Raw genomic sequence first — 144,179 nt, forward strand, 5'->3', positions numbered from 1 at the left:
ATAAAATTGAAGAAGTAGGAAAGAAAATTGCGCCATTTACAAAAGTTATACAGAGCCTAAAATAAGCCTTCACTGATTTCTTACAAAGACTGACTTCAGCAGTAAATAAAATTATACCAAATTCAGAAGCTAAACAGATAATAATTTAATATCTTGCTTCTGAAAATGCTAATGCACAATGCAAAGGGGGTAATTAGGCCATTAAAGGCAAGACCAGCACCCTGGGATTCAATATCCAATAAATATTGAATCTAATGACCATGATGATGCTTGGATAATACAGGTGATTTCCAGTGGTTTGAAGAAAAATAGTAATGTTAAATGTTTTAATTGCCTTAAACAATGTCACCTAAAAAGATACTGTAAACAAGGCATTCCTAGAAATAATGTTTTCTCAAGGAATAATCCCAACAGAATGCCCCTCTCTTCTGGATTATGCAAGTGTGGCAAAAGCAGACACTGGACTGATGAATGTAGATCAACAAGGGACAGACAAGGTAATCTTTTGCCTTTGTCATTGGGAATTGCCCTGAGGGACCTCTCACAGGTCCCCATGTCAAATCCACTTCAGTTTTTTCTTACCACCATGGAAGAAACTACATTCCAGAGCAACTAAAAAACCTAATGCCTATCGTGAAAAACCATACTGCTCTGGATGATAGAATAGCTATAGGGGAGAAAAAAATTTCAGGAGAAACCATAAATCAAGATTGATAAAGATTAGATTTAGAACCTCCCCAAAGTTAGGGTTGGGGAAGGGTTTTGTTTTTGTCTTTCAGGAGAATGAAGGCATTCAGCTAAGGAATCTGAAGAAAACTGGACAAATGAGACATGTGAAGAAAAAGGACAAATTATCCAGAAAAAAATGTCCCATGAAAAGGATTTTCTGCAGTAAACCATGACAATGCCTAACAGCGATTTTGAAGTCTCCAAAAAGATGATGGCATCCCACAATGATGATGCCATCAGCACAATGATAACACCATTAAGCTGACAAGCACCATACAAAGATTGGTTCCAGACTACAAATTGTTCAGGACATATTGAGATGGCTAGCTGAGATGATGCAGCCTCACAGACTACTCCAGTTAGGACTTGACCATAATCCTAAATTTTTTTTGTGTCCCAGTGAGACTACTAGCACCCCCAATCAGCAGGAATTAGCCTAGAAAACTATACCCACATTCCCAAAAAATGGATTACGGATGTTTGTCTTTGTTTAGGGATTGGTAAAAAATTGTTATTGGTCATAGTCAATGTCTTTCTGAAAGAAGAAATGGGGATATGATATAGAAATATATTATACAGAAATGATGGGATAAAAAGTAGATTATTAAATCTACTCTAAAAATACAGAAATGATAAGATAACTAGTAGATTATTGAATCTACTCTGAAAAAAAGATATATAAATAATAGGATAAAAAGGTAGATTATTGAATTTACTTTTAAAAAGCAACTACTTGTTTTAAATATTTTACATTGGATTGGATTTTTCTATATTGTATACAAATTTTGTATATTGATAAAAATTTGTGATTATTTGTTATATTATTTGTCGGAATGTACTTTACATATACTTCTAATCTTGTTCAAGGTATTGTACCTATACAGTTCATTTAACAATGTAATACAAATTGCTAATCCTTGAAAGTTATTACTACCAACTAATTAGGATATAAAGAAATTGCAAGTTATTAGATAGTCATTACAATTGAACTTGTAAGTCATATTATGTATGTTTTCAAGGTCAAACAGATATATTTTAGATAGACAGGTCATCTCCAAACACAGCAGAGATCTGCAGAATATGGCATTTAAGATGTTTTAGTAACATAGATTCCTTTTTTTTTTTAATGACAATGAGACATGTCTGCTCCTGGCAGCACTAATCTACTTCAGAGAAGATAGTGGGCATTAAAAAAAACTCCATATAGAGTTTACTTTCTTTGTGGCAAAAGTTAGCCACTGGGCAAGAAAGCACCCTTGCTTCAACTGCTGACAGTATGCTGTCCAAATGGATAAGCAGGACACAAAAGAATGGACTGCCGAACCTTGCCAAGACAAGGTTGGAAAGCCTTTCAGAACATCCTGCTTCACAGAAAAGTCTGTCAGATGTTTTAAGCCTATAGGCTAAAGACAGATTCCTTAATGTAGCAGAGGAACCTTGGGTGACAGGCAGCCAACTGTTTCTGTCATTTCTCATATATTTTTAGAAGTCTCTTGCCGGCACTTCCTGCCTACTTAGTTAACATTATTTCCTTCTCAGGTCTTTGAAGGAGTTGAAGATTAGATAGTTACAGTTGTAGTTTTCCTTGTTAACAAATTCAGAAAAGGCTGGGTGGTGGTGGTGCACACCTTTAATTTCAGCACTCGGGAGTTAGAGGCAGGCAGATCTCTGTGAGTTCAAGGCCAGCCTGGTCTACAGAGCGAGATCCAGGAAAGGTGTAAAGCTACACAGAGAAACCCTGTCTCAAAAACAAAACAAAACAAAACAAAACAAACAAAACAAAAAAAAAAAACAAAATTTTTTTTTCAGAAAAGAAACTCACTAAAGAGGTGTAAAGTGTATAAGTTTGAAAGACATCAAAAGATAGCTTGGGGTTGGTGATACAAGTTAGGATAGAAAGTGAATTAGGTAAAACATTTTGGACACATCAAAATACAATAAATAATGGAATATTTTCTCTGAATCTGTCAAATGTTAATGAACTAGACATTGTTAATGTAATTCTTGACTGTACATATTGTATATAGTTATTCTTATATTAGTTACAACCTTTTAGACAAAAAAGGGGAAATGTGATGATATATTGTGTACCCTAATAATATTTGCCTGAAGATTAGAGAACAGAACAAGCCACAAATTAAACAGATGCTAGGCAGTGGTGGCACACACCTCTAATCCTGGTACTGGGAAGCACACACGCCTTTAATGGCTAGGTGGAGAAAGGTATATCAGGCATGAGGAGACAGGAACTAGAAGTCTTGTAGGCTAAGGAAACTCTTTTGGTTGGAGCCCTTTCAGGCTGAGGAGCTGATGAGGTAAGAGGTGGTGGCTGTGGCTTGTTTGGCATTTTTGATCTTTCAGCTTTCATCCCAATATCTGGATTTTTTTTTAATTAAAAAACTTTTTAAAAATTTGAGCAACAATTTGCTTTTAATTGAATTATTGTATCCCCAGGGCTGAGACAATTCCATTATTATCAAGGCATTTAATTGGGGTTCATTCTCCATAGTAGTCCCCAATAGGGACCAGACTGTATCCCCTCTGAGTCATTAGTGTGGGACCTTTGATATCTACACAGAGGGATGTGCTTCAACTGTAAACCATCCTAAGATACAGGTCTTTCCAGTATGCTTCTAACCAAAAAACAAAAACAAAAACAAAACTATAAAATCTAAGGCAAACCGCAAGCATAGAAAAGAGAAATATTCTCTTCCAAACTTAGGTTAAGATAGAAACAGTAAAAATGAAATTTTCATGGAAAAAGAAGAAAATCATTGCTCTAATACTGATTATGAACAGCATAATTTGAGTTATATACCACTTAATTTCAGTTCATTACTTCTACATTAAAAATGGACAATTTTTCAAGTAAACACAATAATTATTTAAACATATTTTAGAAGTTTTAATTAGTCCATAACAATTAAAATATTATTGGGCATAAATCCATAGGAAATACTTTATTGGGGAACAATGAAGTAATTCATAAGAGAATAAAATAGTTTCCCAAGTCTTCAAATGAGGAGTGTGTGCTTCCCTCAATACTAAATAAAATGTAATTATAAATTTTTACATTCATGGTAGGCAGATGGTTATTTATTTAAGAAAAAAAATGTCTATGGAATCTTTGCCCTGTGCAAAACTCTTTTCTAGACACTGATATTACGACAATGGATGAAAATACAAGATTCAGCAAAGGAGGCTACTTTCTAGCTAGTTTAGGGGGAAATTTCAGAACTAAGCAATGGATACAGAAGAGTAAACTATATGACAAAATGAGGTAAACAAATCCCGACACATGGAAGGAAAATCTGTTGTCTCTGACTGCTGTTGTGCTGTACAAAATATCCTTAAAGCAGCAGCAAATGAGATGTGTCTGGTTGATTAAACTGCCCAAGCAAAGCCATAAAGTTGTGAAAATTCTTAATTTGTTATGGAGAGTAGATTTCCATAGCCAGAGCACCCAGTCCATAGAAGGGAAAATTAAGATTATTAAGATGGCATAATAACCTTGCCATACATGAATGCCATCTGAAGTATCTGCACTTTACCACATATAATCTTAGAAAGTAATTTTGAGTAGTTATTCTCCTAAATTTTAGGAGAAGTTGTCAGGACTATGTACAAATCTTCATGAGAAAGATGCATGCGGTCTATCATAACACTGCAAGATGAAATAGAAATACATTTTGGACATAGGTTCAGTTTGCTCTGAGATTTTTTTCCTCCCTCTTAAAATTTCACACTAAATTAAATTTTCTATCCTGATATTGAAAATCACTCATTTTTTCCCCCAAAGGGACAGGGATTCTTTTGGTATAGCATTCTACAGAATGTTGAGACACATGTGGCATCTTGTCTTGTGAGCACTACACTTATAGAACAACCCTTGCATTTCCCAGTTTTACTTGGGGATTTTTCCCCCCAGGGGTATCCTACCCTTCATTCTTGGCATCACCTGAAAATAATACCGGTCTCACAACTAACATCCTTCCATTCTGCTAAGTTTGGCATTCAGGGGTCTTGGTGTTGATTACAGAAGTTTTAATCTGCCAACCATACCCCCAAATTAGTGCATCCACAGGTCAAAACTGCTGCCAATCATTTCCTGTCACCTCCCCACTGCCAGCCTTGAAATCCTGTCTGAGTCCCATACTGATGACCAAAGCCTTTCTGTCTGTGACCAAGGAGATCTTGACAATCTGCCACTTCACTTCCTCTGTGATTCCAGCCTGTCCTGTTGCCAAAGGTTAGACAACTACATCTATACCCGATCTCTGTAACCAGGAGACTTATCTGACTCCTCTCTGTTTGATGACATCTCTTGTCAAGTATTTGATCTCTCCCCTTTTTCTCATTTTCCCATGGACATGTATGGGAATACTCAGACATAGCACTGTATAGAGTTTCAAAATTGTAGAAAGTTGGTGATTTTTGGACAACAACAACAACAAAAGTAACAAAATAACTACTTCTAGACTATGCTAACTCACAGTCATTACAGCCAGTTTCATCTGTATTTCTGATTGGAAAAATGAGAAGCTTGCTTCCTTCCTTGAAAACAAGCAAGTAAACATCGGTATCCCAAAGTGCCATAGCAACAGGCTGTGTGTGGAGGTGACTTAGCCCTCCTTCTGCTCTGTCATCACGTGTTTCCCTTGCCAGAGTTCAAATTGTGCTTAATCACAGGAACATGCCAGGAATGCAAACAGGAAGAGGAGGGAAATGGTTCAATTGATTGTTGGTCCATTCACTAGTCCCATAGCAAAAAAAAAAAAAAAAAGAACCCTCTCACATTTTAGGGAATTAATATGTTAATATTTTCAGCCAAGATTGTAGACTTACAGGAAAAAAATCTGAAGAATAATTCTTTAAAAATTTTAATCTTAATTGTATTATCTCTGTGATTTTTTAAAACTAATTTCTAAGTGCTGATTTAAACAAAATTACAGTTGATATCGTGTTCTGGATGTGTTATAGTACTTGAACCTGAAAGATAATAGGTTTCCTCCAGACCTTTGGACTGAAGGCCTTTCTCTGCAAGTTCCTGGAATCTGAGTAATTATTCTCTCTTCAAATAATGTGAATCATAATTGTGCTGGGAAGCACTGACCCACAGCGCAGAAATATTAAAACAGTACTGTACGCTGTAATCGACAGCTTCCTATCTCAATATATAAATAATACTAAGGCAGTTATAACTAAGTTAGGCTGCTGTAATAAAATCTGATAGGCTGCATGGATTATAAACAGCAGCTTTTTTCTCACAATTTAAGAAGCCAAGAAGGCCACCTGTAAGGGTTGTTAGACACTCTGCTTTGTGAGGGCCCATTTCCTTGCTGTTAAATAGTCTCATTCCTGATGCATTTTTCTAATGGTAGAAGTGAAGAGGAATATGAAGCAGTTATAAGGAGTTTTCATAAGGAGTTTTTATATAGTTCTACCCAAGAGGGCCAAGCCATGTCACTCACTCAAGTCTTCTCCTAATATTACTCAATGGGTTAGGACTCCGTGTGTGAATTTAGACAGGGCACAGATATTTGTCTGTATCGCTTCCTTTTTAAATGTTTCTTTCAAAATCAGGATGTGCTTTAAAGATGAATCAATTCGATGGATGGTTGATTGTTTTAAAACCTCATAATGTACACTTCTCCAGACAAAATAAAACAGATAATCTAAGTTACGTGAGGGCTGCAAGAGAAGCTGCTAAGGAAGATGCAAACATTTCAGGAAGGAACGGTCAAAAGTAGTTTTCAAACAGTTTCCAGAAACCAGAAAGACGAATTCATCCTTCTTTAAGATAACAGGTTTGGGCCAATATTATAACAGCTGGTCAATCAGGAACTATACATTGAACAGTTATTATAATTCATAAATTATACAAACAAGCAGAAAAATTCAGCCTGTGTTTCAGCAAAAATGCCAATATTATGATTGTGATGGCAGTCATTCATGTGGTTTTAAAAGTTTAAGTTTGAAAGAGGATCCTACGTGTTTATCTATTTGATCTCACCAGATACAGACACCAGGAGAGATGTAGATAAGGAGGAAGTTCCATAAAAAAAATTATCTTTAAACTCTAGGAATTACCCCATAATCAAGCTGAAAAATTCTGCTTAGGGAGCAATGAGATGTCTTAGCAATTAAAGCTGTTTGCCGTGCAATCCTGCTGACAAGAGCTTGATCCCATAAACCCACATAAAAAGCCACATGTGGTGGCAAACATCTGTAATCTCAGAACTCCTAGGGGGAGGCTGGAAGTGGAGACAGGATAATAAGCTAGAAGCCCCTTTAGCACACAGCACACAAGCTGAAACAAGAGAGACCCTACTTCAATAAAATGGTTATACTTCAACCACCACATATGAACCATATAACATAAACATCTACACACACCTACACACACACACACACACACACACACACACACACACACAGATCACAAAGCAAATACAACATGAATTTTACTTAGGGACCCTCCAAGGGTCCCAGGACCCTTCCTCAGAGACCATTTCAGAGAATGAAGACAGGGAGCCCTCCAGAGCCTATACCACGCAAGACTCAAAAGAGAGAAGCGGTCTTTCTTCTCCTTGGGTCCTGGCACAAGACACAGGATGTTCAATCCTCTCACAGAAAATGTCCAAGAAATTACATAGATCATTTCCACCACACCTTAACCCTGCCAGATTCAAACCAAGCAAGCAAGGGTACATTTCAGAGATCATCAAAAGGACATTTTATGTCTTAAAAATTACATGTTTTGGGTTTTCATAGCCTTTGCTATAAAATAATCTCCCTTCTATGTAATTTAAATCATCTTCTTACAATTTTTTCTCCAATCACCCTTAGAGGAGACAGTGAACATCTGGTCAACTGATGTCTCAATGGTATTTATGACAATGATGTTTCCATTTGAAATTTAAGGACTCCAGTCAGGAGTTTTTAAGAGACACTTAACTCAAGTTTTGTTTTGTTTTGTTTTGTTTTGTTTTGGTATATTTTCTGATTTAAATGTTTGCCTTAATGGAAATGAATGGATATACTTATACAAGACTACTTTTATACTTTTACCTGTGTTATATTTCTATTGTTCAAAGCCTTAAAATATTAGGAAAATTCTGAAAGATATGTGCAGGCTCTTGTATTCACATTTAATTATTGATATTAATCATTTAGATGGTACATGGTGTCCAAGTACTTGGCAATCAGCCCATCAATTTCTTATTGGACACAAAAAGTTACTAAACCCTTTTCTTTCATCATTTTTGAAATTCAGTGGGCAGGTCATCGAATTTCTACCTCATCCTTTTCTTATTTCTCCAATTATTTCCCCACCCAGGCCAGTGATGTTTCTTTCTTTTTTCCTCTTATAAGTTAGATATTTCATTTACTAAGGCTCAAGCCCTGGCCCTAGCAAAGCAGAAGGATCTCAAGTGTCTGAGAGGTTGAGGAGATTATGAGGAACAGGCTGTGGACAACTACAGCAGCTTTTGTCCACCAGTAAACAAACCACTCAGAGGTAGGTACACGGGTCTACAGACAGACAGACACAGGCAGGCTGGCAAAGGCAAAAGACTAGGGCTTCTGACCTCAAGGTCATATTTATACACAAAGCCTAGACCAAATGTGGCATTCTGCAAGAAATGGTTATGTAAGAGATGACATCACGGTTTACTTTTGAGTTCCCCAGACATCTGGTGTCAGCCATTTTGCAGTGATTCATAGTCCTCCAGATGTCCAGTGTCAGACATCTTGGCTCATGTTGGGTATCCATATCAGTGCCATGTTGTATAAACACAAATTGGCCCTTAGGGCCCTCTATTTCCTACACTTCTTTGTTACATAAAACACGTAGAGTCTTTCCCTCTTTATGATTCTAGGAGAGTCCTATTTACCCTACCTTAAAAATTCTCCTTACAGCTAACTTTGATAAACAACATACATACTATGGTATTGTTCTTTGTAGTGGTTAATGGAACAACAGGAAACAAGGTGAATACCTTTTGGTGTGTGTGGAACAGGTACTGAGCATTCTCACTTCTCTTTCTCCAAGAGCACCTACAACTGTTTCTGATCGTGTTTACAAATTGGGTGTAGTATACATTTGTCTTTTCCTGTTCCATTACTAAGGTCCTTCATAGGAAGATGAGAAGATGGGCAAACACAAGCATCTTTATTGGTATCATGTGGTCACACTACAAGGAATAATTTCAACTTGATTAGCTTTTTATGGTACAATCAAATCTTCTTGTCTTGGAAAGGACCTAAACACAAAACTTAGCTATGTGAAGTAATCAGGGAGGCTACTGTGGCTATGTTAAGTTTGGTTCTCAGGGGTTTCAGTGTCATTTACTTGGTAACAATAGTTTATCATGGATGAGGAATAGCCATCCGGGAGGACTGGTTGTTATTTGAAAACTCCCTTAGAGAAATTTTGTTGTATGTAATTGTAAATTAATGTATAGTTTTTCAACTTCAATTGCTTAATGAACCCTACCAAATGAATAGTACATTTCTAACAAAAATCTTAGGTTAAATGTAAGAGCACATGGTGTTGGACCGGGTAAATTTTTATTCTCTCCAAATGGTGACTTAGGAAATGAGCCATAAGCTCTATGTGCACAAGTATATCATAAAAAGCTCATTGACTACAGTATAAGCACCATGGACCTGCCTTCCTTGTGCCTATCATGGCACCTCTCAAGAGGCGTCACTTAATAGCATTCCTAACATCACCTTGAACCCCTAATGAGAAGGTAAAAGAAAAAAAGGGGGGAGATATTGTTTCCCCACTTCGTGTAAAGCAAAGTCAGAATTGAAAAAGCAACAACATGATATATCTTGGTCTTCTTCCAGGATCAGTGAGAGCCCTGCCAAAAAGCAAGAAACAGTATCTGAAATGTTTGAAAGGCAAGAAATGTGCCAGCCCTCATCCACAAGGTTACTTGAGACAGGAATGGGGAGTTTCTGAATGATTGGCATGACTTCTTGCCATTATCAATTAAGGCTTAGAGAGCTCACTCGATATGCCTAGTTATTTTACCCAGTACCAGAAAGGTAGCATTTCTCCATGGCAGAAGGTATTTATAGTCTCTATAACATAGCTAACTAAAGAATGGCTCTAAATGCAGAGAGAGAGGATAGAATTTGCTTGATAACAGTCATTTGCTTTAATCTTAGGCGATGGATAATGTGCCAATCATCCTACAATTTGGTCATTTATCAATAAACATCTCTTCTGTGGGTTAAAAGACACCTATAAGGAACACTGCTTAGTGATTATCACCTAATGTATAGCCCACACAAATATAACATTTGGATAGGGAAAGTACTGCTCCATGGGCAAGTGGTGATTTGTGTAATATTGCAACAAGCAAGTTGAGTTCATTTTTGTAAAAACACGAATTCTTTGAGGCTCTCCTGAGTACACAGGGAGAACAACCTGGGACAGCTCAAAAAGGTTTGTGCAGTTTGTTCCTTTGCTCCCATCTATGTTACTATGTGACTTCTATGAGACAGGGAATATTTACAAAGCCATGTAAAAATAAAATGTATTTTATACTTTCTTCTCTCCTGCCCTATACCTAAAAAAAAATGCTGATAGCATAAGGTTTTAATCTAATAAAGAACTTTTCAGGTCTTCCTAGTAAATTGATTCTTTTCTTTGGGAAGTATATTAACCCCTTCAGGTAACTGAAATAGTCATCTTAGGACCATGTCCTCTCTCAGGTGAAATCTGTGGCCCATAATAATGAACATACCTCATACATAAGTACATATTGCATTCACACATATTCAAGGACTACGAACTATGTTAGGCTTCAGGTTTACAGATTAGCATCATCTTAGAGAGAAGGACATTACTAATAAATTAACGTAAGGACTTCTCTCTTTGTCATGTTCCTCTTTCATTTTTGTTTCTGTTTTGTGTGCATGTCTTATTGTTGCTCATAAATGACAAAAGCCATGACTGACTCTTGACATAAGCTTTTGAGTGGTAAACAAAACTTTCCTTCCAAAGACAATGTGGTATAAAGTCTATTGACTGGAATATTAATCTCAGGTAAATTGATTTGATTTAAATGCTTTATTTATGCCTTAGAATATTTGGAAGTACTTTTATAAAAAGCTATTAAACTTTCTTCAATTGAAGAGGGAAATTTTCAGATCCCCAGAGATTAAATGGGGGCTGGAGAGAGAGTTCAATACTTTTTTGTTTTGTTATGTTTTTTTGAGACAGGGTTTCTCTGTGTAGCTTTGGAGCCTGTGTGTAACTCACTCTGTAGCCCAGGCCTTGAACTCACAAAGATCCACCTGCTTCTGCCTCCTGAGTGCTGGGATTAAAGGCATGTGCCACCACCGTCCAGCTAGAGTTCAACACTTAAGAGTTCTTGTTGTTCTTGCCAAGGACTGGCATCCGATTCCCAGCACCCATGTCAGGCAGCTCACAACATCCTGGAAATCCAGCTCCAGTGGATTAAATACCCTCTTTTGGATTTTTCAGATACCACACATATGTTCACATACACAAACAGATAAACACATACACATAAACACAATTCAAAGTAAAATAAATCCTTAAAAAGTGAAACTTTCATCTAAAATGCTAGATAAAATGCACACATTTAACTATGCTAACAAGAGGAAACCCACTAAAAAGAAAAATAAAGAATATACAAAGAAAGAATGAACTAAAGAAGTACAATCTTTAAGAAACTATAAAGCAGAATGATAACAAGTTTAACAGATTTTAGAAAAAAACATTTTTAGTAGTGGAAAATACAGAAAAAGTGGATTTATAAATATACACTCCCCAAAGCTGAAGGGTCAGAAGCATCAGAAACTCCTGGCATAAAGGGCCCAGAAATGGTGATATGTAAAAGACTATAGCTATACTTCAAGAGTGACTCATATGTTGAAAAATCAAATTAATGAGTATTTTAAATAGAAAACTGGGATAAGAGCCTAGAAATCTGGCTCACCATCCTGTGTTTTATTTATTATGTGATCATTAGCATGCTGTGTGTGTATGTGTGTGTGTGTGTGTGTGTGTGTGTGTGTGTGAGAGAGAGAGAGAGAGAGAGAGAGAGAGAGAGAGGGAGAGAGAGAGCAAAAGAGAGACAAGCAGAGAGAAAGAGACAGAGACAGGGTCACACACGAGGAGATTCTAAATAATTTTAGATGTTCCTAAAAAACTGAGATATGTTCAAAAGAATTTTGAATCACTATACAGAGATTAAAATAAAATTATTGATCAAATACTTTCCTTTTACTTGAAAAATATAGTTTGAGTGAATATATTAACTTTTAGTGTCAATTAATTTTGAGGGTTTTTTTTTATTATTATTTTTATAGTACCCATGGAAAAGGTATGATTGATCTGCCTGCTGCAGGAACTCTGGTAACTGAGAGGATCACTACAAGTTATGATTACATGTGAGCTATAAAGGAGGAAAAAACCAAATCTGCCCTGGACAAACAGATCTCTGTGGTTATAGCAAATGCTCACACATAAGGGAACAGGATGCTATCCTCAAAATGGAGAGTTTGCCTTCATTTTCTTACAGAATATACTGAACATCAAAGGAAAAATAGCTGAGTTATTTAACAGATATTTTTTTAAAGATGTGAAACATTTAAAGAACAGGTGAACTAAAGTTTATTAAGGGGAAAACATAAACATTTTATAATAATAATCTCTCTATTTTATCACAACCACAGCCAGAATCTTTACTGTCAAAATAGAATGCATGGGAGGTAGGAAAGCAAGAAGGAAGGGAAGGAAAGGATAGAGATGGGGTGAACAAGCAGAAGACAGGCAAGTAGAAGGGAACTGAAGAACAGATTTGTTTTCTGAGCACAGAGGCTGCATGGGGAAGCCATGGCATCAGAAAAAAGAGACCTGGGTGTAAGAGGTGTTGGGGGGCTGGGGTAAAAGCAAAGTGAAAATCTAGTAGTTGAATGAGTATTGTATGGAGATTCAGAATCAAATCATAAGACTGTAACCTCTACACCTTGCTGACCATGGTTGGCAGACTGTACATCTTGTCAGCTGCATACTATGAGATCATATGTTGGTGTATATATAAAGTACCACTTAAAAAAGCACTTGTGTTGAAGCTTTCTCTTGTGTTTGAGATGAATGGATCATGAAGACTCTAACTTATAGGTTCTTGGTGGGTGCTAGTTGATGGGTAGTGTTATTTGCCTTTGAAGGTACATCTTATCTACATCTCCCTCTCTGCCTCTCTCTGTGTCTCTCTCTCTCTTGCTTTGTATGTGTCTATCTGTCTGTCTCTCCCCCTGTATGTATCTGTCTCTCTCCCCATCTCTCTTTCTCTCTCTGTCTCACATTTGCCAGGATATGAGTAAACTCATTATACTTACTGCTCCCCATCAAGAGCCAACTGACCATGGACTACAATCTACCAAACAGTCAGCCACATAAATCTTATTTCCCTTCCAGTGTTTTCTCAGGGATTTTTTTTTTTCACAGAAAGACCATGTGTAGGGAATGATCTTGATAGTATGGGTAATGTTTGCTTGCTCATGTTCGTTCATAATATTCTCTTTATTTCAAAAGCTTTTGATATGGATAGCACTACATAATCACCAAAAATTTATGGTCTCAGGAAAGAAAGTCGAAGTGTCTTTGGAAGAAAAAGCTGGAAGTATGGAACAGAAAATAGAGATTCCTGTGAGGACAATTTAAAAGGAATCTCATGGTTCTATTTGGTAAGAAGAAAAATGTAATATATAGTCTAGAAAAATATGTAAGTGATGTTACCTTAGTGTAAATTAAAAGACTAGCAGTAATTATCTAGTTCATAATTCTTAGAGTTGTTCTTTACTCAACCGCATTTTAATTCAGGATACTATCTTAATATATTTGATTGAATAATCATTTAGATATATTTTGCCTTTTGTATCTTTTAAAGATGAATTTGATCAAGATCATGACATTGAGTAAGAGTAAAAGTCTCTTGCTTCCATTTTATTTTCAGGCATCTTTATTTTTTTCTGTAAAATTATGTTCGCATTTGAACTTAAATCAAAATGTTTATACCTCATACAAAAGGGCCACTAGGAAATAAATGGTGATCTTTTTTTTTTGTAGTTTCTTTTTTTATTATATTTGTGTTTTAATTTTACACATCAGCCATGGGTTCCCCTGTCCTCCCCCCTCCTGCCCCCACCCCCACCTTCCCTCCCTCCATTCTCATCTCCTCCAGGGCCAAGACTCCCCTGGGGATTCATTTAAACCTGGTGGATTCAGTACAGGCAGGTCCAGTCCCCTCTTTCCAGACTGAGCAAAGTGTCCCTGTGTAAGCCCAAGGTTCCAAACAGCCAGCTCATGCACTAAGGACAGGTCCTGGTCCCACAGCCTGGATGCCTCCCAAACAGTTCAAGCTATTCAATTGTCTCACATCTTTTTAGTCTTTGGTGATGGTCAAAGATTCACTTACATAATAATTAACGTAAATAAACCTACTAACTAAAACACAATAGTATTGCATTGTGTTGTGAACATGCCCAGGATTTGATTTTCTATTGAAATGTCATAGTAAGTGACCAACCTGTCCTTGTTTATATGGGACATAACCCATTTAGGACCAGAAAGCTCTACATCAAAAGAAATCCCTCAGCCCTTGACAGACAAACAAGTGTTTTCCTCGCCCTTTGATTATCAAACTGTTACCTGAAACTGTAAATCAATTCAGTGGGAGAAAAAAAAAAAAAAACCAACAAAACACTTTTTCACAAAACCCCAAATATTGATGCTCCATAATATTAAAGAACATTTTATTCTTTAAATGTTTTTGTTTACAGTTTGTAAGCAGCATCAGAACCAGAGGTGCCAGAAATCCTTATAAAAGGCCATCTTTATGTGGTTGCAAGCCAGGGCCAGTAAAAAGCCAGAAATTTCCAGGCCAATTCTGAAGACTTAAAAGGTTCCGATAGTTCGGATAAGCTTTAGACAAGCGGCCAAATTCTGGAAGCATATCTGAACTCGCTCCAAATCCCAAAACCTTTTGAGGTTTACATCTCCTTAGTCCAAAGCCATTGCAGGAGCTGACAGCCCCTTCACAACTTTACATGAGCAATAATGAGTCTGAGATTATTTGAGGCGCCGAGTCACGCCATCCCCTCATTGTTTGGATAATAAAGTTCAGAAGTACTGAGGGTAATCTCGGAGAGAGACAGAGACCAAGTTTTACTTATCATGGTTGTGTTCATTTCCTTTTTAGCTAATTAAACCTTCGTTCTTCACAGGAAATAAAATTTTGCAACCCCCCCATAATAGTTTGGCTTCATAATATTGTATATATCTTTTTCCGGTTTGTCTGGAAAAAACAGGAAGAGAGGGGTGCTAGTGTGAAGACCCAGAACAGCAAGTTATCTTTTTAAATGAGCAGATTTTTCTTTGCACATGGCCAAAGATAGCCGTGCCACGGGGTCAACAAGAATGCTTACCCTGGATCCCTGTCTGGAGCATTAGGGAGTAGGCGAGGGGAAGAGGCCTGGAGATAAACCGGGTAATTTTTTAGCACTGCAGGTCAGCGGTTCCGACAGTCTCTTAGAGGCTACTTTATATGGTCATGTGTAAGACTCCCAACAGGCTGTGTCAAGTGTGATGCAGCAAGAGGAGAACAAGAAATAAAACGCATTTACAGGCTTTAGGCAAGTTTAAGATGACAGAGAGGGTTGTGTGTGCCCCATGGTCCTTGTGGGACCCACATCCCCTTTAACTCCCAACTGACTTTCTCTTGTCTATTCAGAGTCTAGGGACAAGCAGTCAAGAAGGCTAAGGGTGCATCCATTCACACAATCACACAGCTATTAGGAATTCTATTTCAAAGCCATGTGTAGAAATATTTTTCCTAATGAATTGCTAAAGGAAGATAAAGAGTGAGAAGTAAAGAAAGCTAGATAGGAGACACATTTAGGTACAATTAGCACATTTTGATTCACTACTTGGAATTTTACATATGGAATCTAGTAACAATGAATATTCATACAGAATAACAAACTGCCAAGTAATGTGCTAATTAAACAGATTTAGTGGGATAAAAGGGTGGAATAAATATGCTAAGATTAGAACGAAACTGAAGTAAGGTTAATATGTTTCTTTATTTCCACACTTTCTATTTTGAAAAATCCTGTAATTACCTTGCCCCCAGGGCTTACATTATAATTTAATGTAGATTTTTCTGTGCATTGTATTCATGCTTACAAACAATGACATCTCAAAACATTTTAAAATCTTGTGTGATAAATGAATTTGAGAAAAGTTTCAAATTAGCTCACTGTAAATAAAAAATATACATGTTCAAAGAAACTTTTAGGAAAATTAAATATCCTTCTGTTGTTAGTTGTTTGGTTGGTTTTGTTTTTCGAGAAAAGGTTTCTCTGTGTGGCCTTGGTTGTCCTGGGACTAGCTCTGCAGACCAGGCTAGCCTCGAACTCACAGAAATCCATCCGCCTCTGCCTCCTGAGTGCTGGGATTTAAGGCATGCACCACCTTTCTGATGACATGCCCAATTACTTTCTATTTTTTCAATGATAACAATGATTACAGATCAGAGATATTTGCATTTTGATGTTAAATGTGAAACTTCAATGTTTGGAATATTAAGAATTCTTTCCCTGCCTCCTCCCCACAAATACAAGCATTCATGAGTTGTAGGATGCATGAATTACATGACATGTTTTTGATTCTCAGAGCAATTTTAGCTGTGTTTTGTTTTTGTTTTTGTTTTTTCTGTGAATGGCAGTGGGATTCTAATAGGAAGATGGTCAATTGCTGAGGAGTTTCCATTTTTGCAATGAACCCTGGGCAAAGTCTGAGAGAGAGAGGAGTGGTAAAGATTTAATTAGCAAAATGCATCCCTCTTGGTTAGATAAGCTTATATTGATGGTATTTGCCCCAAACAATATGACAATGAAATATCCATTGAGGTGTTTCAGCTTTCTGTTGTTTGGCTACTTCTCCAAGCTTTATACTGCTCATGAGCTTTACACTTCATGAGATGGAGGATGTCAGAGGCACATACCTTTTGAGAATCTTTCTCTGCTATTGATAACTGAAAAACTAAATAGGAAATATTAAAGGCCAGTCATAGATCTATTTCCCAATAAAATTTCTTAGGACAGTCACACTGTGTGTGTGTATGGGGGGTGGGACAGGGGGCACATTTTAGGATAGAGGAGGAATGGGAATTGAGCAATAGAGAAGAGCACATATTACATTGTTTCCTTCAGCTTTAGCATACAACCAGGATAAAATGGAGCATCTCTGTTAGGATTGCTAAATGTCTGAGATAAAGGAAATAGAGACATCGTGTGGCACAACGTATGTATTTTATACTTGATTAAACAAAGGCCTAGAAGATTTTTACAGGATCACCAAAGTATGGTGATAGAACAGGGGGACAGACCAGTTTTCTGACGTTGGTGTCAGTTGCTATAATAGACACTTGAGACGTCATTTCCAGGATAATCTCATTCTTCACAGAAAGTCTATAGAATTCTTAACCAACCCAGAATACTGGAAGCAGTCAACAAAGCCCTATATATTATCAAATAATCTTTAATACAGAAATATCCATTTCCAGATATTGTCCTGCCCTGTAATAAAGCTAATAAATAACAATATGTGTTTTGCAAGCACAACAATCAATTTTATAATATGAATGATTAAATATATAAGCATGATTATACTTGTATGATTTTATGTCATCCACTTAGATTATGTTTTATTTAAAAATTAGTTAGTACATGCTGCAGTATATTTTGAAATGCAAGTTAAATTTTCAATATATGTTCACAGCTATATAAGAGCCAGAACATGAAATGTAACTCATACATTCTCTCTCCCCCTAGACTATTGAAAGTTTATTCAGATATTTTTCATGCCTTCTACTACTCTTTCTAGCCATCTGTTGATTTTTCCTTTTATGAAAATAGACCAAACCTGTACATATGGCACTTGCATATAATAATAATTTTGATTTCATGCTGGTGGCATGAGAAGAGAACTTGGATGTTAGATTTAGCAGGCCTATCAAAACTCCTCATTCTCACCATCTTCCAGCCCCCAGTGTGAATTTGTATGACTGTTTTCTTTACCCTTTCTGTGTAGACAGCATTATTCATGATAAGCACCATTATAGAACCAAATGTCAATGAACCACACAGAGAGCTCACAGCTACTTCAACAGCACATGAACCAGAGCTGTTTGAAGGATGCCAAACGCTTCTTTTTTCAACAAGTTCATTTCATCCAAGGGGTAGGGAATAATTTCATTTAAAGATTTATATTTATGAACATGTTATGAATGTTCTGGATGTTCCCTGTAAGATTTTATGAAAGATACAGATGCGTTTCCAAGAATTGTGAAGCAAGCCGGCTGGCCAAGGAGACAGTTTGGCCCTTAGTAGGCAGGTCCAAGGGATGTTCGGAGTCAGCTGAGCCCTGGAGAGGGATTTGCTTGCTTGGCAGTAGGATCTGCTGATTCTCCACCTGACAGTGTTCTCTGGTGCTCTTTTTTGTTCTGACTTCCTCTCTCAACTCTCCCCAGATGGGTAGCGGGAGAGACCAGCTGCTTCGGAAAACAATCATTCCTAGGAACCCTTCCCAACAGTTCAGGTTGGAGGCCAACCACCTGAAAAGGTTTTTAGCCAACAAGTACTTGTCCTGCTCTCTGGTGAGCTGCTCTCTGGAGCTAATTGAGAGGAGAAGGCCAAGAACAACAGAAGGCTGTCCCAGGGAGAAGGAGAGAGGGGCTCCCGGGAGGGAGGCTGAAAGAGAATTCAGACATCTACAACAAAACCTCTCTTTCTTGCAGTTCATGCAGTTATCTATCATATTAAGAAAAACGGACACACTATCACTGGGGCTGTTCTTCTAGTTTTAATTTTAGATATTGTCTTTTATTTCCTGGTTTCACTGGCTGATGCACGTGGCTCAGTAAAAAGTATAAATGAATTGTCGCTAGAAGGATCTTTCAGCATTCTTTAGAAGAGATATTTATATTTATGTTGTTAAAATCCATGTCCACAAACTCAGACGGTTTCTCCCCGAGCCATATGGTTGATTAGAAGAGTAACCAAGAGTAGGACACTAAGAAGTTAACAACAAAACACTGCCCACAACTCATACATCTTTTTCTGGTGGCAAGTGAAAGTCTGGGACAAGCTTGTTTTGGCAAATGACCGGAGGAGCGTGAGGGGAACACTGAGAAAAGTAAACCAGAGAAGGAAAGATAATCTGTACTGTAGTAATAGCTCACCACCCCCAGAGTCTTGACTCACTGCTGGGATTCTTCTGAGGAACCTTCTAGAAGGCACATACAAATTTCCTGAAGAGTTGAAGGGGCATATTTACTCTTCACTTCTGTTATTCAAGGTCATGATTTATTCCATGGATTCTTAACTGCCTTGAACTCTGAGCTGGTGAGTCTAGTTGCAGTTGACATAGCAGCTGCAGAGAAACCCCAGGGTAGACATTGGAGCAACATGATACTGCTGAGGCAGGTGATCAGGATAAACATGTGTGCAGCTAGGTGGTCAGCAATATCTAGGACAGTTGTTCTCAACCTTCCTAATGCTGTGACCCTTTAATACAGCTCCTCATGGTGTGGGGACACCCATCCATAAAATTATATTCATTGCTACTTCATAACTGTGATTTTGCTACTATTATGAATTGTAATATAAATATCTGATACGTGATCCAAGGGCTTGTGACCCATAGGTTGAGAGCTGCTCATTTAGGAAGCATGTATTCAGTGTGTAGGTGCTCTGGCACAGGATGTGTCCCAAGCATTTACTGCTATGGTGCCTAGTGGTTCCTTTCATCTACCTTCTCAATTCTCAGTGCCATGTGCCTTTCCTCTATTCCTAGGTACCTAAATAAAGACCCTATAGTCTTCTCCCACTTTCAAATCATTACTTGATTGTTGAAGTTACTTACTGAGCAGAATTAATAAGAAGATCCATTTCCTATCTTCCACCACTCATTCTTGGTCATTGCATGTATCAAGACTTCCATTCTGTTTTAGTGGTTGAGTTTTTGGGCTTTTATGAGCCAATACACTGTCTTCCTTTTTCTCTCATCCACTTAATGTTTTTGCATCATGTTTCCCTCTTCTCTACTGTGTTGTTGATTTCCCCTCCTCTGTTTTGCTATTCATACCAGCATTCAAACCTGCTGAAATATGTCCAACCATGACAATAAAACAACCTTCCCGTGTGCTCATGATCCCATGTATCTAGTGGCCCATTTCTCTGCTGTCCTTTATAGCAAAACTCTTCTAAAATCCAGTTTGACTTTTGGTCATATTCTTTCACTTCTCACTTTCTCTTGAGCATATCTCTATTCTGGTTCTTATTTTTAGTACCATAACAAAGTCAATCTTATTAGGGTCACCATCTTCCAATTGTCTAAATCTAATGGTGGATTTTCAATCTTTTGTTCCTTTTGTGTGTGCATGTATCACCGCTTAAGCGTGGGGGATCAGAAGATAACTCTCAGCGTTTGGTTCTCTCCTGCCACCTTGTGTGATCCAGGTATGAAACTCAGGTTGTTGGGCCTGAGCTCAAGTATTTCTACCCACTGAGCCATCTAGCCAGCCCTTAAATTTTTGATGTTTGACATCGTGAGTCTCGGTGACTGACCTGTTTCTTTCTCTTAACCCTTGGGTTTGTTGCACGTTACCAACTGAAGTGTTCCTAGTTGATTCTTAAACTAAGGTTTGGAGGTTTTTGTTTGTTTGTTTATGATCTCATTCTAAATAATCTCATCTAGATACATAGCTTTAAATATTGTCTATATTCTTCTGGTTCCTAATTTATTTTTCATTCTGGCTTTCAACAAACCCTTGTTCCATATGATGAACTACCTACTCAGTGTGTTCACTTGATTATCTTATAGAGATCTTGAAGTTGACATACCCCAAATAGAGCCCTTGGATTTCTACTCTAATGCATGTCAATGTTCCAAAGTTCCTAAAATGTGTTTAGGCTAAAAACTCAGAAGACATTCTTGATTTGTCTCAGCACTGGCCTCACTGGTGATCTGTGTTTATACCTCTGCTGTCCATCAGTACATTCTCTTCTCTGAAGCCAGGAAAGGCTTCAAAAGAAGCGATTCCAATCTTTTACTCTCCTGCTAGGAACAGTCCCGTGGCTTCCCAGCATATTCAGATAATATCTAGAGGCCTGCAAGGGATGTGTGGGATCTGGGTTCTGGTTAACTCTTCAACATCTTCTCCCAGAGACTTCCTCTTACTACACGTCAACTGATCTGACCTTGCTGTTCCTTGAACAGGCCAGGCTTGCTCTTGCCTCAGTTCCTTAGCATGGGCTGTTTCCTCCATCTGGAATGTTGCCCACCCAGATTTTCAAACAGTTGCTTCCCTTATTTCATTCAGACTTTCACGGAGAGAACCTTCTTGAACAGCTTTACTCAACCACGACAGCATACTCACCAGCAGTTAGGGTTTTATCTTTCTCAATGCCTTTGTTTTCTCCTGATTCTTGTTACATTTTGATAAAAATGTACATATGATTGTTTGTCTGCTTCTGACCCCCAAGACCAACAGGTAAGCTGTACAAGGCCATGAAAACATGGTGTTACATTAATCACAATTGTCATGACCAGTACCTTCAGCAATGTTTAGGCCATAAGAGAAAATCAGTAAAGACTCACCAAAGAGACTTGAGTTGAAAAAACTACTGTCAAGTTATCACAGATAGCTACTTATTGAGCCAGTACACAACTCATAACTCTACTCATTAAAAACTAATCTGTTTAATGGAAATATATAAATGTCTATAATATAAAATTATATAGACATTAAAAGTTTTAGAAGCATTTTGTTCTTTCATTTAATGAATTATTAGAAAAGAGCCAGGTGTACTTTTAGAGACTCCTATAGAAATCATAAATTTATTGTACCTTTCCCTTCTGAGTCTCCCTGAGGTCTTAACTATGCACTCTATGCTTTCCTTTGTTCAAACTCTTTTGCAGTCTACTTCCTTTTCAAGCCTCAGAACCTGTCTTGGGTGATTATTTTTTATTTATCAACTTGACACCTCAACGGAGAAAATATTTTCATCAGATTGCCTGTAGGAAAATAAATAGGGAGTTTTCTTGACTAATGGCCCAAGTGGGAAGGTCCAGAACACTGTGGAGGTGATACTACCTGGCAGATGATCATGAGGCTTACCAGAAAAGAGACTGAGAAAGTCAGGGGAGTAAACCACTTCTCCATGGCCTCTGCTTCAGTTTTTTACTTTTCCTTTCTAGGAGATGGATTGTTACCTGGAAATTTAAGATGAAAGAACCCATTCCCTCTCAAAATTCCTGTGGATCATACATGTTACTATAGCATTGAAAACCTAACTAAGATAGAACCCTGGATTGATTGTTTCTATCACTCAAAGAGTAAGATTCAATATATGTATTGATTGGTATGAGAAAAGAGACCCAAACTTGGGACCTGCCTTATTTAGACCATCAAAACCAATTGAGCCTCACAGATTTGAGCTTCCCCCAATTGTGCTTGGTTTTTGAAAGCACTCACTGGAATCCGAAGTTAAATAATTTTCTTCAAGTAATCTTATCCCCTTATATTTCTCCTAGGTAATTAGTGGAAAAAAGTGCAAGCTTGCTATTCTCTGTTCTATTTTCCACGAACCTATGTCACCATCTGCAGGGATCCAGCATGACGTATGACTGTCATGATCATAACTACCATTTTGCCCGTCATAGAACATAGAAAATCATTAAGACAATTGATTAAGCTTGCTGGACTCATCACTGATATCTGGACTATTTGATAACTATGCTGATCATGTTAATGGTTTTGGAGAAAGCCTAGGCAAATAAGTGCTAAATTACCTCTATGTAGCATAACATGCACACTATCTGCCTGTCTTAACATGCTAAAATCATCCTTGCTTGCTGACATCCAAGATATGTTTTTGTCTCAAGGTTCCTAAAAATTACATTTTATATAATATTATGTTTGTCTGCCTTTTTCTTTAGTTTAATGACACCTTTCTCTGTTTGTGTTCAAGTCTCATACTATGGCCACATTATTCAGAAATACCACCCCCTTTTTGACACATATTCCTTCTTGTGGCCTCTCCCCAGGTTACATTGACACAGAAGATAAAAATACTGAAGAATCAATAGCTATATTAACAGGAAGATGATAAAATTTGGATTATCTTGCTCTTTTGTCATTTGCTCATTCCTGTGTTGAAAAAATACCTGGCAATTCATTACACATTAAGCACTATTTTCAGGAATAAAAATAGTGAATGCAGAGAATCATACATTGTAATAGAATTTACAGAACAGGAGACAGATGTTACTCAGACATCTTAACTAGAACATGTATATTTCATAAAGGACAGAACTGATTAGATCAGATAAGCCTGACTTAGAATGAGCAGAAAATAATCAAAGATGGCAGGAATCCTATAAGGGACAAAGAAGGAGAACTGAATCAGAGAAAGAACCAAGGACAATATGTGATTAAAAAGAGCAAAACAAAGACATAAAAATTACATGTGAGAAGAATAAGGGGAGAAAAGCTCAAGTGATAAAGTAGGACATGCAGGATTGTGGTTAAAGTTTTGTGTTTCATGTTGAAACAGAGGAAATTATCCAATGATTTTATGGTAGTCTATGGTGATAGTCTATATCTTTGGTAATAGAAATAAAACAGAATATGCTGAGATGTGTTCCAAACAGCACATATAGGTGATGATCATAAGATTAAAAAGATAATAATATTCCCCAACAAAAGTATAAATGCAAGTATATTGATATGCATTTATAACACATAGATTGAAATAGATTTGTTCAAATCTTTAACTTGTCAGAAGCTGCAAAAATTTGCTTGAAACTTTTGTTATTTTGAAGAAGAAGGTAATTTATAGTCAGAAGGCCCTCTGACACTAAAGTAACAAATAATATTGAAGAATTAACTACTCATTGCAGAGACCAAAGCTGATGTGGATCATACAGTTATTTGGTACAAGTTCCTCTCCTCTATGGTAAATGATCATTTTGTATGTGGCATAATTTTATTATTGCTTCATTGAAATATTTGCAAGAAAGTCCATACTGAATAATAACCATATCCACTGTGTTTTCCCCTGGATTTGCCATCAATACTCAAAAAGATTTATTTATGCCTTTCTTCCTTTAGGTCGTACAATCATTAAATCGGTTAGGGTAATGCATTAAAGTTGTTCTGACAAATTTTCATTGTAATTTTATCCATCTAACAAAAATTAACCAATAAATATACTTTTCATTCCCTGTTACAAAGAACGTCGGTTGGTTCAGTTGTTGCTTGTTGTTTCACGTCATCTTTATGTGAGTCAACAAGACGGCAGTGCCATGGTGATCCCTTGATTTTCTTCCACAGCCCTAAGTTAAGAACACACGCATGCCGAAAAACTCATGTAATTGCTTCAAATGGAAAATTTCTGAGTCTTGATCACATTACTGACCCTGATTTCTATTCCTAAAACACACATATGTAAAACTGAAGAATTAATTATTTCAGTAAATTTGCTCACTTGGCCATCCCATCATCTTAATGATTCTTAAAGCTTGGGCAAGGTTCTAATCAGGGAAACTGAGGTTACGTGGCACCTGGGAAGGCATGATGAAGCCAAGACAGAAATGGAAAATCAGCACAGGATAAAAACATCTTTCAGAAACTGATATAAAAACAAAAGGATGCAGGTAGGATTACATAAAACAAAGAAATATTTTTTCATATCAGAAAAAATAAGAACAAAACAGGAAGTCAATCTACAGAATTGGCAAAAATACTTGTAAATAATATATAAAACATATAAGGAATAGCTCAATAATAAAAATAAATTTTAATAATGAGTTAATATGTTTTTCAAAGAAGATGTAAAAATGAAAAAGTATTCAGAAAGGTACTCAGTGGGGCAAATTAGAGGAATGGAGTTCAAAACCATGGCATCATCTTATAGCACTTAGGATGACTAGAATTGAAAGAACATGCGATAAATAACAAATGTCTGAGAGGGAAAGTAGATTGGTTTAACCATTATGGTAAATAGCATGTAGATTCCTTTAAAAATGTAACAAAAGCATTTTATGACACAATAATTTTATGTGTAGTTATATAAACTAAACATTGATATATTCATGAAGATCCACTTTCATGTTAATTTCAACATAATTCATAATAGCCAACATATACAAGCAAACTACTGAGAGATTAAAAATATGATATGTATGCTCTGGAATATTATTCAGGCATGAAAGAAGGATGTCTGGACACTTGTGATAACACAACCCTGCAGACATTATGTGAAGTAATTAACTTAAGAACAGAGAGAGATGAATACTGCATGACTCTACTTGTGTGTGGAATTTTAAAAAGACAAATTTATGAAAGCACAGCCCAGCATGGTGGCAGGAAAATGTAGAGAAGATCAAAGGGCACTAACTTTTAGTTATAAAGCAAGCACATTCTGGCAATCTCCTGTGCCTCATGGTGGCTATTAAGAAAAACAAGAACACAATGCCTATCCTAGTACACAAAACAGAGCAAGAGGTTATGACCCCTTGTAAATGCCAATGAGTTCATGCTGTCCTTTCTCTGCTGTTGGACCAAGGAGTACAACAGAGAATCTCAAAACTTCAGAATAATTAGCCAGGTTGTTAATTACATCCAAAGGCAATTTGGACTTATGGGCACAGCAATGGCCTATCTGGATGTCATCACAGTGGTAAGTCACCATGGCCAGGAAAGGAAGCCCAATTATTTCCATCCAGAGTAACCAGGACATAAATTTTCATTGGTTAAAACAATTGCAAGCAGTTTGTTTTTGTGAGTTATCATAAAGAAATAAAACTGATTTTGAAATTTCATTCATTCTGGCTCTACTTTGATTAGGTCCAACAATGCAATGAGGGTTTATTCTTATTCAGAAGCTTATCTGCCACCCCTTGACCTTAAATTCTTCCTATTTAGGGGCAATTAAACTTCCAGGCGGCTTGCCTTCTGTAATTTTTACCTTATTTGTCACTAATGTCTTTGGCCGTTGTAAAGATTTTACCTTGGGGTGGTCTCTGGGATGATGTGAATGTCAAGGGCATTACATTTGTGACACTTGTACACTATTGTGCAGAAAAAAAAAAAGTGATTTTCCTAAGATGGATTGACACAGTTCTGCTTTTTCCTTAGAACAGTGGTTCTCAACCTCTGGGTCACAACCCCTTTGTGGGGCTGAATGCTCCTTTCACAGGGGTCACTTAAGAGCATCAGAAAGCACGGATACTTACATTACAACTCCTAACAGTAGCAAAATGACAGCTATGAAGTAGCGATGAAAATAACTTTATGCTTGGGGGTCACCACAACATGAGGAACTATATTAAAGGGTTTCAGCGTTAGGAAGGCTGAGAGCCACTGCCTCAGAACTCACTTGCTACTTTTCCTCTCTAGCAGCTCATTCCCTGTAAAAGAGTAAGATTTAGTGGCTTGGTACCATCTTCTTTCTCAGAAGGTGAACGGGAAGGTGTTTAAGTTTTGACATGTAAGTGACATGACACAAGCATCTGGTGAGTCTTCAAGGTTGGGTTGATTTTCAGGAACCCAAACACTGTTTTCTTGTCAACCTGAGGACAAGAGAATTTGATGAACAGGAATTCACTCATTTGCAGTTTTTGTTCTTGTTTTTTCCAGTCAAACTGTGCATGGCCTCAGATTTTATTCCAAGCATTTTTTCTGTATCTCATTCTAGGAAGTTTTAGATTAGCTAAAAAAAAAAAATGTGTAAACAACTTTGAAGTCTTTTTTTGGTGTGTGTGATTAGTGTAATTTTTGCACTCTCTGTTCCTCTGGTTAAAGATAATAAGTCTGTTGAGATTCAGTGAGTTATTAGGAGATAATCTTGTCCTTAATGTTTTTCATATCATTTAAAGAAAAGTTTCAAACTGAGAAGAATGGATTGTACGAGTATAAGTTGGTCATATGGAAAAAAAAATCTATACCACATTGTCTATTTATAAAATATCTGATTTATAATTTCTTTCTTTTTGTACCATGCTTATTAAATTCTTCAAAGAAGAAAATAAAGTAGTGTCTTTAGAGTTAAAGGAACATTTTAGGAGTTTACCTTCTTTGTTGGATATTTCACTGTTCATCATAAAACAAGTGTCAATAGTTTATGTACCCTAAAAGTTTATCTCACTTTTTTCTGAATGTTCAGAAATTTGTGAGCAGAGGAATATACAATAAACAATAAAAAAGTGAATTTCAAAAGCACCTTCTTATTTAGGTTTTAGTAAGGTATTTTTTGAGCTTTGTTCTTCTACTTTCTGGCATTGTTGATTGACCCAATTAATTCCTAAGAGTGTGAGGTCCTAACAGCAGGGATTAAACCAGGCATTCTCAAACTAAATCTTCAAGTCAGGCTCTTTTATTTTAATTTTTTTTTCAAGGGGAAAAAAGACAGGGCCTGGGAATGAAATCTGCGTTGCTCTGGGGATAGTTTTTTTCTACCAAAACAATTTCACATAAGCCTTCTTTATTAAAACACACACACACACACACACACACACACACACACACACACACACACTCATACACACACCTTACACATTCATCCTTGGTTTAATTGCCATCAAAATAACTGTCTGGAGACTCAGGAGTGGGTGGTATTAAGGATCAACAGACCCCAGGGAATTGTAGCAAAGACTTAGCATGGCACATTACCAAATGTGACTGTGTTTCCCTCTTTCTCCCTGATCACACCTTCACTTCCCTCCCTTGCTGTCCCCCTGACACTACACTATTGTGCCCCTCAGAATTTCCTTTGACAGTTCATTAAGGCAAAAACTTTCCAACTTTCTTGAGGAAAATGATATTTTTACATTTTCTGTTTCCCACAGTAGACTTGACCAAAGTATGACTTAATCATCTGTCTGAACATTTTATAGGACCACACAGAACATTTCCCATGAGATCTTCCCTCTAGTTTTGCCCCCACATTCTCTGAAGTGATCCACTTATCTGACTTCTGGTCTACCTATTTTCATTCCCCTCTGCCTCTCTCCTGGTGGCTTCACTCCACTAAAGGAACTTTCTCTGCTGACATTGTGAGGATCCAGGATGGTCCATGAGAACAGAATCATGATTCTGAGGCAAAATTCAAACATGGATGCCATCTTAGTGGTTGGGGACATATCAAAAACTCGATTGGGCAAAGATGGGACTCGAAATTCAATGAAAAGTCCAGAGTTGAATGATAATATGGCTATTGGAGGCCCAAAGCATAAACAAGTCAGACTATTGCCAGGCAAGAAGTCAAATCAGAAACTCAAGATATCAGTTTAAAAAAAAAAAAAAAAACAGCAACAAATGTACTCGTAAAAATTGTCACCCCAGACAAGAAATCTTATAGTATATGAAGCATTCTCGGGCTATGTTTCATACCCATCTGCCAATGTAAATGAAAAAGCCTTGTGAAAGGCCTGGCAAATTGGCTATTGAGACTTAAAGTAGAAATATAATTCTGTGCCCTGCTCCATAGTTCTTTACACATAAGTTTTCTTGACTCATCTAACTCACAATTCTGTTTTTACTCAACACTCTGCCAGCAACAACTGGCTCCTTGTGTGTAGATGATGAAATGTGTTACGTATGGGAGTTTGTGTTACCATTTTCAATACATCTACATTTCCTATAGACTTTTGTTATGAGAACTCTTTCTAAACTTCCCTTTCCTTGGCCTCTCTCTGTTTTTTTTCAGACAGGGTTTCTCTGTGTAGCCTTGGCTCTCCTAAAACACTCTCTGTAGACCAGGGTGGCCTTGAACTCACAGAGATCCACCTGCCTCTGCCTCCTGAGTGCTGGGATTAAAGGCGTGTGCCGTCACTGCTTGGATTTTTCTAAACTCTTTTGTAGGACTTGGACCATCAACAGAATAGGAATTACATGCAGCATACCTCCTTAGATTCCTTCTCTAACAGGCATTAGTTTGATCAGGGCCCACCCAATTTCCTACTAGTCAGGCTTTCCCTAGCCTGAGCATTGAGTTTCTTCAGGGTACTCTACCAACAGGAGCAAACAAACCCCTGAGTTAGCAGATTCACCATGCTCATGTACTCTTTGCCATAGCTAGTGTTATCTTATTGAAGACTGTGGTGATATTTTGTGTATGATCTAACAAATATCTTGCCTGAAGATCATAGGACAGAGCCAGCCACTAGTTAGCCATAGAGGCCAGGCAGTGGTGGCACACACCTTTAATTCCAGCACTTGGGATCTCATGCCTTTGGTCCCAGTACTTGGGAGGCACACACACACATACCTTTAATCCCAGCACTAGGGAGGTTGAGATAGGAAGCCACATGGCAGAGAAAAGAAATATAAGGAGGGAGGAGAGAGGAGCTCTGTCTTTTCAGTCTGAGGATTCCTAGACGTAAGAAATCTTTCTAGTGGCTGGTTGATGTTTCAGCTTTCACCCTGATATATGGCTCTGGGCTTTGTTTTTTATTAATTTTTATTTAATATTTTTTTCATTGTACATACCAACCTCTGTTCCCCCTCCCTCCTCTTCTGCTCCCCCCTCCTTTCCCCATCCACCCCATCCCCTCCTCATAGTAGGTAAGGCCTCCCGTGGATGGTCAGCACAGGCTGGCATACCAAGTTAGGGCAGGACCAAGCCTCTTCCTCCCTGCATCACGGCTGAGTAAGGCATCAACCATAGGGAATGGGCTCTAAAAAGCCAGTCCATGTAACTGGGATAAGTCCTGGTCCCTTTGCCAGGGGACACACACAAACACTTCAAGTCATGCAACTGTCATCCATATTCAGAGGGCCTAGTTTGGTCTCATGTGGGCTCCCCAGCTGTCAGTCCAAGAATCCATGAGTTCCCACTAGCTTGAGTCAGCTATCTCTGTGGGTTTTTTTTTTTTTTCCCATCATGATCCTGACCCCCGTTGCTCCCATAATCCCTCTTCCCTTTCTTCAACTGAATTCCGGGAGCTTGGAAGTCTGTGGGCAAATGGATGGAACTAGAAAGAATTACCCTGAGTGAGGTAACCCAGACCCAGAAAGACAAACATGGTATGTACTCACTCATAAGTGAATACTAGACATAAAGCAAAGGATAACCAGGCCACAACCCCCAAGCCCAGAGAGGCTAGGTAAAGAGGAAGACCCTAAGAAGGACATGCATGGATTACCCCAGGAAGGGGGAAGTGTTAACATCTCCTGAGCAAACTGGGAGGAGGGAATAAAGGGGAAAGTGGGCAGTGGGAACATGAGGTTTCTAGATGATCAAGAGTTGGGGGAGGGATGGAGAGGGAGAGTAATGAAAGAGATCACTTGACAGTGAACCACTTAGGGGTTAAGGAGAAATCTGGAGCTAGGGAAATCCCCAGGAACTCACAAGGAGTTCTCCAGCTAAGACTCATAGCAGATGCAGAAAGGAAAGAGCTCTTGAATTAGCCTTCCCCTGCACTCAGATTGGTGTCTACCCTAATTTTCATCATAGAACCCACAACCAGTGACTAATCAAAGCAGATGCGGAGATCCACAGCCAAGCACTTGGCTCTGGGTTTTTACTGAGGCCAGTTAAGATTCATGCTACAGAGGGCTTAGTGGGACATCGTCTTACTTTTTGTAAGAGGAATAGGCAGATAAATAGGAAGTAAAAAGTAAAAATTGTAACTATAGGTATGTTTAGCTTAGATGTGCAAACAGGCTCCATTGCTCCTCCACATAAGTGCAAACAGTTTATGGGTAGATGTTTCTAATGAATTGAATTCTGAACAATGACGTTTCCCCTCTTTGTCACTCTTAAGTGGGAAAATATTTAATCCTCTTTCCAAATGAAGTCTGAGCTCCCAGCTTAGCAGGACCTCCTGCTGTGCTCATTTCTACACAGAGGTTTTGCTCACACAGACAACTGTCTCCTAGAGGGACAGGGCCAAGACTATTCATATTGTAGGGAACTATTGGTCAGATTGAAGCCTGTGCCTCTCTGACAAAAGCCAATGCTTTATCCTATGTCATCCAGCCTTTCTTCTCATGATATATGATTCCTAGTTTCCAGTTTGACACTTCAGTCTAAGTAAAAAATGGACATAAAACTTGAATGGTACATCATGAATTAGCCTTCCCTTGTACTCAGATTGGTGTCTACCCTAGCTGTCATCATAGAAGCTACATCTAATACATTACAATGATACATCAGAGGATTATACACACATACTTTCACAAGTACAGACAGCCTAGTGTGGTGACACATGACTATAATCCCAGAACTTGAAAAGCAAAGGCAGAAAGATGAGTTCAAGACTAGACTTAGCTTCATACACATAGAAACTCAGAGAGCTGACTGTGTCAAATGAGAACCTGTCTCAAAACAAACAAAAGCCTCCACAGAAGCAGGATGAAGGAAAATGTATATATTCTTCTAACTTCTGATGTTGAGCTGAGAAGATAACTCAGTTGGTAAAATACTTGCTTTATGAGTGTGAGGATCTGAGTTCAATTCTCATAGCTGACATAAAAAAAAATCTGAGCTGTATAACAAGGCTCTGGAATCCTAGCACTAGGGCCCTGGGGCTTACTGACCAGCAGCCTAGATTAATTGGTGAGTCCAAGACTAATGAGAAACTATTTCTAAAAAGAAAAAAAAAAAACCTTGATGACACCTGAGGCAAGACACCACTGGCCTTTATATTCACACCTTTATCTTCACAAACAGATGAACTCACAGGAACATTCACCCTCACTCCCACACAAACAAGTCATGATGTTCAATTGTAGTAGAGCTAAGTCACTGCAAACCATCTGGACATGGAATACCAGGGTAATAGAGGTGTGGGTGGAAGAGGTGGGGGGAGTATATACACTTATTAGTCTCTCTAATTTCTCAGTGGCTTCTGGTGAGTCTTGTCAGGACAGGGGAAGGTTTCCTGAACAAGTCTCAATGGTTTGCTACTGTGTCTTCCTGTAGGTGGCAGCACTAACAAGGCTGGGGTCAGAGAGGACCAGCTTAACTTTAGATAGTTCCTGAAGAGGAATCTTCAGTAACATGGACACTGGAGTTGTTAAAACGTGCCGTTTGCCTTTGTAATTGACAATAAATGCTGAAAGTCAAGTAGCCAAACTGTTCCATAAATGAACACACACACACACACACACACACACACACACACACACACACACACACTTATGCTCGCATGCACACACGCACACATGCGCATAGAGAGAGGGCATCTCATTTAAAGAAAACACAAAGTTCTGGCATATGACACCATCCATCACGTGAGGAGACAGTTGAGTACTTCATGTTCTCTGTGCAGGAGAGTGTGGGCTGTTCAGCTTGAAGCACTTCTCACTGATAAGTGCATCATCCCACCCTGATCTTTTACTTCTGTGAACTCTCAGAAGTTAGTCATGGTAGAGTTAGAGTCCCAGACTACAGGTTTAAGGACAGCCACCATATTTCAATATATTATTACTATCTTATTATTTCATATTTAAGAGATGACTGACCAGGCCATTAAGATGAAACAAAAAAATCCAGCAGAAAAATTCATTACCTAATACACAGATTTTGTGAAGTTAATACAAATCAATACTTTCTAATTGCATTTTAAATAGACATACAAGTAAACATTTTGAGAATTTGCTTTTAAAGAACTATTAGTAGTTGCAAAATTCTAAACCTTTTGTTCTAGTCATTAAATTGGTGTTTTATAATTCTTCTTATCTTTCTGATATTTAAAGTCCATTTGGGGGTTTGTTTTAACATGTAGCATTTAAGCTCCTCAATAACCACATTATTGTGGTGATATATTGTATCCCCCAATAAACTGTGTGCCCTAATAAAACTTATCTGAGGTTCAGAGGAAAAATATCTTAAACATAGAAGTCGGACAATGGTAGCACACACCTTTAATCCTAGCATTTGGGAGGCAGAGATCCATCCAGATCTCTGTGAGTTCAAGGCCACACTCAGAACAGAGCCAAGCGTGGTGGCACATGCCTTTAATCCCAGCACTAACCTTAGAGGTCTGGAGGTCTGTATAGACAGACAGGAAGTGACAGAGCTGGGCAGAGAGAGGAAGTGAGATGGAAGGACATGAAGGATATAGGCATGGGTATACAGGAAGTAGGTCTCTTTGGAAGCTGAGGAGTTGGTGAGGTGAGGTTGGCTGTGGCATGTCCTATTCCCTGATCTCTCAGCTTTCATCCTAATATCTGGTTCTGAGTTTTTACTACTAATACTGTTTACCAATTCATCTTACACATTATGTCATCTTCAACAGCAGCAGCATAGCTACAAGTGTTAAGACATTCTCTACACAGAATTTACACCATGTTAATCTTCCTCTAAAAGATGAATTTCGCAGGAATATTTGTCAAGTTGACCTCACTGCGCTAGAATATCTAATGAAGACAATGAGAGGATTATTTTGGCTTACAGTGCCAAGGATCACATTGGAGACCAGGCAACAGCATTGGGTTGGGTCTCTAGTAAGAATGGCAGGATCTTGTATTGGAATGAGTGCCAACCAAGAAGCAGAAAGACTAGGGTCCTATAGTGCCCTTAAAAACACACCTTCAATGACTTAAAGGTCTCTAGTAAGCTCCACCTCTTGTAGGGCTACATCACCTCCTTACACATTCACTCTGGCAACCATGTCTTTAGATATAGACCCATGGGGGTCATTATCTCTATTCAGCCCATAGCACAGTGGTCCACATCCTTCCTAATGCTGAGACTAGTTCCTCATGTTGTGATGACCCCAACTATAAAATTATTTTGTTGCTACTTCATAACCATAGTTTTGCTACAGTTAGGAGTTGCAATCTAAATATTTGATATACAGGATATCTGACATGTGATCTCTGTGAAAGCTTCATTTGACCCCTCCACTCCCTGAGGGGTCACGGTCCACAGATTGAGAATCACTGCGATATAGCAGTTGCTATTGTTTTCTCTATCATACTGAGAAGTTGAATATTGAAATATAAAGCAACTTACCAACCTCCATATGCCAGTGAAGTCTAGTGCTGGAGTGTGGACTTGGGGACAAAGAAACAATGTTCTCTCTATTTACTCTCACTCACTAGAACTAGCTATTTCTAACTGCCAAGCAAAGCTGAAACGTTAAACCAAATAAAATGGGTTCCATTATTTTAGGACACCATTACTCTACACCATCCTTTTTAATTCAATATTTTACTATTCATTTTCTGTTCCTAATTTATTGAAGTATATTTCATGAACAAAGAAGAGAAGGGAAAATAACTACTTTCTTGTCAAATTGTCTTTTTTTTTAATTTTTAATTTTGCTATAAAGTAGTCTTCCAGAACCAAGGCATAGATTATGTTCTCACTATCAGCATTTGGATAGTAAATATAATTCCTGTTCATTTATTTTACTTTAAATTTCATTATTAAATTGCTATTACTTTGTTATTCTTTTGTGTAATTTTTTTCTCACTCTGTAAATGAGAGCAGTGTTACCCAGGATTTTTCCAATGATTTACTTTTCACATTCATTCTGACTACTCCCTCTACTAAGCACAGAAATTCCATAGATTTCTGTATCACCCTTTCCAAAATAACAATATACTGACCATATGAGCTATGTTGATATATATTCAGAAGGAATTTGGTCTGGATGCTAAAAGAAAGCATTTTTGTGGTATTTCTTCTGGAAAGATCTCAAGAACAAGCAATGTGGTAATATTTCTCCTTGAAATACTGCATTTTCCCCCACTTGCGGCAGAAGGAAACCATGAGAAAATTGACTTTCCTAAAAGGCATCTCTGCTCACTGACACTGAGTCTTAAGAGAATACACTAGAATCCACAGGTGGCCAGGTTCAGAAGGAGACTTTGTACTCACCAATGCCTTTAACCTATGAATCAGTAGCACCCTGTATAAGGTAATTAATTAATCCTTCAAATATCTTTATGCAGTATGTAAATTACATAAATGAGATCTAACACTGCAATATTGCAAACTTAGGGATGACCACAGAGCTCTATACTGTCAACCTAAGCTTGGAAATAATCTTTGCTGTTCATCTGGAGGGAGATATAAAGGAGAAACCTGAACTGTTCAGCCATAATAAACTTCAGGGAATTTGGAATCTCTACCTTACACAGACTCAAATATCTCAAAGTGCCAAACCTCAAATGCTTCAGTGCAAGAAGTATATGCTTCCTTGCTGTTGTATGAGTAGGAGTCAAACTATGGTGCCTCTGTGACCTTCTATGGTCTCATTGATTACATATTGTCTAGAATCTGTTCTCTTAGACAAGACTAGGGGCATTACTGACACATAATTAGGAAGGCAGCTTTATTATTTTGTGCTTATTTTTGTGAAACATCCTTTTGAGGGTTGATCATCCTAAACTTAAACATCCTTTTAAGTGGACCCTAGTATGCTACACTACAGTTCATTTTTATAGTTTGAAAACTCTTTAAAGTAAAGGACTTTGTTTTAATTGATTTTTAAACTCCACAAATCCATCATGTTTGCCACAGGTTGGGCTGTCAGATGTTTGACAAGTGAAAAATATCAGAGAATCTATTTACTATTTGGAAGGCAGCGTTCATTCATTTTCCATATACATAATGATATTTCCAAGATTACTGCAGGTAGGCAAGTTTTGTAATTTTTACGATAATTCCAGAGTCATTTTTTGACTCAACTTTTCATATGATTCATGAATACTGTCAATACTTTATAATCATTTGTAATATAGAATTGTAATGAAGAGACACACCAGGTCATGAAAGTGTCATGTAGATTATAATAAAGGAGAGTAATAGATAACAAGAGTTGTGTAATAAAAGTCAAATGTGAAAATTCATTGATATCCTCCATACCTTTATCATGATCATGGACTATTAAATGTTGCCAGAACCATTTCCCTTTCTCTCAAATTTAATATAATTTACTGATGTGTAAGTTCATTTTGAAAACATAATGGCTGTGTAGGTGCTGTATTTGAAATTCAGCTGACAGAATTTTCTTCCTAACATGAGTCATGCAATGTTTACTTCTTCTAAACACTGACATGAATGTCCCTTGGGATTTCACTTAGACTACAGGTAAACACCTTAAGATAAACTAAAGTCTCTCCATAACTGGATGTCCTTTCATTTGCCTCAAATATTCTTTCTTCTACTCCCCTGGTATACTTCTTCCTCTGTTCATCTACACACAGGTGCAATCTCTAACTCTGGGGGTGTTTTACCCACATCTTCCACTGTCTTGTTATTACATATCACCATACTGGATATTTATCAATGAAAACTGCCATTTCCTACTGCAATTTGAAATCTGTGAGGGCAGATATTTTTGTTTCTCTTTTTAATTGCTGTACCTCAGTGCCTTGGATGTATAGGATTCTCGGATAAAAGAATGATATGCTGCCTAGCTTTATAGCAAAAGGAATTCATTAAAGATTCATGGAATATCAAGATGCTGTAGTTGAATGAAGGCTCGTGATTTTCCCCTCTAGAAATCAGAATCTACACATTACATAAATGGTGGTGCTTGTGAAGATATAGTCAAACACATTGCTCCTCGATTCTTCCTCATCACAAACATAGCTATCACATCCCCATTAATATACTCAATGTAGGCAAAATGTTAGCATTTCTTTGATATCTTACTGGAATAAATATTGCCATTGATATAATTTTGGACTCTCTGTTTTCCCAATTAAGGACTGAAATAAATTACTACTTAAAATGCTACATCATAGTACTTTGTTGCTAATTTTCTGAAATTAACACTAGGGTTTTTGTCTTTTTCTTTTAGTCTAAGAACTAGCTAAGTGGTAATATGGATCTATTTCATAAGACTCATTCAAAACAAAAATGAGAAATTCTTCACGCAAGGTAACATTGTTAGGTTGTAATAGAACACAAATTTTATTCATTTCCCATCATATTTTCTTTTCCACATTTAATAGAGGAAATGAAAATGCTTCTAGGACTAATTGCATAAACTCTGAGGATAAAAAAGCAGAAGTGTGACTAAACTGGTCTTGGGAAAAGGACCAGCTAGCAACTACTTTAGTTTTATTCCTCTTGTTAGCTCGATATGAAGACTCTTGTACAAGAAGAAATTTCTTTAGAAGACATCAAGAAAATATCATATAATATTGACTATCTCACATAACATGGTAAAAAAAAAAAACCCTCTACATTAGTTGATTCCCTCTACATTAGTTGATTGCCATTGATTTTTAAGTTGAAATACTTTGTGGGCATGGATTTTCTATATTTTTACTTTTATTTTGCAGTGTTTGAGATTGAACCTAGAAACTTTTTGGACCTCTACCCTCACATGCTCCTCCTTTATTCAGAGACAGCCTTTTACTCAGTTGTATATATTGGCCTTGAACTTGAAATCCTTCTGCCTTAGTCTCCAGAGTAGCTGGGAAATACAGGTTCTGGACCACCAGGTCCCACTCTGAATGGAACTTTCTAATAAGGACTTTGAGGTGTCTGCATTTCTATTGTTACAGAAGCAGAGATTTGGTGGGTACACAAGCCTCAGTCTCCTCACTGCAGATGAGTGGTCATGTGGCTAACAGGAAGATGAAGTAAAGCTAATGTTTGATATTCTTATTTGAGCCTCTGTGTACTGCAAAGAGACCTCCTAACTAACTCAAATGGAAGCTACCAGAAATTCATGTGAAGAAAATAGTGTTGGTTTTTCAGTGCCAGGGTTCTGAAGAATTTTCGCCTGAAAGGTGACAGCTATGGAATATTTGGGATCATGAGAGTTAAGGATTGAATTTGCAATTTTATTTGTTAGCTCTCAAAATTCAACATTCTCTCTTTCCCAATTAAAGTTAGCACATTAATTCAGTAGTCAGCAAATCATAGGGTAGGGTATATCAAGCTCTCTTTTATGTGACAGATTACCACCCTAATGTTTAGGAGTTAATACTTATTTATTATTTATTTTTGCTAAAATAATCTCATTTTTGCAATTTCATTTACTTGACAAAATGAGCCTAATACTGTTTCCCATTTGCTGTGCTTTCAAATGTATCATAAAGACAACCAAGGAGTGATATAATGACATGCATTTCTGCATCCTTCTTTTCAAAGTTTTGATTGGTGAACTGAAGGCCATTGCCTGCAAAGAAAAGAGAGGAAAGTTTTCCCCAACGCAAGTGTTACAGGTCTGAAAGGAAATGTATCCTGGCAGTCAGGAGTCAAGGAATACCACAAAGCCACACCTCATAAGAAACCTCACACAAGAAATTTATTGAGAGAGACCCAAGAAGGTGGCTGCCTCTGCTTAGGTCAGATGTAGCAAAGAACTGAGCAGGAGGCAGGCTTTTATGGGATTTCTTGTGGGGGGGAGGGGAATGGAGATTTCCAAGGTGGTCTTGGAAAGGAGGGATTTTGTGGTCTGATCTTGGGCTTTTTTACCCCCTATAGGTCAGGGCCTAGCCACTCTTTTCCTGCCTTGAGGGACTAGGCGTAGCTGTCAGCAGTCTGGGAGGGGTGAGGTGACTAATCATTAACACCCAGAGGGGCCTACACCACTGGCAGTATAGTAACTATCACACAAATCAAAATATTGATCAACACAGTGATATTTTACTATATAGACTATTCTCTAAAATACCTATAAAATGCCACATTCATAGTTCTAGAAAAAACTAAGTCTTGGCTAAAGTATACTAGAAACAAAAATATAATTGTGTGTATATGTGCACATATCCAGAGGAGGAAAAGTTACATGTGTGTCTATATGAATGTGGAGCCTGAGGTTGGCCTGGGTGTCTTTCTCATTTACTGTCCATCTTAACGTTTTAAGACTTTTAAAACCCCTTTAATTTTATGTGTATGTGTGTGGGTCTGCATGTATGTATGTTCACAGAGGCCAGAGGAGGGCATTTGTTTCTCCTGGAACTGGAGTTACAAATGGCTGTAAGCCTCTTGGTGTGGGTGCTAGGAACCAAGCCCTGGTCCTCTGCAAGAAGAGTAAGTGGTCTTAAAAAGATGAGCTACCTCTTCAGTGCCATGCACCTTATTTCTTGATCTAATGTCCCTCACTGAGCTGGAACTCAGCTAAATAGGTAAGATGGCTGGTCAGGAAGCCCTAAGGACCTGCCTGTCTCTAACCCCCCAATACTGAGATTATACTTAGGTGCCACCAAGCCCATCTTTTCTTAAAGTGTGCGTTCTGTCCACTGTTTACATGGCAAACACTTTACTGACTGAGCTGCTTCTATGTCTCCCAAAATATTATTTATCAACCTGAATTTGATGAATTCTCTGCAAGATCAGGACGGAGTATAGATTTGATAGTAAAACATTGAGTTAGGGAGTGAATGCATATAGAGAGATCTAAACTCCTTTTCAAAGTAAATTTTATTTTTTTCTCTTTAGGAAACAGTCTAAAATATGCTTTAGTTAATCTATGGATTAGCTAATATATGTAACATATCATATATATGTATATATATTATACATATATAATATATATGAGGAAAAAGGGCCAGTGTTTGAATATGCATATGCTTTTCTTCTTTTCATCCTTCAACATTACTGAAAAGCAAACTGGACATCTTGGTAATGAGTAGAATGCCCCTGACACGCATGGGCAGAGAGCCCCTGGGTAGATGTTTCACCCGCTGTCTCAGAGATCAGTAGATTCATGTTTCCATCTTCAGCCTCCTTTGGCTCAGCCATTTCTTTGCTTTATCTTTGTATGACCAAGGCGACTAACCGTTCTGCTGATTTGAGCCAAAAGCCCACTTTGGACATTTTCTGTGGTTTCAAGATCTGTGTGTGAGTCTTCTAGTTTAATCGTTAACATTTTATGTTAAGTTAAAATGTACACTGAAATTCACTTACAGGCAGATGTTCTAACAAAATAAACCTGATTACTGAAAAGCTTAGTCCTCAGTTATTATATTTATTATTGTGACTGTTGGGGTGGAAGTCGAAATCATATTGTGTTGTTATTACATTAAAGTTTAAAATATATCAAAATACTAGTATGAATAAGCTATGCAATTGAGGGAGAATACATTATGACAAGTGTGTATCCTGCCTCAAATTTACACAAACCTATAAAGCTGATGCTATGCTCCATTGAAAGGGAGGGCAGTGGAGACACACTTCTGTCATCTACATGTGATTTCTTAAGTACCAGCCATTGTTCATACAGCCTCATTCAACCTCCACAGTAACTGTAAGAGGGAACTACTGTTACCTTATTAGTGCAAGGAACCAAGGCTAAGTGATGTCCCAGTGATGAATTATATGACAGGCACAGAGTTTGTGCCTAGGTATCCTATCTCCCTAGGAGACAGAGCTGAGGATACAGCTAGGGAGAACAACACAGCTTTTATGGACATAGTTTCTAAGATATCTCATAACAGGTTGATTTTACCAGTAAACATACCCATACTGCAGTATGGGGTTAATTTCTTCCTTCTACTTTCAGAATATTTCCAATGAAGTAGGTTTTTCATTTCAACTTTTTTTTTACACATATCCAAGACAAGTAAATTAGGTAATTAGACAGTTGAATCTATAATAAAGCTGTTTTTAATACTACATTTGAATAATATGTTTTTGTTTTGTTTTGTTGTTTGTTGTTTGTTTTTTCAACACAAGATTTCCTTGTGTATTCCTGGAACTTGCTCTAAAGAGCAGGCTTGCCTTTAACTCAGAGATCCACCTGCCTCTGTCTCTGGAGTGCTGGGATTAAAGGTGTGCACCTCCACTGCCCAGCAATATGTTTCTTATTTAAAGTTTTATTTTCCCAGTTAAAAATGGTAGTTTTGTAACTATGGAGAAAAAAATGGTAATTTGTTAACAGCTTGAACAAATTCCTAAAGTTAATCTCTTAAATTTCTTCATCTTTTTTGTTTTTGATTATTGGACTGGTTTTGTTTCCACTATTAAGTAGATAATATTATAGAATATGTTTTATAATAATAAGGTATGAGAGCAAAGCTAAATAAAATGTAAACTTTGAAACTATGTCTGTCTGTCTCTCTTTCCATCCCTCTTTCCCTCTCTCCATCCCTCCTCTCTCTTTTTCTCTTTCCTCTCAAATACATATTAAAGGTCTCAGTTCTAGGACCACTCTACACTTTGGGGTCACTAAAAGAGCAACTAACCATTTGACACTGTTTGGATTCTCACCCCCACACAACAGACCCTCATTACTTAACTGTTAATCATTGCCAAAGGAGCAAGTCCCCTGACAGCGCTTAAGCCCCCATCCCCCAAGTAGACTTTTCCACACTTGGTATCAAATTGCAACTCAACCACAACACAAGGACTGCACAGTTTAACTGCACATCAGCAAAATTTGTTGGTTTTTTTTTTTCAACTTGGACTTAAATGTTTTCTTAAACTATTTTCTACATCAGTCAGAAGCATCGAGTTTGAAACTTGCCCTCACAAACATATCACATTAGACACAAAACACTTGAAGCCCAGCTTTGAATCTAAATTCCATCCCAATGAGCTCCAATTGCCAATGGAAAGGTTTTATGCAGGTCCTTTTTAAAAATGGTTGTTGTTGTTGGAAATCGTCCCATCTATTATTTAGGTATTAGGCTAATGATATACTTATCCATTGAAGGAAAACTTTATATATATAGTCATTTTGTTTACTTAGTGTTGGCTGCTGCTGCTGTCCATCAGCCCAGCAGGTTCACTGCAATTGTGGGCTATGTTGACAATGTGGAAGCATTGAACAAGTAAGGAGGTAAAATTTAACATAACCATTTGCATGGCTGATGGCAGTATTTGTGGAATATTTTTCTTATGTTTTCTAAAACCTAAGTCTTAATTATTCTCTTTAGCAACACTGTGAAGGCCAAAGGCAATTACACTATTAGAATCCTTCATTTATTAGATTAAAGAAAGTGTTCTTTCCTGCCTTCTTGGCCTCCAGTGTATTTTCTTATTTTCATTTTGTAGTATTGAACATATTTCAAATGACATGATACTAATACCTTAAACTGGGTATCACTCACCTGTAGATGTAACCATCTTGTTAAATAAGAAACACAGAGCCAATTGCAGAGTTAAAAGCCAAGAGCAATAGCTGAGAGCTGAAAACCTTGCCCTTCACTGCTTCTCTGTCTTTCCTCTCCGCAAGAGACCTACTTCCTGTGTTTTTCTCTTTTTTATAGAATTTCAGTTTTGCCTTCTCATTGGTTGTAAACCCAACCACATGACTGTCTGTATAGACCTCCAGTCTTTTATGGTTGGTATTGAGATTAAAGGCATGTGTCCCCATGCTGGCTGTATCCTTGAACACACAGAGATCCTGCCTAGCTCTGCCTCCCAAGTGTTGGGATTAAAGGCGTGCACCACCACCGCCCAGCTTCTGCTATGGCTTGCTCTGACCCCAAGGCAACTTTATTAATATACAAATAAAATCACATTTCAGTACAAATAAAATATCACCACACTTACCAAACCTTGAACTTTTCATTCATTTTGTGGTATATTAATAAGTTAAGGATAAAAACAAAGATTATTTCTGCCTGTGCACAATGGTGTGACCAGTAGCTGTGCTTCTACTGAACCTCACCAGTGGTTCAGTGTGGCACCAATCAAAACCCAATTCCTGACCCCAGGAGAATAAAATGTGTTTACTATTAGTCAACAGATTAACAACCAAATGCAAAAGGAACACAATAATGCACTGATGAAGTAAGTAATAACACAGAACTCTAGTTCATTTGGAGCTTAAAGGGAGTATCACTGCAACTCTCATGAATCTTGTCTTTTTCATAGTGATCCAACGAAGTCTGATGATTTTATCTGATTATGCCTTGTACAAAATTATTAAGACAAACAATGTTATATTTAGTGATATCGCTATGTAATTTGAAGATAGTTGTTGGTCAAAAATTGGGGGGGGGACATATTTCAGGAAGACAACTCAACATAGTGAATCAGGTTAAAAAAATTTTCAAGAATCATAATAAAAAGTGTTTTATTTATATCTTAATTCCCACACCATTAAGTGTGTTGGGGCATCAATAGATGATATGTTGCATATTCATTTCCCACAACATATTAATTTTTTACACAATGTTGTAATATAAAATTTAAAGGCAAAGATTTGAAATAAATGTATAAAGCTTAAATAGAATGATTTTGTGTCATAGGAAGTAAAATACTATTTCTGAGGAAGTTCTGTGGGTATGCAACTGTCACTTACCAAGATCTCTTTTCTTCTTTTGTTGAAAAATAATTTCATAGAAAGTGATCAGCATCTAAACTCAAGTGGTCCTGAATATAGCCAAGAACTTCCCACATTCAGGAAGTCCACCAGAATGAAGATGGATAAGATACCAACCCTTCCAGTACTACCATCATTACATCTCACAAGTACAGACCACTGTCCATACATTCTGACCAGGTCATTACTTTTATGTCTCTATCATCAAATGCAGTTATCTAGAAACTAATGTGAATATAACTGTACATATGTGTAAACTTGAGTCCACATAAATATATATGTGTGTAGATACACATGTATGTAAGATATACACATATTATACATATAGTATACAAATATAGTATTGTTAATTTTAACGGACAAAAGTACCTTCTTGGATGAATAATATATAGAATTTGCATTTTTTTCAGGATTCAGAGCAAGCTCAGTTTTTAGCCATTTCCAGGGATTTTTTCCCCAGGTCCATGCCTCATTTTTTTTCCTGAACACTAAGGCTGAAGGAAATTCAATCTTATCCACAGAACATTGGTGGATTGTTCAAAGTGATATGATTATTTTTCTTTTTATTTGGTTACTGAGAGCAATTCTACAAATATACTGAGTACAGAAAATAATATTTAGCACTGGAAGTTATTTTTAGAGTTATAATAATGGAAGAACATTACATTTTTTAAATTAGGACAATGTTAAGAATAAATATATATACATACACTAGTAAGATGATATTATACAGGGATTATAATTCTTCTTTTTCTTTTTTCTTTTTTTTTTTTTTGCTGGAGCTGAGGACCGAACCCAGGGCCTTGTGCTTGCTTGGCAAGTGCTCTACCACTGAGCTAAATCCCCAACCCCCTATAGTTCTTAATTATTTTCTCTTCCACCTTTTTCTCAGAACATCTTTTATTTATTCTTTGATAATTTTATAGATGTATGTAATGTATCATTTTTCCAGCAATTTTTATTCTCAATGTTTTAAATCATATTTCAAATAAGGCTTTGGCTCAATAATTTACTTAAAAGAAGTATGGAAATGTCAAATATGGAACTGGTTTATCTGTGTATTCACTCACTGTTGACTGATATTTTTCTGGAATATGTTATATCTAGTCTTTCAGGAAAAGGCAACTAGCAAAAGATCTGAAATTGACTAAGTATGTTTGTCTTATATATTGTTTATAGTTAATATGTAACTGAAATATTCATCTGAATTAAACAACTAAGACACTGTAACTAGAAGCTTTTCTGTATTCTGTTCAGCCCTACAGCAGCTTATAAAACAAAATCACTGAGGATTAATATTAATTTCAAACTGTTTGGTCCATGGCTCATGCTTCTTGCTAGCTAGCTATTACATCTTAAATTAATTTATTTCTATTAATCTATGTATTGCCATGTGGCCGGCCCCTTTACCTGTGTTCTATTACATCTCTATCTCCTTGGTGGTTCTCAATGTTTCCCCGGCTCCACCTTTGTTCTCACTGTATCTCTCTTGGATTTCCTGCCTGTCTATATCCTGTGTTGCCATAGGCCAAAAGCACTTCTTGATTAACCGATAATAGCAGCACATATTCACAACATACAGGAAAACCACTCCACAGCAGGACACCACTGTCATATCCTGGGTGCTACAAAAAATAGAGAGGAAAAATAGTATATTGTTAATTATGAGATGGATCAACCTTAAATAAAAGGTATTTTTGTTTCAATGTTGAGCACTACATGATCAAGACAGTCCAATGTATTATCAGCCACAATTCTATAGTGTAAACAAAAACACTGTTTTTTTGTTTTTGTTTTTGTTTTTTGTTTTTATGTGTTGAATCAACATGCAAATAGAGGCTAGGGAGATGGCTAAGCAGTAACACCCTTTACTTACTATTCTTGCAAAGGACCGGTATTCAGTTCCCAGAGTAGAATTCCACAACCACTAGTAACTGCAGCACCAGGGCATCTGATGTCCTTTTCTGGCCTCTTCATGCAGTGCGTTCAGGGACACAAACATTCACTCGTGCATACACAGATACATTTCACTTCAAACAAAAATGATTTCTTTAAAATCATAAGCCAACAAGCAAACAAAAATAAAAAAACTAAAACACTATTTTAAATTTGTCTGAAAACTAGTAACATACGTCATAATATTATCTTTGAATATCCATATCATCTATTTCTTTGAGTTAACTATAAAAAACTAGCAAGTTTTATTTTTTTCCTTTTTTATTATATTTGTGTTTTAATTTTACACATCAGCCATGAGTTCCCCTGTCCTCCCCCTCCCGCCCCCCCCCCCACCTTTCCCCCAGCCCACACCCCCATTCCCATCTCCTCCAGGGCAAAGACTCCCCTGGGGATTCAGCTCAACCTGGTAGACTCAGTACAGGCAGGTCCAGTCTCCTCCTTCCAGGCTGAGTAAAGTGTCCCTGTGTAAGCCCAAGGTTCCAAACAGCCAGCTCATGCACTAAGAACAGGTCCTGGTCCCACAGCCTGGATGCCTCCCAAACAGTTCAAGCTATTCAATTGTCTCACTTATCCAGAGGCCCTGATCCAGTTGGGGGCTCCACAGCCTTTGGTTCATAATTCATGTGCTTCCATTAGTTTGACTATTTGTCCCTATGCTTTTCCAATCTTGGTCTAGACAATTCACACTCTTACAGTCCCTCCTCTTTCTCGACAATTGGACTCCTGGTGCTCCACCTGGGGCCTGGCTGAGGATCTCTGCATTCACTTCCATCAGTTATTGGTTGAGAGTTCCAGCACGACCGTTAGGGTGTTTGGTGTTTGGCCATCTGATCACTGGACTAGGTCAGATCAGGCTTTCTTTCCCTCGACCATTGCCAGTAGTCTACAGAGGATGTATCATTGTGGATTTCTGGAGACCTCTCTAGCACTTTGCTTCTTCCTGTTCTCATGTGGTCTTCATTTATCATGGTCTGTTATTCCTGGTTCTCCCTTTCTGTTCTTGATCCAGCTGGGATCTCCCGCTCCCCTAAGCTCTCCTTCCCTCGAACTTTGCCCTTCAGTATCTCCACTGTCATCCAGGTTGTTCATGTAGATCTCATCCATTTCTCTGTCATTGGGCGATCCCTGTGTCTTTCTTAGGGTCCTGTTTTTTAGGTAGTCTCCTGGAGTTGTGAGTAGCAGTCTAGTCATCTTTGTTTTACATCTAGCATCGTACTATGAGTGAGTACATACCATGTTTGTCCTTCTGAGTCTGGGTTGCCTCACTCAGGATGATTTTTTACTAGAGTATTTTTAAAGGTAATGTATAGAAAGTTTTAGCTCATAGGGCTTTCACTTGCCACATTTTAATTTACTTAAAAAATATGTATAATTCTTTCTCCCTACACTCTCCCTTTCTTACTGATTTCTTCTCTCCCTGTCTCTCTGTTTCTCTTTGTCTGTCTCTTTCTCTATCTCTTCTTCTGTGTGTGTGTGTGTGTGTGTGTGTGTGTGTGTGTGTGTGTGTGTGTGTACATGAGCACATGCACTGAATATGTGCACATGTAGCAGGCAAATGCCATCTTGTCAGTTTTCTCCACCACCATGGGATGAAGAATCTAACTTAGGTTGCCTGGCATGTGCAGCAAGCTCCTTTACACAGTGTGCCCTCCTGCCAGCCCATTTTAAAAACATTTTAACAGATGGAAATGTCCTAAGATTTGGCAACACAGTGTGACAATATCTAGCATGGTGTCCCTTTAATAATACCAGGATAACCGGTAATTATTTGCTAGGTTTAAGGCTTGCCTATCTCCAATTGCAGTGTAAGTAAAATGTTATATACATATTTGTTCAGAGTGGTCAGATTTTCGTATATGCCATAATATGGTTTTTTAATTAAGTCCACTCCCATTATCCCCTTCAACTCTTCCTATCCACCAGCCCAACTTCATGTTTTCTTGCTATCTATCATCAGTTTGTCTGTCTCTGTCCCCTTGCCTCTCTCTGTGTCTCTGTCTCTGTCTCTCTCTCACTCACGCATACCAAACACACTTAGTGCTGCCTACATGTGCATGGTGTAGGATTAGGTACTGAAGCATGGGCTATACCCCTGAAGAAAAGTTACTCTGCCTTCCCCATCATTCATTAGTTGTCAATAGCTTTTCTGCCAGGGGTGAGACTTCGCTAGCTTCTCATTGACCATGCTATGATATTGCTTGGCTTGTTCTTGTGCAGGCCTTTGAATGCAGTCACAGCCACTCTAAGTTCATATAACAGCCCTGTTATGTCCAGCAAGTTGTATTTTGCTGTATATTTCTGCTATCTATGGTACTTACCCTCTTTCTATATCCTCTTCCAGAATGATACCTGAACCTTGAAATGAGGGAGTATGAAATTATTTTCCTGTTTGGAGCTGAGCACTTACAGTCTCCTGTTCTCTTCATATTGATCAGCTATGGATTTTTGTTGTTGTTGTTGTTTTTTGATACAGGGTTTCTCCATGTAGCTCTGTGCCTTTCCTGAACCTCGCTCTGTAGACCAAGCTGGCCTCAAACTCATAGAGATCCACCTTGCTCTGCCTCCCGAGTGCTAGGATTAAAAGTATGAGCCACCACTGCCTGGCACAGCTATGGATTTTAATATCTATTTATAAAAGACGTTTCTTGACCAGAATTGAGAAGTATACTCATAATCTATGCATCTAAAGGTAAGAACCTAAGGGACAATTTAATACTAAGTCTATTCAGTAGAATCATAGCCTCACCTCGAGTATATGCTCCTAGTCAACTGTAAGAATTTTGCCCTGATAATAGTGCTAGACATGATAGATTTTTGGGTGGAGTGGTATTTCAATTCAATCATAAAATTGTTAGTTATCCCCATAACACTCATGACACTGTTGTACCTGTAGATTTCCTTTGCCAGTACAGTAATTATTGAAACTTTCAGTGTTCAAAGATAAATATTGCTGAATACTTTTCTCCCTTAGTAGTGGAAATAGAACCTTTAGATATTATGACAGCTAGCCAGTAGGGATAAAGCTTCCAGTCAGTATCAGCTTGATTTCTCCATGCCCTATGACTCAAGTGTGTGTTGTGTTTAGCAATAGTATATTGCCACCAAGTTCTTTACAGCAGTAGTCTGCAATATTTGCGGAGAACATCAGTTGGACCCCACCAACCAACAACTTAGAAAGAAGTAATCCATACTTGTCATGAGGCTTTTATTTGATAGAACATGGTCTTGCTTGGAGAAGCATTATCCCTAGTCCCATTATAGGGTAACTCCATACAAATTTGTTTTGTATGTGTATATTTAAATATTTTAGGCAGCTTCAACAGTATTAATGCCTATATAGCATTTTCAAAGGTTTTTAGTGTTAGTTATCCACCCCTGTACTCATCCTTTATCCTGTTCTCCTATCCCCTCCCTATTTAACTTTTTCTTTGCAATTATTTATGATAAAGATCATAAAATAAGCTCTTCTCATTCTGAAAAAAATCCAAAAAGAACTCATTTTATCTTCTCCATTTCTTTAGAACTAAGCAAAGTTTCTCTGGAACTTACATGAGATTCTGCTTACAGTGAAGTCCAATTAAAAAGAGACCTGGAACTCTCCAGATGTGTCCTCTTCCACCCCATCCCCAAAGCTCTTTGTCTTGCAGCTGTTTAGGGAACAGCATCACTCATCACACCCAGAGTTCCCCGTGCATTCTGCTCTGTCAATTCATGTGACTCTTTAGTCTGCTCACATCATAATTTGCCTGTGACTGTACTGCTTATACCACATGTAGGAAAGGGAAATAAAGCCTATAATTAGTTTGCCACCACAAAGAAAAATATTAATCAAATTGTAAAGGCTGGGAAGATAGCTCAACAAGTGAAGTTCTTGGGTCAAGCGCAAGGAATCCATGTTAAAAATAAAAATACCAAGCATGATGTTATGGCAAGAAGATTCCTGGAACTCAATGACCAGATGACTTGGTAAATTCAAGGCCAAATGTGACAGGGAGAGGAAGAAGAAGAAGAAAAAGAAGAAGGAGGAGAAGGAGGAGGAGGAGGAGGAGGAGGAGGAGGAGAAAAGAAAGCAAGCCAGGTAGTAGTACCTGAGGTTTTCTGAGGCTGACTTCTGGTCTCCATATGCTGCATGGTCATGCACATGTGTATCCTACCACACATACATATATGCACACACTAACACACATGAACAGAATGCTAAATTCCTGATGGAAAATTGAAATCTTTCAACAGAATTAATTTGTGTGGTAATATAATTTAAATATAAAATAAAGAAGTGAAACCCAATCCAGTTTTTTGAGATCTACCTGGAGAAGGAATAATCATAACCTCTGATCACCAAAAGGGAATTTTGAAGACCCAATGATAATAATGGTAGCATTAAGCTGGATTTCATATATTGGTGAGGTGATTTGATCATTAGACAATGTAGGAAATAAATGTTACTATTAATTTTATAATGTGTATGAAAATGAAAGTTGAATCATTGTGACTGGTTTCTTCTCAGAGGCTAATTAGTTATTGTCAACACTTAGAGATGGGCCAAGTGTTCTTCCAACTTCAGATCAGAATTCTATTCTACTTTTGTTCATTAGTGATTATGACATACAATGTTAGACTAATGTGTACCCAAATTTGCCTTAATGTAGGGGATTGAATCTTCCCCATTCTCACAGCTATTAAATGCTTTTATGTTCATTTTCTCATTGATGAGAGCACTCTCATGAATAAGAAGGTCTATTCCATTAAGGAGAAAACAGAGGGTCAGAGAGTTAAACTGCTTTGATGAAGCTCAAATAGTAAAAACAGAAATATGAATTGATCTTCAGCTTCTCACTTTAAACTCAGAAACTGATTTATAAAGACAAAATTGCCCACTCATGAAGGCTCACATCACCCAAGAACATCTCTGCTTTTGAGCTTTAATGATAGCTGGTCATTCTTTTCTTCCACGGGCAGTTAATTCCCCCACCCCAGCAGTTCTACCAGTAAACTCTTAACCAACCCATGTCTGTCCCTTAACATGTGCGCTCAGAGATGCACATAATTTATCCAAGTGTTTTATAATGCTGATGCAATCAATAGTTAAACATTTGTTCCATAGTGACTTAAACCCAAATGTAAAGTAGTTGGACTGGACCAACAGCATTTGCTTAATCAGCACTTTTAACTCCCTCCTTATAGACGTTGTGCAGAGCAGATGAAAATCTGCTCATCCCTTTGAGGATTTATGCTATATAATAGAGATGGCTGGAAGCCACCGACACAAAACATTCAGTGTATCCTCAAGGCAGAATAAGAATGTGAGTTCATTTTAAGCATGACACCACTGTAAAGCTGCTGCTATGCTTCTTTGGTTATTAATCTCCATATGCATGCTTATTTTGTGCAATATGTTAGATAGCAGTAGCTTGTCATTTAGCAAATTAATTTCTGCCTTAATTCAGTGGGGGATGAAAAAAATTAAAATCTGCATTTTTGAGATGAAAGAGGCAATGTTTCCAAGATAAATATAATTTTGAAATGTGGAGATATTCTAGTACAAAAATAGGATTCCTTGGTTGATACAAGCCTGGGATCCATGAAACCTTTTCTCAAAAGAAAGAAGAGTAGAGTTATTTCTGAATAACCAGAGCCCTTTGACTATAGATTTGTGGAAGCAAAATTCCTACTGAAAATAATAATCCTACTGAAGTATTTCCATGTAAGGAGTGAAAATAGTATGAGTTTAAACTCACTTTAAGGACATTATGAAAAACTCAACAACAAAAGGAGTTTGATAGATTTGCTTTGAGGTGTTGATGCTGACTTACAGTTGACAGAGGGTTTCTGGGGGTGGGTGGAGATGTTGGGGAGAGGGGAGCAGTTAGTAAACTGTATGTCACTGGTAGTTTTAGCTTCCCAAAGGAATTTTTCAGGGACCTTGTTTCTGGTGCTCACACAAGTGCCAGACTGCAGTTTCCACATTATAAGTTGCCCTTGTTTTTGTTAAAGTTTAAATTATTTTTATTAGCTATTCACCTGGGATGTGAACAAGAGTGGAACCAAAACTTTCAGATAAGCAAAACAGCTGTTGAAGCTTGTCTGTTTCTTGCCCTTTCTATCACCATGGCTGCCTCCTGCCTTAGCCTGCCCAGTATTTTCTTTCCCTCTTTTAATCAGTCTCTCTTTAGCTCAAATAGTTCCATTTTCCACCATGACAAGTGAGTTTTTCATAATGTAGAAAAAGCCTAATTTTATATTTTAGTGCATCTGTGTGTGTGTGTGTGTGTGTGTGTGTGTGTGTGTGTGTATGGTTGGTGTTTGTGCATGTTAGTGGAGGTATAGTATATGCATGTATGCATGTAGATACATGAGAAAGCAGGCATGTACTTGTGGAGCCTGGAGAATGACAGTGTGTGGCTTTCCTTGCTTGCTCTCCAACTTTATTTTTTGAAGACAGGGTCTCTTACTGAACTTAGAGCTCATTGATTTATTTAGGTTTAATGGCTAATGAGCTTGAAGGATCTGTCTTTCTTTATGCCCCAGCACTGGCATTATAGGCATGAGCTGCCATGACCACCTTTTCACTTGAGTTCTAGGAATAGGAACTCAGGTTCTCATACATACATGATGGACACTTTACTGACTGAGCCATCTTCACAGTCATAAAAAAAATTCACAGTTTGTAAAAATTATATTTTGTTAGAGATCTTTCATTTTTCTAAGGAAAATTGCTCATTATAAAAATTTGCAAGATGTATAATATAAATTATTGAAAAATAGAATAGTATACTATACAAAGGTAGCAATAATGTTGTCATACATAATTTTTGGTGTGTTTGGAATGAATAGTATATGTGTATTCATTATATGTATATATGAACATATGTATGTCCATATATACATATATTTATTATATGTATTCTGTTATTATCTTTGGTATTATAATAATTTTTATATAACATGAATAATTTATTTGGTCTCTGTTTCTATTCCATAAATGAATTTAATTTCATGTGTTTTATTATGAAACAATTTAAAAGTTATATTCATATATTTTTGTGATGAATGTTAAAATAATATTTTAATAGAAAGCATTTTAATTTCTTACACTACTAGAAATGTCACTTACTGGTTACTGATAATGAATGTTAAACATGAGTAACCTTTGGTTGATGGGAATATTTGTGTTATAGCTGGAAGCATTCTATGCCAATAGAAACCATTAAGCTCTTTTTCTGTCTTTTTATGTGTGTAGCAGTTATCCTTTTCTATTGGAACACCACATATTCCTTGCTATAAACACTCTGTCCCTTCTATCAGAGATAGAGATGAAAGTCCTCTGTCTTATAAAAGCATTGACACATCACAGAGCAACCTATCTCCAAGCCAAAAGAAAAAGAACATAGAGAGGGCAGTGCTTATGGCCAGTCTATCTTTAGGGGGAAAGATGATAAAAAATGTCATATAGCATTGTTTCATATTGTTTTGAAATGGTATCAAAGCCCAGATGAGTCTATAAAGAAAGAGCTCTGATTCATCCCACAGAATCTTGCATGTAATCAGTGCCATGGCCCTGGGAAGAGTGGTCTTCAGAGAAACAGCTTTAAGGCTATGCTCAACCTGCTCCTTCTGAGGGTGTGAGAGCAAGCTGGGGAGATGGCTCAGTGTTTAAGAGCACTTGCTTTTATCATCTATCTATCTATCTATCTATCTATCTATCTATTTTTATTAAGAAAATTTTTTCATTCATTTTACACACCAAAGATCCCCCTAGTCTCCCTCTCCCATCTGAACCCCTACTGCCCCTCACAAGAAGGCAAGGCCTCCCAGGGATAGGCACATGCAGTAGAGGCAAGTCCAAGCCCTTCCCCCGGCCTCAAGGCTGCATGGGGTGTCTCATCATTGGTAGTGGGCTCCAAAAAGCCCACTCATGCACCAGGGATGGGGAATGGATTCTGATTCTACCAGCAGGGGGGGAGGGGCAAGCAGATAAAGCCACACAACTGGGTCCCCATGCAGAGGGCCTAGACCAGTCCCACGAAGGCTCCACAGCCATTGATCCAACTTTCATGAGTTCCCACTGGTTTGGCTTGTTCTCTCTGCAGGTTTCTCCATCATGATCCTGATGCACTTGCTCATAGAATCCCTCCTCTCTCTCTCCTACTGGACTCTCGGAGCTCTGCTTGGTGTTTGGTTGTGTATCTCTGCATCTGCTTCCATCAGTCATTGGAGAAAAGTTCTGTGATGACAGTTAGGGTATTCACCGATCCAGTTCAGTTCAGGTGACTTCTCTACTATTTCTAGTAGTCCAAGCTGGGGTCATCCTTGGGGATTCCTGGCACCTTCTCTAGCACTGGGTTTCTTTCTATCCCCATGATATCTTCCTCCATCATGGTATCTCTCTCATTGCTTTCCCACTCCATTCCTGTTCCAGCTCAACCATCCCAATCCCTTAAGTTCTCATCCCCCATCCCCTACCCTCCATTGCTCACCGCTTACCCTTAGTTCACTCAGGAGATCATATACACAATAGAGTACTACTCAGCAGAGAAAAACAATGACACCATGGAATTTTGCAGGCAAATGGATGGAAGTAGAAAATATCATCCTGAGTGAGGTAACCCAGACTCAGAAGGACAAACATGCTATGTACCCATAAGTGGATACTAGAAGTAAAGCAAAGGAAAACTAGACAACAACCCACAACTCCAGAGATGCTAGCTAACAAGGAAGGGCCATGGACTGCCCTGGGAAGGGGAAATAGATGAGAACTCCATGAGTGTACTTGCTGTTTTAAGAGGACCTGGATTCGATTCCCAGAACATACATGGTGACTCATAACTGCCAGTAGCTGCAGTCCCAGGGAACTCTGCTTGTCTCTGCAGGCACCAGCTACTCAAGGGGTATAGACATAAATACAGGCAAAACACTTGTACACATAAAATAAAAATAAATGTTAAAACTTCAAAAAAAATGTTTGCTTTGTGTCTCCCAAAACTGACAATTCAGAGATTAATGCATTTTAAATATACCTAGATATTTTTTAAATATTTTAAACTTTTGGCTTAGAATATTTCTTTTGAGTACTACCTAATAATACATGATTTAAGGATTAGCTATAAAGGATGAGTACATATACTATAGGGTCCCACAATTATACTGTATGTTCCTATGTTACAGTCATTTTGTCAACTTTCTTAACTCTGTTCTTGCTGGTCTTCAAGAACAAAGGAGAGAGAAACAAGGAAGTTCTCATACCTCAGCACATCACATCCTGGAAATGAAATGGGAAAATGTTTACTCTGTAGTGTGGAACAAATGTATTATTTTAGAAAATTACCTTTATACAAACATCTTGACATTTCCAGAAAATAAATTTAGCAGATAAACAAAAAGGGGAGAGGAGCCAGCTACGTGGAAAAATATGAGACCCTTACAGTAGAACCACTTGACTTCTGTGGACACCATATTCATGATCTTTGGTACAGGATTCTTTTGTCCATGTGTGTCTCTGTCATCACCGAGACTGACCTTCTCGCTGGAACTATAAGGTGCAATTATTACTAAACCCAATTGCTGGGGCAAATCCACAAAAGAAAGTTAGCCAAACATTTTCTTCTTGCATTCCTAAAATAGTTTGAGGTAACCTCTTGAGAGCCAATATCTGATTCTTCAGACTATCTTGGGAGAAGAAGAAGGAAGTCGGAATAAAGTCATGCATATTCTGATACAAAAATAAACAAACATGGTTTTTAAAGTGGAAAGAAAAAAGTTGACTGACAAGAACAAACATACCCCTAGAACTATGTGTTTCCTCTTAAAACCTTTAAGGCGACCAGGGATTTTATATCGAGATGTGACAAATTTCTCACAGATGGGAAAAGATATAAAATGCTGCTTTGTAAGCATTCATTTTAACCAGAAAGGATTTTCTCATACAATGACAATACACACTGTGTGGCTAGTTGATAAAGTAAATAGATAGCTACTGAAGAGTACTTCACTGCAGTGTCTGGAGGCCAAAGCCACCAGTATAATCTCTATCCAGTTGTAACAAAATCTCTCAGTTTTGGAATGGCCACACAGATAGATTTCATCCATCTGCTTGTGAGATTTCTTACTCTGTTGACATACTCTTGAGACAGGCCACATGAGAACTCACCTAAACAACCTTTCCATCTTGTTCCTTGAACTGGAACTGCCCCCTAATACTTAGGTTTATTGTACCCCAAGTCTCCTGCCTCCTCCTTCCTCTCTCTGTCTTGTTGGAATGGCTGACATTGGCTCTAGCCTACTTTCTTTTGTTTCCTTTCACACACACACACACACACACACACACACACACACACACACAGTAGCACCTTATTTTTATCTCCTAGATTTTGGCCAGGCCACAGAACCTCACAAGAAGTAAATGATATCACAAAGAATTAGGGATAAATAAAGGAAGAAAACAATTTTTCTCAAAACCTTTGAGAACAATGGGCTCCATGAGCAGAGTAAATTATGGACACTTCGAGGATTGCTGACTCCCCAAGGTCATTAGGTACCATTTAGAGCAGTTAGCTTAGCCCAACATCAGAGACCAACATCAGTCAATGAGTCCATTGTTGTTCTTCCCCAGAACATATATTAAAATTTGTTACTGAGTAATTGGGAAAATGATTGCTTTTTATCACTGATAGCAATTATGATTACATTTCACGTATCCTCATTCCATGTAGGTAGGATGCCACATGGAGGAATTTGACTTAAAGGTCTCACTTTGTTTTCAATCACCTACCCCTATCTGAAGAACAAAGTTATCACTAGTGGAGTGTGCCTATAAATATAATATGTATATGTTACAGTAATGAATAAGATATCATGAATTTGGGTAGGAAGTCACAAGAAGAGTTGGAGGGGAGGGGGTGGAAGTGATATAAATGCATTGCTAAAGTGTGAAGTTCTTGAAAAATATTGAACAGAAACTAAGCAAAACAACAATGAACATTACACAAGCTAGCACATATTCATGTATAGGTTGAGATTAAGGCTATATTTACCTGCTAAAACCAGATTCTACTTTTTTTTTTTATTAATCTCCCTGCTCCTTTCTCTATACTAAGCTCTCTGTAAAAGCTGCCATCTGTGGGCCACGTTGAATCTCCCTATACTAAAATGTTCATGTTCACCATGAGAGTGTTCCCACTCTCTCAGGGGCATTTTCACTTGGACTGAGTTTTACATATAAAACTTACATATGGCAATGTCTTTGGGAAGTGTGGTGACTATTACCCTTCCAATGTGCTTATCTGGAGATGACCTCCTGACACCTGGCTAACAGCTCATGAACTTATGTCTCTCAACTTTGTCCTACTGGAAATAGAAGGCTCTGTGTTATTAGACAAGTGCCATTCTGTGTGACAACAATTTAAACTCTTCCTAGGCCTAAATGGTTTCCATTAAAAAAAAAAATGTTACCTCAGGGGCTGGAGAGATGGTTCAGTGATTAAGAGCATTTGTTGCTTTTGTAAAGGTTCTGGGTTTGATTCCTAGCATTAAGTGGTGGCTTAAGCTATGTGTAATGCCAGCTCCAAGGATCACAATCCCTCTTCTGACTTCCTCAGGTATCAGCCATTTGGTACACATAAACATATAGGCAAAACATTCATACACACAAAATAAAATAATTTTGATACATAGTTCAGCTCTTTACCAAGTGTATGCTACCTCTATCATAGTATTTATTGCATACACTCTAATGAATTTTCTCATTATTCTAATCTATAATGGACTATAAGCAACCTCATAGTAGGACTTCTCTTTCTCCTTGTGTCCACAATGCTTGGTATTTAAGAGTGATATTAACATAATACTACAGAATGATTACATGAACATTGAATATTTATGCCAGAAAAGCAAACCTTTACTTCTTTTAGATTCTATGACAAGATCACCAAAGTGAAAAAATTGAAAATAGGTAGGCAATTAAAGGCAAGGATAGAAAATGGATTGTTATTTCTTCAATCACAAATCTTTGCTATTTATTTAGGGAAATTAAAATTGATAAATTTTACAATATATAGCATTATAAAAACAATATAATTCTCGTTAAGATTATGTTTTGTATCTTCAGCTATACGTTTTATATATTAGGTATTTGGTGTGTGTGTGTGTGTGTGTGTGTTATTAGGAATTCAAAACAGGACTTTACACACCCAAGAGAAATTCTCTATCACCTGTCTTCATTCCTAGAAATGGATGCATGGCACTCACCTTGAAGTGCTTGTGAAGGGTAAATAAATCAATTCACATTTAACCTCAGGTTCAAGGACAGTTTCTTTTAAAAAATAGTTTTCAAAAATCTGAGTATACATTTAAGGGCTTTTATAGAAATAGACTCATTTTGTGCATTAAAAGTACCCAACAGTTCCCCCAAGTACAAACACTACATTTTTCCAGTCCAAATTCTAACTCAACACTCTCACTTCCACACATTTATGTCATTGTGAAAAAGAATAAAATTGTCGAGTTTTGGCCTTAAATACAATGTTCAATCTATTTCTTATCTATCTATCTATAGGTAATCTAACTAATCTCCCATTGAACTGGAAGAATTTCTACTCTTTTTTTTCTTTTGTTTTTTGGAGCAGAGGGTTGAACTCAGGGCCTTGCGCTTGCTAGGCAAGAGCTCTACCACTGAGCTAAATCCCCAACCCCTGTGCTATTTTAGTTAAGTTTAGAGGCCACTTGTCTATCATACAGTGCCAAAAAACATTGAAGAGCATTGTTGCTAATAGGACAAACATTTATATAAACTTATACCACATTAAAACTGTAATCTGGGAGTATACAACAATCTTAACTTCCTTCACTGTGTTCCATGTTTGATTCCTCATCGAGTTTTTTTATATCATCATGGATACTTGCTAAGAAAATAATGTCAATATTTGAAGTCAGTAAACACATAAGATAATTTGAGAAGTCGGCAAATATGTGAGTACTGATGCAATAACTTTAGGACAGAAGGAAACTGAGTCCCAAGGAAAATAAGAAATGTACATTCCAATATGGTTTTATGTCAACCCATAAGATTCCTTTTCATAGAGTTCTACTGAATAACTAGTATGTGTACTTCGGAAATTTTCTCTGTCTTGGAGTGAGTAGAACTATTGAATTGGTAACCTATCACACTCCAATATCCCACAGCTTTCTCCCTAGGAAACTGTGTAATCCAATAAACTAATGATTCAAAACAGTGATTGTGCTATAAAAAAAGACAAAATTATCCTTTCATTTACAGTGCCTGCATTCCAATGTGGAAAAGAAAATACCTATAAATAATTCTGATTTCTTGCATTTCAAATATTTAAATTCCTGGCCTTCTCACAGTATTTACAGAAATTCTCTACTATTAATTTATCAAATTAGTTACCCAGAGATATGAAGTATTAAGATTAATACCAACTGATTTATTGTTATTAAAATTTTAGTCAAACCAAATATTTTGAAACTCATAAAATTTCTATTTGCCCTTTCCTATTTAAGTTCTATTTGGTTTTTGGAAAGGAATTCCACAAAGAAATAGAAAACTGGTAGCTAGGACTCCAACACTTCATGTAAAGCCCAAATCCTGAGGATTAACCTCCTTGTCAGGTTACTATTGCATGCACTTAGCAAAGATTTGCCTTTGACTGACTGTATATACACATGTATACATATGTATATGTCTGTTTAATGTGCATGCATGCATATATGTTTAATGTAATATTTATGTGGGGTTTAAGTTCTTACTGAACAGGCTGTAGCAGTGTAAGACTGCAGACAAAAAACTGAACCCAAAGACAGTAATAAGGCAAAGTGAATGACAGGGAACCTCTTCCTACTTGTGGCTGTAAATGAGCTGTAAACTTGCTGTCATATTGCAATGTCAAAATGGTGGAAAATGTAAAAAGTCTGAACTCTATGGATTGTGCTCCCAATGCGTGCCCTTTTCCACGTGCTATGGCACTCACCACAAGCTCCGCCACTGGCGTTAGAAAGTTCTTTCACCAGGTTCTTAGAAGGCAAGAGTCACCATTTTTACCCCTCAAGGGTTTACTTTCCTGAAAAGTTAACTCAGTTCTTCACACATAATTAAGTATTGATGATCACTTTCCTGCACCAAATAAATTCATAGGCAAGTATTTATTTCTTCATTTGCTTAATTAAATAGTACAATTTCTATAGTTTCCCTCAGGGGAATTTCTAAGCTTCCTCAATTTTAAGGTTTCTAGATTTTTGTCCTGGTCATGGTTTTATGATTATGCAGTAACTGGATTTTCTTTCTTATTCATAACTAGACAAACACCCTAATAAAGCTTAAAAGAACTTCCCACCATCCAATTTTATACTTAAGTTTAAAAAAAATAAACTTCAATTAATCAAAAATTTCCTGACAACAATTGTGAGTTTATATTTTGTTATGAATTATTTCTGCCTTTCTCTGGATGTTAAGAAAACCCACCACTATTTAAAACAACCCATATGTATCACACCTTTTCCTTATGAAACCTGTGTCCTTGTGGGAAACTAGCAGACTGCTTAACCAATAGTGCATCTGACTGTATTCCTAGGCAAACAGACAGTCCTTTTAGTTTGTGCTTGTGTTTTGGGCTAACTGTAAGTAACAGACCAAATGTGTAATCAGGTAAATGAGCACGTGTCACTTACCTGTGGCTTTTATTAATATAAAGAACACATTCCATTACAAGCATCCATGATTGCATTCAAGTGTAATCAGATGTTTCAGTTTACGATAACAAATCCTTTGAGATGTAAGTTCTCTTCCTCTGTACATTTAAAAAGGCTTATAGCTGCAATTAAGAAATTAAAATCATTCTCCAGGCATAAAAAGAGAGAGAGAGAGAGAGAGAGAGAGAGAGAGAGAGAGAGACAGACAGACAGACAGACAGACGGACAGACAGACTGTAATTGCCAGCCCCCGGCTCTAATGCTTTTCCAGCACAGTCAGCAGCAGCAGACTTTTATGAGCTCAGGCAGCAAAGCCCTGGACAGGGATGCATTTAAAATGTGTGTCTGTAGTAAGGAAAACAGCCCTCTGGATCTAAATAAAGTTTCCTTGGTTGGAGTATTGGGTGAAAACCAATACTGCAATAAACAGAAGTTATATTTTTTCATCTCTGAACATAAGACTAAAGGGCTCTTACTAGCTTCAAAGTTGAGGAAATCAGAATGAAAAGGAATTTTAAAAAGGAAAGCTCATAGAAATTATGAACAGGATTCAAACTTTGAGAATTTCAAGTATATTGTGTTAATAGTCACTATATTTATTCACCGTAACTGATTTCCTTTGTCTTTGTTTTTTTTTTTTTTTTTTTTTTTTTTTTTTTTTTTTTATTTTATGTTATGGAGAGAATAGAGAATCAAGTAGACTGAAATGTTGGAAGGAGATGGTGGATGCTACTGACCGAAGCTGAATGTGTCTGCTGCAGTCTTTGCCAGCCCAGCAAAGGACAACTCCAGGGGGTACAGGACTGGGAGACTGTGAACTGCTAGCAGACTAACAGACTAAGAAGAAACAAAGCAATACACACAAGCAAACAAGAGACGCTCAGTTTTCCCCAAAAACCTTGAATCAAGATACCTGCTGGGATTTTTTTAAATTGTTACCCTAAAATACACATGTAATTTTCATACTATTCTTTCTTTTATTTTTTTTCATTGTTCTTTATTAAGAAATTTTCTACTTACTCCACATGCTATCCACAGACACCCCCTTCTCCCTCCTCCCAACCCCCAGCCCTCTTTCCCAAGCCACCCCGCATCCCCACATCCCCCAAATCGAGGTCTCCCATGGGGAGTCAGCAGAGCCCAGCACACTGAGCCTAGGCAGGTCCAAGCCCCTTCCCACTGCACCAAGGCTGTGCAAGGTATCACACCACAGGCACAGGGTTCCAGAAGCCTGCCCATAGACCAGGCAGGGTCAGATCCCGATTCCCCTTCCTGGGTGCTCCCCAAACAGTTCGAGCCAAACAACCATCTTTTATGTCCAGAGGGCCTAGTCCAGTCCCATGGGGGCTCCACAGCCACTAGTCCACAGTTCATGGGATTCCACTAGTGTGGCCAGTCATCTCTGCACGTCCTCCCATCATGATCTCGATGTCCCTCACCTGCAGTATCTCTCCTCTCTCTGATCAATTGGATTCCTGGAGCTCAGTCTGGTGCCTGGCTGTGGATCTCTGTATCTGCCTCCATCAGTCACTGGACAAAGGCTGTATGATGACAGCTATGTTATTTGCTAGGCAGGTCCCCAGAGTAGACCGGTCCAGGCACCCTCTGGACCACTGCCAGCAGATCAAGGAGGGGTCAACCTTGTGGATTCCTGAGAGCCTCCCCAGCACCCTGCCTCTTCCTGTTCCCATGATGTCCTCATCTATCAAGGTATCTTCCTCCCTGTCCTCTCTCTCTGTCCCTGTTCCAGCTTGACTCTCCCTATGTTCTCATCCCCGACTCCTCACCCTCTGCCACCACCCCCAGTCCACTCATGTAGATCTCATCCATTTCTCCTTCACAGGATCATCCATGTGTCCCTCCTGGGGTCTTTCCCTGTTAGCTAGCCTCCCTGGAGCTGTGGGTTGCAGTCTGGCCATCCCTTCCCTCACATTTAGAATCCATTTATGAGTGAGTACATACTATGTTCTGGTGGAGGTCCGGAGCGGTCCTGATGTGCATATCGGTCGTCGACCTGGGTATAGGGGCGAAAGACTAATCGAACCATCTAGTAGCTGGTTTCCTCCGAAGTTTTCCTCAAGATAGCTGGCACTCTTGCATGATGAAACCCCGCGTGTACAGTTTTGTCCAGTAAAGCTAATGATTAGAAGTCTTGGGGCCGAAACGATCTCAACCTTTTCTCATACTATTATTTCTTATTTTAAATTGCATCCAATGATTTTGTCTCTTCACAGTCAAAGAGAGTGCACCAGTACTCGGGCAGCCTGCTCATCATCCCTCTCTATATATGAGGTGTTTGAAGGAATTCATGCTGGCCATGGGGCATGATTCTAGAAAGAAGAGTGCTATGCTGAGGTGAGTTCCATTTACTAGGAATTAACTTTCCCCTACAGTAGTGGTTCTCAACCGATGGGTCACAACCCCTTTGGGGACTACATCTCAGATACCCTACACATCAGACATTTATATTACTATTCATAACAGTAGCAAAATTACAGTTATAAAGTAGCAACAAAATAATTTTACAGTTGGGGGTCACCACAACATGAGGAACTTTATTAAAGGGTCACAGCATTAGGGGGGTTGAGAATCACTGCTCTAGAGGTTTATCAGTTACAGAGTTGAGTATGGCAGCTTGGAGATCAAGACATGATTATTTTCTCTGCCAGGGAAACAGAAACTCAGTTCAGGAATCTCAGGAAACAAAGGGCAAATACCTTCAACATCAGGAAGCACCCCACTATCACCTAATCCAAACATTAGCCACTGAAATTAAGAATTGAATACAGTTTTTGATATGAAATTAGACAGAACAAATAATAACCATAATTAACTATAATAGAATAATAGAAAACTATGGGGATGTGCACAAAAGAGAACCCGTATACATAACATTGCTAGAGGGGATGTCAACAAGCCCGGCCGCCATGATAATCAATATGGAAGTTTGGAAGAAGAAGGAGGAGGAGGAGGAGGAAGAGAAGAAGGAGGAGGAGGAGGATAGGAGGAGGAGGAGGAAGAGGAAGAGGAGGAGGAGGAGGAGAAGAAGAGGAAGAAGAAGAGGAAGAAGAAGAAGAAGAAGAAGGAGGAGGAGGAGGAGGAGGAGGAGGAGGAGGAGGAGGAGAAAAAGAAGGCTAAAACCAGATCTCCATATTCCCCAATTGTTTGGCCAGAAAAAAAGGGAGACACAGGAGAGGAGGTCATGAGAAAACAGAGGTAGGGACCAAGAGACTTGGATATACTTGGAATACAAGATAACTTTAAAATTTTTAAAATTTTGGCCAGGGGGTGGTGGCACAAGCCTTTAATCTCAGCACTCCAGAGGCAGAGCCAGGCGGATCTCTGTGAGTTCAAGGCCAGCCTGGACTACAAATTGAGTTCCAGGAAAGGGGCAAAGATACACAGAGAAACCCTGTCTTGAAAAACCAACAGCAAAAACAAAAAACTTTAAAATTAAAAAAAAAATGTAAATCAAAATAAAATTGGTAGTTTAAAATACAGAAAGCAGAAAGCATAGCAGGAAATCAAAGTAGAACACATAGACTACATAAGATAAAATGGTATAATGTAATTGGAAGCATAGTTGATGAAAAATTAAGCAATACCCACAAAATACTGAGAATTTTTGGTGGCTATAATTATGTAGTGATTCAAGCATTTGAAACAATATTTCTGTAATGATTACCACATCAAGGAACATTTTAGTTTTTTACTAAAATCTGAAGACAGGAACATATCCCCAAAACAGGGTAAACCAGGAGTAACAAAGAAACAAACATCTTGATTTAAAGAAAAAGTAGAAGCCTTTATTTCTCAAAATGTTAAAAGAGAATAATCTGGACTAGAATTACACATCCATTTAAATATATCCAGAGCATATTTTCATTTTAAAAATAAAGATAAAATATGCATTCAATACACAAAACTGAGAACAATGGTCATTAGCTGACATACAAGAGAAAAGCCGAAGTGGTCTTTTAGCCAATGTAAGATTAAAGAAGAAACTGTTGAAAAAAAAAAAAAAAACTGAAGAAAGCACAGGAGGAAGCTTATATGAAAGGACACGAAGGGGCAAACCAGTAACTCCTTCTTATTATAATTATATGCTGGTTTTGTTGGGATTTTAAGAGAGGGATTGATTTCAGTGTCTGTTTCCAGACAATGCTTTTATTGCTATTTTGCACAGAGAGTCAGTAAATGCTCTTTAACGAGATAAACTTCAAATGGAGAGGCAGATGAGATGGTAAACCTTCTGGTTTCCAGGGCTATGTTCATATCAACTGCATTTCAAATCCTTCCTATCAACTTCTGGATAGTCATTAATAGACACAACATATTGCCACTATGACAGAGTCACAGGTACATTCCTGTTAGCACTAGTTAAAACAAAAAGTTCATTCCATAGCCTTAATCCTTGGTCTAATCCACTTAGCAGAATCTGCTGCATCCATAGAAATTACTGATGTCGTGAATACACACCTTTCTCCCCAAAGAGAGTGTCGATTGATTCTGAGAGACAGAGTACAAGTTAAAGGTAATATTGAGAAAAACTTTAGTAGACACCTGGAGGAGTGAGGATCAAAGTATTAAAACTGGAGGAATCCATTCCTACCATCAATTGTAAGTTATTTCCCTTACTACTAAGAAAATCAGGAAGACTCAGAAAACAGAACTAGCATGCTAGAGGTTAAACTGTTATTTAAGAAGAAGCTGGGTCTTACTTCTGACTAAATGAATTTTCTTTTTCCTGTCACATACACAGTGTTGGTGGATTTGCTTTATGTGTTTCGAATTGACACAGATACTGAGAATGGTGATAACTCATTGAGGATTTTGTGTGGAATAAGAAACACTATGGGGGTACACATCCTTGAATGCTACACTAGAATGTTTCTGTATAATTATTTACCCAAGTACTACGACGTGGTTTTTAAAAGTTCATGGCAGTTCTCCTAAGATCTAGTCATTGCATTCCATTTTTTCCTAAACCTTTTTAATCCCACTATGGCACTATGTAAGTAAATAACTTCAATTTATTGATAATATTATCTGAACACCAACACTTAACTGTTTATGTCTGCTTTCTTTCTTCTTCTTCTTCTTCTTCTTCTTCTTCTTCTTCTTCTTCTTCTTCTTCTTCTTCTTCTTTTTTTTCTTTTTGGTTTTTGGTTTTTCAAGGCAGAGTTTCTCTGTGTAGTTTTGGAGCCTGTCCTGGATCTCTCTCTGTAGACCAGGCTGGCCTCGAACTCACAGAGGTCTGCCTGGCTCTGCCTCCCAAGTGCTAGGATTAAAAGCATGCGCCACCACCACACAACCTATGTCTGTCTGCTTTTCTTAATATTAAAACACCAGTCCTGCCTGCTTCTAACAAAATATATTCATGTCCTACATATTAAGTAGTTGAATAAATTAGTAACATATGGATTTGTACTTACCCTTCAAAGATAAAAACTTAAGTTCTTCAATATTTTATTTCTATAAGTCAGACATCATGATTATTCTTCCATCATTAAAAAACCCAAAGAAATACATGTTAATGGCATGATCATCAAACCATCCCTAAAATTTTCATAGTAAGTTGATTGGTAGGCAAGATAGTCTGAATTATCGCTTAACAAATTACTGACTAGTTGATTTAATTAAAACAAAAATGTCCCATGGAGAGAATCCCACAGACGTTATAGTAACCAAATAATCAAATTTATTATCACTGTTGATGACAGCCCGACACTATGCAGTTCTTGGATTGCTACAATATGAGTAACATAGCTGTCACTATTGAAAAAGTCTTACCATGATTATTAACCTTAATGTAGTCAACCTTTCAAACCTAACTTCCAGTTATAGAAAATAAAGAGTTCAGAAAAAAAAAAAAACTGTAATTATAACATAAGGAAAACTTGGTTTTTGTAAGTACAACTTGATCTCTTTAGAGATTTAATATTATTGGGAAATAAATACAAAAAAATTCTATGATAAAAGATATCCTAAAAAAATAAGACATCCTTAGTGCATGAGCTGGCTGTTTGGAACCTGGGGCTTACACAGGGACACTTTGCTCAGCCTGGAAGGAGGGGACTGGACCTGCCTGTACTGAATCCACCAGGTTGAATTGAATCCCCAGGGGAGTCTTGGCCCTGGGTGAGATGGGAATGGTGGGGAGGGGATGGGGGGAAGGAGGAAATGGGGGCAGGAGGGGGGAGGACAAGGGAACCCATGGCTGATATGTAAAATTAAAACACAAATATATAATTAAAAAAATATAAAAGCCAAGGAAGAGTCAGAATATTGATGGAATATTCTTGTTCCAAAAAGTGAGGCATCTTACATTTCTGAGACAATAGAAGAAACTTGAATATTGACTCATTTTTGGATGATTTTAGAGATAGTATTAACTTGGTAGATATGGAAAAATGGTTGGACATCTCTATTCCTGAAAAATGATGCCAGAATATTTGATTGATATTTCAATATTTTTCAGTTTTGAAAAATATTTTAGCAGGGAATTAATTTTAAAAAAAGAGAGAAAATGGCACTGGAGAGATGTCACAGAGGTTAAACACTTTCTACTCTTGAAGAAGGTTGGAGTTTGCTTCCAAGCATCCATATCAGGAATTTCACAGCTGCTTTTAACTCCAGTTGCAGGAGGTCTGATTCCCCTTGGTCTCTTCAAGCACTTGAGTGTACATGGTGTGCATAAGCTCATATTGGCACACACACACACACACACACACACACACACACACACACACATAAATAAAAATAAGAGGTAAATCTTTTTAAAGGTAATGCTAAGGAACAATGGAAAGGGATGATGGAATAGAGGAAGGAAAGAAGAGCCAGAGATACAAGAAAGGGGAAATGCAGAAAATGGGACAGTGATACTGGCTATCAGAGCATATTGTACTTATACATCACTCATAGGATTTGAATGCTTGAGTTTTTTGCATAATAAAAAAATTTAAGGAGGAAAATATCATTACAAAACTAAGCCAGGAAAATAACTACTGCTTTTGGAAGGACATTTCCCTGGATGAGGTCTACATTGAAGGAACAGCAGACAATGACAATGATAGTACAAGCTTTTACTTAGAAGCAAAATCCACAGATGGGATTCTCTGGTGTAAGAGGCAGACCCCACCATCTGCTGACAGGCAGGTACTCACAGGACAGAAAGAAGGCATGGGGGAAGGAGACTGGAACATTTCCATTCAGCATACAGAGCTGGCAATTATTAGGGATAAGCCAAGAGTGATGAATTAAGAAATTCAGCTAATAGATTTACATCTCTGGCCTTTACTGGGGACTGATGGGGAGGGGATCGCAAAAGTCTTGGGAAACATGTTGCTTTAGTTTTGGAAACCGAATTACTGTAGCTTCAGGAGTTGTAACAGTTTAACCAAAATGGGGGAGCTTTACTAACACCCCATGTATAAGGAGACAGGCTTTATTTACAAAATAAGCTAGAAATCAAAATGAAGTTGGTTCCTAAATTAGGTTTTTCAGAGGCACCAAGATAACAGAAACACTGCAGACTACTAGGTCCTGAGCTGAAGCAAAGCTCTGGACCTACCTCAGAACACTAGGGAAGAGTTGAAAATGAGGCAAAGAGTCCTTTAGTCATTTCTGAAACAATCTGAAATCAAATTTCTGAATCAAAATTTAGCATTAATGTAATCATTTCTTTTTTATTCACAAGCTTTTAACAGTCCAGAACTGGGAATTTTTACAGACATTTGAAGAGGTGTTGTCTAGAGGGATGGGGAGGGGGCAGGGGATAGCGTCTTTTCTTGCTATAATTAATGCGTTTTTATGGAGTCACTGGAAAACAAACTCTCTTATTTTCTTGCTCAATTAGTACTCTCTAAGAAAAGGAATTATCTGACAAATTACAATCCTCTCTTAAAGTCTAGTCACTCATGTGGATAGATACATAAGATTTTAAATGATTGACAAAACTACTTAGTTCTAGGAACTGAGATTTATTATAAATCTTAGCCTTTTATTTTGTATTTCCAAGGGACACGCTCAGATGATTTTCAGTCCCTGAGGGCCAAATTCAACCATCAGTTATCCATGCATGGCTCCCATTGACTTCAATGACTCCCATTGACTACTATGGATGAAAGCCAAATTCCACTAAGGGTGTGCGTTCATGCAATTGTATTTGAAGCTAGTGGGGGTCACATATATATCCCAGGGCAGAATTTGGCCCAAGGAGTCTATACTAATCAATTGCTGTCTTAGCATGCAAAACAACGGAAAAATATCGCCACTACAAAAGGAAACCAAATGTTAATGACAACTCTCTGAAAGGAATCTAGAAAAACCTACTTAAAGAAATTCAGAAACATGGTCATGCCATTACTACACTGCGAGCTGTAAACAATTAGAATTCACATAAAATATATGTTGTAATAAATTTCTGCTTAGATAATTCTCACACAGATGTGGTCTGCATCATTGCTTCAAGCTTTTCCATTTTCTCTATGAGAATGAGAGTCTGATCATGAGCTATCTTCAGCTCACATTAATTCTTTTAGCTGATATTCATGTTTTTACATAAACTTTAATGCAATACTTGCTTGGTTTACTGCCGTCTTCTTTTATTTTCCACAAGTTGCACAACTTAGGATCCTCATTAGTGGAATGCATCAAACATGTATAATTACTACAGGAAGAAGAAATACAATGATACAAAATTATTTTTATCTGTATGTGTCAGAGGCCTTCCCCAGGTGGAGACAATCCAAGGATATATTCTTCACTAATTTGTATGAACAGAGATTATGATGAAATTCTTTCTATTATCTTAGCAATTGTTCATCTTTTTGTCATGTAATTGCCACTAGGCCAAAAGATTCCCCATTGCCAGCACTCCTGGGGTTCTGAGGCTATTCTTCCTGGCCATTAGTATCTCAGAGATAATGACTATTCTGATGGTGTTATCGCCATAGATTAGTTTAACTCTTCTGTGTTTATCACAGTCTCCATTCTTTGTGGTCCCCTTCCTCAGGAAGACCTCTGGTTTGACTTTTAGACTTTTAGACTTTACCTGTCTCTTTTAACCTTGGCCCCTAGTAGGTAGGAAATAAACAACTTTAAAAAAGAAAAAGGAAAGGAATGAGGATGTTGGACTCCCATGTATGTGTAACCTCATCTCTGCAATGTTGACTTCTTAAAGTCTGGCTACCTTGGTATCCTGAATTACAAGGCCCTCCTGAACCAAAACATCTGAATTCTCACTTTGTCCTTGGACTCTTGGGTCACTACTGGGAAACCACAAAGACTTAAGAAGGTAATAGTGAAACCTTGAACCATATCAGTGGCTTGTCCTTTTCCTTAGAATCTTAGTTCCTCAAATGAGGCTGCCTTGATTGTCCTCCTAGAGACAGCAAACTTTTCATGGTATTAGTTTAGAAAGCTTTCCAGTTATTTTCAGTGAACAGGTTGACATGAAGTAAGGTATCACTTCATATATAAAAGCACCTCTTCTTCTTTGATCTAATTCTCTACTAATATCCTCACCTCTCCCTCTGTTGAAATGAATATTTATGATATTGTCTCCCAGAGTCTCCCCTGGGTCTCACCGTGTCATTCTTTGCTATATTAACATCTGATTTTTGACTTGTTCCATAGCTTTCAGTATTATGTTTTTAGCTTCATGTCTTCTTTACTAACCTTCATCATGTTGCAGTTCTTGACTATTAACAAGATAAGATGGAAATTGAACATACTGAACATGACAGCCCTACACGTCTGTGTAGAGCTAAGAACTTATCACACATAATTTACCTTACCACATGTGATGCATTCTGATCTAGTGTGTGCTGTTGTAGTTTATCATATCTTGAGTTTGCTTTAAATAGTGCTTCTGATCATACAAGTTGATACTAATGGATATCAGTTTGTTATCACACAAAAGCCATAAGCTCCCTAGGCTATGTTGCCTATCTGCTTTATTCACAGTACATGTTCACTTGACTCAGAATTACACTGTGCAAATGAAGATGATTAATAAGTATTTTCAACCCAAGAACGCCTTAAAGACAATCTGCAGGCCATGGCTGGTCTAGTAAAGACACGTTAGTAACTGCATCAGAGGTATTTAGAGTAGTTCTTATGGAAATATATTTGTGAATTATTTATTAGTAATTCATCATTTTGTCTCTAAGACTTTGCAAATATCAAAATAGTGTGAATTTTGATATTTTTTTCTTATAAAATTATTCAGTTCTAAACAACATATAGTGAAATACAATATGTGATAGGTTTAATCTATTTGCACTCTTAAAAAAGCATCACCACAATCAAGATAATCCCAAACTCCAACTTCCCTAAAGTCTCATTGGGCCATGCTGTTCCAAACGTCTCTCTTTACTCATCCTTTGGTAAAAATTTATTTGATATGCATCCTTACTATGAGTTTAATTTCTCTCAATACCGTGTACTTAAGTAATTCAGTATAAATGTTTTGAGGTACATCCATATCATTACATGTATTAATAATCCATCCTTGTTTATTAACAGATGACATTCTATAACATAAATGTACCAACAATTTGTTGTATTAGTGAGCATACCATTTCAGATTGGGATAGTCAGAGAAAAAGCTACAGACATTTTTATACAAGTTATTGATCATATACTTTTATTACACAGAGAAGTACAAAGCAAAATCTTACAGATTTATGTGTAGCTGTTTTTCTTAATGTAAGTTGGGTAAGCACTCTCTTTCACCATTGTAGATCCTTCCTTATTCACCAATGAAAAGACTGGGTTTACAGTTCTGCATACTTGATTTTGTCAAGTTCTTTTCTAACTTCTCTGTATTTATTAATACAGAGAAATTATTTAATGGTTAGTTTAGATAAATAATAAATATATAGAGTCCAGTGTTTAGAGAAACAATAAACTAAATGAAATATTATTTTCATCATTCCTCTTTTCTCTTTCTTTCATATATGTGTGTGTGCTCTATATGTATATCCAAAGTTATTTCAAAATCTGAAAATATATCACTTTAAATTCACGTTACTTTAAAAACAATCAGTCAAAGGTAGGTATGGTATCTCACCATTGTAATTCCAACTTCTGAGACACTGAGACAAAAGGACTGCCATGAGGATAGGGTCCTCCAGGATACGTAGCAAGTGCAAGCTAGCCAGGGTTACATAAGAAAACCCTATCTTTAAAAGAAAAAAATAATATCTGCTTTTATCATAGTTTATCAAAACCACACTTTCAAAATAGAATCTAGGTAAAATCAAGTTAAATAGATCCTTATTTTCTCATTCTGCCGCATCAGTTCTTTCTTTTCATTCTTTGTAAAATTCAATGATTTGTTTTTTAAATACTTTTCTTATAAAGTGGTAAAAGGTTGTGCTGATACATATAAACATTTTTTTGGCATGTCATTCTTCCTCTGTGAATAATGCCTTCCTGTAAATAAATATAACAATAGTGATTTATCTCAGAACCAAAAGGAAATTATTGTAATGCGTTTTTCAAAGAAGTAATAAAAATTATAAAAACAAACTGAAAAGTAAAAATAAATAAAAATATACAAAACTAAGAGTTATTAAGTTATATTTCCTATTTAAAAGACTAAAATAATTAATTTTCTTTAATTTGCAATCAAAGTTGAAAGAATTATCATAAATAACATGAGGAGATTTTACAGAAAATTGCAAGCATAGCCTTATACCACAAAGGTGAGCAGCTCTGAAAGAACACACAGTTCTTGGCAACTTAAATTAAGCTCACTGCTCAGCAAACACACAAATTCTGACTATTTGCAAATGAGTTCTAGTTTGAAAAATAACAGCTTACAAAAAACACAAAGCCTTGATTCCTATTAATAGTTTGCCCTTACTGGTTGTCTCCCATTTTTTTTTTAAATAAAGCCAACTTTCAGATTAAGATTGCATTCTCTCAGTAACTCTCTTGTTCTTTTCTTACATGCCTCCCATGGTTCATGTTTTTAAAATTCCCCATTAACCTTCCATATGAACAATCACATTAAATAATTTGTTTGCAATATAAGACTTTTGATGAATATATGTGGCATAAGGATTTCCATGAATAAGTCTGTCTTTCCCACAATTTTGCCTATGTCTCCAAAACACAGAGCATGAATTTGCAAGGAATTCAAGGAATTCTGAACCATAAACTGAAACTATTCTGTTTCCTTTTTAATCATCACTTGCCTATCCCTCTTTGCTTAAGGCTGACACACATTCACTATCTTCTGAAGTGTAAATTCAATTCTGAACCACAAATATTTGTGTGTGGATAGCCTATGGCCATGGAAGGAGACAAAAACAGGAACCTATCTCCTGGAACCCTAGATAACTCCTATCAGAAAGTGAACTAGTTAGTGTATGACCAACTAATGAAAACACACTGCAAACAGCTGAATCATAAAGTTACACTAGCTAGAAGATGCATCCTATAGCCAGAGGTGAAAAATACATAGGAAGAAGAGTAGGCTTAAAAGAGCAATCAGTGAAATAAGATTAGTCTTCCTTGCTAAAAAAGCATTTTTCTATGAGGTTAGATGAGTCTTTTAAACCTCTAGTGCCTCATCTGTAAGATAAATATAACAGATTTTCAGTAGAAAGAATGAGAAGAGTACATGAGACTATTTGCATTATGCTTGGCATATAGTAAATTGAAATTTTAAATAAAACCATATTTATTGGCAATTTTTTCATAATAAAGTTTATTTTCAAAAAGAAAATGTTAAGTGACATATTGGTTGAGTTGCCTTTTAAAAAAATTGTGCTCACATAGTCAAAAATTTAACAAAATTTTTATATTTAAATTATGATAAATATAATACAGAAATTGTGAAACACAGCAGTTACATTAAGAAGTAAGGCAGAGTAAACAAATAGCCTTAGCCAGAACTTGACCAAAGATTTTCATTTTATGTAGGCATAGTCGACAGTGAATGAGGCGGGAAGGGCAGTGTGAATTAAGCCACAAGGTAGGGGAAGTGTAACACTTACGTTCAGATCAATGAAAGGAATTCCAGGTGTGATACCTCAGAGCTAAGCTTTATCCTGGGTACTGCTTAGGTAGCCATGTTTCTTACAAGTCAGTTGTCCTTCATTTTTCTCATCACTATGGCATGCAATTTAAAAACCTAACCATTTTAATTACCTCTTCTACAATTTTCTCTACCTATACAGGTGCAGAAAGGATGAAACGTAAATAATAATAATAATAATGTAAAAACAATAATTTCTGATTTTTTGTTATAGTATAGCTTTATTAATTTTATATGAATTTATACAACGCATTTTAATCATATTCACCCTCCCAGGTCCATCTTCATTCTATACTCATCCAACTATATTTATTATTTTTTCCTCTTTCTATCTCTCATTAGAAAAGAATGGACTTCTAAGAGATGACAAGCAAACATGACAAATTAAAGTATAATAAAATAAAGCAAAACACTGAGGCTGGACAAGGTAACCCAAGATAAGGAAAAGAGCCTAAGAGCAGGCACAAGAATCAGAGACCTGCTCATATACACACTCAGGATTCCCATAAAAATATTAATTTAAAGTTAAAATATATATGCAGAGGACCTGGTACAGACCATGTAAGCCCTATGCTTGCTACTTCAGTGACTATGAGCTCATATGAGCCTTGCTCAGTTGATTCAGAGGGATTTGTTCCCTTGGTGTCCTCCATCCCCTCTGCCTCTTACACTCTTTTCTCCTCCACTTCTACAGGGTTCCCTGAGATTTTATGGGAGGTATTTGATGGAGATATCCCATTTAGAGCTGTGTATTCCAAGGATTCACTCAACACATAATATCTGTCTGTGGGTCTCTACATTTATTCCCATCCTCTACAGGGGAAAGCTTGTCTGATGATGGCCAAGCAAGACACAGAGCTATGAGTATAGCAGAATATTATTAGATGCCATTTTATTGACTTTTAAAAAGACCACTAATATTTGGTTTTACCTCACATTCACACGTTCTATTTTACCATTGCCTAAGCATATGTTATAGGCAGGGAAAATTGTAAGTAAAAGATTTTGTGGTTGGGTTGGTTTTTATGTTTCTCTTTCAGCAGCCTGCAGAGTACCTTCCTGCTCCAAAGAGGCTAGAATGTAGAGGTGAAGACTCCATGTAGGCACCAACTCAACCTCTCTGTGTTCTGTGAATTGTGTAAGCATTGTCCTTGGCTATGAGCCCCATTGTCAGTTTATGGAGAGCAGCCCATTGTCTTAGCAACAGCCTGGGTTGTTGAAGGATTTCTATGGGAACCCCCTATCCAACAACTCAATTGAATGCAACCTAGGCCTAATACTGGGACTCATTTGGTGACAAGAGATGGCTAGTTGGAAGTCTGTATCCCCCATTATTTGGAGAACTCATTAGGATTACCTTCATATAATTAAGAAAGTTTTCACTGCCCTTGGTTTCAATACCATTCCTCAAATTCCCTTCAATTCCAACTGAATCTTCCCATATTTCTTCCCTTAGTCACATCTCCGCTCTTTCTCCCCACCTGACCTTCCCATTCTTATCCCCACTTGCCCCTAGTCAACCCATAAATCTATTCTGTTTCCCTCTCCTAGGTAGATCCATGTCCTCCCCCCCCCCCAGTTCCTTCCTGTGTACCTAACCTCTCTGGGTCTATGGATTGTAGGTTGGTTATCATTTATTTAATGGCTAACATCCATATGTAAATGAATACATACCATATTTCTCTTTGTGGGTTTGGGTTACCTCACTTAGTATGATTTTTTTTTCTAGTTCCATCCATTTGCCTACAAGTTTCATGATGTCATTTTTTAACAGCTGAGTGAATACTCCATTGTGTAAATGTACAACATTTTCTTTTTCCATTCTTCTGTTGAGAAATATCAAGATTGTTTCAGGTTTCTGGCTATGATAATTACAGCAGCAATGAACATGATTTGGCAAGTGTCCTTGTGGTAGGATGAGGCATCCTTTGGGTATATGCCTAAGAATGGAATAGCTGGATCTTGAGGAAGATCAATTCCCAACTTTCTGAGGAACTGCCATATTGATTTCCATAGTAGCTATACAAGTTTTCACTTCCATGAGCAATGGATGAATGTTTCCTTATTCCACATCCTAGCCAACATGATATCTTACTTGTGTTATTGAACTTAGCCATTCTGACAGGTGTAAGATGGTATCTCAAAGTAGTTCTGATTCATAGTTCTATGATGGCTAAGGACATTAAATATTTCTTTGTTTCTCAGATAGTTGAGTTTCTTCTATTGAGAATTCTTTGTTTAGATCTCTACTCCATTTTTTAAGTTAGATTATTTGGTGAAAAGTAAAATTTTTCAAAAGTTAAAAAAACTCCATTGGGTGGAAAAAAGAGTTTGGTCACTATAGTCTGTGGATGGCAAATGCATTCTAAGTAAAATGAAAAAGAGGGATTTTTTTTTTTTTTGTAGGATAGTCCATTGTTCCCAATACTATCAATGAGTAGGATATATATATATATATATATATATTGATTCCACTAAACAGATGAGAGGTATGCTAGTAGGTAGACATATTGTAGAAAGATAGATAGATAGATAGATAGATAGATACATACATACATACATACATACATACATACATAGATGAAAGATAAAGGTAGACATGAGAGATTAAAAAATTGATGGTAGATGATAGATTACTTGGTTGATTGTTGCTCAGTAAAAGATAGATAGCTAATACACATACATATAGATAGATAATAGATAGATGATGAATAGATAGATAAATAGATATAAAGATGATATAGATATAGAGATATAGAGATAGATAGATAGATAGATAGATAGATAGATAGATAGATAGATAGATGATAGAAAGTTAGAAAGACAGTTATGGAAACTCTCATAGTACAGAATATTTTGTTTCTAGAAAACTTGAGATAAAATGTTCTTTTACTCTAATATTCTGAGTTACTGCAAACATTAAACGTCAATATTTAGGTTTTCAAAGTACAAGAAGCAACTATGTTGGAGCCCATTTTTGGGTTCCTCGTGGCAGCAGGTCCACAGAGAGGATGATTAGGACCACAGGCCTGAGTGCAGGTGTCTGAGATGGTCTGCACTTGGCTGTGCTGGGGGAGGAGGTCTTTTGCTCCATCTCTTGGCATCTCTATAAATACCCTGGGGCAGAGACAGTCAGGGCCGGTTGGAATAGGTTCCAGGCCCTCTCGAGGCTATCCTGTATTTTCTATCTGTTTATCTCGACACTATAAATCCTTGTATCTAATATTTCCTGCTGCTCACACTCAAGAAAACTGTGGGGAGCTGTGGGGTTGGTGGGTAAATGCCCCACACAACTAACACTCAAATTCTACTTGAAATACTTCACATTTTAATTGACAAAGTATGAGCCAATCTAGGAGCTTTCAGGATAATTTTATTATAGGCACAGGAAGCTGTATGATAAGCCTGCCAATGAACCCAGATCAGGAGGAACAACAACAGAACTGTTTGTTTTCCTAATGCTGTTTGTGTACACAAAGTAAGTGTTTCTAATTATTTAGGTTATGTCATGATGCTGTTTCAGTTTCAAAAAATGAAAATTTAACATGAAGTCATGTTAAATATAATATGGGAAATGGTGGCTGAAGAGCCTCATTATCTGGACTTGGAGATACAGGGAAAATTTCCAACCCTCTGAATTGAACTTGAAATTGGGAATATTGAGAAAAAGCACATGGCAGGGAATTGATAATTACTGGCCACTGTAACAGAGAAGAGCACATCGTCAAGGGCTAATAAGGAGACAATGAGCAGGGTGCCATGCGTGGAGTGCTTGCTCACACACTGGCTGGCATTACAGGTCGAGGGTTCTAAGATCATAGTTTTCTGCACAAACCAGGTTGAACTTCTCCCAGTTCATATATTCAAGTTGTAACCACTAATGGAACTATTTTGAAGTAGTACTTTTAGGAGATAATGAAGATTAAATTCTATTGGGCTGTAACCCAATAGAATTGCAGCCTTTATAAAGAAGAGGTATTCTATTTAGATATAAGCCAGATCAAAAGCACTCAGCAGAACCAAACCAGGCTTCCACCCTTATTCATGATTCCATCCTCCAGTGTTTGAGGAAATACATTGCCACTGCCTACTATGCTTAGTCTATGGTACTTTGTAGTAACAATGTAAGGAAAATGGGGGGCCCTTTCTTCCTTTGAATTTCTCTTCTTGCCCAGTCCAATTTTTTGTTGATCTCTGACACATTGGGCTAATTCAGACTCCTCTGTCTTTTTCATTGCAGCAACTCTCAATGCTCAGGAAACTGCAGCAAAGTCGCATGTTTGAGGACTCATCATTATAATGATACTAATCACTTGTGGCATTAACAGTCCAGAATGATTTCTTCCTGCTGTTTTGAGTAGACAAAATTTTTCATACTTATCTTTTTTAGTCATTTTTTTAGCCTACTTCTTCTGTGCAATGGTTCATACCATGGAGGGTACATTTGAGCACAAGTCATCGGTATGGTTGTAGAAACATCAACTTGGCCTTTTAAAATTCCAGCTTCCTTTCACAGCAGGATCCAAACTGCTCTAACAATATCTTCACAAATTTATATTCTGCAAGGTCTGATGTGATGCACTCTATTGTAGACAGTTAATGTAAAAGTGACTTTACCCTTTACGTTTGAAATCAAAAGTTAGATTGTAGCCAACCTTTCCTATGGAAAAGGCGGGTGGCTAGACAGGTTGTTAAACATAGCTTAGCTTTCTTTAAATAAATCCTTCCTTTTTATAAGTTAGACAAACATAATAAATTTCTACTACATGACTGGGTAAAACCAAAACACAATTTTATATTCTAAAAGTAAGCTCAATAGGCTTAATTTAGATAAATGTTGTAAATTGACTTTAATTAGTGTCATTTACAGTATGAAAACATTTTAACAATGTTGAACAGTAAGGTTATTAAACATGTCAAAGAAATATAAACAAAAATAGAGTTTGACACAATTTTATAGACGCATATATGCACTAAAAGTGTTATATTTCCTTCAAAAATAACTGTGCCACATGTGTTCCATGACTGAGAAGATTTGAGATCAGCCTCCAAATATCCCCTTTCAACTGAAAACGGGAAAAGTTATGTCATTACTTATCTTCAAAACTCACCTCATGTTACTATTAAACAAAGACAAATTATTAATAGGATGAAGGGCTTTATGGATAAATGAGGGGGAAAGCCCAGATAAATTAAACAAAATTGCAAAAGTACAAAGTTGCCCAGGGCAATTTTCTTCCAAAACCTAAAGCATGCTCACTGAAAAATCAGCAGTCCAGTCAGGGTCATGAAAATAGACTAATGACTGCAGAGAAGACTGCCTTCTCCAGAGTGCAGTTGGTTTGATTGGATTTTTGTTGGCAGTGGTGGTGCTATTTATCAAGAGAGGTTTATTGTTTTGCTTTGAGGTTTTATTCTCTTCTGGAAGTTCATGATTGGTAGTATATTCAATGATGACAGGGAGGTGATGCCCCTTCTTGATATCCTGCAATTTAGTTTCTATGAATCAGAAATGGCCTGTTATGCCATCTCCACGTTGAAGGACTTAACCTTTTGAACACTGTCCTTCTGCTCACAGTTATTTAGCAGCACCAGCTAAATAATTACTAATGAGATAATCCATCTATCAATCTCTGTGCTTCTGTCATGTGATACTCAAGAATTGTAGAATTAACAGGCTATTTGTTTGTTTATTTATTTATTTATTTGGGTGTGTGTGTGTGTGTGTGTGTGTGTGTGTGTGTGTGTGTGTGTGTCTGAACAAACAGCACACTTTCTGTCTCTTAAGACATCTATATTGACATCCCTGATCTCTCTGGTCCCTGAGGTCCACAGAGTCTCTGTATAAAAAACATTCTCTCTCAAACTTGAATACTTGCTTGTAGAGGAATGCACATTTTCAGGAGAGCCAAGCATAAGAAGCAGAACAATGGGTTTGTGAAACATGATAGAATGTTCTGTTTTTCTTTAATATTTTTTCCATACACTGTGTTTTTTCCTTCCCCCAACTCCTCCTAGATCCTCCCCACCTCCCTACCTATGCAACTCTATAGTCTCTCTCTCTTTCTCCTTCAAAAACAAAAACAAGAAAACCCCACAAAATGAACACCAAAACAAAGAAGCAAAGGACCAATGAGAGGAAAAAAGCAAAAACAAAATACAAACACCACAAAACAAAATAAACAAAGAAAAACACATTAAGTCTGTTTTGTGTTGGTCAACTATTCCTGGAAATGGGCCCTGCCTTATAGTGACTGATACACCTAGTGAGGCTCCACTAAAAAACTGATTTTCCCTTTAGCAGCTGGCATCAATTGCATATAGTTTTTTGGTTATGGGTGGGACCCTGTGTCCACTTCCCCTTCTCAGTTCAGGATCGCATCTGACTTAAACATGTGCAAGTCCTGTGCATGCTGCCACAGTCTCTCTTAGTTCATTTGTACATCAATCCTGTTGTGTGAAGAAGACACCATCTCCTAGGAGTCATCATCATTACCTCTGGCTCTTACAACCTTTCTTTTTCCTTTTCCACATAGATCCTTGTGCCTTGAGAAGAGGAGTTTGAGAAAGGCATCCCATTTCAGACTGAATGCTCCAAAGTTTCTCACTTTCTACACATTGTTCAGTTATACGTTTCTTGTTAATGTCTATCTTCTACAAGAAGAAGCTTCTCTGGTTTGGGTTGAATGTAGAACAGACCCGTGGTTACAGAAGTATGTCACTAGGAGTCATTTTATTATCATTTATTACTATGCTCCTTTAGCAGAATAATAGTAGTAAGTTTTCACCTAAACCTATGACCTATGTAATCTCAGGTTCTTGGTCACTGTAGCTGTATCACATATGGCTTTCATCCCATGGAGTGGGACTTACATTTCTTAAAAATCTGATTGGTTATGCCCATATTATCTAGGCCATTATAGCACCAGTATATCTTGTAAGCAGGTCACTGTTGCTGATTGCAGGGTTTGTAGCAGAGTGATATTGATGATTAGCTTTCTCCTCCTGTTGTTAGTGGTTTTAGGGAGCCCACCAAACAGCTCCCAAATAAAATCACACATGGAAGCTTATTATTACTTATGAATGCCTGGTGTTAGCTTGGCTTAGTTTTTGTTTTGTTGTTGTTTTGTTTTGTTTTTTTTGCCAGCTTTTCTTAACTTAAATGATCCCATATATCTATTGCCTCTGGGCTTTTCCCATTCTCTTCCTTCTGTAACTCTTACTCTTACTCCGTGGTTTGCTCTTTAGCCAGGTGCATCAGATTCAGGCAGACTCCTTTTCAGAGGCAGAATGGTGAGTCATTTTGAGAGGCATATCATAGAGGGGGAGTTCTTCAGTGAAGAAATGATAACTAAGCATTCAGATAAGCCAGCACCAAGAACAATAAATAAGAAAAGCAAAAGCCTATTGGTGAAATTATTAAGGCCACTCCACGTAGTTAAAAGGGAGGTTTATTTTGTGGGGTAACTTACAAATGAAGGGGTAGGTTGCAGGGTCTGGCAAAGGTATAGCGCTGTCCGGCGGTGTTCTCTGGAGAACTCTGCTCAGTCTACCTCCAGTGTCCAGGGTCCCGGAACCAAGAGGGAGCCCTCCTCTTGATCCTCGGTCTTCCGCTCCCCCCTCTGCCCCGCCTTGTGGGCATGATCATTACCAAATCCTCAATGGGGGTTGGAACTTCCAGGCCAATGCTGGGATGACTATCCACTACAAAAGCCTCTTTCCAGAGCCTTTCCCATGCATAGTCCCTCTCTGTTCCAAAGCTGCTCTTGTACTATCCTTATTATCTACTCTGTAAGTAGTCTGTCATGTTTGAAGTATTGTGAAAATTATTAATGCTATCATATGTGTTAGTACATCATTGAATCTTGCTACTACATAAAATTCAATTACATATAAATAAATCACAATTTGTTTCCATTTTAAGTTCAAATAGTAATAAACATTGTCATTATCAGTCTTACCTGTGTCTGTGGCAATGTTTCTGCCAGGCCTGTACCCAGGGATAAAAGTAGACTGTCGGTTGGGCAGTGATGGAGCACACCTGTAATCTCGGAAGGCAGAGCCAGGTGGATCTCTGTGAGTTAGAGGCCAGCCTGGTCTACCAAGTAAGTTCCAAGAAATGTGCAAAGCTACACAGAGAAACCCTGTCTCAAAAAACCAAAAAAAAAAAAGTCTGTCTAGTATGTTTCTGACATATATATATATATATATATTTGTTTAAGTATTATCAGATTTTATAAAAGACAAAAGTAAAGTGAAGACTATTAAATATGAAGAAATGTGATAATTTTCCCTATGTTTTTAAACCCTAAACTATAGAATAAAGGCAATAAGCTCTCAGCAAGATGAACTGATGTTTCTGTCTCTATCTACTTTTCTTGACCCACACCCTTCCCTTCCTTTCTCAAATTTTCAGTTCTGTCTGTTTCTACCTCGAGCCCTTGATCATTCTGTCAATTATACCCCACTGCACTATTCTTTATCCCATGCTTTATCCAAACAACTTATTTTAGCTAGACCTCCCCTTCCCAAGGCATCTGTGGCTGTCATTGTGAATATACGAACAGTACATCATGGTCTGGAAATGTCTCTATTATTTTGCCAACCAGAATGTATTATAGTTAACTTGTGTGTCTGTGCGGTCTTTGAGGACAGCAACTGTTTAATTCATTACCACCACTCCAGGACTGAGCAGAGGACCAGCATAAAGCATACAGTCAATAAATATTCATTGTATAAATGAATGAACTTAAATTCTGAAACCTGGTCCAGGCTTCCTCCTCATTAGCTGCTTGAGTTTTGGCAGATTGCTTATCTAATATGAGCCTCCTGTTTTCTTATCTGACAAAGAAAGAGACCATGATATCCATTTAAGTGACTGACATTTTTAAGATCAGATGAGACAATGCAATCACCTTATGTATACACCTTATAAATGCATGTATATGCTGTCAGACTCAAGAAATGGGTCTTTTCTTCTTTGACTTTTGTATGTTTTAAAATCATTTCAAATGATATTTTATTGAATTGAATATGTTTTAAAGTCTTAAAATTCTCATGTATTTGTGTCAAACATGCTTAAACATATGGCTAAAAGAGTCAGATATTCAAGTATTCTGTTTACCAGTAGAATATAAATTTCAACCATTCCTAATTTAAAATGCATCGATTTTTTTAAAAGCTTATATTGCTTTATCCAAATAAATGTTTAGCTTTCATTGTGTGTGGCATGCAATAATATACCTTGGAAGAAATCAAGACTCATGCAATATGATACTTCTGAAGAGGATCACACTGTGTAAAAAGTCCATTTGTGCCCATACATTACCTGATATGTAATCACAGCCCCATTTTGCATTTTTAATACAGGTGAAATGCCCATTAAAACAAATACGTTTATAACATGGAAGTTGTTATTTACCTATTGTATGAGTTGATCTTTAAATATTGAAAGTAAATGCAACCCTGTTTCACTAGGAAATTATGAACAAACACAGTATAAAGTCATCAGAAACTAATGAGAACTAGTAAATGAAATAATGGAAAAGGATAGAAAAAAGTATTGTATAAAACAAGAACGCAAGAGTTAAAAAGTAAAATGGCTTGTGTAGCCAAAACACACATTTTGGTAAGTATACACAACCTACAAGTCTCAAGGCCCAGAAATTGCTAGTGATCTTGAGCAGCAGGCAGAGATCTAGGGCTTAGTGGGAAAGATGTTTCATTTCTGTCCATTCATGGCCATACTGAAATACAGTCCCAGTGTTGTCAGAATTCTTTACAATGAACAAGATGCTGTGAATTCCAGGAGCTGAAGAGGAGGCTCTCTGACTAGGAGCACATCCTGCTCTTTCAGTGAATCCAAATTTGGCATCAGAACTCACTCAGGCACCTCAAACTACCTATGACTCTAGTTCCTGGGGAGCTGACATTTCCCTCCGGCATCTGAGGTACCCACACTCATTTGAGATACATAGATTGTTTAAAGCTGATACTGTTTCACACCATGTGCACACAAACACATGCATGCACAGGTACATGCGTGTGTGTGCAAGCACACACACACACACACACACACACAGATTTTAAAATGAAGCAAATCTTTTTGGGAAGACATTATGAATTCCTACTTTATGTGAATTTTCTGGATTTTAAATGTTATCTCTAGTTCTTCAGCCTGTGTAAGTCAAGAAAACAGCTTTGATTTAAATAAAAACCTTTTATTAAATCAGTTTGCAAAATGTATGTCCTACCAATGGAACAGAGGCAGTTACAACAGAAAATAAATTGGATATCTGCCATCAGTGCAGCCATTGTTTTTAAAAACACATTTTTTATTACAATGGCTATTAGACATTATGGCAGAGTCCTATGCTGTTGTTCCCTTGGGGGAGGGGGCCAAGTAGGAGCAGAGTCAACGACACAGACTCTGGGAGAACGTTGAAACAAGGAGCACAGTTTATTCAGGAAGAGGGAAGCCTTATAGACCCTCCACCTTGCCCTGGAGGAAGGTCTGATTGATGAATATGTATCTGCCAGTATGACATGGCTATCTCTCATTGGTCCAGGTCATCTCAGATCATGTCTCAGCTGCTGCTGCTAAGGTCTTTAGGAAGACCCAGGTTGGCTCTCAGAAAGTTTCTTATTACTGGTTTGGGCCAGCTAGCCCTCAAGCCTGTTAGGGATGAATCATCCCACATGACATTATTGGTAGTTTGGGTTGTTTCATTCAGTTATTGGTTATAATTTTTGGAGGGATTAGTTATCATTTGTGGATGAATAGGTAAAAATTAGAATATGTTCTTGGAAAAGGATTTAAAATAACACATCTGGAAAGGCTATAAAGGGACATTTTGGATCTTTCAAGAAAAGTATGCAGTTCGCTCACCTTCACAGGACAACTAAGCATGGCATCTTACACTATACCTTTGAGTGTTTGTATTTGCTGCTCTCGTTGTGTGAAAATGTCTCTGTCCAGTCTTTACCTGATTAATTAGTAAGAGTTAGCAGAGTTTCACTGACTCTTGTAGGAGACTTCTGAGAAAAGTTCATTATTGCAGAGGCTTAAGTAAGCACATGATGGGATTTTTTTACATAGTCCCCATAATAAGCAGACTGCTAACTTAAAATCTCATTGAAAATGTGCTGCCAGGACTGGAAAGATGACTCAGACAGTAAAGCAACTTCCCAAGCAAGGATGGAATGGTGACCCACCTGTAACACCGGTAAGGGAAAGAGGTTGAGGCAATGGATCACAGCATCAAGTCATTTAGCTAGACTAGCTAAAATGGCAAGCTCCAGTTTCAGTCAGAGACCCTGCTTCAAAATATAAGGTGGAAAGCCATTAGGTGGGACACCTGAAGTCAAATTTGTACCTCCACATGCATACACCTTCATACATGTGTGCCACCACACATGCATACATACATACAAGTATGCAAAAAATGTGCTGAGCTACATTTGTTAGTGGAAATTTCTTTATTTTAGTTGAAGTATTTGTATAATCTCTCTTAGCATAAAACATGTTCCATTATTTTAGTAAAAGTGTACAGCTGGCCTGCTCATCTGGTTCTGCATATTTCTATGTGCCTAACTTCTTGGAAGGCTAAATACAGGTTAGAAGAAGTGAATAAATCTACTCAGGAACTCTGGGAGCCTACTAGAAGAATGGTGTCAATGATCAAGCACCTTTCTTTTAAAGTTTAACACATTAGTCTCTGATGAGTATATGGGGATTAACTGTAGGAAATTATACCAATGGCTTCTTCCTCTTCCTTTTCTACCTATAGCCCATGAATTGTCCATTCTAGTTTTGGATGAAATTGGTTCAAACAATGCAAAAGAAAAAGAAATTTCACTTGCTATCTTCCATTAATGAATACCAAGAAATTAAAGACTTTTTTGTTTTCCATTGCTAATTTTAAAAATAAGACCTGGGGTAGAATCGGCAGGTTGTGCTCTGTGCAAATAGGATTGCTTGAGTTGAGCATGATATACTACTGCACATGATTGGCCTAGTTTTAACACAGCAGTCCTCAACCTGTGGGTCAAAGCTCCTTTGGCAAATCTCTATCTCCAAAAATATTTACATTACAATTTATAACAATAGCAAAATTGCAGTTATGAAGTAGCAATGAAATAATTTTATGATTGGGGTCACCACAACATGAGGAACTATATTAAAAGCTCTTAGCAGTAGGAAGGTTGAGAACTGATGTTTTAAGAGCATGAGTTGATATCTAATCTAATCTAGACCATGTCCTTGGTTTTGAGCAACTGTTTCCATTCACTGAGATAATACCTAGTAAATTTAAATAATTCTGTTCCTAGTTTCCTTCCTTTAGGATATTTTCTGTGTCAGGATCCAAAGAGCAAATAGTTACAAACTACTCTAAAACACAGAAACTGGATGGGAAAATTGATACTTGCATAGAAAGGCTAAGAATCCAATTGCCAAAGAGAGTCAATCTTGACAGTATAAAAGCAGGAAATAACCCCAAGCTTCCAAGACAATATCAGAAGATGGAATTCCTGGGGGAGGCTTGTTCCCTGGGGCAACAAGCATCACAAATATCTACATTCTAGGACTCCATCAGGACCAACCACTGTCCATTTTCTCCAGGACACTAGCTTACACAGGGGAAGAAATAGCTTGGAGGGGCTAGTGCTCCTGAGGTAAGAGCAGAGTGGTAAGGGCCAGAAGAGAGAATAAAAACTATTTTTTTTTTTGCCAGAGCTGAGGACCGAACCCAGGGCCTTGTGCTTGCTAGGCAAGCACTCTACCACTGAGCTAAATCCCCAACCCAGAAAAACTATTTTCTAACCCTGAACACCAGTGTCCTCTGCACCATACCTACCCATGCTAGGTGTCATTCTCCAGCTACTGTAAGATGAAATATGATCCCATCATTTTGAATGTGGCTACCTATTCCATGGTGCCATTGTGTGAGACATGATGTCATACAAGAGATGAGGGACTGAGAATATTTTGAATGAATGAATAAGTGAGTAAATTCACACTTACCATCATCTTCAATCTCATAATGCTGGCATTCTAAGGGAAACTTCAAGTCCTTGGGCACTGAGGCTTGCCCCTGTAATGGGATCCAGATAGGTATTTGGGCCTCATTCCTGAACATTACATCCAAACTCACATGAGATTTTGACCATTCATTTCCATCCCATCAATCTATAAGAATACTGTTATGTCTTAGAGGATTTCAAAGGAGATAATACAGATTTTCAAGGTCCCAAAATATTTACTAAATAAGAAGTAAGATTCATCATTTATGAAAAATTTGAGAACAATAGCCAAAGAAGGATAAAATGTTCCTGTTGTATTTAAAAAGATAACTATAAGTTTAATATTAATATTTAATATTATCTTATTTCAAAATCATGTGTTCTTATAAAAATATTTTCTTTCTTTTTTTCAGTGTTGACAATCTAACTCACCTGTGGTAAGAGAGTTCTTACCATAGCTAAATATATTTCTATTCAGAGAAGTAAACAGGAATTCATATCAAAGGTAGAGTTGTCTCTACAAATTAATGTAGAGTGTTAGTGCTTTAATGTGGTGAAGAAATACCCTGTAAATCTTTGGTAGTAGATATCCCTGCAGCTCTAATATGCCTGAAGTAAAGCACAGCTGCTTTTACCTAAAAGCTTATCAAACAAACATTTCTCAAACTGTGCTCTATGGTTCACGAGCAACACAAGAGCATCTCATGGAGACAACTTTGTGCTCACATACTTCAAAAGAATTACAGATTAAAAATGAACAAGTAATCCGGCCTATGAAGTAGGTCAAAGTATTTGCTGTCAAACTTGGGTTTGATCTCCTGAACTTACATGGTCAAAGGAGAGAGACAACTCCAGCATGTTGTCTTCTAACCTTCATATGAGTGTAATGAGATGTCCCCCCCCCACTACCAAATAAATAACGTGAAAAGTAAATAACCTAATTTCTTCTTTATTGATGAAATCTTAAGGCCAAATCTCCAAAGAAGGAAAATAAAACTCTTTTTAGTACATTACTTGTGCAATGTGAGAAAATACACAGAAGAAAAATAATCCACTGTAAATTAGAGAAAAAAAATAATCACACAAACATTAGGCTTCTTAAATAAATGAATGAATAAGTAAGGCAATCACTAGGTATCATGGGAGAAAGTTGTACTCAATGGATAGTTGTGGAATTGCACTTGGTTTTCTTATCTATACCTACAGATTATCAAAGCATATGAAAGGGATCATCTTTTGTCTATCAAGAGTACATCCTGGCCAGCAGTTGGTGGTGCACGCCTTTAATCCCAGCACTTGGGAGGCAGAGCCAGGTGGATCTTCATGAGTTCAAGGCCAGCCTGGTCTACAGAGCGAGATCCAGGAAAGGCACAAAGCTACAAAGTGAAACCCTGTCTCGAAAAAAACAAAAAACAAACAAACAAAAGAGTACATCCTACACCAGCCAATCTGGAAGAAATGCAAAGTCTCTGAAGTGTTACACTAGTGACCTCATATTTATAAAATAGCTATAACTATCATGTGTATCAAAGTAGTAAATGAAATATTGTAAGAACATTCATTCACTCTTTCAGAAATAGCTGAATTCCTACTTTACAGCAGAGATAGGTGGCTGTAAATATTTAACTATTTTAAAACATTTTTTAATTTTAGAGGTTATATAGATTTTTACACATGGATTATCTAGTGCATAGAGAATTTTTTAGGTCTTGGAATCATAACTGCTTGCCTACTGTTTTATTTGTTTAGAGGATGGAGCCTCATAGAGTCTGCTGTGTGGCTTCCTCATATTTCTAGAACAATGGACAATTATGAAACTAGTCTTCTGTGACTCATTAAAAGACTAGATTAGATTGCAGCAAGATTTCTTTCTCATGTATAGTTTTATTGTCCAAGATACATGCTACTTTACAATGTACACATATTAAACTATGTACGTTAAAAAAAAGAAATTCAGGGATAATATTGTAAAGTTCACATCTGAAATTTGGTTTAATCAAAATAGTGGCCTCTAGCCTTATTCATGACAGTGAATTATGATAAAATATTTTCAACATAGAGAAGCATAAGAAAAGTAAAATGAAAAATGTACAACCCACATAGAAAATAAGGTAATGGTAAATACAAAACACCAGAATATGAAAAAAATGTATTTAAAGCATTAATAACATTAAATCTAACTTCTACAAACACTTTGGATGTTTTGATGTTTCTGTCTTCGGGCCACAGAAGATACTGTAGGGCAGCTTACTTAAGAAATCTTAACTTTGTTAATAATATCTCACTTCTAGACTGTAGTGCCTCCAAGTGCAACCATCATGTTACTTTTTATGGGTTATGTATCTAAAGTGTCTGTAGCAAATTGAGAATGTTAAGCTAAACTGTCTTCTGGCACATCTGCACTCTACAGCAAATCTGTCCTTTGTGTCCTCCAGTATCAATTCCGAGTGTGATTACTGTCCTAATTCTGTACACATGAGCTCCTTCTACGTTCCCTCTCAGAAGTTTAATCAACACTAATAATGGTACCGGCTTAGACGGCCCAGAACTGCTCTGAACAAGTCAGTTACAGGACGTAGGCTTTCTTTACTCACTCAGCATCGAAGTAAATAAGGATAGGTCTCCAGTCCCCAAGTCTTTCTCCCCTGTGACCTCTAATGCCTGGTGTCCTCCAGCACTTCCTTGAGTAGCACTATCTCACAGTGGGATTCATACTTACCTCCTAATTCAGGATAAAGTAGGATGATCAAAATGGCTTGAAATGTACTTGTTTCACCCTCTTCTCAGAATGTAAGTGGTTCTCCTTCCCCCAAACACTGTTTCTGACTTCATCTGCCAACCTTGCTATTTCCCTTCAGTGGCATGAAAAACGGGTTCATATAGGATGACCCTGACCTATCTTTGTTATTTCCAGCATGCCCAGATTTCTTTTCATTCTGGTATGTTTGCAATTCTGGGTGACATTGTATACTGACAGGGAGATTTATTGCCAAGGGCCTTCCCAGTGGAGTCCATGGCAGGAGATAAAATTTGGTCACAATTCACATGTGTTTGAAATGAACATTCCAAGAGAAAATGATTAATTTCTCTTTAAAACCCTAAGGATAAAAAATGGAATACCTAACAGCTATTAGAACTTCTGTACTAACCCTCTTTCCTTGTTTGTTTCTGTCACATTTTTCTCAATTGTGTGTGTGTGTGTGTGTGTGTGTGTGTGTGTGTGTGTGTGTTTATAAACAACAAATTCCCTGGGTATGTGTATTTACAGGCTTTTATAAAAGGCTTCTGAACAGGTAGAAGGATTTTATCCCATTTCTTATGTCTCTAGCCAACAATGACAGAGACACAGAGGTAAAACTGAAAAAGTGACATGAGACAGAAGCAGTAAATCACGTGTGTACATCACGTGTGTAGACTGCCCACTTGAACATCTTCATTTTGCAAATGTGGAAGCTGTGGCCCAGAGAGATTAATTTTCCCTCCACCATCACTCTCTGATGCCGGGTGGGAGATCTTGATGCTGAGGAGAGAGGGGATCACACCATGATGCAGCTTGGAGGTCTCCTCACTGATAATGTGATCTAGAAACTTTGCCAAATGGTTTCATGTGTTTAGCTTAAACTTTGGTCTATACTAAAATGTTTGCCTTCTCCTTCTATCCAAAACCTTCTCAAAACAGTTACCACCCTAAGTTCCTATGTACTTAATTATTTCAGATACAAGATAGCAACAGATAGATATAAGAACAATATATGCTTATTCAAATCATCATTGAATCACCTGGAAGTGTCACATCAACTGTCCATCGTCACCATGTCCAGATGCCATTGGGGACTTGCTTCCCTTTGCTCTTTTGGTGAGGTGCTGATGCATTCTAGAGCCATCCTATCGTCAGTGGAGCAATATTAATCCCTCTTACTTCTATGCTATGCATTGTTACTGCTCTGTGCCCCAGTCACCCATACCTATCAATGTGCCTTCAGGACTTCTGACTCAGGACCCATTCTCACATGCATTTGTAACAAGGGTGACTCTGCTAGAAACTCAGTATCATGATGCTGCATACACCACTACACTGAAACAACATAAATAAAACACAACACAACAAACAACAAACCAGAAAACCCCTCCTCTTCCAGGAGATCCAAAGCTCTAATGTGAACACTTCTGAGATACTGATACACAAGGATTTCTGGAAAAATCACCCACCCATGGATCAGTAATCACTGTGGCTTAGACTCAAGTTTGAATCAGACACAAACATGAATAAAATAAGGATTTATGTAGCAATTCATTGTAATTTTTCCTAAAGCTAGCATGGTAGATCACATATAAAAATAATCATAATTTTCAAAATGCATTGTATCTTCTGGTATTTTATTGACTTCTCTCACAAACTCTATAGGCTATAAAATCATATTATACCCATTTATAGATGAGTAAATAGAGACATGAAAGGATTGATTGATGTGTTTACCATCACAGGGATAAGAAATGTTGAGCTGGGTTTCTGTTTCTCAGCCTCTCCGTAGATAGGATTCCAGAAACATTTTCAAGAAAAAACTGTATCTGCCCTTGAAGCCAGCACATTGATTTTTTTATTATTCTTTAGGTGGAAAGATTAAACATATAGTCATTGCATGAAATGAAATGGAAAAAGAAAAGATATGGTCATATCTAGCTTTTATGCCCCTTGGCCATCACAGAGTTCATCTGTAGTAGTCCTAAAAAGGAAACTAGGTATTTGGAACCAGGTATTTCTTAAGGATATCTTGACACTGTGGATGGTTATATATCATTCATGGAATTTTAAAATATCTGTATTACTTTTGTAAAGGGCTGTTTATTTGAGCACATATCTAACTGTTGACAACTACTCATTTTTTCTGTCCTTCCCTTCTCCTTAATTCTACCAGTGCTTTGAAACTTCTATTGGCCAATACACAGTCTCTTCTATACAACAATCTGTGTCCTCCTCTCCCCTAGTCTTTCTTCTCTACCATCTCCACCAGGTCTAGACACTGATTCTCCATGCCTCCCAAACTGCATCATTTTAGAAATATTTAAGGTAGCTAATGTTATATTAAATTTTAATGTATTGAGTCATTAGGAGGTACTGCTTTGAAAAAGACAATGATAAATTAAAATGAACTAGTCTTTAAAAATATACTTTGGTCGGGCAGTGGTGGCGCATGCCTTTAATCCCAGCACTCAGGAAGCAGAGCCAGGAGGATCTCTGTGAGTTCGAGGCCAGCCTGGTCTACAAAGTGAGTTCCAGGAAAGGCGCAAAACTATACAGAGAAACCCTGTCTCGAAAAACAAATATATATATATAGATATAGATATAGATAGATAGATAGATAGATAGATATCGATATAGATATAGATATATACTTTGAAGAATTCTTGAGACCTTGATAGTACTACAATAATTTTAAGTATTTTTTCCTACATTCAATAAATAATACGTTTGGGTAGCAGGATTATCATCCCCATTTAGGAAGTATAACAAATGTTCACAATTTGGACAGCTAGTGAGGAACATGAATTAGTGAATTCCAAGTTCATCTCCTATAGCTTTGTTGCCTCCACAACTTCTACTTACACATTCAGTTCCTCAGTGAATTCATAGGGAATATACATCTAACTTGGAAAGCAATTGTGTGGTCAGATAAAAATAATTTAGTGGTAACTATCTTATCTTTCTTTTATCAGTTTTCTTCAATCCATTAACTGTTGAAAAATGATTGGATGGGGCAGAAGAGCTTATTTGAGAATCAGTGGGATTTCCCAAAGTACATTGTGTGTACAGTAAACTCAGCTCCTCACTGGGAGTCTGTCAGAGAGGTAGATCCCCACCTAGATGTGGAATGATGGTGAGAACTTCTCCACATTGGAATCTCCCTTTGCTTCTCAGTGCATGTCCTCAAGTGTAAAATGCAGGTGTAGACTGAAAATGCCTCAAACCTGCAAGCTCAGCAGAACCGTCAGGGTCAGCTTCCAGACTCACATACCAGTTTTTCTGTTCTCCTTAAGAAATCCTTACCATGACTCCATATATCTGGACCAGCAGTTCTCACTTACTGTTAGACTCACATTTGCTTGTAAGCCCTAAACTTTCAGGAAATGTCATCTTCCTGGGAAAATGAAACCAACATTAGCATCTCTGTGTAAATTTAGGTTGTTAGAACCTTCTTTGTACTACAGCTCTGTAAGAACAATCAGATTTTGGGTTGTTAGAACCTTCTTTGTACTACAGCTATGTAAGAATAATCAGATTTCGGGTTGTTAGAACCTTTTTTGTATTACAGCTCTGTAAGAACAATCAGATTTTGGGTTGTTAGAACCTTCTTTGTACTACAGCTCTGTAAGAACAATCAGATTTTGGATTGTTAGAACCTTCTTTGTACTACAGCTTTGTAAGAACAATCAGATTATTAGAACTTTCTTTGCACTACAGCTCTACAAGAACAACCATAATACCCCTCTGTATATTAAATCATTTCAAGTCATATTTATTTCATGCTTTCATTCTTATCACAGGCTATGTTCATATACCTGAGGGTATTGTTTTGTATTTGTTGTTAAATTAATGTGCAATAGAATATTGCAATAATACATTTCATTATTGTTCATTCAAGAAATACAATATAATTTACAAACTATATCTTATACTGGACACTAAACAAATCCCAAACTAAAAACAGAAAAAAAAGTTTTGTTTTCAAATTAACTTTTATCATTGTTTCAAAATTAAGCAAAAATTTGCTTTTTAGGTATTATGTTGATTTGATAAATGAATGGTTGTACATTCTCCTCTAACAATCATGACTTCACTAGCACTGAGTAGTTAGCTAGGTTTCCACTACCAGACATGCTTTCCCTCTTTGGGTGAGTTATAAGCATCTTAAATCCAAGAACTGTTGCTTGTTGCCAAGGTATTCCTATCACTACTGAACCCTTAGGGTTATCATGCCATGCTGACTATTGATGTGGTTCATAAATGTCACCAAGATAATCCCTAACAACCATCTATAAACATTTATACTCATACACACAGATAAGTGTAGTCTTCACCTCTCATCATGAAAACTTCTCTTTGCAGCAGATGGGTGCCTTTACAGAAAACTACAATCAATAAAAAATGAAGAGTTGTGGTGGTCAAGAAATAGATACATCTACAAAACTCTCCTCACTCATTGGTCAGGGAACATAGTGGAAGAAGGGGTAGAAATATAAGATTCAGACTATCAGAGAGTTTGTTGTGAGCTTGTGTTTCCTAGTAACATCAGAAGACTTTACACCCATAAAGACTCACTAACATGACTGCCAAAATGTAGGCTAAAAATGATGATGGCAATGACTATGTTCAACTAGATGGAGAAAAGCCCGTCGGGCCTCAACTCTCCACAAAGAACTATAGGCAACTGAGGAAAGGTGGGAATGGGAGAAAGATGGGAAGGCCATACCAACTAGTTGTCCAGCACCAAATGCTCAGCCCTGAAAACATATATACAAGTAATATTACATACACTGAACATGTTATACTCAGAAATACATACATATATGTATATATGTATATACATACATACACACACACACACACACACACACACACATATATATATATATATATATATATATATATATATGAATGTGTATACACATATATGGATGCAGTAATGATTAGTTAGAGAGAGAGAGACAGACAGACAGAGAGAGACAGGCAGACAGAGAGAGAGAGAGACAGAGAGAGAGAGAGAGACCGGAATTGAAAGAGAATGGGAAGAGGTATATGGTAGGGTTTGGAGAGAAAAGAAAAGGGAGAAATGTTATAATTAAATTATAATCTCAAAAATAAAAATAGAAGAAAGATGACCTTCAAACATCCATCCTTTACAATTTTGTTAGGCTCCTAAAAAATGGTGTCAATATACCTCCTTTTAGCTTACCAGTTGGACTTACCACTCAAATAGAACAAAGAAAAAGACCTTTTCAAACAAAGTCAAACTTACTGTCTTGTAACTATTAAGGGAAATGTGGTAGTTTGAATGAAGATGGCCACCATATCATACATTTGAATACTTGGTTCGTAGTTTGTGGAGCTGTTTGGGAAGGACTTGGAAGAGTGTTCTTATTGGAGAGGGTGTGTTACTAAGGAAGTCTTTGAAATTTCAAAAGCTCATGCCATTCCTGGTTAGATCTCTTGGTCTCATGCTTGTGCATCAAGATGTAAGGTCTCAGCTAATGCTCCAGTACATGCTTGCCTGCCTGCTACCATGCTCACAGCCATGAAGGTCATGGACTCCAACCCTTAGCAAGAGTGGGCCCCAAATTAAATGTTTTCTTTTATATGTTGCCTTGGTCATGGTTTTTTATTATAGCAATAGAAGAAGAATAACTAAGACAGAAAATATTGAAAAGAATAAAGTAAAATTACTTCAATAGAAATGCTTTCAAATTTAGAAAATTCTATAGTGAACATCATGTTAAACAATGTGCTTGACTTAATTTTTCATTTCACTAAGATGTTTCAGTCATATTTTCCATATTTTATACATTGTCATAGTCTAAATTTCTTAATTATAGTAATTCTGATTTTCATTGTGGTTTTTTTAACCCTTATCTCATGAGAGAAAAAATTTTACTTCAACTTTACTTCTCACCAGTTTTATGAATCCGAACAAATATTTTCAAAAGAAAGAGATGAGCAGTAATAGGACTGTAGATTGAGGCCACGTTGGACAGTGCCAAACCATTTAAAGATGTTGCATCTAGCCCCTTTTCCACTGCCAGTTGTTCACATGAGAGATAAACACCCTGATTCAGCCCCAGACATTGATTTTACCTGCAAGGCCACCTTTGAGAATGGGTGCACTTTAATAGCCATCTTCACTGGAAATTGTTATTTTTACCATTTCTGAAGACCATTTGTATATGTGTAGTTAGGCACCCATTTTCTTCTTTTATTCAATACTGAATGCTTGCCTTGCTCCACAACTGCCTTCTCTCCATCAGCGCTCCCAGGAGATACCATTCTTTTGGCATAAAAACAGTAGATAAGAGGCTAAGTGTGAGATCAAATTCGCAGTCTTTTAACTCAGGCTTTATATGTTCTGTGATCTTTGATACAGTATTTGACCTCTTAAAGTTGCTCAAGTACATCATTTTACATCTTCTAGTGTCTTCACAAAAAGGATAAAGTAAGTTGTTCAAGTTTTTGTTGTTCTTCACTTTTATTTTGGGGAATTTTATTTTCCCTGGTACTAAAAATTGAACCCCAAATCTCATGCACTCAAGGTAAAAACTCTACCAAAGAGCTATATTTTTAGTCCTTTCTATTACATTTTGAGACATGGTCCCTCTTATGTTTCATAGGCTGGCCTTCACCTTGTGATCCTCTTGCTCCAGACTCCTGGGTAGCTAGAATAACAAAAGTGAGCAGCCACCATACCAGCTCATCCTAGTGGTGCTAAGATGATTGAATGATAGAATGAAAATAAAGGCTAAGTGACTGGGGTATAGAGAAGAGGTGGCTCAGGGTTAAGAATGCTTCCTGCTCTTCCAGAGGACCTGATTTTGGTTTCTAGGACTCATGTCAAGTTGCTCACAACCACGTGTAACTTCAGCTCCAAGATATCTGACATCCTCTTCTGGTCTCTGCAGACACTGGCACATAGTGACACATTCTCTCTCTCTCTCTCTCTCTCTCTCTCTCTCTCTCTCTCTCTCTCTCTCTCTCTCTCTGTCTGTCTTATACACACACACACACAAACAACTTTTTAAAAAATTTAAAAAAGAGTAAGTGCTTAATGGAAGTAGCCATTGTATTTCTGCAATGATGCAACCCTAACACTAATGTAGCATAAGAAGAAAAACTATCTGTCAAATATAATATGAACTGGTAGATAAGTTATTTCTGCTCATAAATATAAATTTCCATATTAAAATTTCAGGTGAATAATGTCTTACATATAGGGTAGAGATGGGAGGATGGACTTTCCATCTCTATGAAAGTATTCACCTATGGATTAACATCAGTTTTCCTAAGTGTGGGGAAAGTAAATTTCCTGATATCTTATTGAGCCCAAGGAAAAGTTATCAAGAATATTCAAAGGCTGGGAATACAGCTCAGTGGTAGAGCATTTGACTAGAATGTGTGAGTCCCTGTGCTCAAACCCCAATATTACAAAACAATAAATAAATAAGAACACCATACGTCCAAAATATGTTCAAGAGTAAAATACTGATTACATACAAGGAAATAGCAACTGCATGCAGTAGTGCTCACTGGCAGTCTCAGCTACGTGGGAGAATAGCCAAACAGGCTGCCTTGATCACAGGCATTAGAGGCCAACCTGGCCAAGATGGCAAAACCCTCTCTCATTAAAGGGAAAAAAAGTAACAATAAATTGCTGTTATATACTATTGCGCTAACTGCAATTACAAACTTTACTTAATATTGCTATAATTATAACATGTTGACATTTCATTATGGTTATAGAATACATATTTTTATTAAATTTACAATAATTTATTTTAGCTAAAGACAATAGCAGCAAATTACCATTTTATAAAATCAAAAGACATAGATCTTTCTGTCTTGAGTTTTAAAAAAACTTTTTAAATTAATGGTGAAAATAAACTCAATTATATGCTGTTTACAAGGGACATAAATAAAACAAAATAATATAAAAATTGATAGCTGAAATTTTTATCTTAGTGCTATTAGAAAATAGATATCAAATATATTAATACAATATTATTAAAAACAAATTAACAGCAAAAAACAAATGAAAGAAGCAAGAATCACAGTATTTTGATTAAAATTTCAGTTCACTAAAAGTGACAGAGACCAGAATTAGAGCAAAGCAGCTGTGAAACTGTAAATGAGCATTCCTTCACATGGGATTACAAAAAACATAATTTAAAAATCAGCAACTAGTAAATTTGATTATGTGATGGTAGAAGCCTAAAATGTTTAAAGTAGTCTTCAAATAAATATATCAAACGTACACATCATGAAACACTGAAAATTCTAAATAATTTCTAATAATAAAAGTTTTAGATAAATTTGAACATTATGCAGATATATTCACATATAAAAGAAAAATCAAGAGCAAATTACCATGGTATGTAATAAGTTATTTTCATATACTGTGGTAATAAAAGAAAAAACCTAAAGGACTGTATTTTCTGTAACAGAAAGTAATATCAAGGTGTGAGGAAGCTGGGCATAAATGGCTCATGTCTATAATCCTAGCTTTAAGAGAATATCATGACATGAGTTTGATGCCAGCTGGGGTCACATAATGAGTTCCACTTCAGTCTGAGTTACAAAGCAGTGACCCTGTCTAAAAAGATAGATAGGTGGGTAAACAGATAGATGTACAGACAGACAGAAAGACAGACAAACAGACAAACCAGGAATATGAGCAAAACTATACGAAAAATATTTTTATAGGAAAGGTACAAAGATACAGCTTGCTGATAGAGAACTTTCCAAACATGTATGAGGGTCCCAGCAATGCAGAAAAGAACATGAGTGTATTTTTTGAACATGAGATTAAATATCAACCAGAAGGTTGGAAATTTAAAAATTTCTTTTTTTTTTTACGGGGGGGGGGGGGGGGAGGAGCTACAGGCAAAACCTAAAGTCAATTACTTAGGGAAATAAAATAAAATAGCTACTAAGTAAGTTAAAAGAAAAAGTATTAGTCATCAAAACAAATGTAATCAGTTAAAACAAAATTCTATTTAGACATTAAAAATTATACCACAATTAGCCAGGCGGTGGAGGCACACGCCTTTAATCCCAGCGCTTGGGAGGCAGAGCCAGGCAGATCTCTGTGAGTTTGAGGCCAGCCCAGGCTACCAAGTGAGTTCCAGAAAAAGGTGCAAAGCTACACAGAGAAACCGTCTCAAAAGAAAACAAAACAACAACAAAAAATTATACCACAATTAATACTACTAGAATTTAGAAAAGGTTACTATTAAAAATGCCTTTTTAATTCTCAGGACTCTATCTTGCTTACTTTATTAAATCATAACATATTTATAACCTAACACCTCTCAGGTACACCAAATACTCATAAATACTTGCATACTAAATTCAATGGTAGTCATCAAAAATTATAGCTGGATACTTTATATAGTTGTGTATACTCATTAACTGAAAGAAAAATTATTATATTCAATGAGTATTATACTTACTATTCAGTTTTTTAGGTCTAAATACTTTGTATTTGTCAAAACTTTAAAATATGGAGAAAATTCTATTGTTCTGTGAAAGTAATAAAATATGAATGAAACTTAAGAAAGAAAACAAATTATCAGGCTATATCCAAACACACAAAATAAGAACAGTTTCATTTATTTCCAACTGTGTAACACTGATGTGCTAACAGTTCTAATTAAAACATTAGGAGCTCACCATATTGAAGTAAAATGTCTTCTAATGATTCAAATATGATAAAGTGCTAGCTAGGTTCATGTTATATGAACAACCTTGGGTCCTGGCACCTTGGCTTAATGCTATCATCTGACCTTGAATAAATGATTTCAGCCTGTACCTTGACTTTCTTCAACTCATCTTATGGAGTCATGCATAAAAGTTGGTATGGTTCACAGTAGAATCAGAATTATTTTTACTACCAGTTACTAGTATTTTAATTTCTAACCTGGGGGACTATTGGTGTTATGGGTTATTTTTGTTACAGAAGAGTAATCCGCATAATCACCCCCATTGTTTTGCTTTGTGCAGTTTGGATTGGAAGTGGAAGTGAAGAAATAAAGGAATGAGAGAGATCATGTGCACAACATAAGAAGAAGAGGTATCTGATCCTGATGCTTCTTTCCAGAGGTTGAAGAAAGCTTTTCCTTGAGGTAATGCTCATCATGGGCCATGATAAAGGCTTGTATGGGAAATTTGAGGCTCTGGGCTTCATGTCTTTGGTTTATGACACACTTATATGGTTGTATTTTCTCTTGTGGTAGGAAAACTTTGTCAGCTAATATTTGTGACAATTCCATGACTTATATTGTCTAAAATTTTGGCATGGATCTGATCATGGGATCCTTGCACTAATTGAAGTGAGATGGTGTTTTCTAAAGAAGCATGGAATCAGAGATAAAGTAGTATATGTCGTTCTTCAGTCTATCAGACACATGGAAGACCTCCAGTTGGCTCTTCTCAATCCAAAACACAAATATCAAAGCCTGTGTTTCATCTTTATCGTCTAGAATAATACCTTTGCTTCAGTACTTACTTTGAAGCATGAAATGAGGATCAAATTATCCTCCCAATTACTACAAACAGTTGTGCAAATGAAAATGTCATTATAGTCTGGAAACACTACCCCCACATACACACCAAAACCCTCCAAGGCATAAATAGTGTTTAAGCTCTATGGTTTGGCTTGTAACCTGATCTAGTAAGCGAAAAACATCCCAGACTTTGATTCATTGCTACCATGCTCACTACTACATCATTGCCCACTGTCATCATGATCCCACTAGCATGGAAACCTACGCTGTAGTCACAGAAAGCCAGAGGCCAAGGCCCTGGAAGTCTCTCCTAAGGAGCAAAACTGACCAGGAAGTGGAGAAATGTCACCTCATAAATTTCATCTGAACAGTTAACAGCCGTCTGCAGTTTAAATCCTCCTACCACTCACTTCCTAAGATGAATGAGCCTCTATCACAAGCTGACTTTGCCAAACTCCTCAAAACTAAACCTTGGCTGAACAGGATTTTTCTTCTTAGGGGCACTGGAAATAATGGGATCTCTGCAAATTTCAAGATGTATATTCATAAGAAGATTATTGTCTGAAGTTTAGAATACTCACATTCCTAAATCTGGAAAACAAATTCAGTAAAATTAGCTTCAAAATCAGTATTCTCTCAAAAAGATTTTAAAAAAATCATACGTATGGCGCTAAGGGAGATGGCTCAGTGGTTAAGAGCACTGGTTGCTTCTTCCAAAGGACCTGGATTCAATCCCCAGTATTCCCATGGTAGCTCAGAGTTGTCTATAACTCAAGTCCGAAGGGCTCTGACACCGTCTTCTGGCCCCCATAGTCATCAGGCATGCATGTGGTACATACATAGATAGCTGGACAGGCACCCATTCACATAAAATAACACTGAAATAATAAAACATTAGCTCAAAGAATATTATCAGCATATATTTGTATAGTTTAATAAGTGGTTTAGTTGAACATGTGTCTAGCACAATATCCAAAAACAAAACAAAAAAAAAATATATTCTTCTTAAATTTTGGCCTTTTTCCCAATTTTTTTGCTGCAATGTTTTCAACAAATGTTCTGTGTTTAATAATTTGAAATTAATATTTTCTCTAGATTCTCTTCTTAGTAAGAGAAGCAAGACAATGTTTTCTCTGCAAATACTCTGGAGAAGATGGTCATATTTAGATAAATCTTCTAAATGAGTTACATTCTCAGGTCCAATGTATTTTATACTGAAATACGTATATGTCTCAGCTCAAATATTTTTACAAGCATTGTTTCCTTTCCAACTACTTGTAGTACTACTTTCCTTCCTCTTTGGTTTTCTGAGACAGGGTTTCTCTGTGTAGCTTTGATACCTGTCCTGGAACTCACTGTATAGCCGAGGATGTCCTTGAACTCACAGAGATCCACCTGCCTCTGCCTGCTGAGTGCTGGTATTAAAGGCAGGTGCCCTTACTGCCTGGCAACAAATATTTTTTTTAAAGACAACACCTACCAAATAAAGCATCTGTATTTATAATTTTCTTGCAAGTTCACCATATTTAGATGTGAAAAAAAATTGGTTCAGGTTTGCTGTGGATATCGCTCTGTGTAAATAAAGTTCTGATTGGCCAGTGGCCAGGCAGGAAGTATAGGCGGGACAAGAGAGAAGAGGAATGCTGGGAGGTGAAAGGCTGGAGAGAGACACCGCCAGCCGCCGCCATGAAAAGCAGCATGTAAAGACACTGGTAAGCCACAAGCCATGTGGCAAAGTATAGACTAACAGAAATGGGTTAATTTAAGATAGAGAAAGTAGATAACAAGAAGCCTGCCATGGCCATACAGTTTCTAAACAATGTAAGTTTCTGTGTGCTTTCTTGGTTGGGTCTGAGCAACTGTGGGACTGGTGGTTAAGAGAGATTTGTCCTGACTGGGACAGGCAGGAAAATTCTAACTACACAGGTTGTCTTACTTTTTCCTAATAATATACGAACTATAAAATTAGCCAATTCAATTAATTCTTCTAATGAGTCATTTGTTAAAAAAAATCATTTTGTAATTTCAAAGCCAAATCATCTATGCAGTTTAGTTTGTTCAGCTCATTTGCCTATAATGTCTTCCTATTTCCCAGAGACCCTTTACTAATTGCAATTTGAAAGGCTTCATTCAGAAATTTTTGTATTATCGAATCATTCATTAAATAATATGTTTACAAATCTTCAGGGACTGTTAAACAAAGTATTACTCAAGATCGGTTATCTCACAAAAATTTACATACTGTTTAATGACAAGAAATGTGAAAAGTGAGGACCAACACCTGAGGTTGCCAGGGGCATACATGGGGATCAAAGCACAGGCTTAGTTGTTGGCCCTTGCCTTGCACCTTGCTTGAGATGAAGTCTCTCTTTTTCCTTGCTGTTCACTGCTGCATACCAGGCTTGCTGACCCACAAGCTCCCCCAGATTTCTTGTGTCCTTTTTCCATCTCCAGGTAGGGGCACTGTACACCTGGATTTTTACATGGGATCTGGGAACAAGAATTTCACCCGGTGAACTATCACTCTAGCTATGAACTTGTTTCTTAATGTCATAGGAGCTTCATCACAAAACTGTGTAATTCCAATTGTACAAATATAATGCATTTAGAAAGTTTAGGAACGCTGTAGTTTCTAGAATTTGAACGGTAGAATATCATGACTTGTTTCGATGAGATTATAAATTCTTTACATAGCATGTTGTGGTTTGGATGAGAAATGGTCTTCATAGGCTTATGTATTTGAATATTTGGATCCTAGGTTCTGGTGTCATTTGGGAAGGTTATGGAACCTTTAGGAAATCAGGCTTGCTGGAGGAAATATGTTACTGGAGGCAGTTTTGGAGGTTTTATAGCCTTGTCCCATGAAGTGTTTTCTCTCTGCTTTCTGTGTGCAGTAAAATGTGATCAGTCAGCTTCTGCTCCGGCCATCGGCTTGCATGCCTTCCCAGTCATTACAGACTCTAGCCTTCTAGAACCACGAATTCTTCCTTGAGATGGTTTTGATGTTTTGTAGCATAAATATTAAAGGGCCTTATTAATAAAAATGATATTGGGGTGAATGCTGGAAGATCAGAGAAACAGAACCAGCCACAGCTTACCTCACCTCACCAACTCTTCAGTTGATCATGTTTCCTCAGACTGTAAGCCTCTGAGTCCTCATCTAAATGGATCTCAGCTGAACTGCTGCTCAAAAGCCTAAAAGCTTAACAATCCTTTAGTTTCTGTTCCTCGTGCCTTCCTTCTTCTTTCCATCACATCCTGGGATTAAAGGCATGTGTCACCATGCCTGGCTATTCCCAGTATGGCTTTGAACTCACAGAGATCCAGACAGTCTCTGCCTTTGGAATGCTAAGATTAAAGGTGTGTGTGTGTGTGTGTGCCACCATTTTCTGGCCTCTATATCTAGTGACTGATCTGTTCTCTGACCCCAGATAAATTTATTAGGATGCACAACATATTGGGAAACACATTATCACCACAGTGTTTTACCACAGCCACGGAAAAGGAACTAATACATACCACAGCCAATTACAAACCCATTGTTCCTCTATTGTTTTCTTCACCTAATAATAATGTTGTTAAAACCATGGTAATGCACTTCATCAGAATTAACCTTTTAACATTTCCAGTGGTCTCTGATGTTTCACTTTCAAAAAATTAATTTTAAAAGTCTTCCTTTGCTTCCTACAATCGTATGGGGCAGAGGAAAGAGAAAACAATGGAATTAGCTGATTTTGAGTTTGAAGTATTTGCTGATGCCAGAATGCACTTAAAGACTGAGAAGGTCTGTTATCAATGAAGCCACATGTTCTACTAATGCTTCCTGCTTTATCAATGTACAAAAGAACTAATTTTAAAATGAGCACGTTTAGCTTACACCAGCAGTCAACTTCTCTAAAGAAAAATTCAAACTTAAAAGAGTGAGATTTTGTCTCACCTTTGATAGTTGCATGTGTGGTGGTGTCCTTTTTGGTGTGAGCCTCCTAAAACAAACTTTGAGGTTGATGTTGCTGGAATTCTATCAGATTTTTGTTTCCTAGTTTTGATATGCTCAGTGCCATCATACCGTTCTTTCCTGGTCCCTGCAAACAAAGTACTGCTTTGAGAAATGAACATGTGCCTCCACTTCCTAAGGTCACCTACTGTAGAAAAATTTATGGCAAAATTCAAAAAGTATTACCAAATATTAGGAAAAAAAGCTATGTACCTACAATTGGTGGATGACAATTTCATCATAGCAAGAACATTCAAACCACTCCTATCTACTTCCCGGTGGACTGTTCAGTCTCTGTTTTCTGCGCAGTGGGAAAGCAACAATTTCTCCTGCTTCTCAGGGATCCTGTCCAGTAGGATTCTAGAGGCTTTATGCATCTTTCAGCCCCCACCCCCTAGACAGTCACACAACTGACCACTAGATGAAATCACCAATGACATCAATATCTAAAATTTCTCCCACTACTATGAAACAAAAGGAGTTCAGTGGTCATACCTCTGCACCTTTCTCATTCTTCTTGAATCTGACATTAATTAAAAGGAGAAAGAGGCTACTGTTCATCATCATACAGTACATTCATATCTCATGCCTACTACCAATAAGAAAATGACAAAGTCTAGAAATAAAGCAGAGATTTAGCAAACCCATTTTGACTTATTTTTAGATAAATAGTAATAATACCCGAATTTTAAAAAATAAATAATTTTATGCATATCTACTGAGGAGTACCAAGTGACCAGAAGCCAAGACATTATTGTACAAACTAGGATGGATAACACACGTAATAGAAGCAAGATTTTAATGGCATCAGATACTCAAGACCATTTTTTAAATTAAGAGCCCTCCCTTAAAGTATTTTGATATAAAATTATACACACATAGTTGTCATAGTTTAACTTTGGGAAGCATAGAGTTTTCAAAGATAATTTCCATGATTTCCTGGCTCCACCATTCTTTAGGCTATACAGCATTCCTTTTTCCATGATTGTTTTTAAACACGTTCCCAATACTTTACCCAAAGCAGCCACCATGCTAGACTATAGTAGACAACACCTTGCTGGTACAGCTTTGAGGCGTGCACTCCTTCCTGGACTTGGCAGGATGGGCCATAACTCTAACCAGGCCTTTTCCCTCACCTTTTCCTTTGTGCCATTCAGCAGCTCTGAGAGCAGCCAAAGCCACAGGAATGTCAGGGTGATTATTGGCCAATGTCAAACTTACTTTAGAGCAGAGGCCCCTTAAGTTCAGGAGACAGATTTACCTTTCTTACAGGCTTAATAGAATTAACCAAATCAGCACTTCCTGTGGAAGGCATGCTGCAGAGCCACCAAGCTAGCAGTATCATTAAGAAAGCACATGTGTTTAAAATAAAATGGTTTCTAACAGTGGGTCTCAAATACCTACTCCTCTGGCATACCTTTTGACTTTTGATTGCTGTCCAGCTGTGATGGCTTTAATCTTAGACTTTGACACACTCTCCATATCTCTCTTTCCCTCTATTCAGCTATCAAATAGAAGTTCCCCTAATAAAGAGAGAAATATAATATACTCAAAATATACTTGAGGGTCAAGTTAGTGACTTTTTGGTCATTCCTCATAGAATATTTACACTCTATTTCAACCAAGGTCAGACTCTTTCTCTTTATCCCAAACAAGAAATGGTGGCGTGTTTGTGGTTCTCAGTTCATGGTTTGTCATACTTTGCTAGGGCACCGAGCCTAGAATTTTCTGTTCACATTTTATTATTATTTTATCTATCACATCTGGAAAGCAAGGACTTTTTTCTTTATGTGAAGATGTTCAAAACTTGTAAACAAGTAGAGTTGGAATACATGGTCTGTGCCTCAGTGAAATGGGAGATATCTTTGTGCTTGAGATTTTCATCCATGGGGTTATGTCAGATGCACAATATATGCTTGTATGTAAATATCCTCATGTAACACAGTACATAGCACAGTGGTGTGTGGAATTTGTTGATTTTGATTGTTACATCCTAAGAAGTTCCACAGAAAAATTAAATTTCTTTCAACCAAATTCCAGTACTAAATTTAGAATGATTGTGCAAGTTAGATTTCATTTCACGGTGAAACAAGTGTAACTGAAATCATGAATCACATGTCCAAATTAGAGATGTTTTCATATCATATAGCTATACTTTCAAGTACTGAAGCATGAGTGTGCTTTACCAGAGCAAGGATCTAGCTTTCAAACCACAGTTACCCACTCACGTTCCTCCACTAATTCTAGCTTTTCCCATAGTGTTTTCAATTATTAACCACCTGTAGTTTTCTAGAAGGTAGAGTAGAAGGCTTATTGATTTATTCATGGTTGCCCTTAAGTTCATTGTCTTGCCTTTTGTCTGTGGCTGTCTTACGGGATAGGTAGTTAGGCCTTTTCTGTTCTTAGGTCCTGGCCAGTCTTCACTAATACCTATTTGTGCCATTCTATCGAAGAGGTGTTTCAAGGGTCCTGACCAAGAATAGACAAAGATAGATCCCTCAAGACACTTAAATCAGTACTTTATTCTATAGAACTGATGAACAATCATAAACTTAGAATGTTAAGATGAAGGCTGAAAGCTGACAATACTGTACCCTAGTCAAACTCAGCCCATCTACTCAGCCCATCTGCAGTTATCTTTGAGCATGGGGTGTGACCCTCTCCTGGGCCCTTACCCCCTGGGGACTCTCCATGGAACTATCTGTGAATCTACTTGTTGTCTTATCTACATCAATATGTCAGTTCACATTTTTTTTAAATTTCTGTCTCCTGTGGGTTCTGATTTGTTTCTAAAAGCCATCCAATCTTCTCTCTCCTCTGTTTTCTTATAAATCCTCACAGCCTACTGACATAAGCATAGCTTTTTTATCTCCTACCTGTAAATTCTATCAGATAATTGGAGGCCTGAAAAACTGTGAGGCCACAGAAGACACCAAGGTATGTTGCTGCTTTGATTGGCTTCCTATTTTGTGTATTTGTTTCTTTTTTTGCTCTGAGTATTTGTCAGGTCTGTGACACACAAAGGTGGATTACATTTCTTGGCAATACAAATTCTAGTTCTTCAAAAATGCCCATCATCATCTAGAAATGGTACTGAATCACTTCTTCCTATTTCCTGTTTATTGCTTGCCCTTTTGTTATTATGTAGAGAATGGATAATTAAGAAATACAGATTAATACTTAGTCTTCTAGGATAATCACACTTATAGTCATGTTAAATTTTTTAGGTATATAAAGATATATTTCAATTAGGTAGGTAAACTTCAAATACTTCAAAGATCTACAGAATGCGGTATTTAAAATGTTCTAAGAACTTTGACTTTCTGGACATTGAGACATGTCTGCTCCTGGCAGCATTGATTTTACTTCAGAGAGGAGGATGGGAATTGAAGACATTCCATATTGAGTTTATATTCTTCTTGGCAAAAATAGCCATTTAGGCAAGAAACTGTTCTTGCCTGGACTGCTTTATAAAATGTTGTATCGACTGGATATGCAGGACCCATAGGAAGGTGAACACTGAACTTTGAAAGACAAGATGGTGCTTTAAATTCCTGCTTTATAGAAGAGATGCCAGCCCACTGTTTAGGGAGGAGTATGGAATGCCACATAGGTAAAACCATAGAACATGTGGCAACATATAGATGAACAGAAATGGGCTGAGTTTAAGTATAAGAGCTAGTCAATAGCTAACCTGAGCTAATGGCTGAGCAGTTTTAATTAATATAAGCCTCTGTGTGTTTACTTGGGTCTGAGTGGCTGTGAGCTGGGTGGGCACAGGAAAACTTTCAGCTACACATTATGGTAGAACATACTCTCTCAAAACACTGCTTTATGTATATTTGTTTGTTTTAGGACATCCTCCTCTTGCCCAAACTCTAGTAGGATAAGTTAAAAGATGTTTAGTACAGCAGAGGTATTAGGTATTTTTTCAATAGTTTAATGAAACACAAGTACCTTGATAGGTGGATTTCTTGGAAATCTTGTACTTCTCTGAAGAGACAGGTCCTTAAGATGAGTGGTGATTTCCAGTTGGAGGACTATCTGTGCTCATAGAGTTCAAGAGCAATCAGGAATCAATAGTCTGAAAACTCAAATGTAGGGAGGAGCCACTGCATCATGGGAAGAAGGAAAACTATAGTGAAAGGAGTGTTTAGAAACACACAGGATGGGTGCTTTGGCAAGAGAGTGCTGATCTCTCTTTTTAAACTCTGAGGCTTATGAATCCACCATCTTTCCCATGAAAGAGCAAGAAGAAAGTTAAGAGCTTACAAAATGAATTTAAATGACAGCCTGCTTACTGGTGGACTACAAGAGTGGTTATCTACTTGCTCCTAATGGTGTCCTATTAATCCCCCTAAGAAAATATCTACAAAGAGTCTAAAATATGTACAATGTTAAAGATTCTAACCTACCTAGAGTAGTTGATCCTTTTTGATTTTTGAAAGCTGTAAGCTTTCACTTCTGAAACACAGGTAGCTGACTCCAACTCTGACTATAGAGCAAACTGTAAGACTGAGGTCTTCAGTAGACCACCACTATCTTTAACTGTGCTTCATGATGGCAAAGGTCATGTCAAGCCTAGACAAAATAAAAACACTAGAGAAGCCTCTTAAAGGCTTACTTGATCTGTATAAGTAGAAAAATTCTAGGTCAAATGAACAAAAGTCTGACTTGAACAGTAACAACAAAAATCTCAGACCCTCAAACACCTCCCAGACTTTCTATTAGTTGCTTTTCCATAATTGTGTTAGATCTAATCCTAGATCAGAGGCAAAGAATAAAGAGCATAAAAACAAACAGAACATCTGAAAGTGGCCAGTTGCTTCTTAAAAATTCCTTATCTGTTTGGGGAACTTGCCTCACATCAAATCTCATTGCACTCTCTCCTTTAGCTGCAGTATAGCTGTGATCAGACCTGCAACTTCATGCTTATTTATCAAGAGGATAGTATCAATAAAAAATTAATAAAGTTTACACTTCAAAATCAGTCTCATTCTAGGCTCAGTTTTAAATTTTAAGCTGGTAGATCAAATTTTCATCCTGGAATCTCTTTACTACCCAGGGCTAGTGATTATTACTTTTGATTGATAGATAGGTGGGAGAGCTGTAAGAAATCTAGGGGGAAAAAACTTACAACTAATCTATCACTCACTTGGAGAAGGAAGGGATAAAGTAATAATATCATGAGAGAAATGATCAATAATTCTATATAAACAACAGAAAAATGTAATCACCTATGTAAAATAGGTCAGAAAATATTACATCTTTTTCCAAAAACAAAAACATAACCCAAATCACTCAGTGATAGAGGTAATGACCAATTTGAATTTAAATATGGAAAACTCTGGATTAGAGATGTCATTAGTATTTTATTAGAATAAAATATCTAAAGGCTATTTGTTCTACAGTGTGCTGTTGAATTCATAGAAAATTATCCTAAGAAATTTACAAATAATATAAAATTTAATTTAATAATAATTAAGATATATAATCCTCCATTTTATGTCTAAGCAACTAATGTAATGGTAAACATAGGAACATTGCTTAATTTCTCATTACACACAAGAAACAAAGTAATTATATTTCTTTTTTTCTTGCATGAAACTTTATTTTCCTTTTGAAGAGATGTGTGTTAAATATAACTAGGTAGAAAAAGAAAAAGGTTGTATAGGAAATAGTTTACTTTCCTTCCCTAGAATCCCGAATAAATTTTAATTATTGATAGTTCCCACCCCTTCAAATTATTTCATTTTTCAACTTCATAAGAAGGGAAAATAAAGGTTCAACATTTTATGAATAAAACAGTTAAAATTTAAGACAATTTAAAATAAATGGAATTATACATAATGCTTATGGTTCTTTAAATATAATAAACTTTCAAAAATATGTGAAACAAAAGCAAATAAAACGTAGTTTACCTAACAATAAACAAAAATAAAGGAAATGCTAACAAAGCTTGAAGTAAAGTAGCAAGTAAACAAACATAACCTGAGCGTCTCAACATGAACTAGTTAAACCCTCATATGTAAACCTTTCCAGATTGTTGTACCACAATCCAAACTTCTGCTCCTTTCAATAGCTATAAAGATTTAGAATGCACATAAAAATGAAAGGATGATCAAAGATATATCTTACAAACACAAAATAATATAATACAGTCATGAATGAGTTAGCAGCAAAATCTGAAACTCAGAGGAACTGTCACAGCTTTAAACAAGAGCTTGATTAAGAATTATCAAAAAATTGACTAAGGAAGAAATTAATTAGTTCAAAAGAAAAATAGACTAAAATCCCTCCCACCCAGAATTAATGAATCCATGGATTATTGGCAACAAACATAGATTTCTAAAATGAATGATTAAGAAAAGGAAGAAAACAGTAGAGTTGGGAAGTGAAGGGGTAAGGAAAGCAAATAGACTATAAGAGATGGTGTTATATAAAGCCTTATATAACACTAGTCAAATATGTACAACTTGTAAAATAGAATATGTTCACAAAAGACATAAAACTGCAATTAAAAATTATTAAAATCTTAGTTGAATAACAGCCATAGTCATAATGAAAAACATTTTTAAATGACCCCAAGTCCTCCAGGGATTGTTTTACTAGTGAAATACTTGAAACTTTAAAGGAACCAGTAAACTCAATTCCATATAATTTGTTCCAGAGCACAGAAAAAAGAAGATGGAAGTCAATCAAATCTGTTTTATGAATCTAGAATAATTCTGATACCAACATCTGACAAACATGACAAAAAATAAAACTAAAGACAAATTTCTCTCATGAATATGCATCCAAGAGTGAATGAGTATTAGGATATGTTTGTGCCTGGCATTTATTAGCTACCCAATAAATTCCTTCTACATCACTGAAAAAAAGCATGGATGTCCAGAGCAAATTCACCCAGCTTCCAGGCCCCACATCTACACATCTGATGCACAGAGGAACCGGTATTCACCTCGTTTCCTTCCCTTTCAGGGAGACAAGAAGAGTCTTTTCTTTGTTCATGAATAAAAGTTTATGAGTGTGGCCTGGATCTCATCACAAGCGTGTCATCTGTCAGTGAGTGCTATTAGTGACTTCTGTGTCAGGTACCAGAGGACTCTTGCTCTCTTAAACTATTCCCGCGCTGCTTCTTATAAAATTTACCTTTATTTATTGTTGCGTGTGTGAGGTACAGGCATGTGTGTATGCATGATGTGCATGGGCATGTGTTTTTGGTGTGTGGTGTGGTGTGGTGTGTGTGTGTGTGTGTGTGTGTGTGTGTGTGTGTGTATGTGTGTGTGTTGAGCATGTGTATGTGTATGTGTTGGTATGTGTGTGTAGCTAGAGTTTTCCTGCCTGGCCCACAGTCAAGACAAATCTCTCTCATCCACCAGGCCCATAGACACTCAGAACCAACAAAGTAAACACACAGAAACTTACATTGTTTACAAACTGTATGGCCGTGGCAGGCTTCTTGTTATCTACTTCTTTTATCTTAAATTAACCCATTTCTATTCATCTATATTTTGACACGTGGCTTGTGGCTTACCATTACATTTTCCTTGTCATGGCGGCAGCTGGCCGTATCTCTCTCCTAGCCTTTACTTCCCCGAATTCTCTTCTCTCTTGTCCTGCCTATACTTCCTGCCTGGCCACTGGCCAAACAGCATTTTATTTGCACAGAGCGATATCCACAGTAGTTCCCCTTTTCTTTTCTTTTTTTTTTTTTTTTAAGAAGGAAGGTTTTAACTTTTACATAGTAAAATTACATATAACAAAACAATTATCAAGCAAGAATTACAGTTATAATATTAAAAATGATATCCTATCTATCTTATATTTGTGAGTCTAAGGTTTTGTATCTAACTTATCTTTTATCATAACTGAGGAAATTATAACTGTCTAGGCTTCAACCACATCAAAGACCTCAGAAGGATATAATATTACCTGAGAACCAGGAGAAGGATGAAAGCAACTTTCGGGAGTCTTGCAAGGTAGACAGAAACAGTTGGCAGCCTGGACAGTCACCTAATGTTCTTTTGTAAAGTTGGGGCATTTGTCTTCAGCCCACAGGTCTAGAGTCTCTCGGTCACTTCTCTCAGTGTCCTGTAGAATGTCTAGCAGTTTTCTCTGCAAACCAGGAACAAGGAACATTTTGTCAAGCAAAGTTCAGTAGTCACCTTTCTATGGGTCCTGCATGTCCAGGGATCAAGCAGTCCAGGCAAGAACAGTTTCTTACCCAAATGTCTATTTTTGCCAAGGTGAAGATAAATTCCATATGAAGTGTCTTCAATGCCTATCCTCCTCTCTGAAGTGAATTGGTGTTGCCAGGAACAGACATGTCTCACTGTCCAGAAAGTCTAAATTTTAAAAATATTTTAAATGCCATATTCTGTAGACCTTTGAAGTATTTGAAGATTACCTGTCTATCTGAAATATCTCTATGTATACCTAGAAGACTTAACTAACATGGCTATGAGTATGATTATCATAGATGACTAATTATTAATCTATTTTTAATTATCCATCACAATTTTAAATGAGCTGTACAAACATAATACCTTAAACACAAGTAGAAATATATACACAGTATAACAAAATTAACTTTAAGTTTGTATCAATAGACTAAAATCTATACCAATGTAAAACATTTTAAACAACTTGTTGCTCTTTAGAAGTAGATTCCTTAATCTACCGTTTCTTCCTATTATATTTATATCTATATCATATCCCCCTTTCTTCTTTAGAAAGAGATCACATTTATAATCAACCTGCTTTAAATAAAAATTCTGTTTTTTTTTCTGTCCCACACCAGAGGGCTCTTCTGATTCGGGACACAAAAATCTCTTAACCTTTTCTTTTAGCAATATGTCTGGGTTTAAAGAAGGAGTGAGCCAATTCCATCTCCAAAGCCAGCTTGATAATTTTGGGAAATTGGGCGTAGTTTTTCTTACTACTTCCTGCTGGAGGGGGGAGCTGTGTCTTATGGGGACACAAAGAAAATTTTAGGAGTATGGAGTAGTCCATGAGGGTGAACCTCTGAGCCAGTTGCCTTGAAACCATTCTGGATGTTGGATCATCTGGGCCATGGTGTCATCAGAGACCTTTCAGGTGGTCTTGGCTGATCAAACCTGATGTACCTTAATCTGCAAAGCCATCACTGTGTGTTGCATTGTCCAAGCCATCCTGCTAATCAGCCTGGACATCAGGTTAGCATCTTTTGAATATGCCCTCTCTCTATCATATTACCCTACCTCAAGTTCAGACTATTAATATATATTACTTGGATTACTACCTAAGCTGATTAAAGGCTTCTTGGCCTTCTTTATTTATCCCTTGATAATTAATACATTTTAAACGCACCACTAGGTATAACATATAATAGGTACATGTACTTTTTATTCAGTAGTACTCCACTTATTTGGCATATCTAACTGGGCAAGGTCCTCATAACAAGATTGCTTTCTGTTTCCTCTCATCTTTCCTTGGATGACAGCTTGATGGCTGTATACTATTTTTTAGCTTAGAGGTATGAAACATAACCAGTGTCTAAGCCCTAATGTTCATGAATCCATGAGTAGACTCAACTAATTCTCCTCTGCTTTACTTTATCCGTTCTTCCTGTGACTGGATCATTCACTCATTTACTTACATTATTTTTTACTTCCCACCCCCTTTCCCTGAATAACTACAGAGTAGCTACCTAGCTTATTAACAAAAGACAAATGATCCTGTAGCCAGATTTGTCGATAACAATACCTTGAATACATAGCACTTCAAAGCATTCTATATTGCAGTTATACTGAACTCTTTCAATTCCTTCTGAAAGACAGTTAAATGCCTTTTAAACCCTTACTTCCCATTAAGGATCCAAAAATTGAATTAATATGAAATGAAGAACAAAATGTAGTGAAATAAACCTATAAAACACATTAGCAGTAGAGAACAAGTTCATATACATAAATGTGCCCATTAAAAAAAGCTGATGCAATTGGGGATAGAAGGAGCAGGCATTCAGGGCAGTGAGGGTATGGGAAGTAAGTGTAGGCAAATGTGGTCTTAAGTAACTGTCATCCTCTATGAATAGTGTCCCTTGAGGCTAAATTCATTAACACAGGGGTAGATTCTTCACATTTTCAAAAAAAAATTAAGGATCATATACCTACTTATTTTTAAAGCAGATATCTTTGCTCTGAACCAAACTGCACTGTCTTGATAATCTCATCTTCTACATGGAGTTATATTTTGCTGCCCAAAATGGCCCAAGTAACTTGCTCAACTGTATTAGAATTATAACAGTATGAAAATAAACTGATGTTCATTGTTCATTTGTATGTCTTGTTATTTTTGTCTCCTTGTGTTTTATGGTGAAGATTTGTTGATTTGTGTTCAAATAGCCCATTTTCAAGTCTGGATTAAAAAGAAAAAAAGACTAAATGACTAAATCTAGTCTGAAAACAGAGGCTTTTCTGTCCTACCTGGTCCCACAGCCACTTTTAAAATAATCACTCAGAGGCTTAATATTAATTACAAACTGTTTGGCCTATTGGTCAGGCTTATTACTAACTAGCTCTTTTAACTTAAATTAACCCATTTTATTCATCTATTTTTTGTCACATGTCTTATGCCTTTACCTATGTTCTAATGCATCTTGCTCCTCCAGCAGCTGTCTGGCATCTTCTCTGACTCTGCCCTTCTCCCTGTATCTCTTGGATTTCCCACTAGGCTCTATACTGCCTTACGATAAGCCAAAGTAGCTTCTTCTTTTTTTTTTTTTTTCAGAACTGAGGACGGAACCCAGGGCCTTGTGCTTGCTAGGCAAGCACTCTACCACTGAGCTAAATCCCCAACCCAAAGCAGCTTCTTTATTAACCAATGGCAAGAAAACTTATTCACAGCATAGAGAGGTTATCCCATAGCATTTGCCCCTTTCTGTCTAATTATAAAGGATGGCTTAACTTTAACATAGTAAAATTACATACAACAAAATAGTTATCAAGCAAGAATTACAGTTATAACATTTAGTATTTTTGTATTTGGCAAAATTAAAGAAAATATTCTATCATCTATCCTATATTTGTAAGTCTAAAGTTTCATATCAAGTCCAAACTCTAAAATGGGTGAAATCATCAGTATGAAAGGGATGAAGTATGATTATGATGAGGGACTCAACTTTTTAAGTGACACTTCTTTTCTCTCAACCTGTCTAGATTGTCTGTCATCAGAAACATTCTCTGTGCATCCTCCTCTACTGCTTCTGCTCCCTGGTTCCCCTCTGCTGAGTTCTCAAAGCACCATGTTATTGCCTTCTCACATGTTTTCACATAATTATGTCTTTAAACAAATAGTGACTCTTTATGCTTGACTTATGCTAGATCCTCATAAATCCTCACATGATCAATGAGTATCATTCCAGGCTTTTGTTTGTTTGTTTGTTTGTTTGTTTTGTTTTGTTTTGTTGGGACAGGGTTTCTCTGTGTAACAGCTCTGGCTGTCCTGGAACTCACTTTGTAGACCAGGCTAGCCTCAAACTCACAGAGATTCACCTGCCTCTGCCTCTCAAGTGCTGGTATTAAAGACATGTGCCACTACCAACCTGCCATTCCCAGCATTTTGTCTAGTTGTATGTTTTTATTTCCTTTTAAATATTAGACTGAACACAAGATAGGAAACTTTCCTAAGAACCAAGGGTAATATTGTTCAAACTATCGTAATTCCCTCAGAAAGTTTTTCTAATTCTATCTGTAGCTGCATATTTTAGAATTTTTACTGTCTGTTTATATATCTTTCAATTATTTCCTACTTCAGTTAAACACTCCAGCATCTACAGCATGTTTAACTCTTTTTGACATAGAAAGTAATGCTGTTGTTATATTTTTTTGTTTTATTTTATTTTGGTTTGGTTTGGTTCACAGCCATTCTATCCCTGGCCTGAACTCCATGTACCATTTATCTTTCAGTAAAGTGGCCATTTAATACATAATAGAGGAAGCCTTTAAGTTCTAAAAAAAATCTTGACTCTGTAAAATACTCTTGTAACCTGCAGCTTATAGAATCTGAGCATATCCTAATGGTTGTTCGGTCATTTAAGAGGTGTTTGAATTATTAGGTGAGGGAAGTCACTGTAAGAGTAAAACAAAATAACTAAATACATCTGAAGCCATATAATTTAATGTATTAGGAGCAGATCTTTTGAAAATTTCTAGAAAGTTATCCAATATCCCATTGACCAGCATTTTAAGACACATTTTACAGCTTAAGCCCCAGCTTAAGTGCCTGCACCGAGGGAGAGGGAGACAGCATTATGGCAACCTTAGCCGTGGAGAATGCGCTGCTTCTTTAGTGAGCCATTATTTCACAGTCAGCATTGTAATTGGAAAGAAACGTCCCTTAAATGTGCTAAATCAATTAATTACCCAAATACACTTGCGTTAACATCCTGCAAGATTAGAATAACTTCCAGATGCCATGTTTGCTCATTCTTGATTCATCACGTTTCTGTGGGAGTACTGTACCACTCTACCTGGGAAGGCATAGAAGTGCAGCCATGGTCGTCGTATGGAAAACTATTCCTGTGAGCAACTAAATCTTGGCATAGACACAAATGTCCTATATCATGGCCTAATAATTTAATCATTTCCTATCTTGGCTTCTTTACAAGTGAAAAGAGTCCTAGTAACTGATGATGGAGAGGAAGCCGTACCAACCAAATTGAATATAAGGAATTCTGTATTTTCAAGAGAAGTGGATGGTCGTGTGCTTAGTAGTAACCAGACTTCGATGTTCCCTCATGTTTTTGCCTAAGAATGACCTCATTAACTTATTTTCCCATTGAGAAAGTATGTATGGTAACATTAAGCTCTGTTTGCTATTAAGGGCAGTCTTTTTTCATTTAGCATCTAATGATTGTTTTATTTTAGCGCATTTAAAACAATGTTATTCTAACATACCCAACGAATTAGATTTCGGGGGCCCAGTATTGTGGAGACTCTGAATAGCATCATGCTATCCTAATAGTAAGTTTATTCATTAAATTGTTTAAGATGAAGAGATACATTTAGAATTCCTTTGTTGTCTTTAGATTTTTCTAGAATCTTTAAAACTGTATCTCCATGAGTTGAACTTCTTTAGTTTTATGCATTCTATTAACATAAAACTGTGAGGCAAATTTGCTTTTAATAATTTTCTTCAAGCTTTGTGCTTTATTAGAAATAACCCATTTACCGAAAACCTTTTATTTGGATTGGTGGTGAGAATAAACACATAGTTCTTGGTGACTTTTATTATTTATTGTAAAGTAATTTGGCAGGGTGTTGTGTAGGCAACTAAACGAAATAAAAGATTCATCAGAACTCCCAATCTTTTTTTGATTTGTGGAGTAACAGAAAACAGGAGGCCAGTCCTGTTTTTACTCCCTGAAGGTTTGGTTCAGTATGTGCCAGTGATGGAAACCATCGTCCGCCTATAAAGCAACAATTAGGGCTGGTTTCCATTGACTCCATCAGTCAGATGTAAAAATACAAAAGACTAATATAAAATAAGCCCTCTTCTGTGTGGCTTCCCATGCCATAAATGTGAGCACTCTGGGATATTTGCTGCTCTTGCTGTTTACCAATGCTCTACTGGAATTTTTGGTTTAAAGGTTTGTATTTTAACTGCAGAACCCAATACAAGAGGGTGGAGAATTGGCAGCTCCCCCTAGATGACAGCACAGTTGAAAGACAAAGTAGAGCTGGATAAATTGGTAATCAAACTAAGGCTTATAGCAGCATAGGCTGCCTCTTGGTATAATATTTTTTCTTTCACGAGACATATTAATTTATTTTAGAAAGCATTAGAAAAATTCCTTCTGCTTAAATGACTTCAGGCCAATTACAAAAAAAAAAAACCCACAAAACTTGGGTTAATTAGTAAAACAAGACAAGAAGAAAAAGATTAAAAGGTCTAGAAGGATCTAATTAACATGCTAATTATTCTCCATATATTTTGATGAGAAGCCAGCAGAAAGTTAAAGTTATTTGTCCTAATTTATATGTCAGCCTAAACAAATGAATCCTTGAAACTAACCTTGAATGAAGTTAAAGAATAGCAAAGTGTTTGCTAAGGAAATAAAGATGATTCTTTGGGGGAAAAATTAAAAGCTAAAGTGAAAGAAATGGTTCTGGGTCAGGAAATGCAAGCATTTGCCCATAATCATCAGTTATTTGCTATCTGAATGTCCATAATGTTTGAATCACACAGAATGGACTGAGAATAGAATAGGAAATATCTGCCAGCCCCTAAGGCTAGAATTAGGAGCAGTGATAAACTTGGGTGTCTTTGAATAACAGAAAATCCCATTCTCAGGTGTTCCGGTCTCTGCTGCTGATGTTTAAAGGGCTTTCTCAAGTCAAGTTTTCCTTCAGAGTGTGCCTAGAAATTATTCTGTGAAGAAGGTAACTACCTTCATTATTATCCTTGGTGGCCTTGTTAAATAACATTTCTACCAGGATGAAAGGTTAATAACAGGATGCATTTTTACTATTGCCTCATAAAACATAAACATATCTCTTCCTTGAAATCTCTTTTCCACCTAACATGACAGACATCATGATACCTTTACAGAAAGTAGTATATTGCTATTATTAATTAAGTTTTAAATATATTTTTACTTAGTTTTTAAAGTTTCATACATGTATACGATGTATTTTGGTCATAGCCACCCTACACTCCCCCCTCTTCCAACTTTCTCTATTCCTTTCTAACATGTCTCCCCCCCCCCCAGCTTCAAGCCTTCTCTCATTTTTGTTAACTCATTAAATCCCCATGGTTGACTATTTCTCTATATGTTAGTTTTTATTCTCAACTTGGCACAACCTAGAGCCACTGGAGAGAGGAAACTTCAATCAAGAAATCTCACAGATATATTGGCCAAAAAGAGTGTTATGTCTCTGGGTTCTCTGCCACTAGACTTGATGTCGTGAGGTGTTTGTCAGTTCTGTTTTAAAACAAGAAGAATATTTATTCTGGTTAGAATACGGTGGAGAAGAAACAGAGAAATCTAGGACTTCCTCAAGAATCTCTACAATGTGCAGAATAAACATTAACATTTATTCATTGGACTGTATCTCTATTGGAACTCACCATGTGTAGCAGGCTTTTTCTTTTAGGCCACCAGACAGCTCCCAAATCATGGCACAGAGACTTAATATTAGTTATTAATGTCAGCGTTACCATATGCTCGTTTCTTGCTACATCTTATAACTTAACCTGTTTCTCTTCATCCATGTTTTGCCTCAGGGCTTTTTACCTTTCTTTCATTCTGTATTTCTTACTTCATCTAGTTGGCTGGTGGTTCTGGCTGGCTGGCTGGCCCTGCACATCTCCCTCTGTTTTTCCCTCACTCTCTCCTCCTCCTTCTCTTTCAAGCCTAGATTTCTCCTCCTACTTATTCTCTCTGCCTGCCAGCCCTGCCAATCCCTCTCCTCACTATCTATTGGCCATTCAGCTTCTTATTAGATCAATCAGGTGCTTTTAGGCAGTCTTGGTGACACAGCAACCCATCTTCACATAATAAAACAAATGTAGTATAAACAAATGTAACCAAAGGCAGCAGAAACAAATGTAACATACCCTCACATAGTCAAAGTAATACTCTACAACTTAAATAAATATAACCCTTCTTTGCCAAGTTAAAATAATATTCCACAACAACTATGTAGACCAGATTGGCCTAAAACTCAGAGAGATCCTCCTGCCTCTGTGTCCCAAGCACTGGGATTGAAGCAGTATGCCACCATGCCCAGCAAGAGATAACAATTCTTAATGGGCTGCTGATTATCTGGCAGTTAGCTCTCTGGCTTGGCTCTCTCTTACTTTATCCTTAGTCCTTTTCCTAGTTCTTTGCACCCTACAAGCACATCAAACTATTTCCAGTTTTATGGATTTGACAACCTCTCTCATCTCTGACATGAGAACAGACTAAGTATAGATTCCTATTTTTGGAACATACTTTCTCACATCCATTCAAAAGGATGAGAATATGTAACTTCAGCATTGCTTTCTTTCAAGCATCTTGAACTAGTTGGTTTCAATTTCTTATAATCACATTACGGTAGATAATATAGACTGGTAAGTTCAAGTTCCAACTCACAATTCAGTGGTATGCTTTCTTGAAAGGCAACATATTTTCCAGAGTTCTTAGAACCTAAGGTTCAAGGTAAGAACTGGATTCTCTTGCTTACATGAAAATGTATAAATTCTGAGAGAGAAGTTGGCCTTAGTCACATCTTTTCAAACTTTCTGGTTATTTCTATTGGCTTTCAAAGCCATGGAGGTGTGAATTTTTCCAAGCTTAAGACTCCAGTGTCAAGGGCAGTAGTAACACATTTGTATCAAAGCCCAGATGTGACAACATGTCCTTGTGATCAAGAATTATAAAGGCAGTTCAGGAGAAAAGGCAGATAAATTATTTCATATCATACAGAGAAAAAAATTAGACTAATTTTTCATTGTTTTCTAAGGCTTCTCTCAACCCAGCCCACCACTATCATTGTAACAATTTAAACTTTGTAGAGATTTTACTAGGTTACAAAATCAAGGATCATATGAAAGTGAATTTAGAAATTATAAATGAATCCAAGTTTGAAATGTCTCCCAGAGACCCCTCACTGTCACTTGCTTCTTTGGACCAGGCTCAAAACAATGCCATTGATGATACTTCTTCACAAGTACTACTTTGATATTCGAAAGGAAGAACTCTATAATATCATGTAGATTCTCAACCATGTAAGGAAAAGTGGCCATCATTTTTTTTTTCTATACCTCTGTCTATGTGAACAAAGAGAGGGGCAATCATTTCCACCACCAAAACTATTTAATGATATCTCCCTAATCATCACAAATGCAAAATAAATTAGGAATTTTTTTTCACTTTCTTTTCTATAGTGAAGTGGGAAAAAATGCCCTTTACTTAGTTTTTAAGTTAAATAAATTAATAAAAGGCACCTGAGAAGTGTCAAGAAATGTTAGGAGGGTACCAGCATGAAAGTCAGAAGCAAAATTAAAGGAAATCTACCAAACAAGAACATGGAAACTGGTATGAGAAGAAACCACTGAAGAACCAGCAGGATGCCATGATGGTTTGAGAAAGTAGATGGTTGACTCCAGAAGTCATGTTATCAAATGCAATGGGATATATATATGTATATGTATATGTATATATATGTATATATATGATTACTATATATTACATATATTGGATTTTACATTGTCTATGTGAAAATGATCAGAGAGATTCTGTTAGACTGACTCACTTTCTACAAAATTTAAGGTTGCTATGAATTTATCATTTTGTTGGATTCTTGAGTTTCTCTAATAACCATCATTTCATGCTGTTATTTTAAAGAACTATCTCATGGTGTCTTTTAGGTCCCAACTAAATCTTTACTCCTTTCTTATATTTCATAAATACTTCCAGGTTAAAAAAAATACCTATTAGTTCTTTTCTTCAGTATGTTTCCACTTTTATTTTGAAGGTGTCAGCATTACAAACTGATTGTCCTATGTTGTCATACAATTGTAGCAGCTGGGAACCAAAGATTATAATTTATTTGCAACTCTTGCCAAGGTGCTGAACATAACATTAAACATTTTTGTAATTCCCAGATAACCTTTAGTTTGTGGGACCTGGAAATGGTGGGAGAACAGAGGGAGCAAGAGACAGACTGTAAATCAAAGCCATTCTTGGGAGTGGGAATGATCAGTGTCTGCTCTGCATATACCTGGCTATGTAAGCCAAAAAAGACACAAAGGCCTTTTGCCTCAGTTTTTTTTTTTTTTTTCATTTTCAGAGCCATTGAGATGACTCAGTAGGTAAAGATACCTGTCTCCAATCCTGAGGATCTGAGTTTGATCATTGGAACCCACATAGTAGAAAAAGAGAACCAATTCCAGCAAACTGCCCTCTGTCCTCCACTAGCAAACTGCTGCAAGCCCCATCACCCCATACACACAGGCACACATACAAATAAAATGCTATAGAAGTTTCTTTGAAAGAAACTTCTTCCAACAAAAGTCCTCTTATAGTATCTGGATGTTATCTATTGGTTTATAGACTCCCCCCCCCCAAAAAGGACCAGTTTTATGTTACAACAAAAAGCATTAAAAAAGTGAATTAACAACACAAAAGCTCCTCTACTACATATGAGATGTCATATACTAAAGTGTAGCTTCATCAGGTTGAGAGCTAATGACAGATAATTTTGATTATCATACAGGAATTAATGCATTTTCAACAACATGATATCCTCATAATAGGCAAAACTAGATGAGAAAATTGGGGACCAGAATCCCTGACTAAAAAAGGGCTTAAGCTATGTATTTCAATGAATATTACAACCTACAGGCTAAATTTTTCATAAACTCCAAAAAAAAAATAAAATGATAGAAATAATGTGACCTCTGTGTGTGTGAATACATGTACTAGTAGCAAGAGAAAACTAAGATTAGATGATAATTTAGATGATTAAAGTTACATGATGATTTTTACCTTTCTAATAATATATACTTAAATAGAGGAGAAATGCTAATATAACCTCCACAAACTGATGATGTGGCTGGGAACTGCTGTTAAGTCTTTGGTTATGAAGATGACGTATCCCAGTTTTGTCAACCCCTAGCACTCAGTTCTGTGCCTGGCACTAGGTGTTCCATGTACGTTTATTGAGCTGGGCTCCGTTTGTGAGATTTACCCATCTTTGATATATTATCCCAGTGGAACAATCAATCCCCTAAGCAATTCAAGGACAATAAAACTTCCATATGGAACACCAATCATTATAGGAAAGAAAATCTTATAACTAATAGCCTTCCCTTTTAGACATCACTTCTCTGCATGCCCTTCAAGTTCTTTGTAATAACTGTAGAGAATTACTTCTCTTTCTATATTCTAGAATTTACCAACACCACATTTGTTGCTGTACTATAGGCCTTCTTATCTACAATGTTTAATCCTTTTTTGACATGGAGGAATAACCCTAGTTCTGTTTCAAACAATTTCCCATCATGTGACTCATTTCCACATACAACATTAAGTTTTACATCCAATGCATGCAAATATAGAATGGTCAACCAGTCTGATTTCCGTGTAGACTTCCATTTTTATGAATCTCCTTAATGTCCATACCTTTTTTCCTGTATCCTTACAACAGGTATGAGTTTTAGAAGTAAAACAATGTATCTCTAACTCTATCTTCATCTCAAGCTCAAACATTATGGTCTTGATCTTTCAAATCCATCAAGACAACATAGATTCTTCACACCTTTGATCATCTCTTAGGGCTGCTTGATCTAGATACACAAATGAGGTGTGCACGAGCATCCCAGGATACAATCTAGAAAAAATAATATTATATGTTTGAAATTTGTTTAAACAATTAAAGTTGGAAGGAGAGAAGGAAATAAGAGAGAAGAACAAGGAGGCAAAGAATAAGGAGATAGAGGGTGACAAGACAGAGGAGAAACAGAAGGCAGAGGAGGAGGAGAGGTGGGAGGAAGGATTAATGGAGAATTTTCTGGAGCAGTAACCTCAGTCACAGTAAAAGCTGACTGACTTTTCACTGAAAATTACCAGACACTCTTCTATTTCACAACATATACCATGTGCTCAAGAGCACATGCATAACCCTCACTTAGGAAGACATAAACCTGCTTGTCTGATTTTTTAACATAAAATAGGAAAGAATAAAAATGAACATTCATCATCTTCATGGATTAGTTCTTTGATTTTCCACTGTTCAAGTTGCATAATGATGCTGATAATAATACAGCAAAAAGAATCTTGTGACTACCTTCTGTCAGCAAGAAAAAAAACAGCCTTACAAACTCCCTTCCCTAACACAAACATGAGGCAGCAACAAGAGGCAAAGGTAGATCTTTATATATATTCGTAGACACCCACATATATTCACTGGATCCAGTAGGAACAGAGTGTGGTTTTTAGCTCTCCTGAAGGTTCCTCACAAGCCTAGACAGTCAAAACAAATAGTAAAACCAGCTGATTTAATGAATTCACTCCAAGTGCTGATCAAGTCTAATAAAATCAGAACAACAAAAAAAATCAAGTCAGCTATTTGTCTAAAATCATTGATTGACTGAGCAAATGATACACCGAACAGTGTCAGCAAGACAAAGGACTGAAGCCCATAGGAAGCAGTTAAAGGGAAGCAGGCTTTGGGACAGGACAAGCAAAGAATCTCTCTTCAGCTGCTCTATCTTGGTATAGACCCAAAAGGACTCCAGAGTTGGGAGGTTTATCCTCTAGGAGAACTGGAACCAAATATGATACTTCACTGGATTTAGACGAGTGTCAAATCCTATTCTTCCCAGGTTCTGTCACTTTTGAGCTTTATCTAAATGTTAACATCAGTTATTCAGATGTTCAGGTTGGCCGGTTGCAGTCAAAAGCATTATGCTATTAAAACATTCAGGATGTAGATTGGATTACACAGCCATGGCGATCTGCCATCATAATGGTGCTTCAGCTATGGTTTGTTCTTATGCATGAAAAGAAGTATTGCTATCATGTGTACTGTGAATGACAGGGTCAAGAGCGAAAAAGTCTCACTGAATGGCTTTCTATACTGATGAAAAATGAAAAATTTTATCACTTTCAGCTTTGCTCTTACATCTGTTTCCTGGAAGGATGAAATTTGGTGCCAATAACAAGTATGCTAATTACAATTTGGGCCATAGCTTCAAAATCTTTAAGTAAATGCTGAATACTTTAGTGCAGTCAGGAAATTTGCTAAGACACATTTCTCCTGGTAGCTGCCAAAGAGAATGTCTGTTTCTAATGCTTGAAAGATATACCAGATTTACACTTTTAAATGACCACAGTGTTAGAGCTCCTATTGGAGTCTTATTGAGCCTCTGACTATATTTCAACATTGGACGTCAAATAATGATCTTTGGTGCCGGCATCCAACTACCCTAGACAGCATTTATTTCAGAGGCAAAAGATTAATTGTTTTCTTTTTACCCCATACAAACTCAGCATGAATGCTACCAGACATACACCTTCAGTCCATTCATATCCACAGTGGCCAAGCTCAAGCCGCCTCATCCATACTGCCTGTCTTCCTATTCACATTCACAGTGTAACAATCTCTTTTGCTTTCAGAGAAGGAGAAACATAGGTGTGGCTGTATTTTGACCGCTTCATTTTCCTCATTTAGAACTGCACGGGCTCCAAATGAAGCAACAAAATTAGTGACAAATGGTGAAACAATTATCCAAGTCTAGTTCCCTCATTCAATATGTTTTATAATTAAAGCAATAAAGTCAAATGTAAATTTCACTTTGAATAATTGAACATATTAATATATCAAAGAAGATACATAAGTATTTTGCATAAATTTGTTCCATGGCAGCTACATCTTCTTTTTTCTGATGATAAGAAAACCAAACCCCTATCCATTAAGAGAAGTCCAAATATACTTTCAATATACATGTTTTTCTTAGCATGATTTTAGTTTATCTTTTGTCTGAATATTTATGACTAAATGCACCCTGTGACCCAGGGAGGTTTGGTCAGGAACAATACAAAAGGGCTATAGATAAGTTATTGTTAAAAGGGGCAAATGCTTGAAAAATAATCCTAGTCTGGCTTACCCCTGACACCTCATGCATGCCTCACAACCCAATGTCCTGCTGACTGTACTGTGTCAATGAGAAAAGGACTGAGTACAGAAAAATGGAAGTCCACAGAGTGAAAACATTTTTGTTAGATTTATTTGTTGTATTTTTGTGTACTTTATGTGTGCATACAAGTATAAGCTCACCCATGTGTACATATATGGAGGCTAAAAGTACATATATGTTGAGTGTCTTTCTCTATTGCTTTCCATATTAGTTTTTGAAACAAGGGCTCCCATTGAACCTGAAGATTCGTATTTTTGCAAAAAGATGAGTCCCACTATGTACCCTAAGCTGACCTCAAAATCACAATGCTTTTTTTTTTTTTTTTTTTAGCTTCCTAATTACTAGGATTACAGGTGCCTGTCACCATGCTTGGATTCAGATACATTTGTTGTAATGGAAACTAATGCAAGCAGTAAGAGAGCCCAGTGATCCTGCTTCTTTTGAAGTTCAGCTTACTGGAAGCAATATCCTAAAAGAATAAGATGGAAAACTTTAGAAACAAGTATTGTATGAGTTTTAAATAACTTTAGTTATAATTTTTATTAATTATCACTGTTAATCTATTATTCTGCTTAATTTATAAATTAAAAATTCCCATAGTTTTACATGCACAGGATAACACATCTATAGGGTTCAATACTATGGTTACTGACATCTACTGGGGACATATATTTTGATTTCCTTTTTTTCTTCTTCTTAGATGTTTGTAATAGCAAAACCTGCAAGTGAATTTAAGGCATAGTCATTCATTAAATGAAAAGCTTAGATTAAAGTTGAGATTTCTTTCTCTTTATTCAACTTTAGGATATAACAGAAGTGAGACTAAATAATATGTCTTTAAAAAAATTCTCTCCTTACTAATAAAGAGACCCACAACTGGACAATGTTCAGAGAGTGAGAGATTTTTGGAACACTCAGTCCTAAATGAGATGTCTTCTCCAACCCCTCTTGTAAAGGCGCAGGGAGCTTTACAGAAGAGGAGGCATAAAGACTAAGTTGAAACCAAGAGAGCAGTGTCATCCAGACACAAAAGGACTGATACAGATATGGACTCACAAAGACTGTGGCAGCATCCACAGGGCCTGTAAAGGTTCAAGCCAATAGGCTCCCATACTATAGGAGGAGAATGGACATGACCTCTTATCCTCCCTCAGTCAAGAAGGTCTCCAGTTGATAAGTACGTGCAAAGGGGAAAAAAAATCTATTTTCTCCAATGGAGTCTCATGAAGTATGTAAACCATACTTAAGGCCAGCAGGGATGGCCGAAACAAAGGAAATCAATGGTATTTTTGTAGGCTTGTGTTTCAATAATCCTTTGTTTTGGCTTTTAAAAATAATCTCATTGGTCTTTTGCTTGTATAGTGTGGTTTCTGCTTATACGGTTTTGTGGGGTTTGTGTGTGTGTGTGTGTCTGTGTCTGTGTGTCTGTGTGTCTGTGTCTGTGAGTGTTTGTTTTGCTTTTATTTTTGCTGATTTATTTATCTTGGTTTGTTTGTTTGTCTTTTTGTTTTCCAAACAAATGGAGAAAGAAGACATGGAGTTGGGTGGGTAGGGAGGTGAGGAATTTGTGAGAGGAGACAGGAGAGAGGAAACTGTGATCAGAATGTATTATAGGAAGTTTCAATAAAAATATCCTCTCCCTAATATTTTTTTTCTATTACAGGATCTGACCAACCCGTTGTTTTGCCTGTAGAGCATATGCTTACACAGTTTACAGAGTTGGAACAAGTAGCATGAACAGTGTAATTGGCCAGACAGAAAGTGTGGTCGAAATTCAACCTGTGGGATGAGCTCGATAATCTGAGTGAGCCCCAAAGGTCTGTTATCCACTCAATGTGTGTGTAGTCTTAGGCAATTTGCCTAATTTCTCTGAACTTTGATTTCTTTGTTCACTGGATTTTTTTGTGTGTGTATGTAGGTTTTTGGGTTTTTTTTTTTCTTTTGGTTTTGTTGTTGTTCTTCATTGGATTTTATGAATAGAAATTATTTATACTTGTCTCTAGATTTATTTATATATCCATGTAATTCTGCGAATAGCTGGTGAAGTGACTTAATTAAGTAATAAGCATAAAACATCTAACACTTTGCCTGGACAACAGAAGATGTAGAATAAAAATTTTAATATTTTTTTGTCTTCCTTTCAAATTTCTTCCAGAGCTCTGAGTTTCTTTCATAAGGAAATCAAAGCATTGTTCTGTGGAGGATTTGGAAAGCTTTGGTCGTAGCCAGCTTGAAAGTTACAACCCAACCATGGTAGGCAAAAATGTCAGGCAGGCTGTTCTATGCCTGTTTTGGCTAATATACTAGCCTCCTTTGTTACTTTCAAAATTCAGGGGTGGCCAGTCTGCATTGAGATAGCCACATAAAAAGTGATAGAGTTCCATAGTAAGTGCAAAAACCTATAGAAATATCTCAGTAATACATTTTCATGCTGATTATATATTGTAATGATTCATATGTATGAACAAACAAGCATGAAATGTGTCATTAATTTCACCTGCCTCATTTACTGTTCCAGTATACTAATTAGAAAAGTTTAATATCAGGTATGGGATTCACATCTGTGCTTCACTGTGTTTCAATGGGCAAACTGTCCTAAGTCATTGGCTTTTGAGCATACTTGTTCCCCAAGGGAAGTTTTCTGTTTTGTTTTTGGAATAAAACTCTAGAAGCTTTAAATATAACAACATCAATGGTTGTATATTTATATATGTTCAGTTTTTAATGACTACAGAAAGAACAATAAATCCTCAGTGAGCGTGCTTCTATGTAACTGATGAATCCGAAGCATGACATTGGTAGAGCCTCATGTAGACCAACTCTTCTGTCCTTCTGTGCTCATGTTCAAAGAGAACCCACACTAGACAGGTGAACACTTTCAAGTAGAAACCATATTCTTGACTGGATACATACTGTTAAGTTTCAAGACTTATAACAGCAGGGTGTACTTGCTTTGGCTTTTTTGACATTTGCTGTTGGTCTGACTACAAGCCCATTTTTGTAAGCAGACTCACACTTTAGAGAAAGGATTGGTTGAACAGACCAGTCAACAACTGTCAGTGCAATTGTTCTCTCCATGGTCACCACTCACCCACTCCCAGTGGGCTGCAGCTACAAATGAAGTGGGTCAGCCCACTCTACTTATTTTTTTGTTTTCATGGATTCAGCCAATAACAAATGACCAATTAACAGGTCAATCAACAGGTTAATGGATGCTTTCCCTACCCTCAGTATTATGCTAAGTGACAAACATATATTAAATGAATCTAAGTCTTAGGAAACGAGGACATGTTGTTATAAATCTTCCCAACTAAGAGGACAAAGTGAAATGAAACACAAGATGTATCCACATAAAAACTCACTAAGGAGGTTTTCCTGAATTCACACTCTAGGATGGTTCAGAAACAAATACTAAATTGCTATTTGATCAGTAAATGTTAATGATATAGCACCAACTTCACCTTCAAAGGAAGTATTGATGGAAAAATTAACCTATAAAATAGCCCAGTGGGGTTAGTGAAGTAGATATTTACTCACCAAAATCTCAGTAGCCTGTAAAGGCACAACCTTGAAGGCTTCCTGTTCTCCCCGTGGTTTACCTGAAAAGTAGAATACCAAATCTTGGGGGTACTGAGTTGCCACTGGATGAAGCCATTATTCTCAGCCAAAAGCATCTGCCAAGGTGTGTTGGTCAGGCCCTGTGAAACTGCCCTGGCTGACTAGGCTTTGTGTGATTCCAGCAAAGAACAATCCCTTGTCCTGTTGATCTACTGGTGAGCGGTGAAGAAAGAAATGGCATCCAGGATTTCAAGGCATCCTACAGGACCCTGACCTCAAACTTTCCCACGGTGTAATTCAAAGCACTGTAAATGCTTTTGCTGCTTCCTTCCTCCAACCAGTCACCAGAGACAGCAGCAGACCTTGCAGAATAGATTTAGGCAAGCGAAAAAAATAAAACAAAAAACAAAACAAAGTGGAGAAATCATTTCTTTCTGTAAATACTGAGTTTACCAAGTACTGCAGATAAGCCTACTTCCTACAGGTGTACAGATTGCTGATGTTGGAAACTGTGGCCTCACAATGAACAAGGACCAAAAACAAAAAAAAAAAAACAAAAACAAAAAAAAACCAGGTTAGCTAGTATAGTTAGGATTGTGTTCTCATTATACAATTCACTAGCTTAGTTACTAATGTTATTTTTTGATGGAGATACTATATTTAACTACCTCTTTTTTGTTCCATCTCCCAACTATGTAAATACTAAACCAATAAAGAAGCAAAAATACTTCTGTCTAGATAAAAGCAAGTATTGTTGAAAGTCTCAGGTGTGGAGGTGTGGTTGTGACATGTACTTCCTAGTTGCTAACACTGTGTGGAAGATTGTAAAACCTTCAGGAGGCAGAACATCACAAGAGGAAGTAAGTCACTAGGCTCCACATATACATCTTATCTTTTGAGGCAATGTGGCAAATCGCCTCCCTCTCCTGCTGCTGTGCCATGATTGACTGTATTCCCTCCAACTGTGAGCCAAAATGAACCCTTTCTCCCTCTCCTGGTTAGCCTTAACTTTCAAGTTGACATAGCCTTGAGTCATCTGAGAGGACAAACCTCAATGGAGGAATTGCTTAGATTAGCTTGGTCCCTAGGCATGTCTACAAGGAGTTGTCTTATGAATTGATGTGTGAAAATTCAGCTCACTGTAGGCAGCACAATTATTCAGGCAACTGGTCTCTGATGGTATTAAAAAAAAAAAGATATCTAAACACAGGTCACTGAACATATAGAAAACACTCAGCAAGCATCTTCCTCCATGATGCTTCAAGTTCCTGGCATGCTTGAGTTCCCACCCTGACTTCCCTCAATGAACTGAGAACTCAAAGTCTAAGATGAAATAAAACACTTTCCTTACCTAAGTTCCTTTTGGCCATGATATTTGTGACAGTGCCAGGACACTCCTGTGAGTTGCTTCTTTTCAGGTGTTCGGTCATAACAACAAGGAAAGCAACTCCCCCAGCCTCTCTTTGTGACTATATTAAACGTTTCAGGAGATCTGGGGGTACAAGAGAGGTGATAAGAGATTCATTTGGAATTGATGTGTGGTGGTTTGCTCTATGCCTCTCTGATCTTTCAGCTTTTACCCCAAAATCTGGCTCTGTTTTTTTTTTTTTTTAATTAATAAGACCATTTAGCAATTCATGTTACACAGTGTTTTATTTTTAAGAACATTTTAAGACTTCTTCATGTCTCAGTTTCACAATTAGAAAAGTGGGACCATCCATAATAATTTCTAGCTCACAGGCTTTTCACAATAATCACACAATCTAGATGGTACAATGCCAAACAATGCCAAATACCTTTTAAATTTTACTATATGCTAGCTACTTATTCATGTGCTTTCTTAGTTTCTTGATTTTATTTTTCTATTACCAATAGTTTGAAGTAAAAATTAACTTCAAAGCTTTCTTATGTGTTGTTCAATTCAACCCTTGACTACAACCACGAGTCCCGTACTTCTCTTTGTCTCTCAAGTTCCTTTGCACTTAAAACATTTATTTAAGACCTTTCCTTTTACTTATATTACCATGTCCAGTGTCTTTCAAAACGTAGGTATTCAACACCACTATTAAGAAGAATTTTAAAAGTTTACACCTCAGTTTAAAATGCAGCAGCCCAAGTATGAATGGCTGACTCACACCACAGGAATAAGTGTCTGGTACATCAAGGTGTTGAGTGGGAAGACTAGGCATTAGAACTAAAGGAGACAAAGACAATAGCTGGAACCAGGAGGTCTTACATAAGCTGATGAGTTTGCCAAGTTAGTTTATCAAGAAATTCAGCATTAGGCCAGAGGAGGTGGCACACACCTTTAATCCCAGCACTCAGGAGACAATGGCAGAATGATCTCTGAATTCAAGGCCAGCCTGGTCTACAGAGTGGGTTCCAGGACAGCCAGAGCTAACAGAGAAACCCTGTCTTCTCATCCAATAACTGATGGAAGTGGATGCAGAGATCCTCAGCCAGGCCCCAGGTGGAGCACCAGGAGTCCAATTGTGGAGAAAGAGGAGGGACTGTAAGAATGTGAATTGTTGAGACCAAGATTGGAAAAGCACAGGGACAAATAGCCAAACAAATAGAAGCACATGAATTATGAACCAAAGGCTGTGGAGCCCCCAGCTGGATCAGGCCCTCTGGATAAGTGAGACAATTGAATAGCTTGAACTGTGGGAAGCACCCAGGCAGTGGGACCAGGACCTATCCTTAGTGCATGAGCTTGGCTGTTTGGAACCTTGGGCTTACACAGGGACACTTTACTCAGCCTGGAAGGAGGGGACTGGACCTGACTGTACTGAATCTACCAGGTTTAAATGAATCCCCGGGGGAGTCTTGGCCCTGGAGGAGATGGGAATGGAGGGGAGGGGCTGGGGAGAAGAAGACGGGGGGGGGGGGGGGCAGGAGGGAGGAGGACAGGGGAACCTATGGCTGATGTGTAAAATTAAAACACAAATATAATAAATTTTTAAAAAGGAGAGAAAAAACACATAAACAAACAAAAAATACAATATATTTTATACTGTTTGCAGGGGGAAATGGGCAAGGTTGATAAATCAGACAATGTAGGAAAGGAGAACCTGGGAACCTCAGATATGGCTTTGAACTGATAACCACAGCCAAGGGGATTGGTTCCTCAAAGCTACAACCTGACTCCTCCAAGGTACAGGACCCAGCATCATACTATTTTCCAAGTCCCTTCCTAGACAAGGACATAGACCAAAATTCCCTTTGTCCTTTTTCCAGGGTATCTGAGAAAGTTTGGTTTGGCCTGGCTCCCAACAAATGCTAACAGCACAAATTCTTTTATCTGCGAAAGAAATTTTCAGTTTCTGGCAACTGAAGTAGCTAGTGAGTTCCATCATGGATATCAGTAGTCACAGCATGGAGTTACAGATGGCTGTGAATCACCAAATGTGGGTGCTAAGAAGCGAACCCAGGTCCTTTGCATCAGAGGTAAGTGCTCTTGACCACTGAAGCATCTTTGCAGCCCTTCTTATTTATTTATTACCCAGCATACTAAGAAACATGTCCACTGTGGCTTTTGTATCCATATGTGTGTTATCCTTTGTTCTTTGCTGTCCCTCCCCACAGCTTTTCCCACCCTTTCCTAGGGGCCCATCTTCACAGATGACACTTGCCCCTTTTTGCTGTTCTGACAATATGTACCATTGCCTTCTCTTGTTCCCTTATTCCTCTTCTCCTCCTTCTCTCTCTCTCTCTCTCTCTCTCTCTCTCTCTCTCTCTCTCTCTCCCCGTTTTTCTCTCTCCTGACACACACACACACACACACACACACACACACACATACACAGAGAGAGAGATGGGGGGGCAGAGAGAGGAAGGGAGAGACAGAGAGAGAGAGAGAGACAGAGAGAGAGAGAGAGAGAGAGAGAGAGAGCTTTAAATCTAGATTCTGAGTATGAAAGAAAATATGGTATTTGTCCTTCTGTGTCTGGCTTATTTCACTTAATATAAATGTGTTCCAGTCCCATTCATTTTTCTGCAAATGTCATGATTTCATTTGTCTCTACAGCTGAATAAAATTCCATTGGATATATACCTAGCCAATTTACTATTCTCTTTTGATGTAAGGAGATCTATGCCACTGTATAAATTATATAACTATGTAGTGTATATTTCAATACAAAAAGAAAGAGAAATACTTCTCTTGACTAGGAGCAGAAACCTGTGTAATAAACAGGACCATTTTAGATGTATCAAATCCCTCATTAAGTTCTGAAAGAATAAATTGAATTTTTAAAATATCCTCAGTGCTTTTCTTGAGTTGAATTGTAAGCTATTCTCTTTACTTTTCAAGCCTTCAGAACATGTCCTGTGGTTTTGATAAGGTGAAAGAACACTGAAGACGTAGCTATGACCAGAATACATGTGAAGAGTCTTGACGAACAAACAATGCCTCTCATGGAAAGTGTGCCTAATGCATCCTTTTCAAAATTGCTTATATCATCGTCTGGAACTGGAGAGGGTCACTAGTTCCCTTCTACTTTTTTTTTTTTTTTTCTGTTTCAGATGCTTCCCCCAAAGGAGAAGGAAGCACCCTGGGGATTTCTAGGGCCCCAGCAGCTAACAGTGACTACCTCCCTTAAGTGTTTAGATTATGTTACTATTTGCATAAGTATCTTGCAGGAGGTTTTCTTTGTATATCTCCCAATATTAGATTGACACATTAAACTGACTGATGGTAAAATAAAAACATTCTATAAAGTTTACACCCATTTTCAACTGTGGTGCCGAGTGTCAGCATCTGCTGTCTGAAGCTTTTCTCCAAGGTTAATTTTCAGCCACTTGAGTTATGAGAACTTGGTGCCAAATCAGTGACTCGTCATGTCTGTAAGAAAGAAGGCCTGAGGTTTGGATAAGAGTCACCTCAAGTTTAAGTCAGTGAGCCAGAGGGTAAGGATGGAACAAAAGCAAATGTAAAAACACAGATTAAGTTAGGACAGGCAAAGGAACAGCCAGGCACCAACCAAGGTGTTCATCCACAATGTTGGCCTGTTGTTTCTCAACTTCCTACTCCGTAGGTTCAAGGCACAAGCCATGTCTTCCACAGATGGTTAACTTGATTTATATGTGGCATTGTTCAGCCTGAAGCATCAACAGAGCATAAGGAAGGCTAACTCCAGATAGCAGGCTGCTGAACAAGCACATGGGTGTTCCCCAATGGAGATAAGAAACTGTGGAGATTGGGTGGTCTCTGAGAAAAGTAGTTCAATGACTAGGGCAGAAAACACTAAGTGTAACTTAACATAACACACTGTCTCAGACAGGCAAGGCCCACGTCTCATCCCATGTGAAGATCAAATTGCCTCTGTCCACAGAAGGACAGCGGACAGCATTCACAGCTCTGTGGGAAGCCTCAGCAAGCAGCTATGCATGAGGTTTTATCAGGTCAAAGGGAGGAGACCAACAGATTCCAGGCCCTCCAGTTGTTAAGCCTTTATAAGAACCACAGGAGGTGGAGGTGGGGGTAGGGAGAAGGGACTCAAGGGTTTTAAAGGAAAAAAAAATACACACAAAACACACACACACACACACACACACACACACACACATTTCTAATTCCTTTGAGAACATAATCCAAGATTTATTTTCTGAAATAAAACCTGGAAGAAAAAAAAATAAACACACATTAAACGATTAATGACTAAATAGCACTTGGGGATTTAACTATATTTTTCTTCCTAGAATAATGTTATCCAGCCAAAGCCAGAATACTAAGAAAGACTAATTACAAATGAAATTGAACCCACTAAGTATTTGATTCACTTCTGTCAAATTTATGTAGTATATTATACTGGGTTACATTAGAAGATAAATAAATAAATAAATAAATAAATAAATAAATAAATAGATAGATAGAATTAAAATAAATCTATTAACCCACACCCTTCTGCACACAAAAGCTGCTAAGAAATGGAAGAAAAAAAACTTAGCATTACAAAACAATCCACCCAGTAAAATCACTATAAACCCACATTTGTAATGATCCTATATTAGATAAGTCTTCTTTACATGGTGCTAACTGAGGCTAAAATAAGCCACATGCTGAGTCTGTGCTTTGTTTCAGCTTTTCTCATTAAAAACTTGAACTTAGAACTTTAAATTATAAACTCTACTTGGGTTCCAAGCTGCAGAATTTTTCTAAAGTCCATTTATTTTGCATGGCAGGGAGGTGAATACCTCTGTCCCACTTCATCAGTGCCTTGAATATTTTCCTATTACCTGACTTTGGTCTCGTGCTGTCTTCAATGTTAAGCCTTTTAGGTCGATGACTCTGTCTTTGGTGGTTTATCCTTTCTGTGGTGGTCTAGTCCTCTGAACATAATTGTGCTTGCTACCAAAAGATACCTTCTTTGAGTTTTCCCTGAAAAGACAGAGCTACTTAAAGGAAATCTCACAGTTGAAGGACAGTAGAGCAGGACCTTGTGAACCTGTTTCTGTGAGTGTCATCACTGAACTCCCAATTTTGGAGAAGTGGAGCCAGGACAAGACAAAAGTCACAACCAAATATGGTTTGTTTCTTAGAATGTTGGATTAAAGTCCAAGTTGTGTTGTCAGAACCCCCAAATCAGGTCAAAAGGGACAAATCTGTTAAATACTGTGGCTTGGGAGTTTAAAGGCACAATAGCTTGTTTCATTGAGTTCAGCCCTTATTGGAGTGTTAAGGATACAGGTAGAGTTTGTCAACTGGTAGAGTCTTCAGGGAGTATTACATAAACAAGACTATTTTTTCTAGCAAGAATCCAAGCTATGTTTTCAAAGCTGATGAGGCATCAGAAACACTAAGAGACATTTTATATGAATTAAAACATGAATCGATAGATTTCATAGCATTTCCTTCTCACAAGAAAGGCCAGTATATCTGTATCTGTTCAAGATCCAGAGCTTAGTTGGGTTTCTGATGCACTGCTGGGTTCGAGACCTTTATATATGCCCCAATACCAGATGGATTCCTGAAAGGTGCCACGTTGAACTTCTGCTAAGTGTCTGGTGTTCCTCTGGTATGTGATTCAAAAAAAAAAAAAAAATGGGCCTAGAAACTTAGTACAGGGTCCTCTCAGTTCATCAGCACGCAGACATATAAATGAAAAAGTCTCTTGGGAATGTTTTGGGGCAGTGGTTCTCACATGTTGCTCACCTAAGACCACCTGCATATCAGATATTTACATTAAGATTCATAACAGTAGCAAATTTATAGTTCTGAAGTAGCAAGGAAAATAATTCTGTGGTTGAGAGTCACTACAACATGTATTAAAAGGTTGCAGCATTAGGAAGGTTAAGAACCACTGTTTTAGAGGAACGCCCAAATACTTGCTCTTCTCCTAAGAGATTCTGGTTAATTGGTTTGGATAGAACCCCAGGGGAGTACACTTTAAAAGGTTCTTGAACGAGCTAGGGGGATACACCAATGGATAAGAAGACCTACTGTGCAAACCAGAGAACCTGAGTCCAGATCCTTATACATATGTCAAAAGCTGGGTGTGGCCACACACAGGCATACCTGTAACGCCAGCAAAGTGACAGACACAGGCAAGACAGATCACCTGGGGACTAGCTGTCATCTTTGACAGAGTGACAGTGCAGGACCTGAAACTTATCCTTCTGGCCTCTGCATAGGCAAATGTGCTTCATACACATAAACACAGACACATTCATTCACATGATGTCTAATATGCAATTAAATGGCCTGGAATCTTGACATTTAAGTCTCATATCAATGTGTTGAGCAAATTAGCAAAGTGTTCACATGCAGGGAAAGAGTAGAATAGATATGTGAGCCTTTCTGCTAGGAGCAAGGTCCACATCCTAGCAAAAGAAGTAATACCTGGGAGCTTATTAAACTGCAGGACACTAAGACCCAAACTAACATTTTCAAAACAGACTCTGGCACATTAACAGATGTGCCCAGGATCTGTGCAAATGCAAATTTATAGGTTGTGCTAGCAGAAGACACATACTTGTGATGCCTCTCACATTAGCAAATGAGCTCTTCCTATACCTGACTGCATGGTGTGTGGAAGAGATTGTATCACTTAATTTTAGTAGAAAACCTCCCTTGGGTTAATATATATTCTTTAAGTGGAACTATCTCACCTAGTCTCCCCATCTGAGATTCTTCAGCCAAATTGGTAAAAAGGACATATTGTAGATAACTTAAAGCAACAAGAATATGAGAGATCAATTTTTTGTGTGAGATGCTCTAAACTTGTGTATCCATCTTAGCAGCCTAAAATAAACTGGACCCTCCTACATCAACTAACAAGCAAGACAACTCCTCACCGACATGCAGCCATTCCCATCTGCAAAATTCTTCAGTTGAGATGACTCTAGGTTGCTGTAAATTGACAATTACAAACTAACCACTACAATGAATGAGGAAGACAGTAGAAAGTCACAATAACTTGACAAATGAGAATTCCATGCATTGGCGAGGGCATATTAAGACTCATACCTCGTGTTTTGTTATTAGAAGTATGAACTGCTATAATTTTTTAACAACATGACACTATATACAAAAAGTCTTAATACAATCTTAAATTTATATAGCATATCTATATCATTGTATCATTGTGCACAGGCTAGTAGGGAGGACATGATCAGGACTGTATTTTGAAAAAATTTACTTTGGCTTAAAGTAGGGACTGTAATGGCAGATGTGGGCTGAAACAGGTTAATTAATAGTCTGTTTGAGAAATTCCACATTTCTAATCTAAGGGGAAAAAAAAAAAAACCAACAAACGAGACATTGGAATTGGGCCACAGTTGTGACTGGCTTGTTTGAGATTAACAAACACATTTCTACTCTTGCCTCAGATTTACCAGTTTTAGTAAATGGAAAAAAGGGTATTTACAGATGGAGAATTACACACATACCTGCCCTAGTTATGTTCACAACAGTGAAAACTTTAAAGCACCTAAATATGAGGCTGGAGATGTGGCTCAGTAGTTAAGAGTACTAGCTGCTCATCCAGAAGACCAAAGTTGTCGTCTTCCCAATATCCATATAGGACAGCTCATAAGACGCCTACAACTGCAGCTTCAGAGGATCTACCACCCTCTTCTGGCTTACACACACACACACACACACACACACACACACACACACACAAAACTAAGATAGATCTTAAGAAAAAGAGCAAAGTTACAAAACATGAGAATGATAAAACACTGATTTGTGTGATAAGTTTATGTCCATTTAATGTCTTTTAATATTATTAAATGATAATGCAATCACATATAACAAAAGATGCACAAATTAGGCCAGAGAGAATATATGTCAATGTTGAAAATATTTGCTGTGCAAGTGTGAAGACCAGAATTCCAGTTCATTGAACCCACATAAATTCCAGGTGAACATGATGGCCTATCCTATCTGTAATTTCAATATTTATAAGGGGAAAACAGGAGATTCCAGGAGCAAGCTAACATCTGATCCTTAAACAAATCTTAATTTATCATTTTGACATATGTTCTAGTTTGCTTTCTATTGCCATGATAAAGAACATGATCAAAAGCAACTGGGGAAGATAGGATTCACTTCATTCTGTAGACTGCAGTCCATCACTGAGAGAAGTCAGAGCAGGAACTGAAGCAGGAACCATGGAGGAATGCTGTTTATTGATTTGCTCCTGGTGGCTTGATAATCCTTTATTTTACAACCCAGGACTACTGACCCAGGGAGGCATAGTTCCTAGCTAGCTGGGTCCTCCCACATCAACTATTATTAAGAAAATGTCATATAGACTTGTCTACAGGCTAATCTGATGCAGGCATTTTCTTAATTGAGGTTTCTTTTTTCACATAACTCTAGCTTGTGTCAAGTTGACAAAAATCTAACCAAGATATATATGTATAGTCATTCAATTAGTATTTATGAATAACTAAAAAGAATTAGAATTAGCTTTATTTTATCTACTTATAATATTAGCAAAATCCTATGGTCAGAATTGTGCAGACATCTTCGAGTGGTCTCCAAAATCACCTGAGTGCTGATTTCTGCCTAACTCCTTCCCATGGTCATGACCATGCTTCAGCTGTTCTGAACACTGGTCAGTCTCTGAAGAAACAAGATGTCCCACAATTCCATGTTGTCAAATGGGTCTGATCTGTCCTTTTAGAAAATAAAGATTACTTCATAGTTTACAACTAAGGAAAGCTTATACAAGGATAGTTCAGATCTTCCAAATCACTGTTAAAATGATCAGTTGTCTCTTTAGTTACCTGATATCAGCTTCTGCGCATTTACTGCCCTTACATTCTCCCAGCCTGGCTCTGTGGGCAACTCTTCATGAAATTTAAACTCTGTCCTCCCACTTGATACTCACGTACAGATTGCAGGGAAGACTGAGCCAATGGTAGGGTAGGCTCATGTGCCTATTTTAAATTCACTGAGTCTGAAATAGAGGTTATCAGCTGTTCTGTTGCTTTGATTAAAAACACTATAACCAAAAGCAACTCTCAGGAGAAAAGGATTTATTTGGCTCACACTTCCGTCAGAGTCTATTATTGACTGATGCTACAGCAGGAACTCAAGCATGATCTTGGAGCATACATCATCAAGGATGCTGCCTGGTGGCTGCCTTGGTGGCAGCTTCATGTGTAGCTAGCTTTCCTGTACAGCCCAGACTCACCTACCCAGGTAATGCTGCTGCCCACAGTAACCTGGGCTCTAAATCAATTAACAATCAACATAGTCTCCCACAGATTTGCTTAGAGGCCAATCAGATCTGGACTCTCCCTTAATTGTGAAATCATTTTCATATGACTCTATGCTATGTCCAATTAGACTAACTAGGATATCAGCTATTTAACTTATGGTAATGAATGACCTCACAATAACAAGTGTCTTCTTTAAAAAGTGATAGGAGATATCCCAATATTATTATTTAATGTATACATTCATCACAGCACCACACTGAGTCCCACATATATGTATACCTATTACAGGTTGAATAAAAAGCAGAATAATACATTATAAGGTAACAGGTAAAACAGTTCTTATTTTGTGTTTACATTTTGTGCCATAACCATATTTGAATATGAGTACTTTAAAAATTTAATATTATGAGGCTTTTTGCTTGCTAAGATTTAGATGGAAAAATAAGCATGTGGGGTGAAATTACTAACCCATGTCAGAACAATAAAATTTAAATAGTTCTAACAGAGAGATTCATCAAATCTGAAAAAAATGGAGAAAAAGAGATTTTTTTAAAGAGCCTTATAAAAATACTGGATTTCAGAGAGTGGATAGTCAGGTGCCAGTGCAGTGTGATGCAATCTGTTGGTAAACTGCAGCACTGGATGCTAAGGAAAAAGAAGGCTGTCCTTGTGAAGAGGCTGGATGGAACAAGAGGCACCATGTGTGAATGTGGGAATGCACATGGGGGCAGAGACCTGAAGTAGAGGTGAGAAGTCCTAAGACAAAGGCTCTCAGCTTGTCTCCACAGCTCTCCGTAGAGAAATTTAGTGCATGCCACAGGCACAATGACATACATTTCTTAGCCCAGCACTCAAGAAACCAAGGCAGGAGGATAACACATTTGAGGCCAGCCTGGGCTAAACAGTGAGCTCTTTTCTCAAGTAATAATAATACGTTGTTGTTATTATTATTACTATTATTATCATTATTATTATTAATCAAAATCAAGAGCAATATACTGAATTTAGAGGAATAAGACATGTCTTATTTTTGTTTTCTTAATAAATCACTTGCAGGAAAAGATTAAAGAAACAAATTAAAAACACACAAAGAGTAAATAAATTTACTCCATATCTTTTCCAGGAATATTCTAGAAACATATTCAGCTGTGTGAATGAGCTCTATACTTTGAAGTCAATTGCAGAGCCATCCAGCTCCCTCTACATTAACATAAAAGGACACTTCCTGTGGTCTGTTTGGATATTTGGGAGACATTTTCCTTACAAGTAGTGACTTACACTTCTGTGTGATTTTTAAGTAATAATGGGAGGGGGAGTATTTTTTTATATTAATATGCCATTTTCCCCTTTCAACAGTGTGATCAAGAAAAAGAAGCCTCCAGTCAACCCTGCGAGCCTTTGTGTGTATCTTCACTGTGTAAGAAAATTGAAACTCTGAAAAGTTTACCTCACATCCACTCTGACGGCTAGTATACATTAATACAGAACAGTCACTTTGACAAAGGATAAGAATTCTTCCCAAGCCAAATCCATCTGGTAGACTTGACAAAGAGCAGGTTTATTGTTGCTTTGTTTTTGTTTTTGTTTTTGTTTGGGGGGGATGTTTGTTTTTCATTTTTCATTGATGAAGGAGACTATTGACTGGATGTAGTAGAATGAGTTAAATGATTGTGAAATGGAGCATAATATGTCTTGTTTTAATAAGAAAGAGTGAAGTAAATTAAAGGCATTTGGGCTTTTGCTCTGAAAAGTCTACCATTGAACTACAATTGGTAATTGTTTTCAAATTATCAAATCGTCAATTTACACAGTTTTCTTTTAATAAATATTTTTTCTTTATTATTATGGGTTTTAAATTTTATACATCAGCCATGGGTTCCCCTGTCCTCCCCCCTCCCACCTCCACCCCCACCTTCCCCCCTGCCCCTCCCCTCCATTTCCATGTCCTCCAGGATCAAGGCACCCCTGGGTAGTCATTTAAACCTGGTAGATTCAGTACAGTCAGGTCCTGTCACCTCCTTCCAGACTGAGCAAAGTGTCCCTGTGTAAGCCCAAGGTTGCAAACAGCCAGCTCATGCACTAAGAATAGGTCCAGGTCCCACAGCCTGGGTGCCTCCCAAACAGTTCAAGCTATTCAATTGTCTTACTTATCTGGAGGGCCTGATCCAGCTGGGGGCTCCACAGCCTTTGGTTCATAATTCATGTGCTTCCATTAGTTTGGTTATTTGTCCCTGTGCTTTTCCAGTCTTGGTCTCAACAATTCACACTCTTACAGTCCCTCCTCTTTCTCGACAATTGGACTCCTGGAGCTCCACCTGGGGCCTGGCCAAGGATCTCTGCATCCACTTCCATCAGTTATTGGATGAGAGTTCCAAGATGACTATTAGGGCATTTGGCCATCTGGTCACCAGACTAGGTCAGATCAGGCTTTCTCTCGACCATTGCCAGCAGACAACAGAGGATAGATATATCATTGTGGATTTCTGGGGACCTCTCGAGCACTCTGCCTATTCCTGGTCTCTTGTGGTCTTCATTTATCATGGTCTGTTATTCCTCATTCTCCCTTTTCTGTTCTTGATCCAGCTGGGATCTCCTGCTCCCCTAAGCTTTCTTTCCCTTAAATCTTCATTACTCCCACTGTCATCCAGGTTGTTCATGTAGATCTCATTCATTTCTCTGTCATTGGGTGATCCTTGGGTCTTTCCTAGGGTCCCATTTTCTAGGTAGCCTCCCTGAAGTTGTGTAGCAGTCTAGTCATCTTTGTTTTACATCTAGTATCCTCCTATGAGTGAGTATATACCGTGTTTAAGAAATGGGCTATAGAACTAAACAGAGAATTCTCCACAGAGGAAGTTCAAATGGCTGAAAGACATTTAAGGAATTGCTCAACATCCCTAATTATCCAGGAAATGCAAATCAAAATGACTCTGAGATACCACCTTACACCTGTCAGAATGGCTAAGATCAAAAGCACAGAAGACAGCTTATGCTGGAGAGGATGTGGAGCAAGGGGAACTCTCCTCCACTGCTGGTGGGAATGCAAGCTTGTACAGCCACTTTGGAAATCAATATGGCGCTTCCTTAGAAAATTGGGAATCCATCTCCCCCAAGACCCAGCTATAGCACTCTTGGGCATATACCCAAGGTATGCTCAATCATACCACAAGGGCATTTGCTCAGCTATGTTCGTATCAGCTTTGTTTGTAATAGCCTGGAAATAACCTAGATGCCCTTCAACTGAAGAATGGATAAAGAAAATATGGTACATATACACAATGGAGTACTACTCAGCAGAGAAAAACAATGACATCATGAGGTTTGCAGGCAAATGGATGGATCTAGAAAAAATCATCCTGAGTGAGGTAACCCAGACTCAGAAGGACAAACATGGTATGTACTCACTCATAGGAGGATACTAGATGTAAATTTACACAGTTTTTAAAGCATCACAGAAATGTATTCCAATGAAATGTTATTTGATTGAGTTAGCAATTCTATTATTTAGAACCAGCAAAAGGTGTCTATCTACTGCTAGAGGAATTCATGCACAGTTTATAGTTAAAATTTTTTTAATACTTAGGAAACTGTGACTTCGATATACAGTTTGGTCACTTTTTTTTAAGCAAAGGTTTGCCACATACACATCACATACAGGGCATATACAAACTTTGAAAAAGAATACTATATGACCTATGCTTTTGAGAGACTGTGATGCAGAAAAGAAGACACTGAAAATTATTTTTTAACTGTTCTAAAATACTGAGAGTATTGGCTTTATATGACACATCCAATGTTCATGTCTATTTTATTTTATGCCTAAATTAGTTTCAGATTAAGGACCTTTTAACCTCTTATGCTTTTCAATGTGTCTATGAAAATCTAAAAGAAGGAATGTAAAATTTCTTATCTTAATAGGATAAAAACATAAAAAAGATCATTACAATAATAGAAAGAAGAAATATCTACCAGTCTCTTCTTTCTCAAATACTATGAAATGTAATTTTTTACTATTCTAAACATTCTAAAACTCTTTCAGATAGATATAATTAGAATCCACATTCAGGTGGGCAAGGATAATTACACAGAAAATATTTATAAAACAAAAGAATCATCAATAATTGAAGGAAAAATAAAAGAAATTTCATGTAGAGAAATAATTACAGAAAAGGAAAATATCAAAAAAGATGCAGTAAAGAAAAAAAAAGACAGAATTATCCTCAATTCTTTTTCATTATTATCACTTAGAAACATAATTAAAGATTGGGAAAAATGAAAACTAGAGTAATTTAACTGGACATAATGAAACACACCTTTGATCCCAGCACATGAGAGGCAGAGTCAGGAAGATCTCCTTGAGATTGAGGTTAGCCTGGTCTACATAGTAAGTAAGTTCCAGGACAGCTAGAGTTACATAGTGAGACTCAGTCTTGAAACAAAATAAAACAAGCAAATAAAAAATAAAAAGAAAGAAGGAAACAAAGAAAGAAAGAAAGAAAGAAAGAAAGAAAGAAAGAAAGAAAGAAAAATAAAGAGAAAAATATCATAGTTGACATGGAAAACCAATTTAGTATAAATAAGTTAATTCAGACCATAAACCCACAAGCAAAAGGATATGGTCATAGAAATGATCTCAAAGACCACACAATATAACAAATGAAAGGAAATGAACAGATGAGAAAGAAAAAATTCCAGTTGTCCACTAAATAGTTCTAGAAAAAATATATAGAAAATTAGTAGGAAAAATAATAAAGCAATCATACAGATTAGAAGAAAGTTAGATTTAATGATAGAAATGAAAGAGTTTACAGATCACAAGCATGGCAAATAATGACTGCCATATACCTAAGCCACCAGGCTTACATGGCAGAATTCCACAGATTAAAGCCAAAGCTCACACCAGTTAGTTCAAAGGGAATGAAGCAGGCTCGCTACAAACACAAAAGGAAACAAAAATGCTACAGCCAGATGGTCAAGAGCCATCTTCTTGATGACACTAAGAGTCAGAAGATAACAGAACTTCAGCTTTAAAGTTATCGCCAATATGGGATTTCGAAGTTTACATGGTGCAACACTTCACTGCACAGATCAGTTGGGAGGACTAATCCCATTTTTCAGAAGCATGGTGAGTCAGAAGCATGACTCAGGCAACACACAGGAATGTAGAGAAACAGGCTTTCAGGAGATGCTCAAACAAGCTAGTCGACAAAAATGGTTAATTTGCACTATTAGTTGAGACATAAATA

This window comes from Onychomys torridus, chromosome 19 (genome assembly GCF_903995425.1).
Source record: "Onychomys torridus chromosome 19, mOncTor1.1, whole genome shotgun sequence".
In the NCBI taxonomy this organism is placed as follows: Eukaryota; Metazoa; Chordata; class Mammalia; order Rodentia; family Cricetidae; genus Onychomys; species Onychomys torridus.